Here is a 103,175-nt window from a genome sequence, read left to right as displayed (position 1 = left end):
GAAGGAATCTAATGAATCTATCAGAGAGCTATTCTTAAAAAGACAAACAATATGAATGGCTCCTATTCATGTGGAGGGGGAAGGGATACAATGTTCATTTTTACTTGTGTTATCATAACTCCTTTCATGTCTCGCTAAAATAAACAAAACAAGGAAAAACATCAAAATGAAGCAAAAAAGGGAGCAGGAAGTTAGTTTTATAGTTTTATTTCAGGTAAAAGTGCATTTCTGTAAAAATGTTTCAATATCCAGTTTCAACAGTCAAGTGGTAACAGTCAACTTTTAATGAAAGATTCTCCCTCCCTTAACAGTGATAATGAACCAGAAATAGTGTGGGACTATCTGCTTTAAACACAGTGTAAAGTACTACACACTCGAAACAGACCACACCCACATTTCCCACCCTCTAGTGGAGTTAACTTATGGATCAATCAGTATTTGTTGCTTCAACTTAATCATTTGAAAGTCATATCAAATATAAATACTTTGTGAATGCAAAACTAAGCTTTTTAGAGTTTACCAAGTGATGGAGACAAAAATACTATAGCGACTGACTCGTTTTCTGTCACTTTTTCTAAGTGCATTATCAGGGCTATGCACACAGGAGGTAGTGTTTAAGATACGCTGAAAGCAATTGACAAATCAACAACCTAGAATACAAACTACTATACCCCAATTTACTTCACAAGTATAATTTAAGATCTCAGTGCCAAACACCTCTCCATATTGGCCCAAACCACCGAGATTCCCTTTAAGACCATAGCAAAAACGTTAATTACACTGAAAATTGAGGAAAACACACTAAAATGTACTAACACCTCCTAGTTTGCCTGTATTTGCACAACACTAAGACACAAATATAATCAGGGGAACCCCCTCTATAAATGAAACCTAAACAGCGGTTACAGAAATAAAAGAATCAAGACCTGATTCTGCCAATGAAAGCCAAATAATCAAATTGATAGCACACCACTGACAAACTCTGTAAAGTGACAAATACTTCAGGCCTTGCAGGGCAGTCTGTCAGACTAATCAATTCTGCCACTATACCAGGAAGAAGGCCAAAAACAATGCAAATAAGCCTGACAGTGCTCCAAAAAAATGACTTCTGAACACTTCAATGTTAATTTTACCTATTTTCACCCGTCTCTCACTGCTTCAAATCTGTAAAAAGTCTTAGTTCACTGACATTTTAAAAAACAATGTTCAGCTTTTATTGACCCCTGCTCTACAAATCACTGTCACCCTTTGATTTCTACATTCAGAACTGATTCTATTCTTCATTCCAAATTTCTTTTAGATGCTGCACATTCTATAAATTTAAGTTACTAAAGTGTACTCCATGACACCTTCATTTTGAAGGTAGTGAACTTCCAAGTCATTTGCCATTAATCCATTTAATAAGTACAAAGCTTTTTGTTGGAAAAAAGTGTTTTGCTCTTGGGAGGAGGCAGAATATTAAGTTAATGCACATTTTAGATAACCACTCAAGGTATTCATGAACATCAGTTGTACTTTGCTATACATTTGCACTAGCTCTTGTGACCACTGGCTGCCAACTATTACCAATGTTAAGATTGCTTGTTCCTATACTAAATGGCATAACTGCACTATTACATTTTCGGCTCATTCTGCCTCTGCCTTTGTTAATCTGCAGTGCAACACTAAGTTCTATTTATTTGAAAGACAGTGTGACACGCAGAGGGCAAGACAGGACCTTCCATCTGTTTCACTCACCAAATGTCGGCCAACAGCCATTAACTGGGCTGTGCCAAGCCATAGCCAATAACACATATCCCTCAGAATACCTGGGATTCCTCCCCAGCTCTGGCTCCTGTGTGCAGCTTCCTGATATTACAGACCCTGGGAAGCAGTGGTGATGGCTCAAGTAGTTAGGTTTCTGCCACACATGGGAGGCCTGGATTGAAATTATCGGCTCTTGGCTCCGGTCATAGTCCAGACCTGACATTTACAGGATTTTGGGGAGTGAACCAGTGAATGGGATCTGTCTTCAAAATAAAAATTTAAAAGTCGAAAAGTTCAAAGAGGCAATATTGTACCCTTTTCTTAAGATCTTGATTTTTAATATGAAGACTTTGAGACCAATTTGTATCCCCAGTGATAATTTGAAAAATGTAGGGGCCGGCATTGTGACATAGTAGGCTAAGCCTCTGACTGTGGCGCTGGCATCCCATATGGGCGCTGGTTCTAGTCCCGGCTGCTCCACATCCAATCCAGCTCTCTGCTATGGCCTGGGAAAACAGTGGATGATGGCCCAAGTGCTTGGGCCCCTGCACCCGCACAGGAGGTCTGGAGGAAGCTCCTGGCTTCAGTTCAGCCCAGCTCTGGCCACTGCAGGCATTTGGGGAGCAAAACAGTGGATCAAAGATCTGTCTGTAACTCTCAAGTTAATAAAATCTTGGGGAAAAAAAAAAAGTGTAAGAAGCATAGCTATCATCTTCTGTACCGTTAACTTTAAAGATTAAAACTCCCTGGATTATTTTAGGTCTATCAACTGCAACTCGGTACTAAACCTCTGCAAGTTGACTAGAAAAGTAGACTTTCAGGTCCCATCACAGAACCACTGAATCATAACCTGCATTCTTACACTTATTCAAGCTGGAGAAGCACTGTTAAAAATTCACACTAACGTTTGTGTATCAAATGTAACACAGGGACAAATAAAATGACAGGAACAAAACGAACTTTGGTTGGGGTATCAAGCACATGAGCCATATATACCAATGGCTGTATTTATAGTCTCCTAGCCCTAGCATATTATAACTTCTTTACCAAAACAAACAAACAAACAAAAAAACAATTTATATAACTCCATCTTTTAACTTGACAGGTAGAGTTACAGACAGAAAGGTCTTCCTTCCATTGGTTCACTCCCTAAATGGCCACCACAGCCAGCGCAGCACTGATCTGAAGCCAGGAACCAGGTGCTTCCTCCTGGTCTCCCATGCAGGTGCAGGGCCCAAGCACTTGGGCCATCCTCCACTGCCTTCCCAGGCCACAGCAGAGCGCTGGACTGGAAGAGGAGCAGTCGGGACAGAATCTGGGATGCCGGCACTGCAGGCGGAGGATTAACCAAGTGAGCCGCAGCGCTGGCCCTATAACCTCAACATCTGAACTCCAATTTTGTTTCTCACCCTAATCATTCTAGACATTTTTATAATTCTTAAAATATGCACTAGAAGCTCTGTACATATTCAGGGTATGGTTAAAAAACCTAAAAGAATTAAAAAAAAAAAAAAAAAAGAATTCATATCCATAGGCAGTGTAACTACATTGCTCAATGTTCAGGTTTAAATTCCACTTTTTAAAAATTTCAAAGAGCTAGAGAGATCTTCCACACGTTTCACTCCACAGATGGCCCCAAGGGCCAGGGTTGAGCAAGGCAGAAGCCAGGAGCTTCCTCTGGGTCTTACACATGGGTGTTGGGCCATTTTTCACTGCCTTCTAGGCACATTAATAGCAGGGAGCTGGATCCAAGTGGAGCAGCCAGGATACTTACTGGTATCTTGATGGCATGTTGATGTCACAGGTGGCAGCTTTAACTCCTAAATTCTATCTGCAACTATATGACTTGGGCCAGCGCTGTGGCGCAGCAGGTTAACACCTTGGCCTGAAGCACCAGCATCCCTTATGGTTGCCGGTTCGAGACCCGACTGCTCCACTTCCGATCCAGCTCTCTGCTGTGGCCTGGGAAAGCAGTGGAAAATGGCCCAAGTCCTTGGGCCCCTGCACCCATGTGGGAGATCTGGAAGAAGCTCCTGGCTCCGGATTGGCACAGTTCAAGCCGTTGTGGCCAATTGGGGAGTGAACCAAAGGATGGAAGACCTCTCTTTCTGCCTCTCCTCCCTCTGTGTAATTCTTTCAAATAAATTAAAACAAAACAAAAAAAAAAACAAACAAAAAACACTGTATTATTTAATCTGGCTCATCCTATCCTATTTGGAACTAAGAGTAAAATCCCACAATATTCAACAACTTTCAAACCTGTCCAAAAATCTTTAACAGGTTCAGCAAAACACTTAACATTTTTAATGTATGAAATATAGGTTTCATTAGATGTGAAAAAATGTATACATATATGCCACTAGATTTTTATTAAAAAATGCATAAATCTTTTGAAAAAATGGATTTTATTTTAGTAGTTTAACACATTGGAGCTGACCCAAGAATATTAATTCATTTTCTTATATAGGAATCACTAATGGAGAAATTTGTTGAAAAATTTAAATGAATACTGAAAATAAGGTGCCTCAAATATATCTTACATAATAAAGATTAACTAAAGTTAGCCTTTGTCCCAAATAATACTTATACTGAAACAATGCTTTAGTTATTACTTGTGTTTACATCAAATTTGGTAATTTAACAGTAAATGGTATCTTAGTCATGTTTTCTACTACATGCCCAAGTTTCCCAAGAATTTCATTTTATGAGCAAGTTTAATTCACACAAACATTAAGGCACATAGTCATGAGATGAGCAAGCGATTTCTGACTAAGCTGTGTTAAAATAACCTGTTACCCCTTCCCTAAGCACATATACATCACTAAAAAACTCATGTGTTTCCTTACTATAAATGAGCATAAAATTTTGTTTCTATAAATTAGTGTTTTCCATTAATTATTTCTCCAAACTACAATCCTTAGTTCAATGACCCTAGAATTTCTTTAATAACTATCCTTGCTTTATGATACTTAGACCTAAAAGTAGTTGTAAGGATGATACATTTATGATTTCAAACAAACTCCACTTGTAGAAGGACTGGCTGGATGGTGGTCCCTGCTGTATAAAGGAGAGCTTAAACTAAAGTATTAAAATCTGTATGACTTTGTTGTAGAAGCTGCCATGGGTTAGATTCTGAATAAAGTGTGACATAGAAATTCACCGACAGAAAAATAAGTGAGATATATTCTCAGTTAAAAAGAGGAATACAGGAAGTCAGGCATTAATACTAGGTTGATAAAACTTAAAATGTTTTAATTATATACACCCTATTTTTTTTAAACCAGGCAAAACATACATATATAAAAGAACAATTTAACTTTTTTCAAGTTTTTAGGTATAAATGACAATAGCAGATAAACTTTAGACTTCTTATAGCCCAACCTGCAATGACAATAGTCAAACTAACTCTCCATTAAGAAGAAATTTAATGAGGCACGCTTTCTAGTGGGTGATATCCTCTTCCAAACCAAAAAGGGGGAAAAATGTTAAGCGTCTGAATAGCAAGGTTGTCATGTAACATTTTCTCATTTTGGTAATTTTACTCATTCTAGTTACCTTAAAAAATAAACTCATCTGTTAACTAAGTAAAAAACTATGTGCTATTTTATTTGTAGATACAGAATACTACAAGTATCTGCAGCAAGCCCATGAAGCACTTCTGTCTACTGATACTTCAGTTTTAAATATATACAAAACGTATCTGTCAAACCAATGTATTCACAGAAGCTGCAGAAAATTCATGCAATTAACGAAGGCTGAAATTTATAAATTAAAAATATTGTCATCTATACATAATGTACAAATTTGTGCATTTAAAAATGAATACTATCGTCTAAAGAGTAAATTTTCACAGGCAACTTTTGCTGCACAATGTTTGCTAATGAATGAAATCTTAGTATATTTTGAATATTTTGCCCCCAGAAATTAAAACTCCTGGTATTTTTCCTAAAAAATTGTCCTAAGTTGTTATCTTAAGAAAAAGGTACAGTTTGATTACATCTCATTTGAGGTGCTTTTCAAAGAACAATTTCCTAAATTTCACCACAAATACAAATTTGTACAATTAGTTCAGCAAAAATTCAAAAATGTTTCACTTAAAGCATTCAGTATTACATATTTCACTAGAATATGCATGAGCTGAAGAAAGTGCAAAACATCTATATTTTTGTTTCTAGTTTCACATCTTAGTAAGATACTGAAGTTTGAAAACAGCACAGCAGCCAGGAAAACTACATGGCGGGGGGGGGGGGGGGGGGAGGAGAACATAATGAAATTACAAATCTAACTTACATAATAAAATATTGCCCCTCAGTGTTTTGAAACTTGAAACATTACCATCTTTGCGACAGTCTCTTTGAAATTGTGCTATACTTCTGAACTTATTTTGTCAATCAAGAAGAAATTCAGTGAGGCTTCAGTTTTCTCTTGAAATACTAAATAGAATTTTCATGGGCTGGTGACTTCCAACGTGACTGCAGATTTTTTATTATAGAGTTTGCCATACTACCAAGTTTCTCATGCATTTCAAATAGCTGGTTTCCTGAATAATTATGGAGATCTTCTGAATCTAACTGAAGAGCAAGAGCACTAATTTGTGCCATGAGATTTTTAGAAAATGGAGTTTCTAAAGTAACAGGATCAGCCAAATCTAAAAGAAAGTGCAAATAAATTAATGGCAGATTAATATTCAATTACAGATATCACCTTTCAAGTTAATGAAGTTTAAGTGCATAGTTTTAAACAGAATAGGCTGAGTTATCCTTGCTCCTCAAGAGAACAAGGCGACAGGAAAATTCACCACACATGTTTTCTGTTAGTCAAGAAACCACTAGACTAGTTCATTTTTAGTGACATAACTGTAACAAAATGTGTCATTTATATCCTTGAGACCTTGATGAACTAAAAGCTGGCAATTAGAGGAAACAAACTTTACACAGATAAAGTAAAATCAGTTATTTTTTCCACACATCTGTCATCAAATGTGTGCACACACACTAATATACACAATTAAGGACTCTTCAAATTAAAACCAAAAACAAAAAATTAAGAAAATGAAGTAGCTTCATAAAATTGTACAAATATGCCAAAAATATACCTGAAGCAAGTCTTTCATCATCTGAAGATTTAGTTTCTATTCCATTTACTGTTTTTTCAGAAATATCAAAAACTGGAATCTCTTCTAGTCCATGAGACTTCACCTTGATTATACGATGTTAAAGAAGAAAAAAAAAAAAAATCAAATCAGGCTACATTTCATAAACATTGGTATAAACACCAGAAAAAAACTTATGTGGAAAACATAGTCCATAGCTAATTATAATTAACTTAGCTTATCTTGCCAACACTATGTTCTCTACTAACTATATAAAAATAACATCACTATTTCCTCCCTAACAGAGTCAGAAATGTGTATTTCATAGGGGCCAGCATTTTGGAGTAGCAAGTAAAGCTGCCACCTGAGGGCATCCTCTGTGAGTTCTGGTTCATGTCCCAGAAGCTCTGCTTCTGATCCAGTTCCCTCCTAATAGTGTGGGAAAAACAGAAGATGACCCAAGTGCTTGTGCCCCTCCTACCCATGTAGGAGACCTGGAAGCTCTTGGCCAGCTGTGGCCATTGTGGCAATCTGGGAAGTGAAGCAGTAGATGAAGATCTGTCTCTAACATTAACTTTCAAATCAAGAGAAATCTTAAAGTTATATTTTGTAATAGGTTCAGTCATGAAAGTCAAGGAAATTGCATTGTTTTCCCAAGTTCAGGGATGAGGGAAAGGAAAAGTCTATAGCAGCAATTTCTAAGTACAATACGTATACATATATTTATTTTAAACAGAACATAATTTTCATAGCTCTTCCCAGAGCCTGACCAAAAGCTTTCCAATAGTTTACGTTACTCAGCAACTCTACTCTTCAAGGTATATATAACCAAAATAAATGAAAATACACATTCAAGCAAAAACTTGTATATGAACGATCAAGCAGCATTACAAACAGCAGCAAAATGTACAAAAATATCCATCAACTTACAGAAAAATGTGGAGTAGTTTTTCAACTTTAACATGGAAAGAAACTGACACACTAAAACATGGGTAAACCTTTATAATATTAAACTGAAAGAAGCCAGTTAAGCAAAGACTAAGCTAAGGTTATATGACTTCATTTTCAATGTCCACAGCACACAAAATCTATAGGGAAAAAAAGAGCAAATAGGGAACAGAGGAAGGAGTTAACAGCTAATGAAGTAAGTTAGGGCTTTTTCCTGTTTTGCTGGAAAAAAAAAAGTTCCAAAGTTAGGACATGGGGTTGGCTGTCTAACTGTATACAGAAAATAAAAATTAATGGAATAGACATTCTAAGTTCCCATGGACACTGAATAAGAAAATTTCAGAACTTGAAATCTTCGTCTAAGAATGAAAATTACACACACAGCACAGTTCTTGATTTTGTTTTCTATTTGAGTTAGTGCATTATAAAAGTTCCTGAAGATAACAAATTAAATGAAAATCAAGTACTCTGGAATAGAGACAAATCTCCATTTTAGAAGTTCTAACATAGAATTCTGCTTTTCACCCTTAAGCATACTCTTTTTCCATTTATCACAATTCATACAGTGTCAATGGATAGGAAAATCTTTGAATGGGCTTCAGAAGTTTTGTAAATCCTGAAATAACAAGCGTAAGTTTTCATATACATTTTAACCAGGAGGCTTAATCTTGGCTTTCATCAAAATTTTGAAAATTACCAATGTGTACAAAATGTTAGAAGGAAAAACAAATGTAAACTGGCAGACATCAAAATCACAATATTGTGACCAATAAATTTGTGTCAAAGTTTGGATTTGAGCATCCAGGTTTTAGCAGTACTCACATGCAACCAATCATTGATTGCTGGGGACAAATCAAAGAAAAAGTAGAAGAGAATTCAATGAACAAGACAATTTAAAAAAATTAACTTATACACTACCCAAAAATTATTTAAATACATGAACGAACTTCCCTATGGAATTAAAATTCCCTTTTAAGTTACGCTTGACTAGGAAGGGGAGTATTACATAAACTGCACTTTTAAAAGCAACTGTAATTCTGTATCATTAATATACTTTTGTAATTAACACTTCAGCTTTTACCTGCTGCTCATGATATACTCTGAGTGCCCTTTTTACATTAGACACTTTTGGAGAACGGATAGGAAGAGTTTTTATTTCTGAAGCTGTAAGAGTACTCAAATCACCAATTGTTTTTATATTCTTGGCTCTAATAAGTTGTCCCAGGCCTCTTGCCCTGAGAAAAGATGAGAGAAAAGCAAAATTACAGTTTATATATCTCAGTTGTGAACACTCAATCCAGTTGAAATTTCTTCATGTGAACTCAAACTTAAGTGCGCTTACGTTATCACCCACCTAGCCCATAACGGGGCAGGCCTATATATGAAAGAATCTCCAAAACGTACATGGAGGACATGGCACGGTGGCCCAGTGATGATGCTGCCACTTGAGACACCAGCATCTTATGTGGGTGACAGTTTGAGAACTGGATGATCCATTTCTAAACTACCTCCCTGCTAATGCGCTTGGGAACAGTGGAACATGGCCCACATGCTTGAGACCAGGTGACCCATGTGAGAGAGTCAGGTCAAGTTCCAGGCTCCTGACTCTGGCCCAGCCCCAGCCATTATGGCCATTTCGTGAGTGAATCAGCAGAGGGACCATCTCTTGCATCTCTCCATCTCTCTGAACTCTTACCTTTCAAATATTAAATCTTTAAAGCTTTATGGAAATATGAATTATGAAAACTAGGCTTTTGTCCTAAAATATTTAATTCCATTTTCTCTGAACTTTTAGTAGTAGCCTTTTATGTATTTAGTTAAAAACGAGATTTCAATCTTTATTTTTATACTTGGCTTTAGCAACAGCACAAAAATAGAGTAAGCTCACTGGGGCTGGTGCTGTGGCACAGTGGGTTAAAGCCCTGGCCTGAAGTGCAGGGATCCCATATGGGTGCCAGTTTGAGACCTAGCTGCTCTACTTCCAATCCAGCTCTCTGCTATGGCCTGCGAAAGCAGTGGAGGATGGCCCAAGTCCTTAGGCCCCTGCATCCATGTGGGAGATCTGGAGGAAGCTTCTGGCTCCTGGCTTCGGATCGGCACAGCTCCAGCCACTGCAACCATCTGGAGGGTGAACTAGTGGATGGAAGACCTCTCTGTCTCTACCTCTCTCTCTGTAACTTTCAAATAAGTAAATCTTAAAAAAAAAAAAAAAAAAAAAAGCCCACTGTGATCTCTGCTTCTATGTTCTTTTATCAAGTAACTGCTTTCTAACCGTTATGTTACATACACAGCAGCAGCATATGGAGACACTTTTTATGCTGAAATGCCCGGCTGCATTTACAGTTCAGGCTCCTCAATGATATTTTTCTTTCCCACATTCCTTTTATTGTGCCCTCTCCCCAATTTCCTTTATCAAAAATGGACACACATTATCCCTTGAATACATCTGAGAACACTTTGCATCCTACTGAAAATATCATAATATAGAAGTCTAATAATTCATTTAAAAAGTAATTTTCTCAAGGTTTCAACAAGCTACATGAAACTATTTTCTTACACAGGACATGGTACCAGAACTGTCTACCCATAAGCATTGTTGCCAAGACTAACATTAAAGAACCAAACATTTTTTTTTTAAAGATTTATATTTGAAAGACAGTTACAGAGAGAGGTAGAGACAGAGAGTCTTCCATCCACTGATTCACTCCCCAGATGGCCGCAACGGCCAGAGCTGAGCTGATCCGAAGCCAGGAACCAGGAGCCAGGAACTTCCTCCAGGTCTCCCATGTGGAGACTTGGACTTGGGCCATCTTCCACTGCTTTCCCAGGGCAGAGAGCTGGATGGGAAGAGCAGCATCTGGGACTAGAACTGGCGCCCATATGGAATGCCAGCACTTCAGGCCAGGGCTTTAACCCACTGCACCACAGCACCAGCCCCTAAGAACCAAACTTTTAATCAAAAACAAAAACGCATCGGAGTAAGTTCTGCATATACGGACATCACACTTCAGACTTTTGGTGGCAGTGCACTTTTGGTGGGTTAATCTTTATGAACGTCATCTCCTAATAAAGAGGAAGTGATATATTATTCATGGGTTTATGTTAAACAAGATAATGCATGTAGGGGCCAATGCTGTGGCACAGTGGGTTAAAGCCCCAGCTTGAAGCACTGGCACCCCATATGGGCACTGGCTCGAGTCCCAGCTGCTCCTTTTCGGATCTAGCTCTTTGCTGTGGCCTGGGAAAGCAGAAGATGGCCCAAATGCTGGGGACCCTGCAACCATGTGGGAGACCAGGAGAAAGCTCCTGGCTCCTGGCTCTGGATCAGCTGTGCTCTTGCCATTGCAGTCATTTGGGGAGTGAAACAGCAGATGGAAGACCTCTCTCTGGCTCTACTTAACTCTTTCAAATAAATAAAAAATCTTTTTAAAAAACATAATGTACATAAAGATTTTTTTTTAAATTATCTGAAAGGCAGAGAGTCAATTACAGAGATCTGGTTTATTCCCAAAGTGCCAACAACTAGGCTGGGCCAGATTGAAGCCAGAACCAAATATAGAACTCCCCTGTAGGTGGCAGAGAGCCAACAACCTGAGCTACCATCTGCTACTTGACATGTATGTGCAACAGGAGGAAGCTGGAATTGGAAGCAGAGTGAGCTGAGAACCAAACTAAGGCATTCCAATTCAGTAGGTAGGCATCCCCAGTGCAAACTGAACTGCTATGCCAAGTGCCTGCCTCAGCACCTGATACACTTATCTTGAAATACATTAGGATAAAACTGTCTCTCACAGCTCAGTCTGGCCTATCTTCCAAACTGTATTTTCTTTTTAATTCCTAAAACACGATGTATGTGGGAGTGATATCAATCAATTCTAAACAAGAAGTCCTCTTATAAAAGAGTCATGTTGGAATATAAGCTATCAGGCTTATAAATAAGCACTTACCACATGTTCGATGTAATCTGAGGTAAAATGATGTCAACTGGTGCTGCACAGTTCACCAACGCTGGGTAAACACTTTCTGTTGGGCATGGCACAGATTCTTTCACCATTTCTGTAATCTTAGAATAAATTTTGAAAACCATTAAACACAGGTCACCAGAGTGAACATAAAAATATAAAGTTACGTGAAAACTAAAGCACTTCTTACTAAACACTTCTTTGAGCTCTTAAATTTAGGGCTACGTGATCCTGGGGACAGAAATCCTTTGGTTGAAGTGGTATTATGCTAGATAGAAGAAAGGAGAGAAAAAAAAAAACTCAGAACCCTAAATAACTATAATTTTACAACTTTCACAATTTAGACTATAGTTATTTCTTTAAAATTTTAGAGAACATAAAAAGGGTAGAATAAAACTAGTACCTCATCAATTACTTAGCACAATCACCACCACCACCTCTTACCAAGCAGCCAAAGAATAAACGCAAACCAAAGAAAACTTTCTTAAATAGCTCACTGTGAGACCAATTATGTACATCATGTGCATATTCACAGATGTGTATTCTAAAGCTTATGGCTTACCTTAGATTGTACAGTGGGTGAAATTTTAACACTTTTTGCAATGGGAGAGTTATTTAAAGGATGGGACCTAACAATAGAGCATCGTCTATCAATGTCATCTGCCAATCCTGCTTGGTATATTGGATCTGCAAAGGAGACACGGCGAACCTGAAAACACAAGTCAGATTTTTATTTAACAAAATTAAAGTTTTTAAAAGTGATACCATAAATTCCCGTTATGAGGTTACTCAAAAATGTGGGTTTGGAATCTCTATTTCACCAGAGGACAACTATGTATAGTTGTTCAACCTTGTGACTGCTTAAGACCAAAGTTCATTCTAGCTACCTATATTCTAAACTGTCTTCGCCTAATATAGCACTAAAGATTGTAAAACTCTGACAGTGTAGAAACTTAATGAAATGGCATGTGCTAGTTCATACTATAGTGACTCATATAACTTTATGGAGTTACTAAAGAGACTAGACAGTCTGAAAAAGATAAAGATGTCAAAAAAAAAAATAATTGGCCTCTGGTACACCTTACTGATGTCTTTAAATTCTTTGAGAGCACTATCAGAGTCATAGTAACTAGGTACCAATTTCTGTATTAACCACAGCTTGAAGTGAATTACATCTGAATTCTTTGTTTCTTCAGTTGTCATAAACACTCATTTTTTTAAAAAAAAAAAATTATTTCAAAGGCAGAGTGACAGATAGGGAGAGATAAAGATATCTTTCATTCATTCATTGGTTCACTCTAAATGGCCTCAACATCTGGGTCTGGGCCAAGCCAAAGCCAGTATCCTGGGAACTCCATCCAAGTCTCCCACATGGGGGTAGCAGAGGCCCGGTTACTTGGGTTATCATCTACAACTTTCTTAGGTGCATTAGCAGGAAGCTAGATCGGAAGAGAAGAATATCCAGACTTGAGCAGGTATTCCAAAATAGGATGCCAGTGCCACAGGCAGTGTCATAACCTGGCATATTATGATGAAGTCCTACAACAACCATACATCATTAATAATTTTACATTTCTCCTGGTAGCAATTCCACACGGCAGGCACATTCTTATATACCATAGAAAATAAAATATGTTGTTCAGCCGACTAAAGAAATTGAGGCTTTTTCTGTTTTTAGGGATTGCCAGCAGACAAAATGAAGTTCAATTCCTTTTAAATTTCTGCCCAAACCAAGAACCAAAAAGAACATTTCAATACACTGTTGCACATTCCCAGAAACATTATGCCTTCCCCTCTTTCCAATGAACTGAGACACTACTTCTGTCTATCCAAAAGGATGACAAAATACAAGTTGTACGAGGACACTATAAAGGTCAGCAAGTTGGCAAAGTAATCCAGGATTACACAACATCTACAATGAAAGGGCACAGGGAGGAAAGGCCAATGGCACAACTGTCTGTGCAAGCATTCACCCCAACAAGGTATTTTTCACTAGGCTATTCCTGGACAAAGAATAGATCCATACAGTCTACTAAAACTGAGTCCCGAAGACACAGAAAACCTAAACAGACCAATAAACCAAGACAGAGACTAAATCAGTAATAAACACCCTCCCAGTAAAGAAATGCCCAGGACCAGATGTGTTCACTGGTCAATTCTACAAGACACTTAAAGAAATAATTCTAATTCTTCTCAACCTATTCCAAAACAACTGAAAGGGAAGGAATCCCCCCAAACTCATTTTTTTTTTAAATTTTAATTTTTTTTGACATGCAGAGTGGATAGTGAGAGAAAGAGAGAGACAGAGAGAAAGCTCTTGCTTTTTGCCGTTGGTTCACCCTCCAATGGCCGCTGCAGCCAGAGCATCTCGCTGATCCGAAGCCAGGAGCTTCTCCTGGTCTCCCATGAGGGTGCAGGGTCCAAGGACTTGGGCCATCGTCTACTGCCTTCCCGGGCCAGCAGAGAGCTGGCCTGGAAGAGGGGCAACCGGGACAGAATCCGGCGCCCCAACCGAGACTAGAACCCGGTGTGCCGGCGCCACAAGGCGGAGGATTAGCTTGCTAAGCCACGGAGCGGCCTTTTTTTTTTTGACAGGCAGAGTGGACAGTGAGAGAGAGTGAGAGAGAGTGAGAGAGAGAGAGAAAGGTCTTCCATTGCCGTTGGTTCACCCTCCAATGGCCGCCGCAGCCGGTGTGCTGCGGCTGGTGCACTGCGCTGATCCGAAGGCAGGAGCCAGGTGCTTCTCCTGGTCTCCCATAGGGTGCAGGGCCCAAGCACTTGGGCCATCCTCCACTGCACTCCCGGACCATAGCAGAGAGCTAGCCTGGAAGAGGGGCAACCGGGACAGAATCCGGCACCCCAACCGGGACTAGAACCCGGTGTGCCGGTGCCACAATGTGGAGGATTAGCTTATTGAGCCATGGCGCCGGCCCAAACTCATTCTATGAAGCCAGGAACATCTTATTTCCAAATCCAGAAAAAGAACAAAGAAATAACTATAGACCAATACCCCTGATGAACATAGATGTAAAAATCCTCAACAAAATGCTACCTATTCAAATCCAACACTACAACAGAAAGTTCATTCACCTGGACAAGCAGAATTTCATCCTGGTTTGCAGAGATGGTTCAAAATTTGCAAAATCAATGTGATATATCATACTAACAAACTGAATAAAAACCATACAATTATTTGAGTAGATGCAGACAAAGAATCAGACAAAAAAAAATAGCTCTTCATGATAAAAACCTTCAGCATTTTGGGTACAGAAGGAATATTCCTCAACACAATCAAGGCAATACATGACAAACCCACAACTGGCATCATATTGAATGGGAAAAAGTTGGAAGCATTTCCACTGAGATCTAGAACCACACCACACCTGGAAAGGAGGAAGTCAGATTATCCTTGCTTTCAGATGACATGATCTTATACAGAGGGAAACCAAAAGACTACACTAAGACAATTGGAGCTCCTAGGAGTTTGGGGAAGATGCAAAACACACACACACACACACACACAAATCAATCTTTTTACACACAAACAATGCTATGGCTAAGAAAGAACTTGTAAGGTTAGTACCACCAACACTAGCTACAAAAAAAAAAAATCAAATGCCTTAGAATACATTTAACCAAGGATATCAAAGATCTCTGCAATGAGAATTACAAAACATTAAAGAAATAGAAACAAGGGACAGCACTGAGGCACAGTAAGCTAAGCTGCCACCTGCAGCACGGGCATCCCATGTGGGCACCAGTTTCTGTCCAGGCTGCTCCTCTTCTGATCCAGCTCTGCTTATGGCCTGGGAAAGCAGAAGATGGCCCAAGTGCTTAGGCCCCTGTACCTGTGTGGGAGACTAGGAAGAAACCCCTGGCTTTAGATGGGCCCAGCTCTGGGATTGCAGCCATTTGGGGAGTGAACCAGTGGACGAAAGGCCTTTCTCTCCGTCTCTCCCTCTATCTATAACTCTACTTCTCAAATAAAGACCAAAAAAAATGAAAAATCTTCCATGTCTGTGGATCGCAAAATATCCATACTACTAAAATCAATTTACAGATTCACTGTGATCCCAACCATAATACCAATGGCATTCTTCTCATCTCTAGGAAAAAAACATGCTAAATTCATTTGGAAACACAAGAGACTCCGAATAGCTAAACCCTGCAAGACACTGGCATAGGCAAAGTGTTCTTGGAAAAGACCCTAGAGGCATAGGCAATCAAAGCCATAATTGACAGTTGAGATTACAAACTGAGAAACTTCTGTACTACACAAGAAGCACTGAGAAAAATGAAGAGATATAGGATGGGAGATAATATTTGCAAACTATGCAACTGAGGAAGGATTAATAATATCCAGAATCTGAAGAGCTCAAGAAACTCCTACAACAGAACAAACAATCCAGTTAAGAAATGGGCAAAGAACTTTAACAGGCATTTATCAAAACAGAAAATTCAAATGGAAAACAAATACATGAAAAAATGCTCAGTATCACTGGCCATCAAGGAAATGCAAATCAAAAATACAGTAACGACTCACCTCCCCCCAGTTAGAACGGTTTTCAAACAGAAAGCAACATCAAATGCTGGCGAGCATGTGGGGGGAAAAGTAATCTACTTTTGGTGGGAATTTAAACTGGTATAGCCACTGCAGAAGACAGTATGGAGATACCTAAGAAAGCTGAAAATAGATATCCATATAATCCAACAATCCCATTCCTAGGAAAGGAGGGAGGGTGGGGACATGGGCAGTGGGAAGGAAGTATTGCTATGCTCCTAAATCTGTAAGAAATACATGAAATCTGGCCGGCGCCGCGGCTCAATAGGCTAATCCTCCGCCTTGCGGCGCCGGCACACCGGGTTCTAGGCCCGGTTGGGGTGCCGGATTCTGTCCCGGTTGCCCCTCTTCCAGGCCAGCTCTCTGCTATGGTCCGGGAGTGCAGTGGAGGATGGCCCAAGTGCTTGGGCCCTGCACCCACATGGGAGACCAGGAGAAGCACCTGGCTCCTGCCTTCGGATCAGTGCGGTGTGCCGGCCGCAGCAGCCATTAGAGGGTGAACCAATGGCAAAAGGAAGACCTTTCTCTCTCTCTCTCTGTCCACTCTGCCTGTCCAAAAAAAAACCAAAAAACAAAAAACAAAAAAAAACCATGAAATCTGTTCATCTTAAAAATAAATTAAAAACTTGCTAAAAACTCAGTATGAGCTATATGTAGCAAAACTTGTATAAACATCTAAAATATACTGAAAAAGACATCACAAAATTCTATCTTCATAAATTTTAAGTATTATGCCTATTAAACTTACGTATGTTAATATCCTCAAAACAAAAAAGACTAAAATCCCCACAAAAACAGGTAAGTTTCCCTAAATGGATTTTTCTGAATTCTTAAGTTTCCAGTGTATCAAGTGGAAAGGTCCTAAGAGAAAAAGGCATAGAGATTCAAATATGAAGTTCAAAAAATGTCCTTGCTGAAAGCAAAAAATCACGTTTTCATATATGTGTGCACACACTCATTTTAACTATATATATATATACTATATATAGTATTCTACAGCATATATATATACTATATATATTCACTATATATATATAGTATTCTACAGCAAGTAACATGTTGACTTTTTTTTTTTTTTTTTTTTTGGACAGGCAGAGTGGATAGTGAGAGAGAGACAGAGAGAAAGATCTTCCTTTTTGCCATTGGTTTACCCTCCAATGGCCGCTGCGGCCGGCGCATCTCGCTGATCCAAAGGCAGGAGCCAGGTGCTTCTCCTGGTCTCCCATGCGGGTGCAGGGCCCAAGGACTTGAGCCATCCTCCACTGCACTCCCTGGCCACAGCAGAGAGCTGGCCTGGGAGAGGGGCAACCGGGATAGAATCTGGCGCCCCAACCGGTACTAGAACCCAGTGTGCCGGCGCTGCAAGGTGGAGGATTAGCCTGTGAAGCCATGGTGCGGGCCAACATGCTGACTTTCAAAATTCAGGGTTTGATGTTTAGCCTTGTGGTTAAGATTATAGTTGGGGTTTCTCCATGCCATATCAAGTTGCCTGCGATTCTGAGTACCAGCTCCAGCTGGTACTTTGACAATGCTGAACTCTGGCTAAAAGTGACTGGGTCCTGCCTCTCATATGGGAGACCTGGATTTAGTTCCCAGCTCGCAGCTTTGGCCCAGGTCACTGCAGGCAATTGAAAAATGAACCAATGGGTGGAGAACTTTCTTTGCAATTTCAGAGTTAAATGGGGGAAAAAAAAAACTTAAAAATTTGCAGAATTTCCTAACACCTTTTGAAAGTAGTTTAAGCAGAAAAGTTACTTAGATATATGAAAATAAAAATTAAAATGCCTAAGAGGCTAACAGAGACCCCTGCTGGTTCTCTCAAAAGACCTATGAATTCAGTTCAGGCTTTCTACATGGCTGTCAGGGTCCCAACTATCCGAGCTGTCATCACCTGCTGGCTACAGGGTGTGCATCAGCAAGAAGTTGAAATTGGGAACCAAAGGTGGGACTTGAACCCAGCCACTCAGACACGGGACACAGGCATCACAAATCTCAGCTGCTGGGCTAAAGTACTACCCTTCTTTTTTGATTTTTACTCATTCATTCAACAAACCACATGCAATGTACAAGACCAGAACCTTAAGAAACATGCAAATAACCTTGTTTCCTAATAGGTTTTTGTGCAGTTTAAAGTTTATTTAAGTGCAGGAGATAAGGATGCTAATAAAACTATAAATGAAATCACATCCAGAAACTGAGGAAGAAATAGCTAAGGATTTTTCGGATACAGACTGAAAATCAGTTTACATAAACACTTAAGTGAACAGCGTACCATCCCAGTACACTTTAAGGGGTTTATCTGTTTTATCGGTGGCAATCAGTGTCACCTAAATTCCTAAATCTGCTTTCCTTATATATCACACTGAGAATCTAAAGAGATAGATTTGTCCCAATTTTACCAATGGTGACCCGTGTATATAATAGCTACTTTAAGTATCTTTAATTTCGTCAAACGATAACCAAAAGGGCTTCAGTTTCCTTTTTTCAACACCTTAATTCCCCCTGCCTCTTCCCCCAGAATGACAATTCTAAGAGTTGAGTAATCATAATTCTGTTATTCACCAGGTGACTGATACAGCTAAAACTTCCAAGCACATCCTGGGCTCATTATTATACTGCCTTATTCTACCTACCTTGTTAACAGGTGATGAATTTTCATCCTCTTGAGGTCTTTTTAGTCCCCTCTTTAAAATGCTGGTGGATGGAGAAGCCAAAGGAGACCACACACAACGAGTCTGCATGCCACTTGGACTTTCATTTGCTGACATAAGTAAAGGATCAAGTTCCCTTAATTTTTGAGGAGACACATTATTGTCTTCTCTTATCAGTTCAGAGACAGCAGTTTCAGATGTCAAGGACTGTAATGGTTCCTCCACTTTCTTTGAAGTGTGATGAACATCCTGTAAAGTATCATTTTCCAGGACCATTTGATTGTCATCTGATTTCGTTTGTTCATCAAGTTCATTATTTGTTTCTGTTTTCTCAGAGTCAACCTTTTGTTCCTCAGCATTCATTTCAAGTGCATCAGGAACAGCGTCAGTTTCTACATTCAACCTCTTTATTTCAGCTTCTTCAGGATTAGAGATTTTCATAACCATGTCTCTGTCCTCCATTTCCTTGACATGGTCAGTTTCAGCATTCACCTCACTGATCACTGTTTCATCACAGCTGTCCAGGTTGGCATTTATCTCTTCAGATGAGCCTTGATTAGATTCATCCCTTCCTCCACCTACGTCAACTGATTGTTCAGGAGTCTTGTTTTGAGCATCCAGTTTTATATGTGTATTCTCAGAAAGACCAATACTCACATTAAACCCCTCAGCTGCAGTTTTTTCAGTATTCAGTATCTCAGCTTTGTCTGGTTCAGATTCATCACTTCGTTCACTATTTTCTGCTACTGCTGCCTTTCCAACCAAATCAGCTTTGGCATTCTCTTGCTCAGAGGAACTAACTTCAAGTTTTTCGTTTTCTCCATCCAATTTCATAGCTTCCATTTCCTCTAGATTAGAGTCTGCCATTACTTTATATGCATTCTTGTCATTAACAATGGTTGACTCTTTTTGGGGGACACCCTCCAGTTTTTCTTCTTCAGTTTCAAAAGGGGAACATTTCTGTTGAATGTTCTTGGGATCACCTATACATGGTCCAACAGATCTAAATTTTTTATTAGCTGGCTCTTGGCTTTCAACATTTTTCACTTCAATGGAAACACTGTCATTGCTCTCTTCAAAATTTACTTGAGAAGGAAGAGATTCTTGAATAACACTTGCTTTCAAGTCAGTTTCAGGTACAACTAGTAAGTCATTAGCAGTATCATTCTCCTCCTTGAGATCAAAATGAAAATTCACATTGTGATGCTCATCAACAAATTTTGCTTCAGAATACAGATGAGAAGTTTCTGATACAGTTACAGCTGTTTGTACAATCTTTTTTATCCCACTAATCTTTTCATCATTTTCCGTATTCTTTAACCCAATGACTGACTTTTCCTGAGACTGTGACTTTTCCCCACAGCAATCACAACCTTTAGATTTCCTCACCCTCCTGCTTCTCTTATGTTGGCATTCAAGGGTTTGTAGACTTTTTTCAGAAAGCAAAGGAATGTCTGGTGTCCCAGTTTTTGAGGATTCTCCCATAGTGTTATCATCAACAGAATCTCGCTTATGTAATCTTTTACTGGCATTTCTAGTCCTCAGATTTGATTCTGGCACAGGTGGGCTTGTAAAGTAATATTCTTCACATTTGGTAGTTTTACTTTTCCCTTCATGCATATTGGGTACATCATCAGAAATATGCGATAAATCTGAAGATACTGTAGAATCTTGAAGCATTACAGTACTGTCATCTTTTTCAGAAATCTGAGATTTTATATCTGAATCGACTTCTGAACTTGCTTTACAATCATCTGTCTGATTTTCAACTTTCACACATTCTTGTTTTACTGTTTTTTCTTCTTGATCTTCAATGTCAACACTGTCACTGCCTTTGTTTTTCCATTTCCCAGATCTCTTCTTTCTAGAGCCTTCTTCCTTTGCCTCAGAACTATCAGATTCTGAGTTTTCAATGCTGGAAAGCAAACCCTGAGATGCTCTTCTTGTTTGATAACGTGTTCGTCCCCTTAATGGTTTATCAGAGGACTTATCTGCAATGTCCTGGGAACCATCTCCCTCAGAAGCAACATTCTCAATGTCTGACTTTCTTTTATTTTGGTCAATTTCACCATTAGCACTGGTTTCTCCCAAAGTCTTCTCAAGTAAATTGTCTTTCTCAATTAAATTTTCCTGTACAGTTTGTTCTGAAGTCGGTTTTTGCTTAGGCGACACATCATCTTTAACATGAAATGGACTCTTCTGCAGAGTTTTTTCTTCTTCTTTACTACGTCTTTCCCTTTTCTGATTGTTTTCTTTATCTTGGCTATCAGCGGTAGACTCAGATATTTCTGAGCGTCGTCTTGATGATCTCCTAAGTGTTTTCTGATTTGGAGTTATCTGAACCTGACTATCCTCATTTACCATCTGATCTGCTGGTATTACTGCTGGGGGTGTATTTTCTTTGAAATCCAAATTAGTCTCTGTGCTTGTCTCTTCTACAGTACTGTTTTCTAATAATACAACATTTTCTACTGTTGGTTTAAGCTTTGCATCTTCATATTCTACTGTATACTCAGAAAGATGAGTTTGATTATCTGACACACACTCGGTTTGATTAAGCAAACAAGCTGGGTTATTTTCTAAAGCTATTATGCCTTCAGATTCCTGAGTATTTTTCTCCTGATTAGACCTCACTAAGGGCTTAGATCTTTTATTCCCCGACTGTTCAGCTTTACTACATTTGCGGCCTGATCTCTTAATTCCATTCACTATTTTTTCAGAGTCACATTGTGAAAGAGTCACTTCTCTTTTCTTTGTCTTTGATGCACTGTCTGATTTACTCATGTATTCTTGATTATTTCTCACTGTAACAGTTGATGACATATCATTCAATGGGGAAGGGCTAAAAGGTCTATTTTCTGAACCATCAAATTTTTCCAAGGTAATAAAAGTTTGTCTCCGACTTGTAGGCTGTGGAGGAGTTCCAGATATAGTAGTGTTAGAAATGGAGCTACTGTTGGCAATAGAAGAGCTGTCTGTTTTAGAAGTACATTCAGTTGAGGTCTTTGATGAAATTAAAGCTCTTTTTTTGGCATTATTAACGCTCAACATTTTTGGATTGGTTTCATCAACAGAACCTGATTCATTATTTGAAAGGGGAGTGTTTTGAAGATTTTCATCCATACCACAGTTTTCCATCACATCTTGAGAACTGACAATGTCACTCTTAATTTGCTCCTCCTGCACAAAAATGTATACATATAGATATAGATTAGCCAGGAAATAGTTGGACTTTCTGGGAAAATTTTAGACTTTATTTTTTGAGTTACTAAACCTTAACAATCACTGACACTCTGAATATATTAAGATATTAAAAAGGCAATGCTGACCAATGATTTAGGTTGTGTTCCTAATTATAAGCATCCAATAAAAGACAAACAATATAATCCTGCTAGTGTATGAGTTGGAGAAAAGAGGAGATTAAACAAAATTAACAAAATTAAGACTCAAACATCTTCCGGTAATTTGAGGTTCCAAAATTCCAAAATGGAAGGGTGATTCTAAAAACTCTGAACCATGAAATAATGACTATACCTTAATCATTATCTTGGAATCTTCCTTTGGTTTTTTGGTAGAAGTAGAAATTTCCCTGAAACAAGTATTTTTATTAGGAGGTTATTTATAATTACTTAATAAGTAGGAAATTATATAAGTTTGACAATTTCATTACTCACATAGACTCTTCTTGACTGTACTGACTAGATAAGAAGGTATCTTGTGAAACATCCAGATTATTATACATTGCAGGAATATCACATCTGAAAAAGATTTTCAATAAGCAACTTAAAAATCTGATAATACTGCTAAAATGAGAAATTATACATCAAGTTTTACCATGATGTTTTTTCTATAAACAAAATGAAATCAAGACCTAAATTTGAATCTCAACATGTTCTATGTTAATTATCTTTTACCCCACAACCTACCTCACTAGAGAAATTCAGTTTTGAAACATCTGGCCCATTAACTAAGTGGCATTATCTTCACTGTAAAAATAAAGTGCTACTTTTCTGCATGAAATGTAAGCATAAATATAGAATTTCAGATAAAAGGCCTACAAACCGCTTTGTTTTGAGTACTTCTTTTTGATGTTCAGTTAAGATTCTTTCCTTTGCTTCATTTTCTTCTGGAGAGATGAACACAAAATCAGTAGATTTTTCTTCTTCTAAAGGCATGTCATTCTTTACTTTTGAAGATGAAGAATCTAATTTCAGCTGCAGATTTGAAAAGCATAAACAGTAGAATGATGTAACTCGGAGAGCTGACTACATGTGCTCAGACACTTTTTCCACAACAAAAGAAAAAATATAATTAAATAATAACCATACATTTGAGTTTCTAAGTTATTTTCCAGTATTTCGTCAGTTTACCTACAAGTATCTAAGTTTTTTGGATTTTTTTTCCTTTTTCTTCATTTTACTTAAAGGGCAGAGAGAGATGTAGAGATACCTTCCATCTGCTGTTTCATTCTCTAAACACCAACAACATCCTGGGCTGGGACAAGTTGAAGCCAGGAACTCAGAACTCAATCCAGGTCTCCCATGTGGGTGTCAGGGACTCAACTATCTGAGCCATCTCCTGCTTCCCTACAATCTGTGCATTAGCAGGAAGCCGGAAATGGAACGTAATACAGACTCAAAGAAGATACCCCAATATGGGATGCAGTATCCCAAGTGGCAACATAACTGCTATACCTCATGCCAAAAAACACTTCTAATACTCTAATGCAGCTTTTGAACAGTGATTATGAAGTTTGAACTTCAAGTCCCTACAAAAATTATGATTAACAAACTGGTATAATATCCTATTTTTCTTTTCCTACCCATAATATATACTAAAGAAATAAATATTAGGGGCTGGCATTGTGGTGCAGTAGTCTAAGGTTCTGCCTGCTGCACCAGTATCCCCTATCAGCACTACTTTATGTCTCAGTTGTTCTTCCAATCTAGCTCTCTGCTTATGGCCTGGGAAAGCAGTAGAAGATGGTCCAAGTACTTGGGCCCCTGCACCAACTGTCATGGGAGACCTGAAAGAAGCTTCTGGCTTTGGATAGGCTAAGCTCTGGCTATTGCAGCCACTTGGGAAATGAACCAGTGTACCAAAAACCAGTCTCATTTCTTTTGTCTGTAACTCTACCTCTCAAATAAATAAAATCTTTGAAATTAAAAATTACCATGAACAGGGGACAGTGTTGTGGTGCAGCATGTAAAGCCACTGGCTCCAGCCCAGCATCCCATCTGGAAACTGGTTCAAGCTGCTTTGCTTCACTTTTGATCCAACTCCCTCTGAATGCCTTGGGACAAATAGTAGAAGACATCCCAAGTGCTTGGGCCCCTGCCATCCACGTTGCAGACCTGAATGAAGCTCCTGCCTCCAGTCCGACCCAGCCCTTGCCATGGCAGCCAACTAGGGAGTGAACTAACAGAGGGCAATCTGACTTCCAAATAATTTTTTAAAAAAGATTTTATTTGAAAGTCAGAGTTACATAGGGAGAGAGAGAGAGAGGTCTTCCATCTGTTAATCCACTCCAATTGGCCACAATGGGCAGAGCTGCAACGATCAGAAACTAGGAGCTTCTTCTGGATCTCCCATGTGGTTACAGGGGTTCAAGGACTTGTGCCGTCTTCCACAGCTTTCCCAGGCCATAGCAGAGATGGGATGGGAAGTAGGGCAGCCGCACCTCCAACTGGTGCCCATATGGGATGCTAGCACTAGAGGCAGCAGCTTTACCTAGTACGCCACAGCACCCGCCTCCCAAAAAAAAATCTCAAAGAAAAAATTCACATGGATAAGCAAGTATTTTAGGCTGACGCATAGGAATTATTTGATTTGCAAAGAGAATCTACTTTTAAATCTCAAGTTGAAGCAAAGTAAATCTGCCAATTAGTGTAACGAGGCAGTATTTGTGGAAAACTGCCTACGAGGAAAAACTATGCATCGATTTCAATTATTTCTGTACCAAAATAATTTTCCATAAACTTTCTGAAGTGCCCAACAGTGATCAATATTCATGTTTACTTTATAAATTTTCATTGCAACCATTCTTCCTATTTTGTTATTTTTTTTTTTTTAAAAGAAAAGCACATTCTTGAAGAAACTTTTTTTAAAATTTCACCAAGGCAATAGTTCCAAAATTCCCCAATGACCATTACTGGTTAGAGGGCAAAAAGGGTTCGAGAACTACTGTCTGAAAGTCAGTTAACTGTAAACTGGCAAGAAATTTAGTTTTAGATTTGAGGTTAAAATAGAAGTCTTACCTAGACATGGTTTCTCTTTGTAATCAAAATATTAAGCTTCAAAGTAATAGCAGTTCTAAATAGAACAAGTATTCAAAAAATTCTCCTACTATATGTTAGTCATTCCAATTCAAGGAGACTATTAATCATGTGATTCTAAGTTTTTGTATCAAGCTAAGTTTAACAGACTCACTCACCTTTCCTAGGAAGGAATCATCACCCCAGACTTCCAGATTATCCTTCTATCCCATAGAAGTCTTTCTGGAACAAACTATCATTCCTAACTTTTATTTACCATTTTACAGCTTCTCCCTCTAATTAAAATTTATATCCTTACATGGCTATATGCTTTATTGTAAAATGTCCATTAAACACATCTCTGAAAATATATTTTAGGGGTGGAGATGTGGCAAAGTCGCCATGTGGGTATCAAGTTCTGGCTAGTCAGCTTGTAATCCAGCTTCCTGCTAATGTGCAGAACTGAGAAGGTAGCAGTTGAAGGGTCAAGTACTTGAGTCCCTGCCATCCATGTGGGAGACCAGGATTGACTTCTGGGCTCCTGGTTTTGGCCTAGCCCAGACCTGGATGTTGCAGGCACTTGGGAAGGAACCAGCAGATAGAGATGGAAAGAAATCTTTCAAATAAATACAAAAGCAACAGTTCATTTAAAAGGAAAAGAAAACTTACTTTGCCTGATGGTTTCATGTTTTCCTTCTTATCCTTTGTTTGTGACAACAAAGAATCTCTTTTTCCACTTCCTCTTCTTTCCATGCCACTTATCTTCAGATTTAATTGTGAATTTTCTGTCTGTTTTATTAGATTAACACAGTTTCAATAAGCACAACTGTACTATTTTTTATCTTTTTTACATTATTGAAAATTCCAATTTTTTTTTTTTGACAGGCAGAGTGGACAGTGAGAGAGAGAGACAGAGAAAGGTCTTCCTTTTCCCGTTGGTTCACCCTCCAATGGGCGCCGCGGTAGGCGCGCTGCAGCCGGCACACCGCACTGATCCGATGGCAGGAGCCAGGTGCTTCTCCTGGTCTCCCATGGGGTGCAGGGCCCAAGTACTTGGGCCATCCTCCACTGCACTCCCTGGCCACAGCAGAGAGCTGGCCTGGAAGAGGGGCAACCGGGATAGAATCCGGCGCCCTGAAAATTCCAATTTAAAGACTATACACTCCAGATCAAATTTCTTCTAATTATTCAAGTTTATTAAAATCAAATAAACGAAAACCAGTATCTAAATTTCAACAACAGAAAACAGATTTGGTGTATCTTTCACAGCTGCTGTTCTGTATCATTTAACTATAAATTCTCAAAAGAAGATACCACATAAATACTGTAAAGTCAATCAAAGTACTAGAATCAAATATTCTACTTATGGCCAGCGCCGCGGCTCACTAGGCTAATCCTCCGCCTTGCGGCGCTGGCACACCGGGTTCTAGTCCCGGTCGGGGCACCGATCCTGTCCCGGTTGCCCCTCTTCCAGGCCAGCTCTCTGCTGTGGCCAGGGAGTGCATTGGAGGATGGCCCAAGTGCTTGGGCCCTGCACCCCATGGGAGACCAGGAGAAGCACCTGGCTCCTGCCATCGGACCAGCGCGGTGCGCTGGCCGCAGTGCCCATTGGAGGGTGAACCAACAGCAAAAGGAAGACCTTTCTCTCTGTCTCTCTCTCACACTGTCCACTCTGCCTGTCAAAAATTAAAAAAAAAAAAAAAAAAGAAAGAAAAAAAATTCTACTTATTACACATGAAATACTTTTAAAGAAAAAAAACAATTAAGCATCAATCATTTAAAAAGACTGAATAAAGCAGGTATGTCAGAACCTATTAATACAAGGACACATCAATAATTCATGGACAGATGGAATTAAAAAGTTTATTTTGGTATAACAAAAATTTGAAATCCACTATGTACATGAGTTTCAAAATATTTTTGCTCCAAATAAAGTTATGTGCCATTACTTGCAGTTGAGTGTTGACGAGCAGCTGGAAACTGTAGCTGAGCCAGGAGTCAAACCCATACACTCAGTTACGGGATGCACAGGTAGGGTCCCAAGTAGAATCTTACCACAAAACCAAACACCCCCTAAAGTTATCCTTTAATTCCATTTTCCATGAAAATTCTGAGGTACCCTTATACATGTCACATCAAAATATATGGTTTTCACAGGCCACGGAACCTTAAGAAGTCTAGATGGTCATCTGGAACAAATTTCCATTTTATCCAAAACAAAAACAAAGAACAGCTACCTGTAGCATTTTTCCCCCTCTTACATACTATAGAAGTTACACGTCATCTCTTGCTAAACAATAAAAGTGTTGTAAGGATGCTCTCTCATAATTGAATAATTGTTATTATTGTGTTATTATGCCCATTTCAAACTTCAACACTTATAAACCTTCAGACAGATTTAAGTATCAACCAAAGTAAGGGAGTTGTTGGGGGATTTGAGAGCAACAATTTGGTTTGACAGAAGTAATGAGAAGTTTAAAGAAATGAGAAACTAAAAAGTAGGTCTTGCTTACACAGACACTACTATTACCACCAGGTTTCCCAAAGCAACACCGAAAATGTTTAAACAAGGACAATCTTATTCAAGTAGTAGTACGTGAGGTACCTAGAGTCTGAAATTATTTACATAAAAACCTTTATGTGGAAAAAATCTGTCCTTAATTCATAATTAGGCCAGACCACTATACATATAACAAGAAAAACTTATGCAACTTCTCGTACAGGTTCTTCATGTCTCTCATTTACAATAAACAAACTACTCAAATATTCAAAAATTAAGAACTTACTGCATCTGAAAATGGCCCACTGGATTCCTCCATCATTTCAACGTTTTCCAAACCAGGTAAAAGCAGCAGAAATTTTTGTTTGGCTTGTCTCAGTATTGGTCTTAAAAAAGTACATAAATGGTATAACCTGAGTCGTAGTATTATTGGTGAGCACTCATGACATGTCCACAAGAACATTTTTATTATAACTTAAAGCAAAATACTCTTGGCTTAAAGACTATTTTCTTAGAACATACATAAAAAAACTAGGAGATCCAACCAGTGCTGTGTCGTACCATGTAAAGCCAATACAAGCAACACCAAAATCCTATTTGGGCAATGGTTCAAGTCATAGATGCTCCACTTCCAATCCAGGTTCCTGCTAATGGTCTGAAAAAACGGTGGAGGATGGCCAAAGACCTTGGGCCCCTGTACCCACATGGGACACCTGGATGAAGCTTTTGGCTTTGGATTGTCCCAACTCCATCTGTGAACCATAGACGGAAATCTGTCCCTCCCTCCCTCTCTGTAACTCTGCCTTTCAAATAAATAAATCTTAAAAAACTGGGAGAAATTAGACAAATCTGAATATTTCTATATACTTTTCAGAATTTCTAAGTTTTAAACTTTTCAAAATTTATAAAACTTTTTATCATGGAAAATTTCGAAGAAAAGTATATTACAGGAGAAAGCATTTTGGTGCAGGCATTGAACTGCCACTTGGGAATTCTGCCTACTTGTGCTCAGATCCCGGCTACACTTCCTCCAATCCAGTTCCCTGCTGATGTATACCCTGATGGGCAACAAGTGATGGTCCACATTACGTTAGTACCTGCTACCCATGTAAAAGACCCATTCTCAGTTCTGGGCTCCTAGCTTTGGCCTGGTCTAGTCCAGCACTGGCTATTGCAAGCATCTGGAGAATGAACCAGTAGATGCCAAGATTTTTGTCTACCTTAAACTGAAGTTAAAAAAATTTTAAATCATTTTATTAGGAACCCATGTCTAACTTTAGTAATAATCAATTTCATGCCCTTCATGCTTCTTTTATTAAGGACAATTTTAAATTATGTCTAATTTTTTAAATCAAAGTTATCCTGAGGATCAAGGAAAAAGTAAAATGTTTAATAATTATCAGGAATTCAACTAATAATTATGCAGTGATTCCCCACAAGAATAGCAATTATACTACTACAATACAATCACAGTTGTATAAAAGTTTCATTGTTAGCATACTTTAACTCTTCAGGATAATTCAATGTTGTCACTTTAGCAAATGTGGCATTCCAGAACTGAGCACTCTGTTTGCGAATCTGTTTATTCTTATGCAGAAATATTATGCGTAATAGTGGGGAGAGTTGTTCAAGAAATTCACTGTCATAAGTTCCAGAGTAGTTGAACTGCAGACATGCAATAATTTCTCCTAGTAGCTTTTCTAACTAGAAAAATATGAAAAAGTATATTAAATATCAAGTCACAGAATATGCTAATTTTAATAAGTAAAACAATTTTAACGAGGTTCTCATAATCATCCATCTTTATAAACTTAGATCCACTGGTAAATTTACTTTGCTTATTGATATTACAACTTGATTGAGATATTCCATTAACAAAAAAATTTCTGTACCAATTAGAACAAATTGTTGTCTACGTAAATTTTACTTAAAAAATTTGAGCCAAATTCCTCTATAACAAAATGAGATAAACCTTTGAGTTTAAAGTAAATCACTCAATAAAAAAAAAAACAAAAAACAAAATATTTTTAATCATCCATTGATCATTAAATGTAACTTTAGAAATCAGCATTATGGGAGCAAACACTCTGGCGCAACTGGTAAAGCCACAAACTATGATGCCAGCATCCCAGGTGGGTGTTGGTTCATATTCAAATTGTTCCACTTCTGATCTACCTCCCGACTAATGGCTTGGGAAAAGGAGAAAATGAATAGTTCAAGTGTTTGGGCCCTGTCACCCATGCAGAGACTCAGAAGGTCCTGGCTCTGGCCTGGCTTAGTGCTGGCAACTGTGGCCATCTCGGGAATGAACCAGTGGATGGACTATGTATCTCACACCAGCCCCCAAAACTCTTTCAAAATAAACAATCATTTTAATATCAGAATTATGTTTAATTTATAATTAAGATAATTTATCACAAAAATATGCATATTTATGGAGTGTTGTCTATTTTTACCTTGTTGTTCAGACAACCATAAACTTTAGGAACTTCATCAAGCCTAGGAACACAAAACAGTATGAAATTTAGCACTACCATCAAGCTAAATCCTAAAAATAAGGGAGTAAAGACAAAAACAAGACATACATGGCAGCAATATAAAAAAGTATGAGAAGACTTAATAACTTAAAATTGGTACACATGAAATACGTTACAAACCCATCTTTAAAGAAATTGTAGGAAACATCTAGAATAGATCTCTTAAGTGCTCATTATCAATCTGCTTATTTCTCTTTTAAGCATATTTTTAATGAAATGCCAAAAAAGTGCAGAAGTTCAAATGTCAGGGTTGTATTTCACTGTATAAAATCTGTTCCTAAAACATTCTGCATGGATTTTTAAAAGAAATTATGATTGAATTCTTCATGGCTGCTACAAATAACACCAATGAATACTTTCAAAAGCCTGTAATAAATGTTATTTGTAATTTTTTTCAGGCTTTAAGATACTGTCCATATTTTGATTCAAATGTAAAAGGCAATGCCTGGCCGGCGCCGTGGCTCAACAGGCTAATCCTCTGCCTTGCAGCGCCGGCACACCGGGTTCTACACTCGGTTGGGGCGCCGGATTCTATCCCGGTTGCCCCTCTTCCAGGCCAGCTCTCTGCTATGGCCCGGGAAGGCACTGGAGGATGGCCCAAGTGCTTGGGCCCTGCACCCGCATGGGAGACCAGGAGAAGCACCTGGCTCCTGGCTTCGGATCAGCGAGATGCGCCGGCCGCGGCGGCCATTGGAGGGTGAACCAATGGCAAAAAGGAAGACCTTTCTCTCTGTCTCTCTCTCACTGTCCACTCTGCCTGTCAAAAAAAAAAAAAAAAAAAAAAAAAAAGGCAATGCCTATTAATTTAAACTTTTGAGGAGTAATTAAGTAATTTAAATGTATGCTCAGAACCAATAGTTCAACTTATCCTACTAAATAGCAGCAAATGTGAACAAGATTTATATATAAATAATGTTCAACCCTTTGTTGCGATGAAGTCTAAAACATTTTATGGGGCCCAGTGATGTGGCATAGTAGGTAAATAAAGCTACCACCTCAGTGCTGTCATTCTTTATGGGTGCCAGTCTGAGTCCCAGCAGCTCCATTTCCAATCCAACTCTCTGCTATGGCCCAGGAAAGCAGTAGAGGATGGACCAAGTCCCCGAGCCCCGGGCACCCATGTGGGAGACCTAGAAGAAGCTCTAGGCTTCCGGTTTCAGTTCAACACAGTTCTGGCCATTAAAGCCATTTAAGAGTGACCCAGTGGATGGAAGACCTCTAACTCTTTCAAATAAATAAATTAATCTTTTAAAAAAGAAATGAAATCTTATGCAGACATTAGAATCAAATTCCCAGATGAATGGTGCAGGAGGCATCCAACACATCAAGTGCATGCCATATACATACTTGCATAGTAGTATGTGATACATGCTTTTATCATGCATTAATATGCATGCCTGTTCCCATAAGCAATTCTGAATATGCACAAGTTAAGGATGATTGTGAGTAACATGCAAAAAAGGACTTTCAAATTCTATTTTATATTTTGTCCTAATCACAGAAGTATTGTCTAATGTTACCCTCTAAAGCTAATAAACTGTCATTTAGAACAAAGCTGACAGGAAAACCAAAGTTGCTAGCTATTTCAACCATATAAATATAATAACAAAGCTATTAAGGTCAAAATACTTACTTTGCATTTTCATAAAATAATGCCAGAGGTCTTGTTAAAGTTGCAAATATTTTTCGGATTACAGAAGGTAAAGAAATATGTCCAAGCACATTGGAAATAATGTTGGTGACTGAGATGCCAATAGCCAGTAGAGTATCAGAATGTACTTCTTTGAAGCTCAGAGTGTGGAAAGAATAGATCACTCTCACAATAAGTTTAAATAAAGAAGCCAATTTCCCTAGGGGCTCCTTCTTCCTTTTGGACCAATCTGAAGGTCTCTGTGGTGCTAAGATAAAATTGTATTGATTAAAAACTCAAGTACTTTGAAAAATAACACTGTCCATTTACAACTTACACCTCACATTTAAATGCTACCAATAGTTTTGCTTTTAACTGATACTGCAAATAAACCTTAAAATAATGTCACTAGTAGCTAAAGATCACCACAGTATAGAACTGGAGACAAAGGAAAACATATTGGCAGCTCTAGATAAAGAATTCCAGAATCTATTTTCTAAGGAATACAATGCATTACAAACTTTTATTCATTTCTCAAAAATTTACCATTTATGGCCAGCACCGTGGCTTAACAGGCTAATCCTCCGCCTTGCAGCACCGGCACACCGGGTTCTAGACCCGGTTGGGGCGCCGGATTCTGTCCCGGTTGCCCCTCTTCCAGGCCAGCTCTCTGCTATGGCCCGGGAAGGCAGCGGAGGATGGCCCAAGTGCTTGGGCCCTGCACCCGCATGGGAGACCAGGAGAAGCACCTGGCTCCTGGCTTCAGATCAGCGCGATGCGCCGGCCGCGGTGGCCATTGGAGGGTGAACCAATGGCAAAAAGGAAGACCTGTCTCTCTCTCTATCCGCTGTCCAAAAAAAAAAATTTACCATTTATAAAAATAGTAAATCATGTAAGGGCCCCAAAATTAAACTTAAGCATTAACTAGCTTATAAAAATCAGAAAAAATTCACACTAAAAACTGGCACTATACATTGTGTGTATATATATATATTGATACATCACATCCATAAATGTATAATTTTAATGCCTATTAAAAATTTTAATGGGAAATTTTTAATAGAAGAGAAATGACTACTCATTTCCTGTCTCATCTTCAGTAACACTGTTCCCCGATAGTATTCAGCAAGTCAGATACAAATCCTGAAAATGTATGTAAGGAGTTTACTACTTACTTCTTGGTTTAAAGAAAAAGATTATCTTAAGGCAGTCTGATTTTGTATCCTTCTTAAAATTACTTCTCTCCAGGTACCTACCTATAAAAATAAACTCATATTTCCCTTGCCCAGAAAACCATTTATTCCATTATTATCTTTGTTTCTCTCAAAGAAATTCATATTCTAAGGTTAGAGATATCAGAGTTAACAGCAAACTGTAAGATGGTGCTAACTAAAAACTAAACTCAAGCTGTAAAGCAGGAAACCATCTCTTACTATTGAAGGGAAGTCCCTAGAATCAGTCTGTCACACAGAAATGTGCATTGAAAACACCAGCCAGAAATTCCTGTGTAGAATTTTGATACTAAAATGACAGCCCGTGTGTCAGGGAAGGCAACAGAGGATAGTCCAAGTGTTTAGGCCCCTGCACCCAAGTGGGAAACCCAAATGAAGGTCCTGGCGTTGGCCAGGCCCAGCCCCAGCCGTTGCAGATGGAAGATTTTGCTCTCTGTATCTCAAATAAATCTTTGAAAAGAATATGCAACTTAAGAATCCAATGATTTAATTTTAATTAAAATGGTTTAAAAACTAAGTTAAATTTTTAATTTTGAATTCCTGCAGAACCACAACCAAGGGGCTAATTGCATCATTTTCTTTAAAATTTTCATGTCAATTCAATGTTTATTTCAAATCAAGCTTCCATATGGCACTTTCAGCAATGTTTAAAGTTTCCCGTCTAGATAACCTCATAGCAGATGGAATGAAGAAATCATTCGTCTTAGACAATCTACAATCTGTAATTAGTTATCTTTATATGTCACAAAAACATGTTTTTCTGAGAACATGCATGCAAGCTCCAAACATTAACTGACATGGTTTAAAAAAAATGATGAAAAGTCAGTTAAAAAAAAAAAAAAAGTCAGTAAAATTAGATGGGAAAACCATCAGAATTCTTCATGACAAATGTTGGGCAGAGTTTATGAAGTACTGAGAGAACAAATACAGGTGAAGATGATACTTACATTTAACTTTGGGCTGATATTTAGCATTATACGGTGAAAAGTCAATGCAATCAACCATAACAGTAATAACATGAACGATCCTATCCAAAAACAACAAATTCTAGGGAGAAACAGCAAGCACCATAATTAGAAACTCAGGCATAGTATTAAACAGCAGTAAGAGAATACTGATGTTTTCACTCCCACATACATAGTTAATATACCACTTATAAGTATAGGTTATAAATATTTCCCAGTTAACAGCTGTGGGCCATATACTATAGTCTATTCCTTAACATTTAGTGAAAATAATTCAACTATAATATCTCCATAAAACTCATCATATGAACTATGAAGCTGAGAATAGAAGTACAAGACTTGTCTTTTTTAAATTCCTCTTGAAAATCACAAATGTTCATTAAAACCAGAGGGAACAAAACATTAAAATGAAAGCTGTTGAGATTATCCATACTTTCACCCTCCTCCCTCAATTCAACTGAAACAAAATATAAACAAAGCCACAGACCTATCAAAAGACTATCCTGAAATTTGGAATGGGGGTGCTGTTGAAAGGAGAAGCAGGCAAAAGACTAAGATAGCACTGTGAAATTTCATGAATGCAAGTCAAAGAGAACACCTCAAAACTGAGCTTCCACTAATGGATAATTCCACTAATAGAATCTGAGTAACAGAATCACACTAAGTGTTTTTTGTAAAATCTAATGGTTATAAACAAAAAGCCAAATGGTTGATTGAAAGGTTGTCGAAATTAAAGACTTGTATATAATACTATTACCCAATGTTTCTACTCCTTTTATTCTACTAACTTCTATTTGTCTACTGTATTAAACTGATTCACATTTCTGCCTTGAATCTGCCATATGAGGGCCAGAGGAGGAACACAATACTCTAGTTTATCTATGAAAAACATGTGAAAGTCAATCCAGATGACAAGGCACATACACATGCAGAAAAGATGCTAAATTCCAGATACTTCTTCACTGTTCACAATCACAAAACAAAGAATACCTATAACTACAATTTGCCATGCAAGCCAAGAAACAGTTCTCTATTGAATAATTAATTCCAGCTACCAATACTGTTCCACATTAACCTTTATTGACAAATATACACAATCATGAGGAAAACAAGTACCATGATGAAGGTGTGCTAACTACCAACTTAATCCATGAATAAAGAGCCAGTATAAGAAACAAAAGACAATATTCTAAAAGAGGGCTATCATATCCACTTGAAAACATCAAATGTTAAAATGAAAATCTGAAAACCATCCTCAACATTTATACTGCCAAGGAATAGACAAAGTCAGAAATATCAATCTCCTAAAAGAGCAGCACAAAAACCAAAAGAAAACAAACATGAACAGCTGCAGAAAGGATACAAACTCAAAAGCACCAGAAACATCTAATGATAGTGAGAAACCCAAAAACCACTAATCCCAGGCAATTTATCTGAACTATTGGCACAGATCTGTATATTGATAGTCTTAGGCTATGCATGCTGCTCAAATGCTCAAATTCCAAAGAGAACAATCCTCAAACTCTGAGAATAAAAAGGTAACACTAAAGAAAAAATTAGAACCAAAATCCCTATTTGTAACAGGAAAAATTGTTAACTTGAACAATAACTTTGGTTTGCAAATCTGATACTCAGACATCCACATTCATGGATTAGGGAAGTATTATTAAAATGGCTACATTCCCTAAGGAGAATTTTTTTCTTCATTTGAAAGGCAGAGTTAGAGAAAGGGAAAGAAGGATCAAGAGACCTTCATCTGCTGGTTCACTCCCAAGTGGTCACAACGGCTATGCCAGATTAAAGCCAGTTCAGAGTTGGGCCATTTTCCTTGCCCTACCCAGGGATATTTGCAAGGAACCGGATCCAAGCTGAGTACCCAGTTCTCTATCCAGCACTCATACACAATGCCAGCAATGTAGATGGCAGCTTAATCCACTATGCCAGCCCCATGGGGTGTTTAATCTAGCCGTAAGCTACCCAAACCACAATGGACTACCTGGATTGATTTTAAGTTTCCTGCCAATGCAGACCATGGGAGGCAGCTGTGATGTCTCAAGTAACTGAGTTCCTATTACCCACGTGGGAGATGTGGATTGAGCTCTTGGCTCATGGTTCTTGCCCCCACCCAATCTCGATATTTAGGTGGGGGTTGAATCAGCAGATGGCAGTTCTCTTTCAGAAACTAGACAAAAAACTCACTCTCATTTACTTACATTACCTAGGACACAGAAAGATTCAAATGAATTGATTATAAATCTTCCAAAAATTCATAAAAAAATGTCATTTATGAAGACTGCATATTTATAAAGACTGCAAATTTCAAAATTTTATATTAAAACAAACTCACATTAACTTGCTACAGCATATCAGATCAAATTCTCTGATGATGTATTAAGACTAAGACAACATTCTGCAAACAGCCCCTTATAGAACAATGAATTCTGCTAAACTTTACTTAAGAACAACCAAATTTATAATGAAGCTTGGGTTAAACTCACTGATGCTTCATGAGAAGTTTATGGGGACAATGAATCACAGCACCCAAATGAGTAACTCCTTTAAAAAGGGAGATGATGATGAAAATAGAGCCCACAGTGTCAGAATATGCACATTTGTAATAATCTTTTTGTGCCCTAATTGAAGAGGACAATTAACAGCAAAAACAAAAGCCAACAGAGAACTCTCAATTGGTTTAGTCAGATTACATTAAAAATGTATTCATCTGAAAGGTGGAGTGACAAAGGTAGCAGGAGAAACATTCTTTCTCCTGGTTCACTACTCAAACTTTTAAGATTTATTTTATTTATTTGAAAGACAGTTACAGAGAGAGGTAGAGGCAGAGAGAGAAGTCTTCCATCCGCTGGTTCACTCCCCAATTGGCCACAAAGGCTGGAGCTATGCCCATCTGAAGCCAGGAGCTTCTTACAGGTCTCCCACATGGGTGCAGGGGCTGAAGGACTTAGGCCATCCTCCACTTCTATCCTAGGCCATAGCAGAGAGCTGGATTGAAGAGGAGCAGTTGGGACTAGAACCAGCACCCATACGGATGCCAGCGCTTCAGGCCAGGGCTTTAACCTGCTGCGCCACAGTGCCAGCCCCATTTCTCAAACTCTTTAACAGGTTGGGCTGGGTACCTGCAGGACCAGGAACCAAGAACTCCTTCAGCTCTCCCACGTGGGTGGAAGGAACCCAGGTATTTGGACCATAATCCGCTGTCTCCCAGGACCATCAGTAGGAACCTGATCAGAAGCAGCAGAACTCAATCATAGGCACTGCAGTCACCCTATGCAGAAGTAGAGCAAGCATCGCACTCAACTACTGTCAAACTGTCATGTCTAGGCTGCCACACATAACAGCAGAGCTTTGAATGGGATCAAGATCCTGACACATCTTTTAAGAACTGTAACAGAATGGACAATGGCTTTACCAAGATTCTGAAGACAAACCACAATCAAAGCAATGGCTACCAAGAGCTGGAAGTGGCCAAGAGCAAAGGTCATGGCAAAGTTTTCTGAGATGCTCAAGGCATTTTACTCTCTGACCTTCTGGAGGGTCAAAGAAAAATAACATTTGCTTAACAGAAGAGTGTTTGGAAAAGGCTGCTCATCCCTCTTACAAACAAGAGCAATTTTGTTAGAGGTGCAACTGGAAATCTTTAGAATTCACTTTATAATCCTGACTTGGATCCTTCCGTCTTTTGTTTCCTAATGCTTTGTTTCCCGTGGCCACAAAGCATCCCATATAGGACCAGTTCAAGTCCCAGCTACTCTGCTTTTGCTCCATCTCCCTTTCTAATGCAACTGGGAAAACAGTAGAGGGTGGCCCAAGTACTTGGGCCCCAGTCACCCACGTGGAAAACTTAGATGAATTCCAGGCTCCTTGATTTGGCCTGACTCCAGCCATTGCAGGCATATGGGGAAGGAACCAGCAAATCCAAAAAAATATATCCTGAGACCAGTATTGTAGCACATTGGGTTCTGCTGCCACCTGGGTTTCCATACAAGTTAAAGAGTCCCAGTTGCTCCACTTCGAATCCAGTCCCCTGCTAATGGCCTGGGGAAAGCAGCTAAGATCCGCGTCAGTGACCCAGATGAAGTTCCAGGATCCTAGCTTTGGCCTGGCCCAGCCATGGTGGTTCTGTCAGTCTGGAGAATGAAGCAGCAGATCGAAGATCTCGACCTCTACCCTCACCCTCATAACTCTTTCAAATAAACAAACAAGTCTTAAAAACACTGAGCTGGTGCCGCGGCTCACTAGGCTAATCCTCCACCTGTGGCACCGGCACCCCGGGTTCTAGTCCCGGTCGGGGCGCCGGATTCTGTCCCGGTTGCCCCTCTTCCAGGCCAGCTCTCTGCTATGGCCCAGGAGTGCAGTGGAGGATGGCCCAAGTGCTTGGGCCCTGCACCTGCATGGGAGACCAGGAGGAAGCACCTGGCTCCTGGCTTTCGGATCAGTGTGATGTGTGGCAGCCATTGGAGGGTGAACCAATGGGAAAGGAAGACCTTTCTCTGTCTCTGTCCACTCTGCCTGTCAAAAAAAAACAAACAAAACAAATAAACAAAAAAACACTGTGACCAAAATGTTTATCACAAGGATATGAGATCACTTCAACATAAGGAAATGTATTAACAAGAGCTTTTATATATGTCAGCAACAACGTAAAATGTAGGGGACGGATGGGACTCACTTATGAGAGTTTTAAAAAAGAAAAATCAGCAAGACTGAAGTATATAAACTCAAATATCCCTAATGAGAATAATTTACGTTATAAAGATGCAATCCATCTATGACTTCAATATAATCTGTGCCAAACAAAACATCAACAAAGTCTTTTACAAAGTTTGATATGCTCTTGATTTTTTGACAAAGATACAGAGCCCTATGACAATCTTTAAAAGATGAAAACTTGTGTGGTCCAACTAGCTAAACTGTACATTCCATATGGATATAGGTTCTATTCCCTGCTTCTCCACTTCCAATTCAGCTCTCTGCTAATATGCCTAGGAAAGCAACAACAGATGGCCCAAGTACTTGGGGCCCCTACACCCACATGGAAGACAGAGTTCCAAGCTCCAGGATATGGCCTGGCCCAGCCAACAGTTGCAGCCACTGAGGGAGTGAACCAGTGGATCGAAGTTCTAACTCTGCCTTTCAAATAAATAAATCTTAAAAAAAAAAAGTCAACCTTCTCGCCATCAAGTTATAAACACATTTATCAAATTGAGTATTCAGTGTTAGATAAATGCCAGGGATAAAAGATAGATATTGCCCCTAACCTCATAGACTAGGTGAAATAATGAGATACAGAAACAATTCTGAGACAACAGCCAAAAAAGGATTAACAAGGTCTTGTGATAGAAATAAGCCTCGCTTAATTTTTAATGTATGAGTACAACTAACACCTTTGGATTTGATTGTTTATAGTCTTTTCTATATTCACTGCTTCACAGTCACCTATCTTGTACTTTTCAACTCTTTAAATTAAAAATGTTTTCACAAACATTAAAAGAATAAAGAGGAAGAGGCAGGGAGAAAGAAATACCATATTCTTAGAATTGTATCGCTAAAACACATTAAATATGTTCTCTTCAAATTGAAAAAGTGTAACTTTAAAAATAAATTAACAAAACTAATGAGGGCATTTCAAAAATTAAGAAAAATTTTAATTAAACAAAGTTTGGTTGGGGCCAGCACTGTGGCGTAGTGGGTTAGGTTACTGCTCCACTTCCGACCCAGCTCTCTGCTATGGCCCTGGGAAAGCAAACGATGGCCTAAGTCCTTTGGCCCCTACACCTGCGTGGGAGACCCCAAAGAAGCTCCTGGTTCCTGGCTGGATCAGCACAGCTCTGGACGTTGTGGCCAACCGGAGAGTGAACCAGCGGATAGAAGACCTCTCTCTCTCTGCCTCTGCCTCTCCTTCTATGTGTAACTCCTTCTAATAAATAAGTCTTTTAAAAAAAAAAGTTTGGCACAAAAAATGTTTAAGTCCATGCAGAGGAGTTTTCTTATACTGATTTTTTATGTTTTTAAAGAACTCACAGGGGCCGGCGCAGTAGGTTAATCCTCCACCTGTGGCGCCAGCATCCCATATACGGGTGCCGGTTCTAGTCCTGGCTGCTCCTCTTCCAATCCAGCTCTCTGCTGTGGCCTGGGAAAGCAGCAAAGGATGGCCCAAGTGCTTGGGCTCCTGAACCGGCATGAGAGACCAGGAGGAAGTGCCTGGCGCCTGGCTCCTGGCTTTTGATCGGCCCAGCTCTGGCCATTGTAGCCATCTGGGGAGTGAACCAGCAGATGGAAGACCTTTCTGTCTCGCCCTCTCACTGTAACTCTACCTCTCAAGCACCCTCATATAGCTGCCAATTATCATTTGTAGATTCAATCTACAGCATCATGGAGAGGCGAGTGTTTAGCCTAGTGATTAAGACACTGTTAACACATCACACCCTGTATCAGTACATGGGTTCTGATCCCAGCTCCAGATTCCAATTTCCAGATAACGTAAACCCTGGGAGGCAGCTATGGGTTCAAGTAATTGCTTTCTTGCCATGTAGACTAAATACCTGCCCCTGCCCCCAACCCCACATTACAGGAATCTAGGGATTGAACCTGTGGACAGAAGACAAAAAATAAATAGTTGAATATCAAATACAGATGGAATGGTAACCAACGGTAGTTCCATTAAGATAATGGAGGTGAAAATTTCCTATTGCCTCATAATGTTGTAGCTCTCATTCTGTCATAGCATATGTTTGCTGTAATGATTTAATAAATCCGCAATGCCAGTCTTATCGATGTATAGCACAACTGTGTACAAAATACCTAATGATAAAGCAATTATTTTACTGTTTTATGTATATACTGTAGTACATCTCTAAAATACGTATCAGACAGAGACACAGAAAGAAACTGAGAATATCATCCACTTTTTTTCTCCCCAAATAGCCCTAACAGCCAGGGCTGAGCCAGGCCGAACCCAGAAACCAGGATTTCAAACCAGGTCTCTATATGGGTGTGGCAGGGACCCAACTACTTAAGCTATCACCTGCTGCCTCTTAGATGCACAATAGCAGAAAGCTGACAAAGAGCAGAGCCAGGACTTCAACCTAGGCTCTCCAAAATTAAATGTGGGTGTCCCAACCAGGGGTCTTAGCTAATAGGAAAATGAGTGCCCTTGCACAAGACTGTTATTTTAATATTTTAGTGTAAAGCAGTATGCCATAGTATACCTCTTACATTTGTTTAGCACATAACAGCCTCATATATCTATTTAGCACCTCTCAAATTATGTGACTGCCCTATTCCATCTAGGTGTGTAAAAGCACTGATGTTCATACAATTAAGTTGTCTAACAATGCATTTTTCAGTATGTATTCCCACCATTCAGTGACCCATGTTGTGTACAGAAAAAATTTAATGATTTTCTTCATTATTTCCTGAACAATACAGTATAACAAGTATTTACACAGGTTTCTTACTGTATTTGATATTATACAGGAGGACCTGTGCCAATTATAAGGAAATACGATGTCACTTTATACCAGAAGTTTGAGCCTCTTATGGTACTCTTGTGGGGAGCTTCCTTAAAGCAGGTCTTTGTGGTTACAGAACGTCAACTCCACTTTTTAGGATGACAAATTTTGAAAATGATTATCAAAGAGCTAACAGATCAGAGAAAGTGAAGAGGGAAAGGCTATACGTTAGTGCCACAAGTACAAGGTACACACAACAGTGAAACAGCTTCACTACTAATTTTCTGAAACATGGACCTTAGAGCCCAAAAACACAACTGTTTCCATAGCACTAGTAAATGAGAGCTCACCAAGTGTTATCACCATTTAATTGAAGACAAATTAAAAAATGGCACTATTATCAAGAAAACTCACTATAAAGTCTTCATCTTCCACACTGGACATTATCTTGAAACAAAGTTCCTCACAGCACAAATTCTCTTCTGCTGTTGCCACCAAAGCTGCACAGCGGGCAAATGCTCTATATAATTCTGACCAAGTTTTAAGCAAGGTCTTCATTGTAGCCTGGTTTAAAAAAAAAAAATTGTGTAGCTATATATCAAGCATAAACAGAATGCATCTTTAAGTTTTTAAAATATTAATAATGTAAGGTATTATAGAACAGCCACCTCTGCCCATGAGATTCAAATTAATGAAAAATTCAATATAATAATGCCACAACATCAGCAATTTTAAAAGGTAAAAAGGAACATTATAATAGGAGAATATTCAGAAGACCATAATTCTTCTCACACAAAAACAGTATTGTCTTACCACTGGAAATTTCTGTACTGAAAAAATATGGTTTATTGGTAAAGTCAATGCACCATAGATGGCACTAAAATTATGTTCTAAGGCATCACCTTGATTCACTTCATTGGTCTGAAATAAGAAAAATAATGAAGTTAGACACACTGACGTAAATTCTAGTTCTACTAAGAAATTTAGAAAGTAAAGCAGAACTATGTGCCCCAATTTAACATATTTAAGATACTTTAAACTCCTGTTGTTACCTGTGGTTGTGACCTGATTTGGATATATAATTTTTGTAAATACAACCAAGATGAGTTCATATTGGATTAAACAGACTGGTCACTGAATGGCATCCTCGTAAGAGGAGAAAATTTAGACACAGCTTTAGAAGATACAGGGAATAACACCATGTGAAGACAGCAGCAGAGATTTAAGTGATATAGCTGCCAGCCCAGAATGGTCAGGGATTGCCAACAACCACTGGAGGCTGAGAGGTGCTGAGACAGATCCTGAGTTACTGAAAGATCCAATCTAACAACTCCTTAATTTTGGATTTCTGGCCTTCAGAAAGGTGAGAGTAAGTTCCCACTGTTTTAAGTCATCAATTTGTGGTAAACATACTATGTTTAAGTCCAAAGAGAATCCCAGAGGCAACTCCAAAATCTTTTACTCTTCATTCACAGAATGAAGCAAGGACTTACATAAGAAGTGTCAGTTCTCCTTCCAGAAGTGGAAAGCTGTTTAGAAATGCTAGCCATTTTCCTTTCAAAATAGTATATTCAATGGTGTGCTAACTTAAGCAACCAAAACAAGGGCACTTTACAACATGAATTCTTTGGAGCCTTCATTTTGTGAGTTATGAATGAATCAGTACAGAGCATACATTCAAAGACAGAAAAAAACTCACCACCATGCATACCGAGTAACAGAACTTGTGCTTTGTGCCACGTTAATACTGCCATTTATTGAAATACTTAAATGTAAGTAGTAGTTAACTCCTAATAGGTTGCTGACTTGGGAGACTGCTATCTGGTCTTAAAACCACAGATATATAGTTTAAATGACCATTATCATTCCCTGTTAGTAGTCAATGAACCCAAGATATAAATGTTAAAAATTTGCATGTCTTGAGTATGTATACTATAGTGTTTTTATTTGAAAGGCAGTTACATCCAGTGTTTCACTACCAAAAGGGCCACAACTTCTAGGGCTGGGCCAAGCTGAAGCCAGTAGCTTCTTCCAGAACTTCCATGTGAGTACAGGGGCCCATGCACATAGGTCACCCTATGCTGTTTTCCCAGGCCATGTTAGCAGGGAGCTGGATCAGAAATGAAGCAGCCAAGGACACAAACTGGAATCCATATTGGATGCTGGCATCACAGGCAATGACTTAACCTGCTATGCCACAATGCCAGCCCTGCTAAGTAGTTTTACAATCCTAGGAGGAGAAAACAGAACTGCTTAGTTCTAAGTTCCAATTTTTGGAACTGGTATTGTGGCACAGCAGTTAAGCCACCATCTACAACACCAGGACCCAAAACAGGCAATAGTTTGAGTCCCAGATGCAACGCTTTCGATCCAGCTCCTTGCATATGTTCTTGGGAAAGGAGTGCAAGAAGATCCAAGTATTTGGGGATCTGCCATCCACATGGGTGACCTGGATGGAATTCCAGATTACTGATTTCAGCCTGGCCCAGAACATGTGACTCTGCCTTTCCAATAAACAAATCTTAAAATATAAAAAGGAACTCTTGCTTCCAAGATGACAAAGAAAAAAAGAATAGCTATGCAAAAAAAAAAAAAAGAAAAAAGAAAAGAAAAAGGCACTGTCATTTGGTACACAAACTGCAGTGCACTGATGTGTGCTAAAGAACTAGGCCATTTAGAAGTTATTCGAGGTGCCAGTGTTACAGCATAGAGGGTTAAGCCCCTGCCTGTGATGCAAGCACCCACTATGGGTGCAATTCATGTCCCAGCTGTTCCCTTTCCAATCCAGCTCCCTGCCAGGGAGCCTGCGAAAGCACTGAAAGCTGGCCCAAGGGCTTGGGCCCCTGCACACATGTGGGAGACCCTGATAAACTCAATCTTTAAAAAAAAAAAAAAAAAAAAAAAAAAAAAGAGGGAACTTCCATCCCTTAGTTCACGCCCCAAATGGCTGAATCCTCTAGTTCAATCCCCAAAGGGCTGGGCCAGGCCGAACCCAGGAGCCAGGAGCTTCTTCCAGGTCTCCCATGTGGATACAGGGGGAGGCTCCAGGATCCTGGCTTCCACCTAGCATACCCCAGCCATTGTGGCCATTTGGGGAATGAACCAACAGATGGATGATCCCTGTTTCTTCCCTCTCTATGTAACTCTGCCTTTCAAATAAATTTTAAAAGCTCTAGGAAAATAGAATTGAAGGATAACAATTTTTAAAAAATTTTTATTATTCCAAACACAGTAGAGGTATGGTACAGCCATCAAGGACATCTCCCAAGCTGTATGTGTAGCTACATTATCGCAGGTTGTGCCATTCACAGTGAGGAAATCAGAACTTGATCTTGTGAAACCCAAAAGGACCCAAAACTACTACTGCAATTTAGTTGTGCTGTTGATACCCCATGCCTTCCAAAACCTATGTAAAAGCAGTTTATTAGTCTTTAAGGGCTAAAGAAAAACTATCCTCAGGAAAATAAAGTAGAAATAAAGAAGAAATTACTACTATAATTGGAGGGTTGGGGGATGACAGAATATTTACCAAATCACACTAGAAAGAATTTTATGTCTTCTATATAATTCTAAACTTATATTCATTTCTCCTTTGACAAAATGAAAAAAAAAAACTATAAATTCGAGAGGAAATATACATCATATGTTTATCATACCTGATTAATCAATTCAGTTAATGGGGTGACTATAATACTCCACATTCTCCAGAGATGTTCCTTGTTATCCAACTGCTTTGCATTTTGATTAATAACATTTAAAACAGAGTCACTGAAAGCCAGTGGTGAAGTTGGACCAGAAAGCACACAGCTTACAAGTGTTTCCAGATTGAGAAAAAACCTAAAGAAAAAATTAATGCAACATAATCTACTTTAACACATTAATTGTATAATGTTAAATTTCCAAAACTGCCAAGAAAACATGAATTCCAAGTTCTGAATTCAATTAAATACATTCCAACATAATCATATAAATACATTAAATTAAAAGAATCTCATCTGTTACAACCTTTGCAAGATAAACTTTCAGGTTTAAGTACCAACTTACTTTTCATCTGCTATACCACACTCCAGAAGATTACTGAAAATTAACTGAATTAAGAACAAAGCTGGAGTTCCCTAAAGAAAGCAAAGAATGAAGTCAATCTTCTCAATTACAATGAATAGTATACTTGTTTTCTACAATCAGTTAAGATGATTATTTTAACAGAAGTTTACCTTTTAGCATCTGTTAGGATATAATTAATTTCCATAAACTATATACAAAAATAAAACTCTTAATTTTGTAATTTTAGTCATCCCATCTATATAAGAAATCTAGGAATGACATTCCAGATATAAAAAGAATATTAACTTACAACTTACTTGACTTGTAATACCTACATCGTGCTGATATTAAGTACATTTTACATTATAAAGCCGACATTCCTAATCTTACCAACTTTTTAACAGGGACTAGCACTTTTACTATGAATAAAATTTTCCTTCTGCAGTCCATAAATTGAGGAAAATATTTCACAACATCTCAATTAACATTACTCTATTACTTCCTCCATCAGTTCTTTAAGTTGGTCAACAAACTGCAAATCCAAAATCTTCAGTTTCACAAAAGTATTTTTTTAAAGGAAGGAAAATACCATGGAACTCTCATGTTTTTGACCATATTTATATCATTACATTCAAGATACTTGCATTAAGAATATCCATATTAGCAACCTGATATGCCGGTGAACCTAATACTTTCTGGGGAAGTCCTTTAACCGCAATTTCCATGAGGATCTAAGAAATATAAAAGGTTTTACAACAAATCAGCTATGGAAAAATCACTACTTAGTAAAAGGTCAACTAGTCTTAACTGTTTTAAGATTTATCGCAAGCAACATTCATTAATGTGAATACATTCTCATTCAAAATGACTAAATACTTGAACAATAAGTTTACATTATTTAAAAGTTCAAATGAATGTACAGAAAGTAAAACAAAGATCTTTATCATTAGGAATAAGTAATGCTAAGTCTTCTAAATTTCATACAAATACAATTCCATTAAACCATTAATTATATCAGTGCAGTTTACTATAATTCTAACTTATTCAACCATTTTCTACTAATGAGCCTTCAGGCTACTTCTATTTTTTTTTATACTGCTTTAAAAAATTTTGCAGTAAATTAGATACTCGCTAGCCTCAAAAAACAAGAATTTCAAAGGATTACTTGCTCATATCAGACTTGAGTCTGCCTAATAGCTGTCCCAGAGTATTACAATACTAGTACTAATGTGAACTATATAACTAAAGTGTCATTAACACCGAGAATTACGTTAGCGAAAATAAGTCTTCACATATTTGAAACAGACACTAGAAATATTTAGAGTCTGGCACATGGCATTCTATATGTATCAACTTATTTAATAATCAACCACTACAATTCATATTACAGATAAGGCAAAATAATGCTAATAAACAGTTGGGGAGTTTCAACTTAAGAGCTATTAACCATTATGCTATATGGCCCAAGAATAGTACAGAAAAAAAATCCATCTAACAGTACTGCTTGTTTCATCTGCATTTTTCATGGCTTACTGTAAAAATTATGCACAATTTATACTTTCTTCATGTTAAAAACATGTGCTTGATACCAAAGTCAATACCCAAGTTGAAGAGTTAATTTAGAAATGTATTCCAGTAAACCATTCACGAAGTTAAGCAATCTTGTAAAATTAGCAGACATCTGAGTTTCTTTAGTCAACTGTTACATCCTTTACCTCATTTTCTTGGTTTAGCTGATTATTTTTCTTATGTTGGTTTTTTTAGTTGCTAATACAGCCAGTTATTTTAATAAGAAGCTTTCAAATGAATTATAAGTCAATAGAATGATTTTTTATTATACTGCTAGTCAACACTTGATATAAAAAAAGTGTGCCCGGGACCGGCACCATGGCACAGGTTAATCTTCCACCTGCGGCAATGGCATCCCATGTGGGCACCAGTTCTAGTCCTGGCTGTCCCTCTTCTAATCTGGCTCTCTGCTATGGCCTGAGAAAGCAACAGAAGATGGCCAAGTGCTTGGGCCCCTGCACTAACATGAGACTGGGAGGAAGCACCTGGCTCCTGGCTTCGCATTGGCACAGCTCCGGCTGGGGAGTGATCCAACAGAGGGAGGACCTTTGTCTAACTCTACCTCTCAAATAAAATCTTTAAAAAAAAAATGTCGCCCAAACAATTTTTCAAATATTTTCAATTTCATTTTCAGAATCTGTTTTTAATATCCTACCTGTAGGTATTATACTTACCAATGCTTTTGAAACAGGAAATACTTCTGACTTCACTATGCCTTCCAAAGATTTTAGTAAAACAGTCAAAACCTCAGAACCTGGTCTCTCTTTTTTGTTACCTATCAACAAGCAAAAAGGTATAGCTTCTAAGCATGTAGGTATTTAAAGAGACCAATATATAAAGAGCCATGAAAATTAATTTCTTAATCAGTAACTGATTCGTTCAAACTAATGCCTGAAACTACAAAAATTCTTTAAAATGAATTTTATGTATAAAAGACAAGCATTTCACTAAGTGCTATAAAAATCATTTGATCAGTATTTAAAGTGCTTACCTGATTCAGTAACTGACTTGACCAAGCCAATCAGCTCTTTCCAGATAGCACTGAGAACTGCATCTGTCAAACAAAATAAACTTAACTGCTTTCAATGAACTACACATAACTAAAGGCTGTTCCCCCCTCTTCTTTACACTAAAAAATTGGGTAATAATTTAAAGATACTATTTTCCTTATATTTAACCCCGTATAAAACACTTGTCATATACTGTATTTGAACAATGGATTAAACATGCTAATACAGGACTGTACAAGTAAGAGTAACTGCTGTATCTCTTTCCTACCATCTGTATATTATAAATTCATCTTCAAGACAAGGAATAACAATGACACAGAAAGGTACCTGACAACCAAAAGAAAAAGTTATGTGATTCATTTTCCAATCAGTTAACAGTGAAAGTGTGATTTTTAAATTTCTTTTCCTCATTACTGGATAGATTATACAATTTAGCAGTGTAGATACAGATGCTGGAGATACAGATGCTGGAGACACAGAGCCTGGGAATAAATCATAGTTCCAGTTGTACCATGTACTTTGTGACTTTGCACATGCTATTTACTTCTCTGTACAACCCAGTTTCCTTAGTTTGAAAACTAACAGGAGTTGGAGTTGTAGTGCAGCAGGTCAAGCTGTTAGCTCCAACACCAGCACTCTGTATGAACGTTCTAGTCCTGGTTGCTCCACTTCTGATCCAGCTCCCTACTAATGCACCTGAGAACAAGGAGAAAATGGCCAACTACTTGGGCCCCAGGGGGCCCAAGAATTTCAATGTTATTTGGGGAGTGGATGGAAGATCTCCTGCCTCATCTTTCTAATTCTGCCTTTCAAATAAATCTAAAAAAAAAAAAAAAAAAAAAAAAAAAAAAAAAAAAGACTAACAGGGTTATTTCAGGAATTATGTAACAGGCCAGCATCATGGCACAGTGGGCAAAATTGCCATGTGTGGGGCCAGCGTTGTGGCCTACACTTGAATCCCATATGGGCCTGGCTGCTCCACTTCAGATCCAGCTCCCTGCTAATTCACCTGAGAAGGCAGTGGAAGATGGCCCAAGTGCTTGGGACCCTGCACCCACGTGGGAGACCTGGAAGAAGCCCAGCTCCAGCTGTTGTGACTGTTTGGGGAGTAAACCAGTGCCTAGAAGCTCACACTTTGTAACTCTTTCAAATCAATCAACCTTCAAATGAAAAACAGGAAAAAAAAAAAAAAAAAACACGCTATCTGCAACACCAGGATGCAGCATGGGTGCCAGCTCTAGTCCTGGCTGCTCTACTTCCAGTTCAACTTCCTGCTAGGCAACCTTCTGATGCTTTTCCCAGGTGCATTAAGTGCTTGGGCCCTTGCCAACCAGGTGGGAAACCCAGATGAAGCTTTTTGCTTTGGACTGGACCTGCCCTGGAGGACCCACTTGGGGACTGAACCAGCAGATGGAAGACCCATTTTCTTCCTCCCTATTAACTCCGACGTGCAAATAAATAGAGAGAGCACTGTGGTGCAGCGGTTAAGCTAATGCCTGTATGCCAACATCCCACGAGGGTGCTGGTTCAAGGCCTGGCTGCTCCACTTCCAATCTACCTCCCTGCTAATCAACTGGGAAAGCAGCAGAGATGACCCAAGTGCTTGGGCCCCTGTACCCACATGGGAGACCAGGAGGAAGCACCTGGCTCTTCGAACTGGCCTGGCCCAGCCCTAGCCATTGTGGTTATTTAGAGAGTGAATCAGCATCCATTTCTCCCTCTCATAACTCTTTCAAACAAATAAATCTTTAAAAAAATAAACTAATCCTTAAAAAAACTTAATATATATATATTAGGCAAATGGATAACAACCTGACCAATGAGTGGTTTCATAAATATCTGCCAGATTTTTTAAACACAAATATGAACAAAGAATCTCTCCAAAATATTTACCAGAAGCATCTTTTCCAACTGCAACAAAGCTATCATGAACAGCAGTGATAAGTATATTTGCATGTTTGGAGAAAAAAGAAGGGCTGCTGATTAAGGGATGTTCAAGTGGCTCTAAAAGGGAGAAAATAGAAGACAATTATACAAAACAGAAATTTGAGACTACTTGATTTAAATTTTAATTTCTGAAGGTCTGAATAAATGTTTTATATTTATAATTTTATACTCATTTCACAAACAATTACAGAGTATCTCTAGTTTGGGGAAAATTAAATCTCATCTCAATCCACTGAGTTCTAGAACGGTTTAATAATAGAAATTATTTTCAAAACAAATACCTAAGCTCAAAACAAGTTTGTTTTGCTTAGCAAAATTCAAGACTTCTGGACCCAACAAAAAATGAAGTAACATCTCAAGTCCCAAAAGCTGAATGGAAGGAATTGTGGCCATTCCACCTAAGTTTGAGATCAAGTTCATCCGGGGAGTCACAGGAACTCCATAAGTGGAAGCACCTTAAAAAAAGAAAAAAACAAAAGCTTATTAAATAAGCTTGCTTGATCTTAGCACTCCATATGCACATATTTTATTTCAATCGAATGTACTTTTAAAAATTTATTTTCAGGTGTGAAATTATACCTTGAAGTTCCAGTATGTGCTGCACTAGGTCCCACAGCAGTACCTGGGAAGAAGGGAGTGACCTGTGCCCCACACTAAGGACCACCCTGAAGGAAGCAGTGCAGAAACTCATCCTGAGATCCAAAAGGCATGGTGGCCTCACCAAACCCACCCCACCACTGCTCTCTATTCTGCCACTTTGCTGCTGGTTAGTCCCCAACTGGCCAGCATTTTCCTTCTCTCTGCCCTCCTTCAGATTCCTTGTGCTTCCTTTCCCCTCATTTCTCTGTCTCTGAAGTACCCAAGAATTACCTCCTCTCCCACTTCAAAATGTGGGGCCCTGCCTAGGTGGTGTGCATTTCCTCTTTCCCTGCTTCCATAGTTTTCTTATCCCAGAGACTTGCTGAATTTTCCTTGTTTCCCAAAGAAATTAATTCCCACCATCATTAAATAAATCAGAATAAGTAAGGTAGGTGGGGCTCAGAAGACTTCAATATGTCTTTCTGAAATTTAAATATAAAAGATAGCTGCCATAATTTACAGTAACTAGTCACTTTAATGTTGTATAAACTAAGCAACATTTAAATCTGAGTTGCAACAGTTCATATCCTATGCCAGGAAAACAGTCATCTTTTCCAACCTAAACAATGCATTTGTAGTCAATCACAAACTAAAATATATAAGGCTTATTTTTATATTGGACAAAATTTACAAGGAGCTTCATTTTGTGTGGAAAATACTAAACAAAACCTTCTCTAAGAGCCTCTCAAAAATAAAAAAAAAAAATGTTTCTCTTACCTTTGGGTACAGGAGTCATAGGACTCATACCAGGAGAAGTAGCTACACGAGAGGAAGCGCTAGAATCGATGCTTATTGTGCTCTGAATAAGAGGCACACAAACCTATTGAGGTAAAAGGGAAAATTTCCAACTGTAATTGTGATAATTTAGAGTTCTTACATAACATAAATGCGTTTAAGAAGCCACATAAAGGGGCCAGCATTGTGGCATAGCAGGAAAAACAACTACCTGCAATACCAATATCCCATTTAGGTGTCAGATTGAGTCCTGGCTGCTCTACTTCCAATACAGCTCCCTGCTAATGCACCTGGGAAAGCAGAAGAAGACAGCCCAAGTATTTTGGACCCTGCATCAAGGTGGACAACCCAAATAATTTCCTGGCTTCGGCATGGCCCACACGTGACTACGGCAACAATTTAGGAAGTGAATGAGCAGATGGAAGCTTGTTCTCAAGTGCTCACTCTTTCTGTAATTTTCAAATAAATCGTAAAAAAAAAAAAAATTGCAATCTAAATTCTTCTGACATACAGGTTGGATATCCTGAATAATACTGAAAAGCTTAAACTTCTTGAGCTCCAACACAATATTAATACTTGACCTCGACAAGTACACTAAAAATAACGTATTATAATATTCAGGCTACGAGCATAACAAGTTTAAGAAACCTAGTTCATGGTTAGACTTGGGTCCTATCCCAGGATATTTCATTATATAAAACATAGGTATTCAAAAATACAAAAAACTGACATCCAAAACACTGCTGGGGGCAGCACTGTGGCACAGCGGGTTAAAGCCCTGGCCTGAAGCGCCAGAATCCCATACGGATGCCGGGTCTAGTCCCGGCTGCTCCACTTCTAATCCAGCTCTCTGCTATGGCCTAGGAAGGCAGAAGATGGCACAAGTCCTTGAGCCCCTGCACCCATGTGGGAGACCCAGAGGAAGCTCCTGGCTCCTGGCTTCAGATCGGCGAAGCTCCAGTCGTTGTGGCAATCTGGGGAGTGAACCAGCGGATGGAAGACCTCTCTGTCTCTACCTCTGTCTTTCAAATAAAAAAATCTTTAAAAAATTTTTTTTAATTAAATTTATTAAAAAAAAAAAACACTGCTGGTCCCAAGCATTCCAGATGAGGCAAACTACCTGAAATAAATTTTACCAGCTGCTTCCAATCATATAAACAAGCTAAAAATTAAAATTGAGAAATTAACATTTTTATTATAGCACTATGTGACAGTGTTACAAAAGTATTATCTGTGTATCTGTCAATTCTAAAATTATATACATAAATAACTTTTGTAAATGTCAACTCAAGTTTTGTATGACATTGGCAGACTCATTCTTAAAAGCACTTTACAGATTATCAACTAGCACTATGAAAAAAATCAAGTTAACTAGAAAACAAGAATTTTGGGGCCTGGTGCTGTGGTGTTAACAGGTAACACCAATGCCAGTTTGAATTCTGGTTGCTTTAGTTTTGATCCAGCTCCCTCTTAACCTGCCAGGGAAAGCAGCTAAAGACGGTCTAAGTGCTTGGGTCCATGTACCCATGTGGAAGACCAGGAAGAAGCTCCAGTCCTTGTGGTCATTTGGGGAGTGAACCAGCAAATGCAAGATCTCTCTACCTCTGCCTCTAGGTAATTCCACGTTAGAACAAAAATAAAATTAGATTTTTGGATGTTTTCATTCTACAAACATCTTAAGTGTTTGAAGAGACAAATATATTTACCTTGACTGGATACTATGCAAGATATACATGTATCAAAATATTACATAGTGCTCCATAGACAATTTTTATGTCTCCTGAATTTAAAAAATTAAGACTTAACTTTTAAGATCATTCTTATACTACTAGTCATATAGTCACTGAATAAATTATTCCAATTAATGTTAGACAACTGTTAAGATTGTCCTATTTATCCTATTAGGACTTCACAATTGTAGAATTTAGAAAACGGTCCCAATTATATACTACCATCCAAAGCCATTTTTCAGTTCCTTTATGTCATATTATGTTTAAAAGGACTTACTAAAAAGTTTAAATCATTCTTTTTCAAGAATGCATTTCCTGATATGCATTTATATAAATTCTTAAGACAAAGAATACAAATTCTCAATTAAAATGTAGCTTAAAATGCACAAGAAATCAAAAAGGTAAGTTATCAGAGCTACTCTTTCCAATTACTTAAAAAAATTGGCCGGCGCCGTGGCTCACTAGGCTAATCCTCCACCTTCGATGCCGGCAACCCGGGTTCTAGTCCTGGTTGGGGCGCCGGATTCTGTCCCGGTTGCCCCTTTTCCCATCCAGCTTTCTGCTGTGGCCCGGGAAGGCAATGGAGGATGGCCCAGATGCTTCGGTCCCTGCAACCACATGGGAGACCACCGGGAGGAAGCACTCGGCTCTTGGCTCCGGATCGGTGCAACACTGGCCGTGGGGGCCATTAGGGGAGTGAACCAGCGGAAAGAAGACCTTTCTCTCTGTCTCTCTGTAACTCTACCTGTCAAATGAAAAATTCAGAACCAAGGACAGAATTAAAGTCAAAAAGGTCTGGAGCCAGCGCTGTACCCAGCAGGTTAGTACCCTGGCCTGAAGCACTGGCATCCCATATGGGCGCTGGTTCGAGTCCCAGCTCCTCCACTTCTGATCCAGCTCTCTGCTATGGCCTGGGATGGCAGTGGAGGATGGCCCAAGTCCTTGGGCCCTTGCACCTACATGGGAGACCCAGAAGAAGCTCCTGGCTTCGGATCGGCACAGCTCTGGCCGTTGCGGCCATCTGGGGAGTGAACCACTGGATAGAAGACCTCTCTCTGCCTCTCCCCTCTCTGTGTAACTCTGACTTTCAAACAAATAATTTTTTTTTCTTATTAGTTTATATTAAGTAAAGATTTCAACAGTTTGCACCCACACAGAACATAAAGTGTAAAATACTGTTTAAGTACTAGTTATAGCATTAATTCACATTGAACACCACATTAAGGACAGAGATCCTACATGAGGAGTAAGTACAGTGACTCCTGTTGACTTAAATAAATCTTAAAAAAAACCTATCAAATAGGTTTGATAATATTGAACTTTCTATCTAAATGCCCATAAAGATATCTAAATGCGTACAAATTCATAAAATATTAACAAAAAAATCAAAATAAAATTATTGGTTATCACTATATAGCTCAGAAAAGGAAATACATTATTGGTTATTACTATATAGTCCAGAAAAGGAAATAAAGAACTGATTAACTTTATATCTACTCTATATAACACTTGATTTCTTTCTTATATTCATAATGTTTCCACAGCAAGAAATTTGACCATAGACTAAAAAGGCTTTAAAGGGCTCTATTTTAGGAAACTTGAAAATATTCCTTATAGGAAATGCTTCAAGTTCTATGCCAAGTAGAATTCCATATATTGTGGCCTACAAAGACAAGGGTATTTCCAAAAGTTCCTGCAAAATGGAAAGTTAAGTTTATTCTGATGCAAAACAAAATGCAGAACAAAAAAACTTCAAAGGTCATTCAGTTTTTCAAGATAATGTGTTTTCATGAAATTCTCAAGATCCTTTGTAGATACCAAAATTAGCACAAAGACTATACTGGTAAAAGCATATTAATAAATGTTACCTGTTCAAAATTAGCAGCAAGATGAGGTCCCAGTCTCATCAATAAATACCACCACACTTCTAGTTTAGTTAATGCTAGAGTTTCTGTTCTCACATGGATGGAACTCAAAGGCTGCATCAACAACTTGAGTCTTTTTGCACTACAAAGTATATCTTAAAAGAAAATAAGCACAGAAATAAGATTTAAGAACTAAACACATTTTTAAGAGCAGCAATACAGCAGTCTCCTTTCACCATGAGTACTGAAAAATTTTAAAGCAGGATCAGACATTTAGAATTAGCAATTAAGACTCTGGTTAAGACACCCACATTTCAACTCACATCAGAGTACCTGGGTTCAATTTCTGGCTCCAGTTCCAGCTTCTGATTCTAGCTCCTGTCAAACTCCTGGGAGGCAACAGGTAATGGCTCAAGTGATTAGGTATCTACCACCAACATGGGAGTCTTGGGACTGCACTCCTGGCCCCCTAGATTCTGCCTGGCCAAGACTCGGCTATTCTAGGCATGTGGGGAGTGAGCTAATGGACAAGAGTTCTCTCAAATATTTTTAAATAAATTTAAAAAGGTGGCCGGCACTGTACCATAGCAGATAAAACCACTGCCTACAGTGGCAGCATCCCATGTAGGCACAGATTTGAGTCCTGGCTGTTCTACTACCGATCCAGCTCCCTGCTAATGTGCCAGGGAAAGCAGCAGAAGATGGCCCAAGTCCTTGGGCCCCTACACTCATGTGGGAGACCAGGAAGAAGCTCCAGGCTCCTTGCTTCAGATGAGCCCAGCTCCAGCCATTGCAGCCATTTAAGGAGTGAACCAGCAGATGGAAGACCTCTCTCTCTGCATCTTTCTAACCCTGCCTTTCAAATAAATAAATAAATCTTTTAAATTAAAGCTATCACTGTGGCACAGCGGGTTAAAGCCCTGCCCTGGCCTGCTGTGCTACCACCCCATATGGGCACCGGCTCAAGTAATGGCTGCTCCATTTCCCATCCAGCTCCCTGCTCATGGCCTGGGAAAGCAGAGGAGTACAGCCCAAGCCCAGTACCCATGTGGGAGACCTGGAAGAAGCTCCTGGCTTGTGGCTTCAGCCTGGCCCAGACCCAGTCATGGCTGATGCAGCCATTTGGGGAATGAACCAGTAGAGGGAAGACATGTCTCACTGCCCTTCTCTGTAACTTTCAAATCAATTTTTTTTTGCAAAAATTTGTTAAAAAATTTAACTACCTGGTTGTTCCTGTTCTTCTCAAAAGACAATGGACCAAATCACCTGTGTGCCATAGGCAATTTTCCCACAAGAAAACAATCGACAATGCAAAAAGCATCTTTGCCTGTTACAACTGAGAAGATGTGACTTGCATCCAGTTGGTAAAAAACCAAAGACACTGAAAAATATCATAGAACATTCAGCAAAATGCTCAACAATTTGCTCAGTACAAAAAATCTTCGCTTTCTAAAGTACTGTCCAAGGTGCTCTGGCATTCTCATTACCTCCATCTGACAATTAGCAGCACATTTTTACATTATGACCAATAAGGGTTGGGGCCAATACTGTGGCAATAACAGGTTAAGCTGCCACTTGTGACATCAGCTTCCCATATGGGCAATGATTTGAGACCCGGCTTCCCTACTTCCAATCCAGCTCTCTGCTAATGCACCTGGGGTCTTCATTTTATGTTGGAAATCTAAAGATTCACTTAGATTCAGGTCTACCCTATCTTAACAATGATCAGACTGTAAAATTCAGCATAAAAATAAAATCTAATTCTTTAAACAAAATGTTTATACTAGATATACAATATGTTAAGAACTGGAGATACATAAAACTAATAGTCTGTTCAAGTATCTTATAATAAAAACTTGAAAGATTCTGAAAACATCAGGCAAGCCTTGTATTTGATAGAATGGCACTTTTCAATGTTTCTTGTAACTACTTTCATTTAGCTACTTCAATTAACACTTCTGTTATAAAGCAAGATCACGTGGGGGAACTAAGTACTCAAGTCTAAGACACTTCCTTTTGGAATTCCTATTCCTCAGACAGATGTTGACCCATGGTTAAAAGGGTATGGTGAGTCCTGGGTTGCACTCCCTGGGCCTTGATTCTGCCTGGTCCACTCTTGGCCATTACAGGCAGTTGGAGAGTGAACCAGAAAATGATTGGGAGCTCCTTCCCTGTTCATTAGTCTCTCAAATTTCAAAACAGAAATGGGGCTGGTGCTATGGTATAGGTTAAGCCTCCACCCATGGTATTGGCATCCCATATGGGTGCCGGTTCAGGTCCTGGCTGTTGCACTTCCAATCCAGCTCCCTACAGATGGCCTAGGACAGCACTGGAAGATGGTCCAAGTGTTTGGGCCCTTGCATCCATGTCAGAGACCCAGAAGAGGATCTTGGCTTCAGATTGGCTCAGCTCCAGCCATCACAGCCATTTGGGGACTAAACTAGTGCTCTCTCTAACTGTGCCTCTCAAATAAATCTTTTCAAAAAATAGAGAAAATTTAAATATTACTTACCTGGATTTAATGCAAAATTATCTATTAAGCTCTTCCATGCAATAAAAGCTATTTTTTTAATCATAGGTGTTCCACTACGAAATCCTAGTTCTTCCAGCTGTAATAAAGAATTGATGAAGCTTCCACTTCGATGCAAGGTCTGGAAGAGAGAAAAATCATTTAGAAGCTACTTATCTGTAAGGAACTATATACAGATAAATATCATCCATCATTCATTCACTTAATATAAGGTCTTAAGAGTCCAAAATGTAATACAGATAAACTACCTATAAAACATTAAAAAGAACAGTAAATGTTAGACATGTGTTTAGTGTAGCAGTTAAGACACAGCGTGCAACACCTGTAAACTGTTATCCATACGTCTAAGCTCGATTCCAGCTTCCTGTTAATAGGCACTCTGGGAAGCAGAATTACTGACAACAATTAGATCCTTGCCATCCACATGGGAGAACCAAACCAAGTTCCTGGTTCCTGGCTCTGGCCTGGCTCAGACTCAATCATTGTGGGCATTTAGGGTGTGAACAAATAATGAGTGTTGACTGTATGCCTCTCAGATAAATATTGCTGTAACAGTTAAGTAACATTTTTAAGAATTTAGTAAATATTAGACTTGTATACACATTCAAAATTCAAGATTACAAAACAGAAAGCTCTGTAAGTATGCATAACACAAGAATTCTAAAATATTAGAGGAAATCAGGAAAAATAGATAAACCAAATTTTTATCAAGGTAAAATCAAAGACAACAGGTACAGGTTTGAGTATCACTTATCAAAATGCTTGAGAGTAGAAATACATTGGACTTTTTCAGAGTCTGGAATGCATGCAAATGTATAATGAGATTTATCTTTGGAATGGGACCCAAATCTAAACCAAACTTTGCTGATGTTTTATACACCTTATACACATAGCCTGATGGTAACATGACTGTTTTGACTGCAACTTGTCACATGACATCAGGTATACACAGAAGTTTTCCACTCATAATGAATATATGAAAAAAAGAATCAATATTGGAAAAATATTAAACTCTAAAACCACTAAAAACAATCTTTCTGGGGCCAGTGCCATGGTGCAGTAGGTTAATCCTCCGCCTGCAGTGCTGGCATCCCAAATGGGTGCCAGTTCTAGTCCCGGCTGTTCCTCTTCGAATCCAGCTCCTCTGCTGTGGCCTGGGAAGGCAGTAGAAGATGGCCCAAATCCTTGGGCCCCTGCACCTGCATGGGAGACTGGGAGGAAGCAACTGGCTCCTGGCTTCAGAACAGCACAGCTGCGGCCACTGCAGCCACTGGGGAGTGAAACAACAGTCCAAGACCTTTCTCTGTCTCTCCCTCTAACTATACCTCTCAAATCAAAAACAATCTTTCCAGAAAGACTAAATTAGGCAGGAAAAATTATTGAAAACCTGATACAATGAATAAAAAGCAATGTAGAAAATGGTAATACCTGCTAATACAATGACAAAGTAAAATCAAAATCAAGAGTACTGGATAGGGGCACTACTGTAGCATTAACAGGTTAAGCCGCTGTCTGCAATGTCAGCAACCATTATAAACACTGGTTTGAGACCCAACTGCTCCACTTTTGATCCAGCTTCCTGCAAAGGTGCCTGGGAAGCAGTGGAAGATGGCCCAAGTACTTGGGCCACTGCAGCTCACTCTTTCCCTCTTCAAAGTATTGGGTAATTTCCAAGATGGTGGAATACAGAGGGAACTTACTGCTGTAGTCTAGGGAAAGACAGTTTAAAAAAAGTAGAGTGTGCAACCTCAGGGAAGAGTTAGAGAGAAACCCCCAAAAGAAATTCCACGCAAATTAGAGGGACATTGTGGACCTATGTTGAGGATGTGGACGCACACAACTCAGGACCCCAGTGGCCAAGAGCCTCACCACCAACTTTGGAAAGTGATGTGAGACCAGACTGCAGCAACCCAAGCCACTAGCAATAAAGCTTCGGGAAGAGGCTGGCGTGAGTCTGGCTTGGAGCCCTACAGGGGACAGTGTGCCTGCCAATCTAGAGAGGGGAGGGCATGTTTCTCTTTCCCTGACCACCCAGCCCCGGCGTCCTGTAACTAGCCGAGAGAGGGTGCACACCATTTTGGAATTACGTAACAGCTGTGCCAGTTTGTATCTGCAAGCCCAGCAACCAGCCATGCTGAGACACCCATGCTTGGCTAAGAGAATTGACAGGGGCTGGGTGCTCGTGACTGCAGGAGCTTTGTGTGCCAGGACTGTTAAAAAAAACACTGTGGCTGCATGGGAGAGCTAACGGTGTGGCTGTAACTTTGAGCAGTCATAGTGGGAGGCTTTTCACACTCTGGGCTTCCCTAATTTCCTGGTGAGGGTCATTGCTGCGGGACCCATGCAATACCATGAACTGCATGGATCCTCTGAGTGGTTCTTGTGACAGCATGGACAAATACTGTACCCCGCGGGGCTAGCACACAGGCATTGGTCTCCTTTGAGGGAAAGTAAACCTGAGAATCCACCCACAGCACAGGAAAGAAGAGGGCTAGGAGTGTAGGTGGGAAGATCAGTATGTTCCTAAAGTTTAGTTATGAAATTCATGAAGTTTGTACTGGGGGAAAATAAAGTATTGGGTAACTTCAAAAATACTTCCAAATATTGTACATAACTGACTGGAATGGGAGCATGATCAAACCACAAGGAAATAAAGCACAAAATAGGTAACAAGTAAACATGCATCACTAGAAAACCATTCACACTCCTAAGAGGCTATGAACCACATACAACCTCAACAGAATGTGAAGAGCAAAAAATACTGGATTAAAAACTAACAAGTTTGGGGCCGGTGCCTTGTCGCACTAGGTTAGTTTTCCGCCTGCAGCGCCAGCATCCCATATGGGCCATTGGTTCTAGTCCCAGTTGCTCCTCCTTCCAGTCCAGCTCTCTGCTGTGGCCTGGGAAAGCAGTGGAAGATGGTCCAGGTGCTTGGGCTCCTGCATCCACATGGGAGTCCAGGAGGAACCACCTGGCTCCTGGCTTCGGGTCGGCCCAGCTCCAGCCATTACGGCCATCTGGGGAGTGACCCAATGGATGGAAGATCTTTCTCTCCGTCTCTCTCACTGTATGTAACTACCTGTCAAATAAGTAAAATCTTAAAAAAATAAAATAAAAAGAACAGAACAAATTCAGGGGCCGGCGCTATGATACAGCAGGTAAAAGTTGCTGTCTGAAGCACTGCCATCCAATGTGGGCACCTGTCGAGTTCCAGTTGCTCTACTTCAAATCCAGCTACCTGTTAATGCATCTGGGAAGGCAGTGGAAGATGCCCCAATTCCTTTGGCCCCTGCACCCACATGAGACCCAGATGAAGCTGTTGGCTTCAACATGGCCCAGCCTTAGCTTTGGCCCAGCCCTGGTTGTGGCCATGGCAGCCAATTGGGGAGTCATCCAGCAGATGGAAGACCTCTTTCTGCCCGTCCTCTAACTCTTTTGAATAGATTTTTTAATAACATTCCATACAATAGGGCTAAAAAATCCTGCAATACTGCAGAAAATATCAATACATTCCCTGTTTCTAAACACCAGCAATCAAACATCTCAACAATTAGTCAGATTATTATTACTTAATGATGGAGACAGTCTGAAAAATTTTGTTGTGGCAACATCATTAAGTATACCTACACAAACTAGAGGGTACAGCATCCATCATCAGAGTCTATTAAAAGTCCTGGCTACTCTGCTTCTGATCCAGTTTCCTACTAATGCACCTAGGAAGGTGGCAGATGGATGGAATACTTGGGCTTTACCACTGCCACCCATATTGGAGACAGGGATGGTGCTCCTGGCTTCAGCCTGGCTGAGCCCCAGCTTTTGTGCACATTTGGGGAGTGAACCAGAGGATGCAAGATTCCCTGTCTCTCCCTCTCTGTCCCTTTGTCTTTCAAGTAAATAGATCTTTAAAACAAAAACATTTCTAGTCAAAAGGCAGAAGATTTGTATGATCAAACTTCATTTAGCAATGCTGTATAGTTTAAAAGACCACAAAAATGAGACATTCACTCTGATGGATAACAGTTAAAAATGTCACTACTACCCAAAACCATCTACAGATACAGTTTCCATCAAGATTCCAATAGTCTCTTCCACAAAAACAGAAAAGTTGATCCTTAAATTCTCATGGAATTACAAGGAGCCATGAAAACTGCAAACAATTTGAAAATTTAAAAAAAGGGCTTATATTACTGATATCCAAATTTAGTACAAAATGAAAAGTAACTGAAACTTATGGTGGGTCCAGCACTGTGGTGTAGCAGGTAAAGCCACCGCCTGCATTGCCAGCATCCCATATTGGTGCCAGTTTGAGTCCTGCTACATTTCCAATCCAGCTCTCTGCTATGGCCTGGGAAAGAAGAAGTCGGCCCAAGGCCTTGGGCCCCTGCACCTGTGTGGAAAACCTAGAGGAAGCTCCTGGCTCCAGATCAGCACAGCTCCGGCCATTGTGGCCAACTGGGGAGTGGAACAGCAGATGGAAGACTTCTCTCTTTCTGCCTCTCCTCTGTTAACCCTGTCTTTCAAATAAATAAGAAAATCTTAAAAAAAAAAAAAAAAGGGGGGGGGGGATGGCGCTGTGGCTCACTTGGTTAATCCTCCGCCTGCGGCACCAGCATCCCATATGGGCACCAGGTTCTAGTCCCAGCTGCTCTTCTTCCAGTCCAGCTCTCTGCTGTGGCCTGGGAAGGCAGTGGAGGATGGCCCAGGTCCTTGAGCCCTGCACCTGCATGGGAGACCAGGAGAAGCACCTGGCTCCTGGCTTCAGATCGGCACAGCACGCCATTTGGGGGATGAACCAACAGAAGGAAGACCTTTCTCTCTCTAACTCTGCCCGTCAAAAAGAAAAAAAAAAAAAAAAAGAAAGAAAGAAACATGGTAATAGCCTAAGGACAGGCACACAGAACAAGAGTAAATATTCCATATATAAACTTTCAAAAATTTACATTCAAATAACTTTCAAATGACTTTCAACTAAGTTACATGGCCATTTAATGAGAAGCATGAATGAATGAATATATAATTGTATCCATTTGGGGCAGGTGCTATGGCACAGCAGGTTAAAGCCCCAGCCTGCAGCATCAGCATCCCATATGGGCACTGGTTGGAGTCCTGAATGCTCCACTTCAAATACAGTTCTCTGCTAATGCATCTGGGAAAGCAGTAGAAGAGGGCCCACGCCCAAGTGGTTGCCCTTGCACCTACATAGGAAACCCAGAAACAGCTGCTGGCTCCTGGCTTCAGATCAGCTCAGCTCTGGCCACTGTGGCCATTTGAGGAGTGAACCCAGGGATAGAAACCAATCTCTGTAAACTCTTGTCTTTCAAACAATTATACATATTTACCAGAATTTTTAAAAAGAGTATTCCTCCCTTTCCCCACCAAAAAAACTGGTTTAGACTTAGTGTGTTTGGACTAGCACTTGATACCCACTCCAATAATGAAGTGCCTGCATTCAGTATCTCCCAAAAAAGTTCTTGATTCCAACTCTCTTCCACTGCACACTTGGAGGCAATAAGTGATGCCTCAAGTAGTTCAGTCCCTCCCACCCACACAGAGCCTGAACTACTGAGTTCCTGGCTTCTGGTTTCTGCCAGGCCATTTTGAACATTTGGGAGCAAATTCATGGATGGAAGCTAATTTTTAAAAAAAAAAAAAAAAGCTAAGGTTGAAATGAATGCACATGTGTTTTTCAGTATTTGTGGTAGTTAAGCTTTATATTCACTCTGATCAATGAATTACTGAATACTGAGCCACTGGCCCTATAGGAAATACAAGGTTAGGTTTGAGTCTCTAGTTCTAGCAGCTTGGTCAACTGTTCAACATATAACCCTTTCTATTTAGGAAGACATTTCATTTTATTATATTTATATATACACACACACAGTTGATTCCTAACATTAAACTCATGGCCAACAGAAAAAACTAATTCCACTGAGAACAAAAATTTAATGCACATAACTGTTTTCTTCAAGAGCACATCATAATCTTTCCATGTTAAGTTAATACCAGTTTTTTGTCTTACGCTCAGAATTTCAAGCAGCGCAATCAAGAAAAAGCACAGAAACGGAGTGGAGAATGCTTTCTAAATGGACCTGGAAAACAGCACTTAACTTATGGTCAGTGAAATAAAAAGGCAGAGTATAACCTTGCCTTGACCTAAGATTGATACCTCGCCCTCAAAGTACAATTCTGTGCCACTCTCCATGTTTACAAATATGAAATGACAGCAACAGTAAGAACTGAATTGGGATTTACAAATGATTTTTAGAAGTAGGCAAATTTGTAAATAAGGCAAACATGAATGGTGATAGTCCAATAGAACATAAACAAAGCTGGTAGACGTTGTGATTTAGCAGGTTAAGCTGCTGCCTGGGATGCTTATACCCTATATGAGAATGCCAGCTTGGAGTCCAGGTTACTCTGCTTTAGATGAAGCTCCTGTTAAATATGCTTGAGAGGCAGCAGTTGACAGCCTAAGTACTTGGATTCCTGTCACCCTCATTGGAGACCCAGATGGAGTTTCTGGCTCCTGGTTTTGGTGTACCCTATCCCTGGCTGTTGCAGACATAAGTGTAGTGAACCAGCACATAAGAGCCTCTCCCAACTCTGCCTTTCAAATAAATAAATCTTTAAGGGAAAAAGAAAAAGAACAAGGGAGGGGGTCTATCATATAAAACTCAGACGATTAACTGTGGCACTTACCTTTCCAAGAAGTTTGACAAACAAAGGCCATAATTTTAATACATAGGTCTCATTTTTATTCATAAATAGCTTCTGGAGTTCTGAGAATAACTTCTACAAAAAGCAAAATATTTACCAAATAAAACAGAATGAGAAAAAAGTCCACTATCACAGTCTAGAAATAATTTTCAAAAATTCATTCTCTTAGACAAATAACTTCCAACAAAATAGCCCTCCCCAGAAAAGCATGAAACTTTTTTAAGTATATAACACATCTGAAAAATTTTACAATACTTGAACACAGACACTCAAGTTCTACCATTAACATTTATTGAGTTTGTCTTATCACTTATCTGGCCACCTTACCATTCACCAATCCAGCTTTTTTTCCTACCACTTATCCCAAAAAACTTGATCATACATATCATTAACTATAGTTCCAAAATAATATATTAACTTCTCAAACTAGTAGTTACAGGGGCCGATGCTGTGGCACAGCGGGTAAAGCTGCCGCCTGAAGTGTCGGCATTCCAGATGGGTGCTGGTTCAAGCCCTGGCTGCTCCACTTCCGATCCAGCTCTCTGCTATGGCCTGGGAAAGCAGAAGATGGCCCAAGTATTTGGCCCCTGCACCCGCATGGGAGACCCAGAAGAAGCTCCTGGCTCCTGGCTTTGGATCAGCTCAGCTCTGCCCATTGCGGCCATCTGGGGAGTCAACCAGTGGACTCCCTCTCTCTGCCTCTCTAACTCTGCCTTTCAAATAATTAATCTTAAAAAATAAAAACCTGGTAGCTACAAAAATACATTAATAGCATCATAAATAGGTATCTCAAAGTTTTAGTTTGAATTTTTTGAGTTTCATATTTAGCTAAAAATGAATTATCAAAATAAAACAATTCATGAAGACATTGAAGTTATTAAGATACCCATTACTGAGACCTCCTGAATTTCAAAAAACAAAGTCCTAGGCTCCTCCCCTGATTATTGCATTATCTCCCAATGAGTCTCTCTGCTTCCGCTCAATAGCAACCATCTATTTTCAATATTACCAGAATGAATGCTTTAAAATCCAGGACAGTAGGTATCGCTCCCAGGCTCAAAACTTTGAAATATGGTTTTTCATATTCCTAGCATAAAAGTTACATCTTTACAACGGTTCCCAGAGTCCTATGCGACTGGGTCTTCTGTTCTAATATCTACTCCTCTCACCCTCCACTCCACAGCTGTTATACAGCTTGGTGTTCCCTACAGATCAACTAGATACACAACCAGAGCAGAACAGAGACTTTTTGTCCTTGTGGTTGTTTGCCTGAAGTGAGTTTAAACTATCATCCACATAGCTAGTTCCCACACTGCCATCAAATCATTAAGATATTCAGTTTTTTAACCACCCTTTACTACCTCTGCATTCCTATCTGAAAGTCATCATTTAATACATTATATACTTTATTATCTTTCCCACTTGAAAGCAAGCTCAGGGGCCGGCTCTGTAGCGTAGTGGGTAAAGCCCCAGCACCATATAGCCTGCAGCACCAGCATCCTATATAGGCACAGGTTCAAGACCTGGCTGCTCCACTTCTGATTCAACTCCCTGCTAGTGTGCCTGGGAAAGCAGCATAAGATGGTCTAACTCCTTGGGGCCCTGTATCCATGTAGGAGACACAGATGAAGCTCCTGGCTTCAGCCTGACCCAGCCCTGGCTGTGGTAGCCATTTGGGGTTTGAACACAGGATGAAAGATCACTCTCCCTCCCTCTGCAGCTGACTTTTAAGATTTAATTATCTGAAAGGCAGAATTAGAGAAAGGTAGAGGCAAAGATAAAGAGGTCTTCCATCCACTGGTTCACTCTCCAGATAGCCGCAAGAGTTGGAGCTGTGCCAATCCGCAGCCAGGAGCTTCCTCTGGGTCTCCTATGTCAGTGTAGGGGCCCAGGGAATCAGGCCATCTTCTATTGCTTTCCCAGGCCATAGCAGAGAGCTGGATTGCAAGTGGAGCAGCCAGGGCTTGAACTGGTGCCCATATGGGATGCCAATGCTTCAGGCAGCAATTTTACCCACTATGCCGCAGTGCCAGCCTCCTTTCAAATAAATTAAAATCTACTATGTTCATGGTACCTAGAACAATAAACTGTATATTACCAGATACTTAATTTGTTCTAAGAACAAAGGTTGAAAACTCTAAAGCATGAGGCAAGTACTAACTAGGAAACCACAGATAAAATAAGTTTATTTCTACTGGGATTATATAGTAACAACCCAATTTCAAAGCTCTTGCTTTTTCTGAAATATAACCTTTTCTAGTCATCATTAGGGTAAACTGCCTAGACGGTATTAATAATGAATAGAAAGGCTAGCACTGCACCATAGTGAGCAAAGCTGCCACCTGCAGTGCTGGCATCCCATATGCGCACCGGTTCAAGTCCCTGCTGCTCCACTTCGCATCCAGCTCTCTGCTATGGCCTGGAAAACAGCAGAAGATATCCCTGCACTCATGTGGGAGACTGGGAAGAAGCTCCTGGCTCCTGGCTTCAGATCCATGCAGCTCAAGCTGTTGCTGCCATCTAGGGAGTGAACCAGTGGATGGAAGACTTCTTTCTGTTCTCTGTAACTCTGCCTTTCAAATAAATAAACCTTTAACAAAACAATGAAAAGAGCTCTGTTCCTGTTATACAGGAGCAATGTCTCCACTCGCTTAAGTGGTTGTTTTAACTCAAACCTAAACTCATACATCACAGTGCAATTATTACTAATGAGCCCACAATATCTTAAGTTCTATACTAAGCCTAAAATTTAATCTCTACTTAATACTTACAGTAGTCATAAGCTGCTCTGTAATAGATGCTATTTCTTGTTGCTTCTGGAGCAACAAAGGCATTCCCATCTCCAAAGCAGTTGCACCCCGTAGATGTACCTTTTGTGCTGAATGAACTACTAACGGTATAACTAGTTTGGCCCATCTCACTGATTCTTCTCCCATTTGAACTGGGGCTTGTTCAATTAGCCTGTAATAGAAAAATAAATGAATTAACTTGACCTCACTTTTTAAGCCTGAAGTACTAGGATAATAGACAATACCTAGAAATATGCACAAGCAGCTAGCGATGTGATACAGGTTGAGCTGCCTGTGACCAGCATCCCATAGAAGCTGGAATCCTGTATGAGTAAGGGTTTGAGTCCCAGCTGCTCCACTTCAAATCCACCTCCCTGTTAATGCATCTAGAAAGCAGTGGAAGATGGCCCAAGCGTTTGGGTCTCTATCATCCAAATCAGAGACCCAGATGGAGTTCTAGGCTCTTATCCTCAGCCTAGCACAGCCCTGGGCCATTGTTGCTTTCTGGGAAGTAAACCAGCAGATGGAAAATATCTTCCTATCTTCCTGTAACTCTACCTTTAAAATACATAAATCTTTAAAAAAAAAATTTATACACAGTAGGGGCAGGAGTTTGGTACAGTTCTTGAGTCACTACTTGGGAAGCCTGCATTCCACATTGGAGGGTCTGACGAATTTTTTTTTTTTTTTTTTTAAGATTTATTTGAAAGTCAGAATTGGGGGGGAAGAAAGGTCTTCCATCCGCTGGTTCACTCCCCAATTGGCTGCAACGGCTGGAGCTGCGCCAATCTGAAGCCAGGAGCCAGGATCTTCCTCCAGAACTCCCACATGGGTACAGAGGCCCAAGGACTTGGGCATCCTCCACTGCCCTCGCAGGCCACAGCAGAGAGCTGGATCCAAAGTGGAGCAGTCGGGACTCAAACCAGCACTCATATGGGATGCTAGCACTGCAGGTGGCGGCCTAACCAACTACACATAGCACCAGTCCCAAATGGAATCTGCTTCTCTGCTTCCAATGTAGCTTCCTGCTAACGTATAACCTAGGAGGCAACAGGTGATGGGCTCAAGTACTTCAGTCCCTGTCACCTACTTGGGAGACTTGGATTGAACTTCAGGCTCCTGGCTTTGGCCTCAATCAGCCCTGACTATTGTGGGCATTTGGGAAGTGAAGCAACAGATGAAATCTTCCCACTCCCCATCTCTCTTTCTCTCAATAGGAAACGTTTAGAAATTTATACAGTACAGCCCACTTGTTTCAGTATACCTGTGTACATACATGCAAAAAACATCTAATTAGCTTGCTGATTTATATATTTTTCCTATAAATTTTCTAAACAAGGAAAATTCACTTTCATCAGGCTATAAACTATAAAATACTAATTGTTATACTATTAAATTCAAAACTATTATGGGAGAGAGATTCCAAAGAACCATGATATAATCAGGGGAATCAACAGGAACTTCCAAACACTAAGAAGTGAAAGCAAATACCCCAACAACTGAAGAAACAACCTTTAATGCAGAATGATGGAAGAGTCTGTGTGGTTACCATATCTGGTAAAAAGCAAAGATGCCTAGAAGACAAGTGATTTTTCTTTTCTTTGTAGGCACTGTGACTGCTTCCCTAAACTTTCCTTATGGCCCACGAAAGAGTTTATGGTAATTTTTAAACTCTTGCAAAAAACTTTAGCAGAGACAATTTTTAAAAACTGTTATCAGTGGGTACAATAATCAAAGAGTTAAAATTGTTTTATTTTTATTTTATTTGAAAAGGAGACAGATCACCCATCCTCTGGGTCATTCCCCAAATGGCTACTATAGGCTGAGGTTGTGTCAGCCAAAGCCAGAAGGAAGCTCAATTCCTGTCTGCCTTGTGGGCTGCAGAGACCCAAGTACTTGAGCCATCACCTCTGCCTCCCAGGGTGTGCTCTAACAGGAAGCCAGAATTAGGAGCAAAGCAGGATTCCAACCCAAGCACTCTTAGTAAGAGATACAGGCAACCCAAGCAATGCCCTAATCACTGCACCAAATGCCTGCCTTCAAGACATTACTTTAAGGCTGTTCTGGCAAAAATAAATCTGCTAGGCCTGGCACTGTGGTAAAGCAGGTTAGGCTGTTGTCTATAGCACCAGCATCCCATCTGGGCACCAGTTCAAGTCCCAGCTGCTCCACTTCTGACCCAACTCCCTGCTATTATTGCCTGACAAAGTTGCAGAGGATGGCCCAAGTGCTTGGGTCCCTGCATCCACATTCAGAGACATGAATGAAGCTCCTGGCTTCAGCCTGACCCAGCCCTGGCCATTGTGGCCCACAGGGGAGTGAACCAGCAGATGGAAAATCTTTCTCTCCATCTAATTCTGACTTTCAAATAAATCAATCAATCTTAAAAAAAAAAAAATCTGGTGGGGCCGCCTGTAGTGCAGGTATCCCACATGGGCGCAGGTTGGAGTCCCGGCTGCTCCACTTCCAATCCAGCTCTCTGGTGTGGCCTGAGAAGCAGTGGAGGATGGTCCAAATCCTTGGGCCCCTGCACCCACGTGGAAAATCTGAAAGAGGCTCCTGGCTTTGGATTGGCCCAGCTCCAGACGTCTGGGGAGTCAACCAGCGGATGGAAGACTTCTCTCTCTCTCTGCCTCTCTAACTCTCCCTTTCAAATAAATAAATAACTCTGCCTTTCAAATTAAAAAAAGTAAGTAAATCTGGTGGCCTATGCACATCTACTTCCATCCTCTTATCTTTTTTCTTTCAGTCTAATAAGTATTCTTACTATCTCACTTAAATCCCAAAACTTGACCCCGTGAAGTAAATTCTGAATTTTTACTATTCCAAATCTTCAAGCATCTAAATGCATACCTTATGATAACATTTAATGCTTCAAAATCAACAATGGCAGAATGTATCTCTCCTTTATTATATACTATTTCTAATGAATCAATTATATTGGATACCTACAAGAAAGAAGAAAATAAACACAAATCAAATAAGCCTGAACTGTTTATTTCGCATGTAGTTAAGACATACAAACTATGTACTCACCACTCTGCCAACAAGTTCAGTAGGAAACGTCTGCTTGGATAAGACCCAAAGTGCCCTGGTACGTACATTTTTGTCTGAACTCTTAACAATGTCATTTAATTTGGAAAGCAGTTCCTGAATATTTGCCTCTGTAAAGCAAGCAGTTTTAGTTTTTAAATGCAGCTTAAGTATGTAGAATATTTACAATCTTCAAAATCTTAAAATATAGCACATAAAAATATATTCTTCAATCAACAAAATCCCATCTATATCCTCAGAGCATGTCAAATTTCCTCCCAAAACACATAATTCAGTTCAGAATGGAAGGAATATATTCAAGGAACCAGTAGACTCCAAATCAGATATTTTATGCAATTAAAGTATCTCTAAGTATCAGTATGCATGAAAAAAAATGAAGACAATTTTTGGCAAGATAGCCTCCATCTCAGGGCAAGCACTGTGGCATAGCGGGTAAAGCTGCCATCTGAAGTGCGGGATCCCACATGGGCACCGGTTCAAGTGCTGGCTGCTCCAGTTCTGATCCAGCTCTCTCTTATGGCCTGGGAAAGCAGTGGAAGATGGCCCAAGTCCTTAGGCCCCTGCACCCACGTGGGAGACCTGGAGGAAGCTTCTGGCTCCTGGCTTCGGATCGGCACAGCTCTGGCCATTGCAGCCATTTGGGGAGTGAACCACGGGATTGAAGACCTCTCTCTACCACTCTGCCTTTCAAATACATAAATAAATCAAATCTTAAAAAAAAATAAAAATCCTCTATCTCTGCTCCAAAATGAACGCTGTTATTTCATGCTGGTAACACTTCTACATATAAAAAAAAAAAAGAACAAGCAGAAACTTCTTCCTCCAGGAAAAAAATTTAGAGACAAAGCTAGAGCACACCATCCTCTGATTCACTCTCCCAAATGTCCACAATGGCCAGCCAGAGTTGGAAGGCAATCCAGTTCAACCATTTAAATGGCAGGAACCCAATTACTTGAGCTATCTTCCAAGGTCTGCAGTAGCAGGAAGCTGTAGTCAGGAGTCAGAGCTGGGAATCAAATCCAGACACTCTACTAAGGCACTCATTTACTAACTGCTACATTGAGGCCTGTAGAGCGGGTAAGAACTATATTTAGGTGTGATGATACTGGTCTTAGACATCTTTGCAAAAAGCAGTTACTACAAGTTTTTCTCAATAATCTAAAGGTAACAGTACTTGTAACAATATCAAGATATACTTTAAAGCCTTAAAAGACTAAATGATAAATTTATCTACCTGATAATCCTGAGGTAACTTTAGGATTATACAAGCAAAACCCCAAGACCTGTAGAGCAGCACTACTCAGCTCCAAGTTTGGACTTGAAATATGAGTCTATAAAAAACACAATCATTTGTTACAAGTAAATATGATTTTGAACCAATTCTTAGCAATCTTAAGTTGATACATAAGCAAGTCCTCTATATTTTAATCCAATCAACAAAGCCTGTGGTTGTGCAAGAGAAGATGTAAGATCAGAAGGCCAAATAGAAAGCTTAACACAGAAAAGGAGGAACTAGAAAGAATCAAAGAACATTTTTATTAAAAGAAAAAAACACCTATGTGTGTAAAAACAAAGAAAAGGCCAACAGATGAAAGATGCTACAATTATCAGGCAGGAAATAAAAAGAGTAAGGCCATCCCACCAAGGGGAAGCAATTGTTTGAAATGCAAAAGCTGACATCGGAGCTTTCCAAGTGGAGTAACACCTCCTGTTCAAAGACTGCCAAAGGGAAAAGACTGGAATGTGACATTTACTAAATACCTAACACAGGAGCAGATACCTTTCGTCTACCAAGGGTCATCTGGATATTTGTAACATCCAGGAGTCATACAAAATTATCAACAAAATTGAGCCTACTATAAATTTACTGAGTTTCAAGCACTGCCTCCAGTTGCCTTGGCAGGGCCAGATCAAATTATTTTGCAGTCCTTACGTGGCCCACAAGCAAGATATTCCCCACGCCTAATCTAATAGATGCTATGTGTTTTAAATGTTGTCTCTACTTTGAAGTTAAAAAAATTTAATTCCTTCTTTATAGAAAAAGAATGTAACTCATGTAAACACAGAATTTAAAGTCTTACTGATACTAGATATAAAAGCTATGAATGTCCAAACCTGTCAAATGGGTTCTCCATTTATCCCTCAATATTTCTATCTGTCACCCTTCCTCTCCCAATTTTTTATTTGGAAAAAAAAAATTGACATAAAAACCATACATATATATGGTATATTATGTGAGGTTTCATATATGCATATGGTATATAATATCCAATAAAGTTTAATTATATCCCCTTAAACATTTAAGGCAAAACACATCCAAAGATCTCATTTTCTCTTTTTTCTACAACATTATCTACAGTCATCCTGCTGTGCAAAAGAACCCTAGAGCTTCTTACTCCTAACTAGTTGTATTTAGTCAAAGTGATTTATTTTCAAAATCCTCTGTATCTCTCTGAACCAAGGATTCAATGAACCCTCCACTGCCAGTCTTGACCAGGAACAAATGTTAGTGGTCAGATATATGAACAATCCTTTGGAGTGCCCCTCTTACATCTCATTCTTAAAAAAAAAAAAAAAAAATTCAAACTCTACAGTATGAGAGTATACCAACCAGTTCAGAAGACAATTAAGGCTTAAAACTTTGAAAGCTACTACTGTTAACCCATACATATGGATCAACTTAAAACATTTGCTTGAAAGTTATTCCTTAATAGTGTTATGTCCCATTTTCTAAAATGTTATGGGTCCTTAAGACAATTCTAATAGAATTCAAACAAAACTGAAATACGTTCTACTTTAACATAGGTCTTAAATTGTTTCATTCAAATGGAAAGCTTATGTTAATGGTATATTACCAACTTTCCACAAGCTTCCAAATAATTCATAAGGAATTTTAGTTACAAACCCGATTTACAGAAAGGGCAAAATGCACATAATATGGTTCCTGATCCTTTATGCCCGCAAACATTAAATGTATGAAGGTATGTATCTTCATCACAAACATATTGCTAGAATGTGAAGTAGGATAATGAATAAAGTGGAAAAATGTCACTAACATTAATTAAGGCTTTTATGGAACTTCCACACAAGTTTCTTAACTTAAAGAAGGTTGGCCGGCGCCACAGCTCACTAGGCTAATCCTCCGCTTTGCGGCGCCGGCACACCAGGTTCTAGTCCCGGTTGCCCCTCTTCCAGGCCAGCTCTCTGCTGTGGCCAGGGAGTGCAGTGGAGGATGGCCCAAGTGCTTGGGCCCTGCACCCACCCCATGGGAGACCAGGATAAGCCCCTGGCTCCTGCCATCGGATCAGCGTGGTGCGCCGGCCGCAGCGCGCTACCGCAGCGGCCATTGGAGGGTGAACCAACGGCAAAAGGAAGACCTTTCTCTGTCTCACTGTCCACTCTGCCTGTCAAAAAAAAAAAAAAAGTTGATTATGAAGTACTTCTGAGTATGCAATACCTTTAAGTACTTCAAGTGTTTCCATGTATGCTAAAACATACAGTGAATGTTTTGACAAAATACGTTTGAAAGCACAAAAACCGGATCTTAAAAACAAGAGCTCCAAGAGACCTCAGAGGTTGTTTCACTCAAAAACAAGGGACCTTAAATTGAGATGTTCGTGAAGTTACAAAGCCACTGAGTAGTCAACTAAGGACAAAAACACAAGTCCTCAGTTTGATGTTAAGCTGTATCACCTCCTATCAATAAACAAGGAAAAACCATAGTAACGGTTCTCTAGTGGCAAAAACTGAATGTGAATGAAGAGAAAAAAATGAATACTATCTACAGAATAGACCAAAGACAATCATAATTTTAGAATCATTTACTTAGGAGTACATTCCCAAAAGCAAAGAAAACAGATTAAATAGTCTCTGATCACTGCTTTCAAGAAAGAGCACAGGTTTTGGATTCAAGTGGCCATTGGCAACTTCAGGCAAATTAAACCAATCTCTTCATCTGCAAAGTGGGGATTGATGTGTAAGTGCATGGAGATATGGAGAAGTAAATGAGAGAAAGCATGTAAGATAATTAAAATAACTCATAATTTATATGTAATCAATAAACAGTATGACATACGTCAATCCTATTGCTACTAGCGTATTGTAGATTCAAAATCGAGTCAACTAAAAGTTTTAGAAGCCAAATGTAGCTCTATTTACCAAAAATACATACCCTTAGAACTTTGTACAACCGAGGAATTTTTTTCTCAACTTCTGTAATGACTTCTTTTCCTTCTTCTCCAGTCATACGACTTGAAAAGTAGAAAAAACACAAGTTTATGCAAACAGTAGAATCAATACTCATTCCCTAAAATACTCCAATTTACCTAACCTTCTAAAATCTTCTAAAAGATTGCTTTCTAAGCCTTGTTACAGAATACATAGCAATGAAAGTACTTCAAAATGTTTGTGGAACACGGAATTAAAAGATACTTATTTTGGTGCCAAAAAACTTGAAATCCATGCATAGCTTATTCATACTACGTTTTCCACTAACTTTTTGAAGACTGATTGTACAATTTTAGAATTTTTTCGCACTAACGAAGCCCCATGAATCAGAAATAGGTATGAAAACCCTCAAAATAACTTCTGGCATCTACAAACTAAAAGTTTGGACAAGTTCCACTGACGACGGGCACACTTACCCAAGCTGCAAGTTCACTAACAATTACTAGAGCTCCATAAAATTCTTCTCTAATGTTTGCCACAAAAACATTTTGAAGCATTATACAACGATAATAAAGATTAATTACTGCACCTATTAAAGAGACAATTCTGAGATGCTCCACCTCCCCAGTACGTCGGGGGTTTACGCTGAAAACCACTCCTCCTTTCCACCACTTCCCACCCAAACTTCTCTTAAGTCTCTCGCTTACAACACACACGAACAGGCTGCCCGCCGAGGAGCCACCTTCGGCGCTGCACCCGGGGCGAGCACACGGACCCCGACTCCCCGACGACCCCGGCGTCCTCACATCTTGCCAGAGGAGCAGAATTCACACTCAGCACGCCCGACCCCCCATCCTCCTTCCACCCCCAGACCCAACGGGGCGCCCGTGCTCCCGCCCCCCACCCCTAGCCAGCCTCACCTGGTCAAGGCCAAATAAGCGTCAGTCTGCTCTCCAGGGGAGGCGGAAGAGTCCTCCAACGTCTCCAACAGCGGCGCCAGGGGGCTCCGACCCGGGGCCGTCATGTTGGCCACCCTGAGGCCCGGACCGGAAGAGAAGAAAAGCCAGTGACCGACGGAAACAGCCCCGCGGCGGCCCACCGCGGAGCCGGCCCTAACACCTGCACACCCGCGCCAGCCTCGCAACCCCGCAGCGTCCACACCGCGAGCCTCCGGCGCTCAACCCCAGCCTCCCACCTGCCCCCGCGGCCGGCAGCACGCGCCCAGCCCCACGCCGCGCTCGGGCCCGGCCCGCTCCCGCCACCACTTTCCCGGGCAGCTTTCAACAGAGGGAGGAGACCGGCGAGGGGCGGGAGAAGCTCGGGGCGCGAGATGTCTCGCCGCGAGGGGGCAGAGGCTGCGACAGGCTGAGAGTCCCCGGTGGCATAACACCCTCTGCTCGATACTTACTCCCACGTCCGAAGGCCGGGGCAGGGTCCTCTCCGGCTGCAGCGAAACACCGGCCGGCAGCTACAGCTCGACTTTCCCGGCACGGGATGTTTACTCACGCGTGCGGCCCGCTCCCTCCTAGGCCAAGATGGCGGCGGGGGCGGGCCCAGGAGCGCGCGGGAGCAGGACAGGCCTGGCGCGCGAGGCTCGAGCCAATCCAACAGGCAGCGGCGCGCCAGAATTGTCGATCGCCTGCCTCCCAAGTCCTCCCGCCCCGCCCCGCTCCGCCCCTCCCTCCAGGTCACCTTCAGGTGATGGTATTTTGCCTAAGGCGAAGAACTTGAAATTCAGAATGTCAGTGAGTTGCCCAGGTTCGCCAGATTGAATCTAATGAGCCAAGTTTTCAAACTCAGTACTGGTCTAGTTGAAGTATTAGCAACAGATCATGTAACAAAAGGAGATAACACTTAAGGTTTAAGGCTAGCGGCTGTATCTCCATCTCAATTTTCTCCCCTAAAATAAAGCTAAAAATAGTACCTACATTTGGTGACAGTGAGTGGACGAGGCTAAGGGTTCTTAAATGTTCAGCATGCATAACAATGGCCTGGGAGTACTCCTATAAAAGTGCAGATTTCTGTGTCTCCCCACCCTAGACCTGTTGATTCCCTTGTAGCTTACAACAGCTGGGGTTGGGCCAGGCCAAAGTCAGGAGCCAGGAACTCCTCAGCTGTCCCACATGAGTGGCAGAAACCCAAGTTTTCAGGTCATCATTCGCTGCCTTCACAGGTGCGTTAGCAGGAATCCTGGGTCTGAAGTGGAAAAACTAGGACTCGAACTAAAGCTCCTTATTGGATGGCAGCTCCCAAGGTTGTGCCTGCTTCTGTTGGACCTCAGGTGTTGCAGGAGTGATTTGACTAGGGCTTCATACTTAGAGAAACCACAATAAATGCTTGTTAACTGAAAAGTCAGAGCCTGATTGGAAAATCAAAGTTGAAGTTTACTCAGTCAAACTGAGGATTTAAACCTGGAGACAGTTGTCTGAGCTGCCTATTCCCCAAATTTGAGTTTGGTTACAGGTTTTATGATTTTCTTATAGAGAACATGCATTGAACAACAGTACAGATTTATGTGTGGTTGTCAATCACATGGAAAAGCAAGGAATACCTGGTGAAAATTGAAGAACACCTGATAATAGTTAACACCTGATAATTGATGAAGCCTGGGCATCACCTCCCCTTCCTCATTCCTACAAAGGATATTATCTGTACACAGGGGAAGGCTAACAATGAGATGTTTAATGATTCTTCCTGCAATGGCCCTAACAAGGAACGCTTACCCCTTCTTACATCTATCCTTTTAAAAAAATTATTTGAAAGGCGTAGTGATGAGGAGAGAGAGATAATTTCCTCCTGCTGATTCAGTCCCCAAATACTTACAACAGCTGGGGTTGGGCCAGGCCAAAGTCAGGAGCCAGGAACTCCTCAGCTGTCCCACATGAGTGGCAGAAACCCAAGTTTTCAGGTCATCATTCGCTGCCTTCACAGGTGCGTTAGCAGGAATCCTGGGTCTGAAGTGGAAAAACTAGGAGTTGAACTAAAGCTCCTTATTGGATGGCGGCTTAACCCGCTGCACCACAATGCCTGCCCAGCTCGGTCTTTTTAAGGTACAGTAGAAATTACCTTGCCCAGGAATGATGTGTCCTTGATCACAGTGGGGGTCATTGAAACATCCTGTTACCTAGAAACAAGCCACAGGCCATCATCAAAGCAAGGACTGTATCCTGGCTGCCTTAGACCTCTGCACGATTTAAGTTCACGCCCTAAGGGAAAGTCAAGTTTTTTTTTTATTTCTATGCAACTCCTCTTTTCCTGTGTCTCTGAGAGCTATCCAGAATTTTAGTGAGTTTAGAACTGGCACTCGAAGCCCAGCAGCAATAGAACTTTCGACTCTGGCATCCTGGGTTTTGAGCCCTGACCCACACTCAGTACAATTTTGGAGTCTAAAAGTTAAAGCTGTGTTTTCTTCTTTTCTGTACCTGCACTTGGCAAAATGTCTGCCAAACCAGGTATTTAACACATTACCCGCTGCTTAAATGAAAAAATAAAGGGAGAGGAAGAGAGGGAGACATACAAGGTCTTGTGAGTCAAGCTATAGAAACTAGAAGCTTTAAAAAAATGGTAAAGTGTTGTCTGGTTGCAATGGAGAGTCTCCTTGGAAGTAATGACAGAGAAAGTTTTCAATTGCAGTGTGTTAGTGTTCTTCAACCCTCAGAAATTTGTTTCTCATTTTCTGGGGTTTAGGAAATCAATACATGTTTAAAAGGAAAGTTATTAGAAAATGAATGAAATATATGGGGAGATTAGGAACACTTAGATTTAGTTATAATGGAGCTGTTGGGAAGGGAGGGTCTTGAAATCCTATTACTTTATATAGTATCTATGACATTAGTGGAAATTGGCCTTATGACAGGAATCTCCATCCAATCATTACTTACCCTGTTTTATTCTTTCTAGCACTCATCACTACCTGATATTATATATCTACTTTTAAGCGTGCCTCTCCCCACTACAATGTAAATCCTATGAGGGTAGGATTTTTTTCAAATATTTCTCTCTGTTTTTTTTAAGACTTATTTATTCATTTGAAATGTAAAGTTACAGAGAGAGATAAGGATAGACACAGAGAGATCTTCCATCTGCTGCTTCACTCCCCAAATGGCCAGGGGTGTGCCAAGCCAAAGCCAGGAGCTTCTTCTGATTTTCACACATGGGTGCAGGCACCCAGCGACTTGGGCCATCTTACACTGCTTTCCTAAGCACATTAGCAGGGAGCTGGATTGGAAGGGGAGCAGAAAGAACTTGAACTGGAGCCCATATGGGATATGCAAGCCACATACAGGCCACAGCATAACCCACTGTGCCACAGCACTCACCCTAGGAAGTTTTGCTTTATTCACTTTCCCCCTAATTTCTTCCTTATAAAGAAGGAGCTGGTAGTCATGTTGCTTCTATGTATTTCAAATTTATTATTCTATGAGCTTCATAAATTTTTATATAATATTTTATTGTTGTCACTCCAATGCCCAATATCCTCTAGCAATTCCCATCAAATACAGGATGAATTTCAAAAATCTTGAAATAACATGCAACCCTATTGGGCTACTGCTCAACCTTTATGTCCAGCATAACTTCCTCATTGTCAGGTTCCAAACAGTCTGCCAGGATCTCCAGTTTTTCTGATTTTGAAGATGCCTCATGTTTAGGACATTAATGCTTTTTCTCCCAAGATTGATGAATGAATGAATTCAAAATCACACCTCTCTGTAACACCCTTCCCTTGTCTACTCTCCCATCACACATATTACTCCTAGAGAAATTTAAATATTCCTGCCTCCAGGATATCATATTAATAATCATTGTTTGGTTATAGGTGTCTGCAATGGCAGGGTTGAAGGTTAGCCTAAAGGGAAATTAGTTACAGCCTGAATCTCAGTCAATGCCCCTCCCTGTTCTTTCTCAATCTGATCTAAATATTAAAAGATTATAGAGTCAAAACAAATCCCCTTCCCCACCCAAATCCTTCTCCATATACTTTTCTCGCCCACAATCATCCCATTTATGGAAATTCTGGAACCACCACCATGGATCTGCTCCATTGACAATAAATTCATAGCACTCAATATAGTATGAATTGGTTTGTTCATGCATTCATTCATCCTTTCATTTATTCATTCATTCAAATTAATATGTCACTTTTTAAAGATTTATTTATTTGAAAGTCAGAATTACAGAGGGGCAGAGACAGAGACAGAAAGAGCAGTCTTCTATCTGCTGGTTCATTCCCTAGATGGCCGCAATGGCTGGAGCTGTGCTGATCTGCAGGCAGGAGCCAGGAGCTCCCACACAGGTGCAGGGGCCCAAGGCCTGGAGCCATCCTCCACTGCTTTCCTAGGCCATAGCAGAGAGCTGGATCAGAAGAGAAGCAGCCAGGGCTCAAACCGGTGCCCATATGGAATGCTGGCACTGCAGACAATGGCTTTACCCGCTGTCACAGTGCCGGCCCCTTTATATGCCATTTCTGTCTTCTTTGCCTCTTCAAATCCTAAGACTCTTCTCAGAATATCTTCCCTTTCAGGATAAAGAGTCTTGCACCCCCAATCCAATATTACTTTTTAAATTCTCTTGTCTTAAGTCACATGTTACACAGCAAATATCAAGCCTATCATCTAAGTTTCTCAATGACTCCTTCCCCCAGTTGTTTCCAGTGGTTCTAATGATTATTCCTCCGAGGTCAGTTGTATATATATGTACATATATGTATATATTTATAACCAATTTATTGCCTAAACACATCTAAACATTATTTCAAGGTTATAAAATTGCTTGTTTTCTCTCAACTGTTTTTTCTTGAGTGGTAGATGCATCCATTATCTCGTGTATTCCTCACAATAGTCCTGACATAAAAAATAAATATAAAGGGTATACAAATGAGAAATATGATACTTAAAAAACAAAATAGAGAACTTTTTAAATTCAGTCTGTGCAACACTAAAACTATTAAACTACATTCATTCAGAAACATACTTTTTACTTATTTTTATTATTATTTATTTGAAAGGCAAAGAGGCAGAGAGAAAGAAGGAGAGAAAGAGCATCCATCTGCTGGTTCACTCTTCAAATGCCCACGACAGCAAGGGCTGAGCCAAACTGCGGACAGTAACCTGGTCACTCATGTGAGTAATAAGGACACAATTCCTTGAGACATTGCCTGCTGCCTCCCTGGGTGTGCATTAACAAGAAGCTGGAATGGAGAACTGAATCAGGGTTCCAACCCAAGTGTGACAATTTTGGATGTGGGCATCCCAACAGGCATCCTAACGGATGTACCAAATGCCTGCCCCATCATCAATATTTAGTGAACTCTACCCTGCACAAGTCAATATGGTAATAATATTTTTCATGACAGATTTACTACTGAACCTTGTGAAAAATTCAATGAGAGCAATCCTATGGGAACTCACCATTTAAAGAACTCTTATAATATACCTGTGGTAAAATAAAGTATCCATCAGTAAACTAAAATCTATAACAAATGCAATGAACCCAGCTTTGGAGTTAAATAAACTCTTTGGAGAAGGGTTCAAATATAGATTGTGCCTTGCATGAATTGATATCTTCCAGAAAAATGCTCAAGTTTATCATATTTTCATTAATAAAATGAGAATAATACCAACATCAAAGTTTAGTAAATATAGGGCAATTATTGTTACCTAGTGCCTAGCACAAGTCCTGACTCATAACAGATATTTAATGGTTTCTATTAAAATAAATGTAAGGATAAATTATAATAATTGGAAATCTTACAATTTTTTCTAAAATATACAAATTTGCACGATTAGCATCATTTAAAAATTGTGTAAAAGTATTACACAAAAGGCAACTCAAAATTAATTAAAGACTTAAAACCTGATACTATAAAATTACTAAATGGAGGCCGGCGCCGTGGCTTAACAGGCTAATCCTCCACCTTGCGGCGCCGGCACACCGGGTTCTAGTCCCGGTCGGGGCGCCGGATTCTATCCCGGTTGCCCCTCTTCCAGGCCAGCTCTCTGCTATGGCCCGGGAAGGCAGTGGAGGATGGCCCAAGTGCTTGGGCCCTGCACCCGCATGGGAGACCAGGAGAAGCACCTGGCTCCTGCCATCGGATCAGCGTGGTGCGCCGGCCATTGGAGGGTGAACCAACGGCAAAAGGAAGACCTTTCTCTCTGTCTCTCTCTCTCACTATCCACTCTGCCTGTCAAAAAAAAAAAAAAAAAAACCTTTAAAAAAAAATAAAATAAAATTACTAAATGGAAAAACTACAAGACATTGGTCTGTGCAATAATTTTTTTTTAACTTGATCTCAAAAGCACAGGAAACAAAACCAAAAATAGAAAAATGGGAGTACATTGAATGAAAAAGCTTCTGCACAGGAAAGGAAATAATTAGCAGGATGAAGAGACAACCTACAGATGGGAAGAAAAATATTTTAAGTCATATATCTGAAGAGGTTAATATATAAAGAACTCAGACCACTAAATAGCAAGAAAACAACCTGATGAAATAATGGGTAAAGGGACATAAAAAAACATTTCTCAAAAGAAAACATATAAATGGCCGATATATCTATTAACAATTCTCATTATTATTAATCATTAGGGAAACACAAATTAAAACCTGTCAGAATGCCTATTAGTGAAAAAATGAAAGACAACAAGTATTGTCAGGCTGTAAAGAAAAGTAAACTCCTGTACACTGTTGGGAGGGAATGTAAATTAGTATAGCCATTATGGAAAAAATATGGAAGTTCCTTTAATAATTAAAAATAAAGCTATCTGTGGTTCAGCTATCCCACATATGGGTAGTAGTCAAAAGATTTTAGAGGGGCTGGTGCTATGACACAGCAGGTTAACACCCTGGCCTGAAGCACCAGCATCCCATATAGGCACAGGTTTGAGACCCAGCTGCTCCACTTCTTTTTTTTTAATGAGCTATTGTAGTTTTTTAAAAGATTTATTTTATTTATTTGAAAGACAGAGTTACAGAGAGAGGCAGAGACAGAGAGGTCTTCCATCCGCTGGCTCACTCTCCAGATGGCCGCAAAGGCCAGAGCTGCACTAATCTGAAGCCAGGAGCCAGGAGCTTCTTCCGGGTCTCTTACATGGGTGTAGGGGCCCAAGGACTTGGGCCATCTTCTACTGCTGCTTTCCCAAGCCATAGCAGAGAGCTGTATTGGAAGTGGAGCAGCCAGGTCTTGAACTAGTGCCCATATGGGATGCCGGTGCTTCAGGCCAGAGCTTTAACCCACTGTACCACAGCACCGGCCCCTGCTCCACTTCTGATCCAGCTCTCCGCTATGACCTAGGAAGGCAGTAGAAAATGACCTACGCCCTTGGGCCCCTGCACCCATGTGAGAGACCCAGAAGAAGCTCCTGGCTCCTGGCTTCGGATCAGTGCAACTCTGGCCATTGCAGCCAATTGGGGAGTGAACCAGCGGATGGAAGACCTCTCTCTATCTCTGCTTCTCCTCTCTCTGTGTAACTCTGACTTTCAAATAAATAAATAAATCTTTAAAAAAAAAAAGATTTCAGAGAGGGAGGAGGAAAAGGGTTGGGAATAAGTTGGGTGGGCAGGCATGGTGGGAAGAATCACAATATTCCTGGAGATGTAATTATGAAGTGTATGAAGTTTATAACTGTAAATCTGTATAGATGTACGTACATTCCTGTGGACTTACTTCTAAGGGTACAGTTTAAAAACTTGCCATGGGACCCCACATCCCCTTAAGCTGGGTGGTAAAAATATCATCTTAAGTGTTAAAGTGATCATATGGATAGGATTAAGTGTCTGGTAATAATAATAGATATAATTAAAAAGGAGTGAATGCTCCATCGTGGGAAGCAATCCATGCAGCAGACTTATAGAATGACAATCGCTTTAAGTAGCACTCTGACCTCAGAATCAGCCCTTACGGCATTTTGGTCTGGCTGAAAAGCCCACAAAAGCATTTAATGCATAGAAAGCCAAGACACTGTGGCAAAAACATATCCTACATGAAGGACCTCGGTGGATGAGACCCCAGTGGATTATACTAAAAAATATGAATAAAGAGAGAAGGAATGACAAAATTTTGCAACCACAATAATAATAGTTGACTTAGGTGCTAAAGCCATTTAGTAAAAGTTTAATAGACAGCAGTCTCAATCTATTGCCCAATAAGATACCTATCAATTAATAAACTAGGGTTATGTATCAGTAGAGATTCCTTAGAAAAAAAAGATTTATTTATTTTATTTGAATGGCAGAATTACAGATAGGCAGATGCATGGCTGGCACCTCAGCTCAATAGGCTAATCCTCTGCCTGAGGCACCAGCACACCGGGTTCTAGTCCTGGTTGGCACGCTGGATTCTGTCCCAGTTACTCGTCTTCCAGTCTAGCTCTCTGCTGTGGCCCGGGAAGGCAGTGGAGGATGGCCCAAGTCCTTGGGTCCTGCTCCCGCATGGGAGACCAGGAGAAGCACCTGGATCCTGGCTTCAGATTAGCGCAGTGTGCTGGCCACAGTGGCCATTGGGGGTGAACCAATGGAAAAGGAAGACCTTTTTTTCTCTCTCTTTCTCACTGTCCACTCTGCCTGTAAAAAAAATAAATAAATAAACAAATAGGCAGAGGCAGAGAAAGAGAGATCTTCCATCTGCTGGTTCACTCCCCACAACTGCTATTCCTGGGCTGATCCAAAGCCAGGAGCCAGGAGCTTCTTTGGCCATCTTCCACTGCTTTCCCAGGCCATAACAGAGAGCTGGATAGGAAGTGGAGCAGCTGGGACTCAAACCAGTGTCTTAATGGGATGCTGGTGCTACAGGCGGCACATTACCTGCTACACGACAATGCTACCCTCCCCACCCACCCCTGGGTTGAGATTCCTAATGAAGACCACCAAACTTGGTAGAAACCAAGGTCCCTGCTATGATTCACTAAGGAAACACCTTCACTGCTATGGTGTTTCTGCCAAAAGTTCATAACTCTAATATACTCATGGAAAAATAATCAGAAAAATCAACACTGAAGGATCTTCTATAAAAACAAAGAAAAACTTGTCCAACAGAAAACTGGCCTGTGCCTCTCAACTGTCAAGGTCATGAAAGACAAAAGGAAGCAGAGAAACTGCTCCAGGACAAAGAAGAGTCAATAGTGTGTGATCATGGATTGGGAGCAGCAAATTTTGTTTAAAGGACTAGTGAAGTTTGAAAAGCACACACACACACCTAAATTTTCTTACACATTCTTATGTATGAGAGTCAGAATAAGAACTTCTTACAAACTTAAGAAAAAAATTGATTGTTCTGTAGCCATAGATCCATGTACTGATCAGAACCAGTTTTCAATTCATTCCTTTGATAAACATGACTCACCTCAGTGAACCTGCTTTTGTGAACTGGTTAGTCAACATTGGCCTCTCATTTAAGAAAGTCAATCAAGGATGAAGCACTGTAAAACAACAAGCCTCAGAGTACCAGCCAATCAACAATAAGTTTATTGGGTAACCAACCTTTTGAGAATCTTTCCAACTTACTTATGCCTCCAAAAGTTCATGTATCTGTGAACTCCAATCATCCACCAACTAAGAGTCCAGTAGCCTACTCTGCTCAGAGACTGACAGTGCCTGTCCCACATAGCTCTTTTTAAGTACAGTAAGCAAATTCAGATTTGTCTTTATGTTGCAGATACTAAATGGTAGTCTCATTATCTTTTTTGTAATTCCAGAGGCTTTACCATGGTCATTTTGGAGATTCCTTGGCAGCATTCCAGGCAATTTTTGGACCAATGTATGCACTTACCTGACTCCTTGTATCTATACTTCATTGGTCTACCAGATGCCAGGTGGATCAGTCTCGATAACCATCTGAGCTCAATTTCATTGAACACTCACTGCTACACTTATTCTTCTGTGCCAGGATATATAACCAGGTAGATCTTTGCATAAGGCCATTAGGCTTACATTTTTGCATTAATTTGACATTTTGATTTGAAAAAGCAGCATTTGATAATTAGAACAAGGTGTTTAATAAGATAATTTGACTTTTTGCTTTGGAAGTACACCATTTGAAAATATGTTTGCTATTAACCTTATTCTCCTGCTGTTTTGTTTCTTTCAAAAATTTAATTATTCAATTAAAAACAAAGTATCCTTATATTAACATAAATAGCATATGTTCATGAGAACAATATGAAAAAAATGGAAGAGGGACATTATGTTTTAATGAAAATCTGTCTTAATAGAACACAACTGACTTTTTTTTTTCTTTTTTCTTTTTTTTTTTTTTTTTGTTAAGAGAAGGCAGACCATGAACTCGCAGCCAAAGCAGTTTCTTTCTTTCTTTCTTTCTTTCTTTCTTTCTTTCTTTCTTTCTTTCTTTCTTTCTTTCTTTTTTTTTTTTTTTTTACAGGCAGAGTGGATAGTGAGAGAGAGAAACAGATAGAAAGGTCTTCCTTTGCCATTGGTTCACCCTCCAATAGCCACTGTGGTTGGCGCGCTGCGACCTGCGCACCGCGCTGATCCGATGGCAGGAGCCAGGTGCTTCTCCTGGTCTCCCATGGGGTGCAGGGCCCAAGCACTTGGGCCATCCTCCACTGCACTCCCTGGCCACAGCAGAGAGCTGGCCTGGAAGAGGGGCAACCGGGACAGAATCCGGTGCCCCGACCGGGACTAGAACCCCGTGTGCTGGCGCCGCAAGGCGGAGGATTAGCCTAGTGAGCCGCAGCGCCGGCCCACAACTGAGTTTTCATAGCAGTTTGCATTTAATTTGTTATGTCAACTTCTTGAAGAATATGAAGAAAATCTAGCCTGGCACAGGCATTTAGTTGGAAGTGGAAATAATTTTCTTTCTTTTTAGGATTTATTTATTTATTTGAAAGTCAGAGTTACACAGAGAGAGGAGGGAGAGGCAGAGAGAGAGAGAGAGAGAGAGAGAGAGAGAGAGAGGTCTTCCATCTGCTGGTTCACTCCCAAGTTGGCCGCATTGGCTAGAGCTGGGCTGATTTGAAGCCAGGAGCCAGGAGCTTCTTCCGGGTCTTCCACACAGGTGCAGAGGCCTAAGTACTTAGGCCATCTTCTTCTGCTTTCCTAGGCCACAGCAGACCTGGATCAGTAGAGCAGCTTGGACTTGAACCAGCATCCATATTGGATGCCGGCACTGTAGGTGGCGGCTTTACCCGCTATGCCACAGCACCAGCCCCAAAACAATTTTCTGTTTCATTGTTTTAATTTTGTTTGGAGTCAGAGAGACAGAGATAGAGACAGAGACAGAGAGACAGAGAGAGCTTCTCTCTATTGTCACTCCCCAGATGCTTACAGCAGCTGAGCCTGGGCCAAGTGAAAACTAGCAACTAGGGACTCAATCCAGGTCTCCCACATAGGTAACAGGGACCAACCACTTGAGCCATTATCTGCCACTTCCCAGGGTGTGCATCAACAGGAAGCTAGAATTGGGAGTAGATTCAGTACCCTAACACAGGTGCTCTGATATTGAATGCACGGGTTCCAAACAGTGTCTTTTTTTTTTTTTAAGATTATTTATTTATTTATTTATTTGACAGGTAGAGTTGCAGATAGAGAGAGACAGACAGAGAGAAAGGTCTTCCTTCTGTTGGTTAAACCCCCCAAATGGCCGCCACGGCCAGAGCTGCACTGATCCAAAGCCAGGAGCCAGGTACTTCCTCCTGGTCTCCCAGGCAGGTGCAGGGACTCAAGCACCTGGGCCATCCTCCACTGCCCTCCTGGGCCACAGCAGAGAACTGGACTGGAACAGGAGCAACCGGGACTAGAACCCGGTGCCCATATGCAGCTGGTGCTGCAGGCGGAGGATTAACCAAGTGAGCCATGGCGCCGGGCCCAACAGTGTCTAAATTGGTAGACAAAACACTACCCCAGGGAGCAGTATTTTAACAACTTTCTCAGATAATTGTAGATATTTTTTTTTTTTTTTGACAGGCAGAGTGGATAGTGAGAGAGAGACAGAGAGAAAGGACTTCCTTTTAGCTGTTGGTTCACCCTCCAATGGCCGCTGCAGCCAGCGCATCTCGCTGATCCGAAGCCAGGAGCCAGGTGCTTCTCCTGGTCTCCCATGCGGGTACAGGGCCCAAGGACTTGGGCCATCCTCCACTGCCTTCCCGGGCCATAGCAGAGAGCTGGCCTGGAAGAGGGGCAACTGGGACAGAATCCGGCACCCCAACCAGGACTAGAACCCGGTGTGCCGGTGCCGCAAGGCGGAGGATTAGCCTGTTAAGCCACGGCGCCAGCTAATAATTGTGGATATTCTTTGATACAACACCAGAACTTGACAAATGATAGTTTCTTTTTTTAAAAAATTTATTTATTTTTACTTGAAAGAGTTACACAGAGAGAGGAGAGGCAGAGAGAGAGGTCTTCCCTCCGATGGTTCACACTCCAGTTGGCCGCAATGGCCAGAGCTGTGCCGATCTGAAGCCAGGAGCTTCTTCTGAATCTCCCATGTGGGTGCAGGGGTTCAGGGACTTGGGCCATCTTCTACTGCTTTCCCAAGCTATAGCAGAGGGCTGGATTGGAAGTGTTGCAGTGGCACTAGAAACTGTGTCCATATGGGATGCCGGTGCTTCAGACCAGGGCATTAACCCACTGTGCCACAGTGCTGGCCTCAAATGATAGTTTCTTAAAGATTCATTGCATTGTGAATTGGAAATCATATCAATTAACTGACTACATCAAAATATGTTGGTCTACCTTAAATTTTGAGTGAATCTATTGTTCATGCATAATTGTGTCTCACTATGTGTTAATCATTAGAAAAATATTAATTCACTGAGTTATGTATGTCTTTCAAAGATTGACATATTTCTGCCGGCGCCGTGGCTTAACAGGCTAATCCTCCGCCTTGCGGCTCCGGCACACCGGGTTCTAGTCCCGGTCGGGGCGCCGGATTCTATCCCGGTTGCCCCTCTTCCAGGCCAGCTCTCTGCTATGGCCCGGGAAGGCAGTGGAGGATGGCCCAAGTCCTTGGGTCCTGCACCCGCATGGGAGACCAGGAGAAGCACCTGGCTCCTGGCTTCGGATCAGCGAGATGCGCCGGCTGCAGCGGCCATTGGAGGGTGAACCAACGGCAAAAAGGAAGACCTTTCTCTCTCTCTCTCTCTCTCTCTCACTATCCACTCTGCCTGTCAAAAAATAAACAAATAAAAAAATTGGAAAAAAAAAAGCTTTAAAAAAATTGACGTATTTCATTATATATCATTAAATACTAGATTCATAAAAATTACTACCAATCTCATCAGAAAAGTCTTATCTGTATTTATATAGCAGTGAAATTTCTGGGTCATAGGCCATGAGAATATTTAATCTTTTTTTAAAAAAATTTTTTTTGACAGTCAGAGTTAGACAGTGAGAGAGAGAGAGACAGAGAGAGACAGAGACAAAGAGAAAGGTCTTCCTTTTCCATTGGTTTACCCCCAAATGGCCGCTACGGCCAGCGTGCTGCGCCGATCCGAAGCCAGGAGCCAGGTGCTTCTTCCTGGTCTCCCATGCGGGTGCAGGGCCCAAGCACTTGGGTCATCCTCCACTGCCTTCCCGGGCCACAACAGAGAGCTGGAATGGAAGAGGAGCAACTGGGACAGAATCTGGCGCCCCAACTGGGACTAGAACACAGGGTGTTGGAGCCGCAGATGGAGGATTAGCCTAGTGAGCCACGGCACCAGCCTTAAAATTTAATTTTAAGGAATACAAATTTTCTAAGTAAAACTTTAGCAATATAGTTATTCTTCCCACCATATCAGCGTCCCACCCACACTCTCATCCCTCCTCCTCCTCCTTCTCCCCTTGCCAGTCCTATGCTCCATTAAGACTCATTTTCAATTAACTTTGTACACAAAGTACCAACTCTATACTAAGTAAAGATTTCAACAATTTGTACACACACACCTGAGAACTGGTCTTACAGTTAACTCTTTTTTTTTTTTTTTTTTTTTTGACAGGCAGAGTGGACAGTGAGAGAGAGAGAGAGATAGAGAGAGAGAGAGAGAGAGAGAGAAAGATCTTCCTTTTCCATTGGTTTACCCCCAAATAGCCAGGAGCCAGGTGCTTCTCCTGGTCTCCCAGCGAGTGCAGGGCCCAAGAACCCAGGCCATCCTCCACTGCCTTCCTGGGCCACAGCAGGGCACCAGACTGGAAGAGGAGCAACCAGGACAGAATCCGGCACCCCAATTGGGACTAGAACCTGGTGTGCCGGTGCCGCAGGCGGAGGATCAGCCTATTGAGCCATGGCGCCGGCCAGTTAACTCTCAATACAACTCATTGAGGACAGAGGCCCTGCATCGGGAATTGGTGCACAATAACTCTTGTTGTTAACTTAACAATTAATATTCTTAAGTATGATGTCAGTGACTACCTGAGGCTTTTGAAATGAGCTGCCTATGCTATGGAAGCCTTTTGAGTCCACAAACTCTGTCAGTATTTAGACAAGGCCATAAGCAAAGTGGAAGTTCTCTCCTTCCTTTAGAGAAAAGTACGTCCTTCTTTGGTGGCCACTTATTTCTATTGGGGGTCCCTCTCACAGAGATCCTTCATTTAGAACATTTTTTTGCCACAGTGTCTTGGCTTTTCATGGCTGAAATGCTGTACAGATCAGAAAGCCTTAAGGACTGAATCTCAGGTCAGAGTGTAACTTAAAGTAATGTCATTCTTTGAGCCTGCTGTGTAGATTGCTTCCCATGTTGGAAATTCTCTACTTTTTTAATTCTATCTATTATTGCTGGCACTTGATCCTATTTAGTGAATATTTAATCTTACAAGACTGTGATAACTTCTTTCCCAAAATCATGTTCCCAATTTACAATCTCACAAGCAATTGTTTAAGAGATTTCATTGATTCATATTGTTTCCTAACTTTGGTAATTTTAATTTGAACCAATTACATTGATGTAAAATAGTGTTTCACTGTTGCCTTGATCTGCATGTCTCTGATAATGAATATGAGTATTTAAATATTTATTAGCTAATGTGGAAGAGATGTTATGCCTCTCATTACCCACTTTCTGTCAAATAGCTTTATTGAGATATTCACATTCTGTATGAGTTACCCATTTGATGTGTACAGTTTGATTATTAGCATATTCACAGAGTTATACAAACATTGCTATAGTTTTAGAACATTTTTGTCAGCATAAAAGGAAAACATTATACTGTTTAATTATCACTCCTCTTTCCTGTACAATACTTCCTAGTCCCAAGCACCACTAATCTTTTTTTTCTCTGTATTTAGACTTACCTAATATGAACATTTATATAAATGGAATCACATAATATATGACCTTTTGTGACTGGTTCTGGCACTTAGCATTTTAAAAGTTTTCTAAATTCATCCACATTATAGCATATCTCACCACTAGCTTCTGTATCAATGAAGGGTTTTTTTTTAAGATTATTTTATGTGTTTGAAAGGCAGAGTTATAGAGACAGAGAGGTCGTCCATCTGCTGGTTCACTCCCCAAGTAGCCACAACAGCCAGGACTGGGCCAGGCTGCAGCCAGGAGCCAGGAGCTTCAACTGGCTCTCCCATTTGGGTGTAGGGGCCCAAGGTCTTGAGGCATCCTCTGATGCTTTCCCAGGTGCATTAGCAGGAAGCTGGGTCAGAAGTGGAGCAGCTGGGACCCAAACTGCTACCCATATGGGATTCCAGCATCACAGGAAGCAGCTTTACCCATTATGCAATACCACCGGCACCAATATCCATGAGTTTTGCATCTGTGGATTCAGCACTAAATTCTCAATGTTCTTGTGTTTCAGGTAGGCTGCCTAAAGGTTTAGTTTTTGTCTTGCTTGACTCAGAGCACTGACAGGAACAGTATATATTTTCTTTTTGCTTTTAAGATTGATTTATTGGCCGGTGCCGTGGCCCAACAGGCTAATCTTCTGCCTTGTGGCGCCAGCACACCAGATTCTAGTCCCGGTCGGGGCGCCGGATTCTGTCCCTGTTGCCTCTCTTCCAGGCCAGCTCTCTGCTATGGCCCGGGAAGGCAGTGGAGGATGGCCCAGGTCCTTGGGCCCTGCACCCGCATGGGAGACCAGGAGAAGCACCTGGCTCCTGGCTTCGGATCAGCGAGATGCGCCGGCCGCAGCAGCCATTGGAGGGTGAACCAACGGCAAAAAGGAAGACCTTTCTCTCTGTCTCTCTCTCTCACTATCCACTCTACCTGTCAAAAAAAAAAAAAAAAAAAAAGATTGATTTATTGGTTTGAAAGACAGAATGTGGGGGGAGAGCTTCCATCTGGTGGTTTACTCCCCAAATGACTGCAACAGGAGGGCTGGTCCCAGCTGAATCTAGGAGCCCACAACTGCTTCTGGGTCTCCCACATGGGTGGCATGGGCCCAAGTGTTTCTGCAGCCTTCCCAAGTGCATTAGCAGGAAGTTGGTTGAAAGCAGAGCAGCCGGAACTCCTATATGAGCAGCCAACATTGCAAGCCATGACTTATCCTGCTGTGCCACAACAATGGCCCCCAGTGGTATACTTTGGGTGGCAGATTCAGAGCTGCTGACACCAAAGATATATGCTGCTGTGTTACACCAGGGACAGCAGTACCATGACAAACACAAAGGGAGCAAGAGATTATATGCTTCTAAGAGGAAACAGAGGCAAACGACTTCAAGTGGGAGATTATACACACAAGCCCAGAGAATAGAACATTCCTGGAAAATGTTTGAGAGGTTCTCAGAATTTCTAATCAGACTGGTGAAGATTTTTCCCTGACAAAGACAGTCCATAAAGATGAAAAGTTGCCTGATTTTTCAAATGCTGAAGTCACGGGGCATAAAAGAAACAGAGAAACAAGGCTCAAAGGAGCAAAAAATAAAAATGAGAGACAACTAAAAATTTTTTTAAAGATTTATTTATTTTACTTGGAAGTCAGAGTTACACACAGAGAGAAGAGGCAGAGAGACAGAGGGGTCTTATATCCATTGGTTTACTCCCCAATTGGCCACAGTGGCCGGAGCTGTGCCAGTCCAAAGCCAGGAGCCAGGAGCTTCTTTCAGGTCTCCCATGCAGGTGCAGGGGCCCAAGGGCTTAGGCCATCTTCTACTGCTATCCCAGGTCACAGCAGAGAGCTACATAGGAAGAGGAGCAGCCAGGACTCGAACTGGCGCCCATATGGGATGCCAGCACTGCAGGCTTTTACCCGCTACACCACAGCACCAGCCACAACTAAAATATTTCAAAACTTACTATGGAGTGGTCCTGTCGCTGGCTAGGTTAAGCCACTGCTTGGTCTGTATCAGAATGGCCAGAATTAAGTCCTGTCTCTGCCTCTGCCTCCAAACCAGCTTCCAGGAAGCAAAACATGATGTTCGAGTGCTTGAGTTCCTGTCCCTTCCACACACATGAGAGACCTGGAGGGAATTTTTGGCTACTGGCTTTGGCCTGGCCTCAGCTTCGCTCAACTTCCAGGCTATCTGGAGCAGAATGGAGAGCAGTGGCAAATAAAGTAGCCTGTTTTCGCAACTTTCTTTGATCTTCTCATCTTCCATCATAACTGAGTTATTAAAAACATTAAAGGCAATTTTTAACCATTGAGAGGTATTGGTCTGAGGACCAATAGCCAACTTCTGGTGTCCAATCTCTTATATATCTGAATCAGCAACTTAGAACTGCCAGGCAATAGGCAAAGCCTCCCACCTATGCCTATGGGACGAAGCAACTGTTCCTCAAGAGTAAATAAGCCCTGGATGAGCTGCAGTCACCAATTGCTTCATTGCTTGTGTCTAGTCACCCTGATCCTCTGCTAGGGACAGCTCCATCTGGGCTCATCATATTCCTTAGTGGACGCAAGGAGTCCCTTAGCGTAAGTGTTGCCAAACAGCTTTAAGCAGAAGTTGCTCAGAGAGAAACTTTATTGAATTGTGACAAGTAAGGAGGTAGTGGTGATGCAGGTGGGGAGGGGGTTATCAAGGAGGAGCTGAAGTCACCAACACCTTTCTGCAGCCCTGCCTGCAATGCCCACCCCTCCCCCACCTTCTATGCAGTAGAAAACCACAGTTTCTGTGTTTTCACCACTCAGAACTGATGCTGGCTGAAAATAATCAACATGGCTCTGGCTGTGTCTCTGCAATGACCTTTAGCTCATTATAATAAAATTGACACAAAAGATGCTTTCTTCTGTATACCCTTCTATCCAGATCCCAGTATCTATTCACTTTTGAATAGACAAATCCATCCTCAAATATAACTCAGCTGTACATCTGGAAGGTCCTTCCTCAGGGCTTTATTGATGACCTTCATTTGCTTTGCAGTACCCTTGTCAGGGAACTTGGAAAGCTCAAGTTAAAGACTGAAGCCATTTTACAATATGTAGTTGGTATCTTTATTTACAGTCATTCTTAGGAGGGCTCAGATGAAAACAATATTCAGGTCTTAAATTTTTTAGGAAGACAAGGATAGAAAGTTTTTCTAACCAAAGCCCAGATCTTCAAACAGAAAGTAGCCTCCCTGAAATACGTCCTGACCCTGAGAAATTGTGCCCTTTTGCTTAAATAAAAGGAAACAATATTGCATGTAGGGCCACTACAGACAACGAAACAGATAAGGACATTCCTGGGAATGGTAGGCTTCTACTGGATCTGGATTTCAGGATTCAGACCTACTACTAGTGGCCTACTTTTCTAAAAACTGGATTCAATGGTGATAGGATGGCCTGGATACTTGAGGGCAGTTGCTGCTACTGTACTTATGATAGATGAAACCACCAAATTGACTTTACCAGTCTCTTGAATTTCAAACTCCACTACAAATGAAAGGGTTTCTAGAGATTAAAGGACACGAAGAGCTAATGGGAGGATGCCTTACTAAATACCAAACTCTCCCTTTAGATTCACCAAAGGTCACTCTCAAAGTATGACAAATCCTTAATCCAACCACTCTTTTGCTATCTGAAGATACTAAAAAGCTAACTCAGGCCGGCACCGTGGCTTAACAGGCTAATCCTCTGCCTTGCGGTGCCGGCACACCGGGTTCTAGTCCCGGTCAGGGCACTGGATTCTATCCTGGTTGCCCTTCTTCCAGGCCAGCTCTCTGCTATGGCCCGGGAGTGCAGTGGAGGATGGCCCAGGTCCTTGGGCCCTGCACCCGCATGGGAGACCAGGAGAAGCACCTGGCTCCTGGCTTTGGATCAGCGTGGTGCACTGGCCGCAGCGGCCATTGGGGGGTGAACCAATGGCAAAAAGGAAGACCTTTCTCTCTGTCTCTCTCTCTCACTATCCACTCTGCCTGTCAAAAAAAAAAAAAAAAAAAAAAAGCTAACTCCTGCTTGTGTAGAGACCACACAGCAGTTCTGCTCCAGTACACCTGATCTACAAGATGAACCTCTGGAAAACCTGGATGAAGAATAGTTCACTGACGGCAGTAGTTTCAGGAAGGAAGGTATTAGAAAAACAAGTTATACCGTTTTAGACCTTACCCACGTTGTGGAGGCTCAGGAGTTGCTCCAATATCTTGGCTCAAAAGGCTGAACTTATTACCTTGGTTAGAGACTTAAAATTGGGAAAAGACCAGAGTCGATATTTACAGACTCCAAATATACTTTTCCTATGCTACACAAACATGCAGCAATTTGAAGAGAAAATGTCCTACTGGCTGTGAAACTCCTCCCTCCCCGCCTTGGATACAGCCAAGAGAATTTGACTCTCCAGGCAGTTTTGGAGCTTCCAGAAATGATTATTTTTTTTTTTTTATTACAGGGGTCTCCAATAGAGAAATGGGGATATTGTCAGAGTAAATGTACTGACAGATAGGGCAGCAAATAGGGCTGTGACTCAGGGGATTCTGGAAATGACTCTAATACCCCAGATTCTAGAGACAGCTGGAGTCTCTACTATATTACACCTGAGATAGAATGGGCCTATCTGTAAGATTACACTAAAGTTTCCAATGGGTGGTGGACTTTAGGACATAAAATCATGTTCCCAATAGCCTGCTGTGGAAAATTATCAGCGGAACTGCAAGACTTTACCCATCTGGGATGAGAGGCCCTAATTTTGTGACTTTGCATCAAAAAATGACATACTACTAAAAAGGTAGTGACCCAATCTTGTCTGTTCTGTTTAAAAAATAACCCTAACAGCTACATCAAATCACCTTCTCTACTCACTCCTGTACAAAGGAGAGGCTTGTACCCTCATGAGGAGTGGCAGATATAATTAACTAGCATATCCCTAGGAAATTGCCACAAGTATTTATTAGTCTTCATTGATACTTTCACTGGATGGATTGAGATCTTTTCAACCTGAACAGAAAAAACACAATTTTCCAAAGTCCTGCAGTCTCTCGTTTGGCCCCCTAAGGTTCCTCCAGAGTGACAACAGCTCCTCCTTAGTTCTAAAGTAACTCAGCAGGTAGCCACCACTTTGGGAATTTCCAGCCATATTCTGCCTCTTGGAGGCCACAATCCCCAGGAAAGGTTAAGACAGTCAACCATTATCTTATAAGAACTCTGGACAAGCCAAGAGACTCAGAATCCTGGTCCACACATCCCATGTCAGAGTGCCAGTTTGAGTATTGTATATTCTGCTTCTAATCCAGCTACCTGCTAATGTACTTGGGAAAGCAGCATATGATGACCCAAGTACTTGGGTTTTTTCCATCCATGTAGGAGACCTGGATAGAGTTCTTAGCTCCTGAGTTTGGCCTGGCCCAGCCTCAGCCATTTTGGACGTTGGGGAGAGGAGGGTCACCTAAAGCTCACTAACGGATGGAAGATCTCTCTGTCTCTCCCTTTCTGCCTTTTGAATAAATACATTTATTTTAAAAAGCTTGGAGAGAGGGATCCTCCTCTGACCACCTGCAGCCTAAATGGAAAAAACCCTATCAGGTGCTCTTTAGCACTCCCACTGAAATTAATTCACAAGGAATGTCTATCTGTGTACATCTGTCAAAATTAATCCTCTATGCCTTGAGTCTCCACAGGCACACCCAGAGGAAAACTCTGCCTACACTTCTGAGTCAAATAAAGACATTAAGTTTATCTTTAAACGGCTGAAAGATGGTAAGTATTTTGTTTTGCTGTAAACTTCAAGAGAGAGACAGACATTAAGGCTATTGCACTTCCCACCTGACATACTTTTATTTTCTTCTTTTTTCAAAGATGTATTTATTTATCTGAAAGTCAGAGTTACACAGAGAGAAGGAGAGAAAGAGAGAGTCTTCCATCTGCTGGTTCACTCCCCAATTGGCTACAACGGCCGGAGCTGTGGCAATCCAAAGCCAGGAGCCAGGAGCTTCTTCTGGGTCTCCTACATGGGTGCAGGGGCCCAAGGACTGGGGTCATCTTCTACTGCTTTCCCAGGCCGTAGAAGAGAACTGGATCCGAAGTGGAGCAGCCAGGTCTCGAATTGGTGCGTATATGGGATGCCAGCACGGCAGGTGGCGGCTTTACCCATTAAGCCACAACGCCAGCCCCCTGATATGCTTTTCTTATTTCTTCTACTACCTTTCTCAGAAACTTCCAATGGCAGGAAAACTCTCTGGTAAACGTTCCCACCACAATGGCAGAAGGAGAAAATCTAACTACATATCATGAAGTTGTTTTAATGAACCTAGCTATTACCTTGGGGAACTTGGCCCAGCCCACCAGCCAGGTCCTATAGCAACTACCAGATTCTTTAGATATTCTAGCTAAAGTGGTCATAGACAACTTACTATCCCTAAATTACCTACCAGCAAAACAAGGCAGAGTATATGCAGTGATTATAAAATGTGCTGCACTTACATTAAGAAGAGTAGGCTCATGGAAAAATGTATTGAAAGGATTTATGATCCAGCCAAGTGGTTTCTTTCTTTCTTTCTTTTTTTTTTTTTTTTTTTTTTAAGGGAATGGCCTTAGTTTTCACCATCTGAAAACAATAAAAAGTGCTTTCTTTTCTCTGACATGGTTTTCACTCTTGTTCATTTTTGGCCATGTTTACTCATCCTAATGTCAAATTGTCCCTTCTGGAATTCAATAGTTTTGTGTAAAAATGAAGGTCAAGGGGCTGGTGTTGTGATATAGCAGGTAATACTACTGCTTGAAATGCCAGCATCCCATATTGGCTCTGGTTCGTGTTCTGGCTGCTCCCTGCTAATGGTCTGGGAAAAGCAGCAGAAGATGGCCCAAGTGCTTGGGCCCTTGCTACCTTTGTGGGAGGCCTGGAAGAAGCTCCAGGCTCCTGGCTTTGGCATGGCAACAGCTGTGATCATCTGGAGAGTGAACCACTGGATAGAAGCTTTCTCTCTCTCTCTCTCTCTTTCTCTCTCTCTCTCCCTCTCTCTCTTTGTAACTTTCAAATAAATTTTGAAAAAATGATGGTCATGCTGGGATTCCATTGATCACTAATGACTAGTGGTATAATCTCTAACTCTTTCTTTTCATGGAACCTCTAGATCAGTTAGCAAGGGATTTTCATTCCCTGGCTAGGCAAGGATGATAGCCTGACACAGCATGATGTTACAGAAAATGGACCTTTCTCCCTGGATCTCGCATAGGACTGTGGGACAAAATCTCTAAGGGAGCACAGATGATGTAGGCAGAGTGGCTGTTAGCAAGGGGGAGCTGAGGTCACCAGCTCCTTCCTGCAGCCCTGCTTATGGCCCCTCCTCCACCACCTAAACCCCGCTTCCAAGCAGCAGAAAACCACAGTCCCTGTGATTTCACTGCTTAGAACCAGCACCTATTGAAAATAACATAGTTGAGCCGGCGGCGCGGCTCACTAGGCTAATCCTCCGCCTTGCGGCGCCGGCACACCAGGTTCTAGTCCCGGTTGCCCCTCTTCCAGGCCAGCTCTCTGCTGTGGCCAGGGAGTGCAGTGGAGGATGGCCCAAGTGCTTGGGCCCTGCACCCCATGGGAGACCAGGATAAACACCTGGCTCCTGCCATCGGAACAGCGCGGTGCGCCGGCCGCAGCGCGCCTACCGCGGCGGCCATTGGAGGGTGAACCAACGGCAAAAAGGAAGACCTTTCTCTCTGTCTCCCTCTACTGTCCACTCTGCCTGTCAAAAAATAAATAAATAAATAAAAAATAAAAAAAAAAAAAAGAAAGAAAATAAAATAGTTGCCAGCTGCCTTCTCTTTGATGACCTTTAGCTTATTCTAATGACATTATAATGAAATTTCTGTGGCTAACAACCGACTTGCATCATGTACATGATGCCATAACATATCCCAAAAAGTGCAAGGAAATGGCGGGGCTCAATCTCTGCCTCAAACTCCACCTGTTTGGGTATTCAGTTGAGCCCTACTCCCAGGCAGCTCCCTCTATGCCTCTAGACCCAAACCTTGTTGAGTCCAATTCTCTTTTGAGCCTACACTCCTTCCTCAGTGTATACCTTGGCTTTTAAAAAAATTATTTTACTTATTTGAAAGGTAGAGTTAAAGAGAGAGACAGACAGCCAGATAGAAAGAGAGATATAGAGGTCTTTCATCTGCTGGTTTGCTCCCCAAATGGCAATGGGCAATGACCAGGACTGCACCAGGCTGAAATCAGAAGCCAGAAACTCCATCTGGGTCTCCCACAAGGGTGGCAGGAGCCCAAGCTCTTGGGCCATCTTCTATTGCTTTTCTGGGCACATTAGCAGGAAGCTGGTTTGGAACTAGAGTGGCCAGGACTTGAACAAGTTCTCATGTGGGATGCCAGCATTTCTGGTGGTTGCTTAACCCACTGCACCACAACACCAAGCCCTGTACTTTGGCTTTGCATGTAAATAAATCTTACTTCTCTGCTGACCTTTACCTGTTTCTGGCTCTTGAATTCCTTTCTGATTGGAGTCAAGCCTGGACCCAGCCTCTCAAAAACAGTGAAAAAGCAGAGTTCTGAAAAAGGCTCTTATAACAAGGGTTGGGGGAGCAGGAGAGCTCTTCCTGCTTACAGTAGACATCTACGATGTTCAAAAGGGAGAGCGGGAGAGCTCCAGCAACACACCTCCTTATACACTGCATGTTGAAAACTCTGACCAGTTACGAAATAAATAAATTGTTGTAATTTAAAAAAAATTATTTAAAAAAAGAAAGAAAAAGTAAAACTCTGACCCAGACTGCTTTTTTTTTTCCACAGCTTTCATTGGTTGACTTGTGGTCTGACCCCCTCCAAGTACAATGTTGCAAGATAAGCTTTCCTGGAACTCCTGTTGAAAAACAAGCTCTGGAGAGTAAACTATTTCAAATTCTCTGTTCCCGTCTCCATGTCTCCGTCTTGTATAAACCCTACACTCGGGGTTCCCAAAGGCTCATCCGCAGGTGTTCTTGCTTAGTGCCAGAGGTAGTGGCTGCTCTGTATGTTTGCTCAGATCTCTTTTGTATTTACTTTTCTTTCTTTTTTTTTGATTTTTTATTTATTTATTTGACAGAGTTACAGACAGTGAGAGGGAGAGACAGAGAGAAAGGTCTTCCTTCCATTGGTTCACTCCCCAAATGGCCGCTACGGCCGGAGCTGCGCCGATCCGAAGCCAGGAGCCAGATGCTTCCTCCTGGTTTCCCACTTGGGTGTAGGTGCCCAAGTACTTGGGCCATCCTCCACTGCCCTCCCGGGCCACAGCAGAGAGCTGGACTGGAAGCAACCGGGACTAGAACCCAGAGCCCATATGGGATTCCGGTGCCACAGGCGAAGGATTAGCCAAGTGACCCATGGCGCCGGCCCCTGTATTTACTTTTCACAAGTCAATCCTTTGTCACTCAATTCCTCTATAAAGTAATAGTATAATTATTTTAAATATTTTAAAAATTTTTTATTTGAGAGGAAAAACAGAGTCAGAGAGAGATGGGATTTAGGGATGTGCTCTCCTTTGCTGGTCCATTCTCAAAATGCCTGCAATGGCTGAGACTAAAGCTGGTAGCCAGGAATGCAATCCATGTTTTCAACATGGGTGAAAGGAACCTGATTATTTATGCCATAATCTGCAGCTTTCCAGGGTCTGCATTAAGCAAGAAGCTGGAGTCAAGAGTGAAATCTAGGGCCAGAGCCAGGAATCAAATCCACCACTTTAATATGGAACACAGGCGTCTTAACTAGCATCTTAACCACTGGGCTAAATGCCTACCCCATAATAATTCTTTATGTTAAATATTTCCTTGTTCAAATTACTGTGTGGTTTCTGTCTCCTGGTTGGACCTGACTGATACAGGTATAAAATATGCATTATCTACTACCTAACTCTTGCAAATAATAAGAATATTTATGATAGCACATATTAAGTTTTTGCACTTTGTTTTATGATTTTTAAGCTGATTGTACTTCATTTACTGTGGTTCAATATTTAAAAAAGCTAATGCTAATTCTTTCCTTCATTTAATAAAGGGTTTTCTATATGTCAGTTACTATAACACTAACTGTAGGTATAGTAAGCAGTCATGGAGCTTTCATGTTAGCAGAGAAGGGAAAAGAAGGAAAATAATTAAAATAGGTGGTAAGCTAAATAGCAATCGGTTCTAAGGATTGAAAAAAAGTGGAGAAGGGGATACAAAATTTTAGGCAGAAGATGGTTAAAATAAAGGGTCCAAAAAGACTTTACAGAGAACGTGGCTTTTGAGTAAAGAGCTGAGGGCAATGAGGGAATGGGGAAGAGCACTGCTGGTGGAGGGAACCCCATGGTTAGAGCATGGTTGAAGGCCCTGAGTGTGTACTATGTTAAGCGCTGTGGACACCAGTGTTCCTGGGATGGCGATAATGTGGACGGTAGGGGTGAAGAGACAAATAGGAGATGGGGTGAGAGAGGGAAGAGGGGGCCAGGTCACACTGGGTCTTCTGGGTCACAGGATTGACTTTGACCTTTTAGCCCAAATGAGACGGGAAGCTGTCTCCACCATCAACATCAGTATACTGTTATTTTAAATGCTCTTATTTGTGCTTTAAAAATATTGATTACCAATATCCTTGCTAATTTAGAGTAGGAAAGCAAAGAGAATATTTTTAAGATTGTCTCGTTACTGGTCCTTATTTACTATAGGGGAGATAGAATGTCACAAAACAATGTGAACTTTAGCTTATATTCTACATGCAGTTTTGTTTAAAATGAACACTGTGACTCAGCTAAATATTTTTTTTTTTTAAGAGAGAGAGATCTTCCATCCACTGGTTCACTCCCCCAAATGGCTACATGGCCTGGGGCTGGGCCAGGTGGGAGCCAGGAGCCAAGATCTTCTGGGTCTCCTATGTGGGTGACAGGGGCCCAAGGACTTGGACTATCCTCAACTGCTTTGTCCAGGTGCCTTAACAGGAAGCTGGATCAGAAGTGGAGCAGCCAGGACTTGAACTGGCACCCTTGGGATGCCAGCAATGTAGATGGCAGCTTAACTAGCTGTGCCACAGAACCAGCCCCAATTCATCTAAATCTATTGCCATGAAACTGCCTTTGGTATCATGAGACTCACTGGGAGACTGTAAATACTTAAGTAGGTAATGGTCATAATTTAAAATTGACAGTCAGATAAACACTGACAAGTGATTGTTTGCATTTTTATAAATACAGCAAGTATGTGGCATTGCTAATAAAGACCCCAGAGCCTGTGTTGTTAGGGAGTTTACTTTCTAAACTGAAGTTTCGTGGAATCTGACTTCTAGTGGTTTCCTTTGTTAGTCATTTGTTCAGAAGGAAACAAAACAGCTGTATATTTATGTTTTAGAAATCTAAAAAACAACATGAGACATGAAAACAACTTGCTTTCACAATAACAGAACAGCAAAAAATTTGTTTGAGGAGGAAAAATTACAAAGGATATTTCTAAAATATATCCATTCCAAAAAATCTGAACTCAAGCACTATTTCAAATAAAATACTGAATACATATCTCAACATCAAAACATTCATTTCAGAGAATATTAATAGCAAGATCATATTAAATTGAAAATGAGCATTACTTAAGAACCACAACCAAATCAAATATAAGTATAGCAAAGAAAAAGAACTAAAAGACAAAAATCCATAAATAAATCTAAGCATGTATTAAATTGAAATCATTCAAATGAGTAGAATTACATGAAGAATAAGAAAACAGACATGAGGCCGGCGCCGGCACACGGGGTTCTAGTCCTGGTTGGGGCGCCGGATTCTATCCCGGTTACCCCTCTTCCAGGCCAGGCTCTCTGCTATGGCCTGGGAAGGCAGTGGAGGATGGCCCAAGTCCTTGGGCCCTGCACCAGCATGGGAGACCGGGAGAAGCACCTGGCTCCTGGCTTCGGATCAGCACAATGCACCGGCTGCAGTGGCAATTGGAGGGTGAACCAATGGCAAAGGAAGACCTTTCTCTCTGTCTCTCTCTCACTATCCACTCTGCCTGTCCAAAAAAAAAAAACCAAACAAACAAGAAAACAAACATGAAAGAAGGAGCTACATTGGGGGCTGGCGCTGTGGCTCACTTGGTTAATCCGCCGCCTGTGGTGCAGGCATCCCATATGGGCTCCAGGTTCTAGACCCGGTTGCTCCTCTTCCAGTCCAGCTCTCTGCTGTGGCCCAGGATGGCAGTGGAGGATGGCCCAAGTGCTTGGGCCCCTGCATCCACATGGGAGACCAGGAGGAAGTACCTGGCTCCTGGCTTTGGATCGGCGCAGCTCTGGCCGTGGCAGCCATTTGGGGGAGTGAACCAACGGAAAGAAGACCTTTCTCTCTCTCACTGTCTATAACTCCACCTGTCAAATAAATATTAAAAAAAAAAAAAAAAAAAAGAAGGCGCTACATTGAAAAAAAAAATCAAGTTTTATAAAATGTTCTAGGAGTGGGCATTTTGGTACAGCAGGTTAGGCTGTCATGTGGGACACCTACATCCCACATTGGAGTGCTGGTGTGTGACCCAGCTCTTCCACTTCCAATCCAGCTTCTTGATAATGTTCCTGGGAAGGTGAATGATGGGAATGATGGCCTTAAGTGCTT

The 103,175-nt window shown here is 40.7% G+C and overlaps 1 protein-coding gene across 3 annotated transcripts; it reads right to left on the bottom strand.

Annotated features, from left to right (window-relative positions):
• Nucleotides 1–200: 200 nt before the first annotated feature.
• On the bottom strand, nt 201–75,880 carry RIF1 (replication timing regulatory factor 1). Of its 3 annotated transcripts, none has more exons than XM_062186659.1 (36): nt 75,752–75,880; nt 75,264–75,377; nt 74,348–74,426; nt 71,411–71,507; nt 70,159–70,286; nt 69,976–70,070; nt 67,105–67,294; nt 64,316–64,408; nt 57,599–57,737; nt 55,090–55,241; nt 51,474–51,576; nt 50,399–50,572; nt 50,064–50,174; nt 48,152–48,214; nt 47,835–47,935; nt 46,236–46,322; nt 45,592–45,662; nt 45,204–45,384; nt 42,361–42,468; nt 41,962–42,111; nt 34,061–34,160; nt 31,885–32,149; nt 30,171–30,213; nt 29,216–29,418; nt 28,001–28,100; nt 25,884–26,003; nt 23,023–23,174; nt 22,635–22,718; nt 22,495–22,549; nt 18,943–22,140; nt 12,311–12,457; nt 11,939–12,016; nt 11,734–11,849; nt 8,868–9,021; nt 6,842–6,944; nt 201–6,394 (listed from the first exon to the last, which is right to left on the bottom strand). In XM_062186659.1, the coding sequence occupies exons 2-36, from the start codon at nt 75,365–75,367 to the stop codon at nt 6,180–6,182; spliced, it is 7,359 nt and encodes a 2,452-aa protein (XP_062042643.1). In that variant the 5' UTR covers nt 75,368–75,377; nt 75,752–75,880; the 3' UTR covers nt 201–6,179. The 3 variants fall into 3 exon arrangements, with proteins under 3 accessions (XP_062042643.1, XP_062042651.1, XP_062042660.1); XM_062186667.1 differs by having other exon boundaries at nt 46,260–46,322; XM_062186676.1 differs by lacking the exon at nt 11,939–12,016.
• Between the last annotated feature and the right edge of the window lie 27,295 nt (nt 75,881–103,175).

The sequence above is a fragment of the Lepus europaeus genome, chromosome 1 (assembly GCF_033115175.1).
Source record: "Lepus europaeus isolate LE1 chromosome 1, mLepTim1.pri, whole genome shotgun sequence".
Lineage (NCBI taxonomy): Eukaryota > Metazoa > Chordata > Mammalia > Lagomorpha > Leporidae > Lepus > Lepus europaeus.
This window is presented reverse-complemented; position numbering and strand designations above follow the sequence as displayed.

Excerpts from the sequence above, each read along its gene's own strand:
- RIF1 (XM_062186659.1), bottom strand. The coding sequence starts at position 75,367 with ATGACGGCCCCGGGTCGGAGCCCCCTGGCGCCGCTGTTGGAGACGTTG. Across the intron at positions 74,427-75,263 it reads GCTTATTTGGCCTTGACCAG|TCGTATGACTGGAGAAGAAG; the intron begins GTGAGGCTGGCT and ends CTACTTTTCAAG. Across the intron at positions 71,508-74,347 it reads GGTTGTACAAAGTTCTAAGG|ACTCATATTTCAAGTCCAAA; the intron begins GTATGTATTTTT and ends TGTTTTTTATAG.